This window comes from Triticum aestivum, chromosome 2A (genome assembly GCF_018294505.1).
Source record: "Triticum aestivum cultivar Chinese Spring chromosome 2A, IWGSC CS RefSeq v2.1, whole genome shotgun sequence".
Taxonomy (NCBI): domain Eukaryota; kingdom Viridiplantae; phylum Streptophyta; class Magnoliopsida; order Poales; family Poaceae; genus Triticum; species Triticum aestivum.
In genome coordinates this window covers 750,926,605-751,064,661 of record NC_057797.1, presented here as the reverse complement: position 1 = coordinate 751,064,661, position 138,057 = coordinate 750,926,605, and the positions used below count along the sequence as shown (strand labels likewise).

The window sequence follows — 138,057 nt, the reverse complement described above, 5'->3', positions numbered from 1 at the left end:
GTAGAGGTATCTCTAGGCCCTCTTGGTAATGCACATCACTTAAGCCTTGCAAGCATTGCAACTAATGAGTTAGTTGCAGGACGATGTATTACGGAACAAGTAAAGAGACTTGTCGATAATGAGATTGAACTAGGTATTGAGATACCGACGATCGAATCTCGGGCAAGTAACATACCGATGACAAAGGGAACAACGTATGTTGTTATGCGGTCTGACCGATAAAGATCTTCGTAGAATATGTGGGAGCCAATATGAGCATCCAGGTTCCGCTATTGGTTATTGACCGGAGACGTGTCTTGGTCATGTCTACATTGTTCTCAAACCCGTAGGGTCCGCACGCTTAAGGTTTCGATGACAGTTATATTATGAGTTTATGAGTTTTGATGTACCGAAGGAGTTCGGAGTCCCGGATGAGATCGGAGACATGACGAGGAGTCTCGAAATTGTCGAGACGTAAAGATCGATATATTGGACGATTATATTTGGACATCGGAAAGGTTCCGAGTGATTCGGGTATTTTTCAGAGTACCGGAGAGTTACGGGAATAAGTATTGGGCCTTATTGGGCCATACGGGAAAGAAGAAAAAGGGCCTCAAGGGTGGCCGCACCCCTCCCCTTGGTCTAGTCCAAATTGGACTAGGGAAGGGGGGCGCCCCCTTCCTTCCTTCTCCTTTTCCCTTCCTCTTTTCCTATTCCATATGGGAGGTGGAATCCTAGTAGGACTCCACACTTGGCGCGCCCCCTCCTAGGGCCGGCCTCCTCCTCCCTTGCTCCTTTATATACGGGTGCAAGGGGGCACCCCAAAGAAACAACTATTGATCCTTGAGATCTATTAACCGTGTGTGATGCCCTCCTCCACCATAATCCTCGATAATATTGTAGCGGTGCTTAGGCGAAGCCCTGCGACGGTACAACATCAAGATTGTCACCACGCCGTCGTGCTGATGGAACTCTTCCCCGACATTCTGCTGGATTGGAGTCCGGGGATCGTCATTGATCTGAACGTGTGCTAGAACTCGGAGGTGCCGTAGTTTCGGTGCTTGATTGGTCGGGCCGTGAAGACGTACGACTACATCAACCGCGTTGTGCTAACGCTTCCGCTTCCGGTCTACAAGGATACATAGACAACACTCTCCCCTCTCATTGCTATGCATCACCATGATCTTGCGTGTGCGTAGGAAATTTTTTGAAATTACTACGTTCCCCAACACCGGTGCCCAAGCCTGCCTCCTCCTCCTCCGTGTGCATAGGCTCGGTGCTTGGCGCCCTTGCCGGGGACGCCCCTCGGGGCGGCGTGGTTGACGGAGGCGGCGTGTTGGGGGTAGCCCTCGGTGGCTCCTGCTGCTGCTGTCCTCCTCCTGCGATCGTGGCAAGGTCAGCACCAAGGATCATGCCCTTGGCACACGTCGATGGGGAGTGAGTGGCGAACTTACACTGGGGGCTGCACTGAGGGCTGTTGTCCGGACTGCTCACCACCACCAGTGGCGCCTTAGAGGTGCCCGCCGGGGGCTGGCCGCCTGCCGAAGACCTGCCCCTCTTCACCCTCTAGGCCAGTGTCTCCATATCCCTACCAAGACGAAAACAAGTCAAGATAAGAACCACAATCAGTGGAGCTGAAGATGACGAAAGGAAACGGCACTTACACGTCCTCCACCTCCTCTTCTGCTGCCTTCCTCTTCCTCCTTGGGCTGAGAGACCCAAGGTCAAAGAAGACCTCCGTGTCATCGCCCGTGTGAGGAGGGGAAGCAGGTGGAGGAGGGGAAGCGGGCGGAGTTGGGGAACGCTTGGACAAAGAGGAGGCAGATGCTTTCTTCTTCGCCACCGCGACCATCACCAACTTCTTCGCCGCCACGACCCTCGCTTGGCACCTGATGTCTACTACACAACCTTCTTCATGTATACATTGTTGGGCCTCCAAGTGCAGAGGTTTGTAGGACAGTAGCAAATTTCCCTCAAGTGGATGACCTAAGGTTTATCAATCTGTAGGAGGCGTAGGATGAAGATGGTCTCTCTCAAGCAACCCTGCAACCAAATAACAAAGAGTCTCTTGTGTCCCCAACACACCCAATACAATGGTAAATTGTATAGGTGCACTAGTTCGGCGAAGAGATGGTGATACAAGTCGTATGTGGATAGTAGATAATAGTTTTTGTAATCTGAAAATATAAAAACAGCAAACTAACTAATGATAAAAGTGAGCCTAAACGGTATTGCAATGCTAGGAAATAAGGCCTAGGGTTCATACTTTCACTAGTGTAAGTCCTCTCAACAATAATAACATAATTGGATCACATAACTATCCCTCAACATGCAACAAAGAGTCACTCCAAAGTCACTAATAGCGGAGAATGAACGAAGAGATTATGGTAGGGTACGAAACCACCTCAAAGTTATTCTTTCCAATCAATCCATTGGGCTATTCCTATAAGTGTCACAAACAACCCTAGAGTTCGTACTAGAATAACACCTTAAGACACAAATCAACCAAAATCCTAATGTCACCTAGATACTCCAATGTCACCTCAAGTATCCGTGGGCATGATTATACGATATGCATCACACAATCTCAGATTCATCTATTCAACCAACACATAGAACCTCAAAGAGTGCCCCAAAGTTCCTACTGGAGAATCACGACGAAAACATGTGCCAGCCCCTATGCATAGGTTCATGGGCGGAACCTGCAAGTTGATCACCAAAACATACATCAAGTGAATCACGTGATATCCCATTGTCACCACAGATATCCACGGCAAGACATACACCAAGTGTTCTCAAATCTTTAAAGACTCAATCTGATAAGATAACTTCAAAGGGGAAACTCAATCCATTACAAGAGAGTAGAGGGGGGAAGAAACATCATAGGATCCAAATATAATAGCAAAGCTCGCGATACATCAAGATCGTATCACCTCAAGAACACGAGAGAGAGAGAGAGATCAAACACATAGCTACTGGTACATACCCTCAGCCCCGAGGGAGAACTACTCCCTCCTCGTCATGGAGAGCACCGGGATGATGAAGATGGCCACCGGAGAAGGATTGCCCCTCCGGCAGGGTGCCGGAACGGGTCTACATTGGCTTTCGGTGGCTACGGAGGCTTCTGGCGGCAGAACTCCCGATCTATTGTGCTCACTGGAAGTTTTAGCATACATAGGTATATATGGGTGAAAGAAGTACGTCGGTGAACCGAAGGGGGGGCCACGAGGCAGGGGGCGCGCCCCTACCCTCGTGAGCTCCTCCTTCATCTTCTGACGTAGGGTCCAAGTCTATCCGGTAGGTTTCCTTCCAAAAATAACTTCTCCAGTTGATTTCGTTCCGTTTCTAATCCGTTTGATATTCCTTTTCCTCGAAACACTGAAATAGGCATAAAACAGCAAATCTGGGCTGGGCCTCCGGTTAATAGGTTAGTCCCAAAAATAATATTAAAGTTGAAAATAAAGCCCAATATTTCCCAAAACAGTAGATAATATAGCATGGAGCAATCAAAAATTATAGATACGTTGGAGACGTATCAAGCATCCCCAAGCTTAATTCATGCTCGTCCTCGAGTAGGTAAATGATAAAAAGATAATTTTTGATGTGGAATGCTAGTTGGCATAATTTCAATGCAATTCTTCTTACTTGTGATATGAATATTCAGATCCAAAAGATTCAAGACAAAAGTTCATATTGACATAAAAATAATAATACTTCAAGCATACTAATAAAGCAACAGGGCCGGTCCTAAGGTTTTGGGGGCCCGGGGCGAACGTACAACTCGGGGCCCTTAATATGCACATCATAGTAATAGCAAATGATATACGTATATATATAGTGTTATCAATAATATTTAAATGCATCCAAAATTAGTACGTGTATCAAATAATTTATACGTCAAAATTACCTTAAAATTTTCTTATAACACTCCTCGATGCAAAGTCACTTATGCTGGGGTAGATGTCAATCTCATCCAATAATTTCTTCTCGATGTAAATCTCATAATCTTCAATTCGGAAATAAGATCATATACGTCAACATCAGATGAACCATCAAGAGAGAAAGTTTCTGCAGGTTTTGTGCAACACTCTTCAAGTTCATTATCACTTAGTGACTTCAGGGTGCCCGAGCTCAGTAAAAATCCAAATATATCTTTAAACACCATGAGTTCTTTAAATCTATCCTTCGCCATATCAATCAAAACATTAAAATATTTAACTCCGAAAGCCTTCTCAACTTCTATAATTTCTTGAATTTTTTTTGATGCGTCGATTTATCCACTTCCTTTTTTCCTTTTCCTTTGGTGGCTACCCGATGGATATGTCCTATTTGCTGGACGACATGATAACAACACAATGTTGAAAACAAAACAGTTTGTTGCATCAATCGTTGAACGGTGCAAGCTATATAAACAAGGAAATTATTGTATCAATATTATATGAATATACCTCAATTCCTGATCCTGATGGTCGAACTTTGGTGCGTCTTGTCTGCCTATACAGCGTGGCAGCAGCGCGGCGCGAGTCTGCAGAGGATTGAGAGAAGAGCAATTGAGAAAAGGTCAAATTGTTGTTGACGATAGTGCCCCAGAATTTAAATAGGCGGCTGACATAACCGGATTAGTAAGGCAATTACTAGGGGACGACGGCAAGGCTGGAATACATGTACGGCTAGGGCGTAGGCGGCATAGGGCGGCGTCTGCGTGGTGGAACAAAATAGGAAGTGAGCCGTCAGATTCGGATTGAGCGCTGATTGCTCCTTTTCTTTTCCTTTTTACGTGATCGCTCTCTTTTTTTATGCGAAGGAAATCGGAATAGCTCGCTGCCAGGTGCTTTTTCGAGAAAACGAATCGCTCGTTGGGATCAGGCGATCGGCCTGTGCTACTCCCTGCGCGCGTCTGCCTGCAATATAGGCCATAGGCCTAGCCTACCTACATACCTGGGCGGGCCCCCCTGAAATTTGGGGGCCCGGGGCGGCCCCCTGCCCCCCCTCAGGGCCGGCCCTGTAAAGCAATTATGTATTCTCAAAATACCATGGCCAAAGAAATCTATCCCTACAAAATCATATAGTCTGGCTATGCTCTATCTTCACCACACAAAGTATTTAAATCATGCACAACCCCGATGACAAGCCAATCAATTGTTTCATACTTTTGATATTCTCAAACTTTTTCAATCTTCACGCAATACATGAGCGTGAGCCATGGACATAGCACTATAGGTGGAATACAATGGTGGTTGTGGAGAAGACAAAAAGGGAGAAGATAGTCTCACATCAACTAGGCGTATCAACGGGCTAGGGAGATGCCCATCAATAGATATCAATGTGAGTGAGTAGAGATTGCCATGCAACGGATGCACTAGAGCTATAAGTGTATGAAAGCTCAAAAAAGAAACTAAGTGGGTGTGCATCCAACTTTCTTGCTCATGAAGACCTAGGGCAATTTGAGGAAGCCCATCATTGGAATATACAAGCCAAGTTATATAATGAAAGATTCCCACTAGTATATGAAAGTGATAACATGAGAGACTCTCTGTCGGTGTCAAAACCGGCGGATCTCGGGTAGGGGGTCCCGAACTGTGCGTCTAGGCCAGATGGTAACATGAGGCAAGGGACACTAAGTTTACCCAGGTTCGGGCCCTCTCGATGGAGGTAAAACCCTACTTCCTGCTTGATTAATATTGATGATATGGCTAGTACAAGAGTAGATCTACCACGAGATCGGAGAGGCTAAACCCTAGAAGCTAGCCTATGGTATGATTGTTGATGTGTATGTTGTCCTACGGACTAAAACCCTCCGGTTTATATAGACACCGGAGAGGGTTAGGGTTAGATAGAGTCGGTTATAATGGTAGGAGATCTGAACATCCGTATCGCCAAGCTTGCCTTCCACGCCAAGGAAAGTCCCTTCCGGACACGGGACGGAGTCTTCAATCTTGTATCTTCATAGTCCAGGAGTCCGGCTGAAGGTATAGTTTGGCTATCCGAACACCCCCTAATCCAGGACTCCCTCAGTAGCCCCTGAACCAGGCTTCAATGACGACGAGTCCGGCGCGCAAATTGTCTTCGGCATTGCAAGGCAGGTTCCTCCTCCAAATACTTCATAGAAGATTTTAAACACAAAGATGACTATTCCAAGATATCTTTGGTAATTCATAACAACATATAGCTCATTGAGCTAATGCTATTCCAAGATGACTATTTCAGGAAAGCTCAATGATTGGCATGGCATGGATGTGAAAGTGGAACCCTCAAAATGCTAAGGACAAAGGATTGGCTCAAGCTCAAAAGCTCAAGACTCTTCATTTTATATTTTAGTGATCCAAGATCACATTGAGTCGGAAAAGCCAATACTATCAAGGAGGGATGAGGTGTTGCTTAATGAGCCTCTTGCTTCATGTGCTTAGTGATATGCTCCAAAACCCTCAACTACTTTCCCATATCCACATATGACCTAAACCCTAAGCCAAACTCAGTCCTACCGATTCTTTCTATCCAGCGCCACCGAGTTTCACTTGTCATAAGCCACTGCCAAACCCTAGCAATTCGGTTCTACCGATAGGGATCTCGGTCTCACCGAGATGGGATTGCAAACTCTCTGTTTCCCTTTCGTAACTTTTTGGTCTCACCAAAAGAGCGAATCGGTCCCACCGAGTTTGCCTGACCAACTCTCTGGTTAGCTTATTACCAAACTCGGTCTCACCGAGTTTGTGTAATCGGTCTCACCGAGATTACGTTATGCCCAAACCCTAACCATATCGGTCCTACCGAGTTGCATGTCAGTCCCACCGAAAATCTCTAATGGTCACTAGGTTTACCTTTTCGGTTCGACCGAGTTTGTTGATTCGGTCCCACCGAGATTGGAAAACTGTGTGTAACGGTTGGATTTTGTGTGGAGGCTATATATACCCCTCCACCTCCTCTTCATTCGTGGAGAGAGCCATCAGAACACATACACAATTCCAACTCATATGTTCTGAGAGAGAACCACCTACTCATGTGTTGAGACCAAGATATTCCATTCCTACCATATGAATCTTGATCTCTAGCCTTCCCCAAGTTGCTTTCCACTCAAATCTTCTTTCCACAAAATCCAAATCCTATGAGAGAGAGTTGAGTGTTGGGGAGACTATCATTTGAAGCACAAGAGCAAGGAGTTCATCATCAACACACCATTTGTTACTTCTTGGAGAGTGGTGTCTCCTAGATTGGCTAGGTGTCACTTGGGAGCCTCCGACAAGATTGTGGAGTTGAACCAAGGAGTTTGTAAGGGCAAGGAGATCGCCTACTTCGTGAAGATCTACCGCTAGTGAGGCAAGTCCTTCGTGGGCGATGGCCATGGTGGGATAGACAAGGTTGCTACTTCATGGACCCTTCGTGGGTGGAGCCCTCCGTGGACTCGCGCGACCGTTACCCTTTGTGGGTTGAAGTCTCCATCAACGTGGATGTGGGATAGCACCACCTATCCGAACCACGGGAAAAACATCCATGTCTCCAATTGCGTTTGAATTCTCCAAACCCTTCCCTTTACATTCTTGCAAGTTGCATGCTTTACTTTCCGCTGCCAATATACTCTTTGCATGCTTGCTTGAATTGTGAGATGATTGCTTGACTTGTCCTACAATAGCTAAAATCTGCCAAGAACTAAAATTGGGAAAAGGTTAAGTTTTATTTGGTCAAGTAGTCTAATCACCCCCCCTCTAGACATACTTTCGATCCTACAAGTGGTATCAGAGCTTTGGTCTCCATTTGCTTTGATCTCCATAGCTTTTGGTGGTCATAGCCTTGGTTTCACAACCTAGGAGAGTATGGCGTCTAGCGAGGGAAATTATCACCGTAGAGGTCCTTACTTTGATGGTACTAATTTTGCTAGTTGGAAGCATAGAATGAAAATGCATATTCTTGGACATAACCCCGCCGTTTGGGCTATTGTGTGTGTTGGTTTGCAAGGTGACTTCTTTGATGGGAAAGAACCAAACCGTGAAGCTACCGCGGATGAGTTGAAGATGTTGCAATACAATGCTCAAGCTTGTGATATTCTCTTCAATGGATTGTGCCCCGAAGAATTCAACAAAATCAGCCATCTTGAGAATGCAAAGGAAATTTGGGACACTTTGATTGATATGCATGAAGGTACCGACTCCGTCAAGGAATCCAAGTTGGATGTGCTTCAAAGTCAACTTGACAAGTTCAAAATGAAGGATGGTGAAGGTGTCGCTGAAATGTACTCTAGGCTTGCTCTCATCACAAATGAGATTGCCGGCTTAGGAAGTGAAGAGATGACCGATAGATTCATCATCAAGAAGATTCTAAGAGCCTTGGATGGAAAATATGATACCGTGTGCACATTGATCCAAATGATGCCCAATTACAAAGATCTCAAGCCAACAGAGGTGATTGGAAGAATTGTTGCTCATGAGTTGTCACTTAAGGATAAAGAGGAACTTCACAACAAATCAAGTGGTGCCTACAAAGCCTCATGTGAAGCCCCTACATCATCAAGTGAGAAACAAAACTTCAATGAAGAATTGAGCTTAATGGTGAAGAACTTCAACAAGTTCTACAAGAGTAGAAGCAAAGATAGAAGCTTCAAGTCAAGGTCCTACAATGACAAAAGATCTTCTAGTCGAGAGCGAAACTGCTACAGTTGTGGAAGACCCGGACACTATTCCAATGAGTGTACGGCTCCCTACAAGAGAAGAGAAGATTCTCCAAAAAGAAGAAGCAAAGAATCACCACCAAGAGAGAGAAGGAGTAGAGATGATCGTTATGAACGAAGATACTCACGGAGAAGCAAGGATTCGGAAAGGAAGGAAAAATCATCAAGGAGCTACACAAAACGAAGACATCAAGCTCATGTTGGTGAATGGGTATCCGGCTCCGACTCCGACAGCCACTCCGAGAGAAGTTATCACTCCGACTCCGAAGATACTCAAGATGAAGGTGTTGCCGGTCTAGCACTTGTGTCAACCAACTCCTACGACATATTTGACTCACCAAATGAAGGAATTGGAAGATGCTTCATGGCCAAAGGTCCTAAGGTAACACACCCCGAGTATGTTGATTTCAATAGTGATGAAGATGACTTGTTAGGTGATGATTTGCTTGTTGACAACTCTAGTGATGAATACTATGATGAAACGTCAATTAATCATGCTAATCAAGATAAAACGAATGACAATGATAAGGAGAAGATTGAGGCTCTAACTAAAGAACTAAACACTCTTAAGTTAGCTCATGAAACTATCTTCGAAGATCATCGAGAACTTTTAAGAGCTCATGAGAAATTACGCTTTGAAAAGCTCAATCTTGAGCAAGAGCATGAGTTCTTAAAAGCAATCAATGATGATCTCCGCAAGAAAAGTTCTTCTTACATTGCCAAGCGTTTACTCTTATCCACTTACATGCCTCAAGTCAAGTCTAGTAACAAGAACAAGAAAGATTCTTCCTCTAGCAGTAACAATGATCATGCTAAATCCAATATTGTTGCTTCTAGTAGTTCTCTTGATTCCACTAATGATTCTCTTAGCCAAGTTACACTTGAGCAAGAAAATAGCTTATTGAAGGGAATTATAGAGAAAGGAGTGTACAAAAGCCTTGCCGGGAGTAAGCAATTCGAGGAAATTGTGCGCAAGCAAGGAATGCACCGGAAGAATCAAGGTGTTGGTTTTGAACGAAAGTTCAATGCCAATGGAGTTGAGTGGGAAGAAGATCAATACCCCAAGACAAAGTTTGTTCCTCAACAAGAGAAGTATGATACTTCTTTCAAGGGGACACAAGCTCAAGATGATCTTCCACCACAAGACTACAAGCAAAAAGGCAAGGACAAGCTTCAAGAGGAAATTGATGCATTTGAAGAAGCTCCTAAGACCTTAGTCAAGTGGATTCCCAAGACTACTTCAAGTTCCACTTCATCAAGTACGACTACAACTCCAAGGATTCCCATCAAGATGGTGTGGATCCAAAATAAGAAGAACTAGAGAGTTCTTGAGGGTGACTCCGCCAACATACTTCACTCTTATCATTTTGGCAAGAACAAGTGCAATCAACTTCCACATCTTGCACTAGTTCAAGGAGTCACAAACCCTCTTGTTGGTAAGACAAGGGACAAGGTAACCTAAAAGTTTTCATGGACATCATCTTGTGTGTGCATCACTCTATGTCTATGGATATCCTTGTTTGTTCCTTGTGGGACTAACCCATGTAGGTATTGAAAGTGCAATTCACTCAAATGGATAGCTCCAAGTGATCTACATCAACATTGAGCATCCACATCTTCAACATCTACATGAAGTCATCATCGACAAAACCCGAGGTTAGTTCATCCCTCTAAGGGGGGATATCACATCTAGGGGGAGCTTTACTCTAAGACTTGAGCTAAAGCAACTCTAAAGATGTGAACACAACAATGCTTTATGTAAAAGTGGTAACCCCACTTGAGCTTAAACGATGAGTATGACCTATGATCAAGTGTTCTCACTTGACTCCTAAGTCAATATACTCATATATAGATGACCTTGTCATCGCAAATTGCTTGATAGATGCTAGAATTGGTTGTGCATGCCTTGTCACATATTTCATTTGCCATCTTATTGTGTGAGCATGCTGGTTGCATATTTTACTCATTCGAGGACATCCACTTGTTGTTTTGATTGTTTGGTTTTATTTCCTTTTGCCAAGTGGATGGACAAGAATGCCTAAGAACCTCCTCTAGCTATCTATGCTTTTCTCGTCTCAAACTCTATTCATGCTACATCACAAAATTTGATCAAGTCAGATTCGAACCACTCTGTGTGAGGAGCGCTCGGAGTCCCCGATTCGTCATAGACTTAAACTTCCAAAACCTCTTTATGATTCTCGGTCTGACCGATACCCTACTTTCGGTCCTACCGAGATCATTAAGTTGATCTAGGTTTTCGATCTCGGTGCAACCGATTTGAACCATTCGGTCACACCGAGTTGCAACAACTGTATACAGTTTTGCATCTCGGTGCCACCGAGTTGTTCCACTCGGTCACACCGACAGGGTCGGGCTATATATAGTCACGGGCAAAAATTTGGAAATTTCTCCGAACTCCTTCGCCCGCGCGATAGCCTGCTCTGCCAACTTGGTCTCCGGATCGTCTCCTCGCCGCCAGCCGCCTCCAGTCGCTGGTCTCCGTCGCCGTCAACGGAAATTCAACCCCGCCGTTGCCGCCGTAGCGAGTCTCCGCCGAACTAGGGTATGGACTCGATCTCTGTGCTATTCCCCAATCCAATTCTTAGCACATTGTGATCATCATGATTCTTGCCACGTTTGTTAAACTTCTATCCAGTCAATGAACTCGTAGATTAGGTTAATTCGAAAATTTTAGGGTTAGGTTTCCGCCAAAACCATCTCGGACCCACTGAGTTGAAAAACTCGATCCCACCGATTTGGCTTATGCCATTGCACAAGTGAGACTCAGTCTGACCGAGAATTACTTATCGGTGTGACCGATTTTGGAACTCTGTGAAACCCTAGCAGTCTCGGTGCCACCGAACTGTGACTCGGTCTGACCGAGTTCACTAGTTTAGGTGCCAAAACTGCTTCGGTATCACCGAGTTTAGAAATCGGTAGATCCGAGATGCTTTCATTGGGAAACTAAAACTAAGTTTTTGAATTATTCTTTTGCAAAAATCTCTGCATTTTGTGATGCTTATCCACTCTATCTCATCTATAACCTATTCACAGGGTCAGCAGTCAGAGTTTGCATCATGTCAGACCAAAGTGATAGCCAGAACTTGTCAGAGCAGCAAGTGCAGATGAGTGAGGGCACTAGTCCCTCAAGTTCCTCAGATGATGGCAGCAGGAGCACCCCTAGCAATCTGCCTAAAGCTGCCACAAGACAGAGAAAGAAGAGAACCTCAGACTCAGAAGATGAGGATTATGTGGCAGAAGAGGAAGCAACTTCCAAGAGAGTTGAGCCAGCACAGGGCATAAAACCAGGGATGAAGATCAAAAGGCCAGCAGGCAGGCAGCCTATGTCAAAGGCCAGAGCTTCAACTGAGAAGCCCACTCCCATTGAGCCAGTTGCTGCTGAAGGCAAGAAGAGGAAAGAAAGGGTGAAGAAAACTGTAGCCAGAGTGCTTGGCAAGGCTTCCATCATGGAAGATGAGGAGGAAGAAGAAGAGGTAGCTGCACCAGCACCTAAGGCACCCAAGCTGATGGGTGATGCCATAAGAACAGGGGCAGCTGCTTCCAAGGCCAAGCCAGCTCCAAAGCCAAAGCCAAAGAGGAACACAAGAAGCATCCCAGCTACTGAGAAGAACAAGGCCCCAGTGCCTGAAGCTGCAGAAGAAGAAGAGAATGTTCTTAGAAAGCTCAAGCCCAAGATCCCAGACCACAACGATGCTCATCCTGTGGCTGAGGATATGAAACTCAGGAGAGATTCAGGGCTCCGGAAGTGGAGAGAAGCAGACCCGTATGCTTCAAGGAGAAGGACTGCAGTTGACTACAGGTTTCACACCAAGGAGCAGCAAGACTTTTATGAGACAGTGCTGCTAGACAAGAAGCCAATTGTCTGTGATATGAGATGGGTTGATTGGCAATACATCAAGGACAACGAAGAGTACTACCCTGGAGTGCAGGACAGCTTCAAGGCATGTGGAGTAGAGGACTTTGTTGGGCAGAAGCTCACAAAGTGGAACGAGGAACTCATCATGCAGTTCTACTCCACAGCCCATTTCTATCCAGATGGCAGGATTGTATGGATGTCAGAGGGTACGAGGTACCAGTCTACAGTTGCTGAATGGGCTCAGCTGATTAATGCCCCAGAAGAGCATGACGATGACTTGGACATTTATGCCAAGAAGAAGATGGACCACAACTCAATGTCAAACATGTACAAGGAGATTCCAAATGAAGCACTTGATACGTTCAAGTTTGGCTCAGTACACTATCTTCTGTCAGGGCTGCCAACCATCAACTGGATTCTTAGGCACACCCTATTGCCCAAGTCTGGAGATCACAAGATGATCAGGGGCCACGCGATCAACTTGCTTCATATCTTTGACGTGCCACAGAAATTCAAAGTCATGAGCCTTATGATTGAAACAATCAAGAGGACAGCAGCAGACCAGAAGAGGAGCTGTGGATATGCCCCACAGATTCAGGAGCTCATCAACTCTAAGATGGGCACGGGCATATACTTATTGGACAAGGAACACCTGCCCATCCGTCCAGACTTTGAAGATAATCAAGTGGTCATGACTGAGAATGAGCCATCATCTGCCCAAGCACAAGCCAAGAAGGAGAAGGCGAGGAAGGAGAAAGCTGCCAAGATGCCTACTCAAGAGGAGGCATCTGAATATTTCCTGAAAACCAAACAAGAGCAGCTTGGTTACTTGATTGCATCCACCCTGCGGATTGAGCAAGGACTAGCCACCCTAACTCAGAACCAGGCAAGCTTAGAGAGGATCATGGAACAAAAGTTCTATGACTTGGATGTCAAAGTGACAGAGATTCAGACTGCAGTGGAGCAGCTCCAGGATGACATGCAGGAGAGGAGAGGCAAGACTACAACTTATGCCTTTGCCAGAGTGCCACGAGGTCCGAGGTCGTCTGTAGTGCCAGTTGCTGACCCCAGAACCACCATGTCTGCACCAGCTACAGCCTCAGTTCCACCAGCTCCAGCGTCCACTTCAGCCTCGACTCCGACCACGTCTACAGAAGGCTTCGTCCTTGGAGTGCTCCGGACTCCACCACCACCTGAAGATCAAGCCTGAGTGTCGACTTAGCACTATGCATTTTCTAGGAACTTTTTGGTAACTTGTTGCCAAAGGGGGAGAAAATGTATAGATCATAGGCTTCGAGAGAGAGTGTTGCTTTTAGTGTTGCTTTTATTCTCTCTTGTTTTATTTGGTGGTTTTTCGAACTTTGTTTGCTTTTGTGTGAGATACTATGTCATTGCTCGTGAGACATTGATGATCATGTGTTTGATCATAAGCTACACTTAATGTTTGCTTAATATTATCATCTTATCTATCTTATGTGATCATTCACTATTCTTGGTGATGAGTGCATGTATTTCATTCTTATCATTTTAAGCGCTCCACCAAGATGTATGTGACATGGAAGAGTAACCCATGACTCTAACTCTTTGTGCATTTGCAGTCCAAAGCAAATTTTAAATATGCACAAATTTAGGGGGAGCTCTTACTTGTCACATACTTCTCAAAGCGACGATATATTTCATGCTTATTATCATTTGTCGAAGCTTTGATCTATATGTTGTCATCAATTACCAAAAAGGGGGAGATTGAAAGTGCAACTATCCCTAGGTGGTTTTGGTAATTCATAACAACATATAGCTCATTGAGCTAATGCTATTCCAAGATGACTATTTCAGGAAAGCTCAATGATTGGCATGGCATGGATGTGAAAGTGGAACCCTCAAAATGCTAAGGACAAAGGATTGGCTCAAGCTCAAAAGCTCAAGACTCTTCATTTTATATTTTAGTGATCCAAGATCACATTGAGTCTTAGGAAAAGCCAATACTATCAAGGAGGGATGAGGTGTTGCTTAATGAGCCTCTTGCTTCATGTGCTTAGTGATATGCTCCAAAACCCTCAACTACTTTCCCATATCCACATATGACCTAAACCCTAAGCCAAACTCGGTCCTACCGATTCTTTCTATCCAGCGCCACCGAGTTTCACTTGTCATAAGCCACTGCCAAACCCTAGCAATTCGGTTCTACCGATAGGGATCTCGGTCTCACCGAGATGGGATTGCAAACTCTCTGTTTCCCTTTCGTAACTTTTCGGTCTCACCGAAAGAGCGAATCGGTCCCACCGAGATTGCAATGTAAACTCTCTGTTTCCCTTTTGTAACTTTTCGGTCTCACCGAAAGAGCAAATCGGTCCCACCGAGTTTGCCTGACCAACTCTCTGGTTAGCTTATTACCAAACTCGGTCTCACCGAGTTTGTGTAATCGGTCTCACCGAGATTACGTTATGCCCAAACCCTAACCATATCGGTCCTACCGAGTTGCATGTCAGTCCCACCGAAAATCTCTAACGGTCACTAGGTTTACCTTTTCGGTCCGACCGAGTTTGTTGATTCGGTCCCACCGAGATTGGAAAACTGTGTGTAACGGTTGGATTTTGTGTGGAGGCTATATATACCCCTCCACCTCCTCTTCATTCGTGGAGAGAGCCATCAGAACACATACACAATTCCAACTCATATGTTCTGAGAGAGAACCACCTACTCATGTGTTGAGACCAAGATATTCCATTCCTACCATATGAATCTTGATCTCTAGCCTTCCCCAAGTTGCTTTCCACTCAAATCTTCTTTCCACAAAATCCAAATCCTATGAGAGAGAGTTGAGTGTTGGGGAGACTATCATTTGAAGCACAAGAGCAAGGAGTTCATCATCAACACACCATTTGTTACTTCTTGGAGAGTGGTGTCTCCTAGATTGGCTAGGTGTCACTTGGGAGCCTCCGACAAGATTGTGGAGTTGAACCAAGGAGTTTGTAAGGGCAAGGAGATCGCCTACTTCGTGAAGATCTACCGCTAGTGAGGCAAGTCCTTCGTGGGCAATGGCCATGGTGGGATAGACAAGGTTGCTACTTCATGGACCCTTCGTGGGTGGAGCCCTCCGTGGACTCGCGCGACCGTTACCCTTCGTGGGTTGAAGTCTCCATCAACGTGGATGTAGGATAGCACCACCTATCCGAACCACGGGAAAAACATCCGTGTCTCCAATTGCGTTTGAATTCTCCAAACCCTTCCCTTTACATTCTTGCAAGTTGCATGCTTTACTTTCCGCTGCCAATATACTCTTTGCATGCTTGCTTGAATTGTGAGATGATTGCTTGACTTGTCCTACAATAGCTAAAATATGCCAAGAACTAAAATTGGGAAAGGTTAAGTTTTATTCGGTCAAGTAGTCTAATCACCCCCCCTCTAGACATACTTTCGATCCTATAGTGTTCGGCTCTGCAAAATAAGTTTTCCACATATTGCCATAGAGAGAATAATATTTACACAAATCTAATCTACTGACGTATTTCGTAGTGCGACACACCACGGCCAAGCCTTTATCCAAATCGTTTCATTATCCCACCTCGGCGCGTCATGCGAGGCGGTTTCCTTGGCATGTCTTGTCAAAGCAGAGATCATGTCCCCTTATTCCGGGATTCACATCAATACAGGCGTGGGTAACCCAACCGCTTCCAGGACTCCTAGATCATAGGCAAGTCCAAACGGACATGGAGAGGACGCTCGATATCCACCCTCTTTATAAAGGGACGAGGCCTTTTATTTTTCCCTCCTGTGCTCAATCGAATCCTTCCCCCAACTCAAGCTCAAACGCCCAAAGTTCAAGTCAGGTGCTCCGAACCTTCAGTCATGTCCAGATCTAGCCTTCAAGGCCAATGGGTGCCCTCTTCCATCACGGAAGAAGACGTCAAAAAGTTGAGGGAGGCCAGATATCTGACCGCCGAGATTCTGCATCGGCTACCTCCCCGGGGGCAAGCCATCCCCTCCCCGAACCCAACGAGAGCATCGTGTTCGTCTCCCACTTCCTCCGAGGTCTAGGCCTTGCATTGGATCCTTTTGTCAGGGGCTTGATGTTTTACTACGGGCTAGATTTCCATGATCTAGCTCCGGACTCCTTCCTTCATATCACGACATTTATTGTTGTGTGCGAGGCCTTCCTCTGGGTTACCCCTCACTTTGGCCTATGGCTCAAGACCTTTGAAGTAAAACCGAAGATGATCGAGGGGCAACATGCGGAGTGTGGAGGTGCCTCAATACGCAAGATGAGGGGAGCTGCATGGCCCAAAGGTTCCATTCAAGAGGTGCCTGAATTGTGGCAACAGGAGTGGTTCTACATCATGGCTCCTAGAAGTGCCAAGTGGGTGGCCGCCCCTGTCTTCCGCCCGGGCCCTCCACCACAACTGATGTCATGGATTAGCAGAGGATTGAGCTAGGGTCCGGCCAAGGACGTGCCTATACTGCAAAGCCGCATTCAAGATCTCTTTAATGGAGATTTCAGTTTGGTTGCGGTAGCACAAGTTATGCTGGTTCGCCAAGTCCAGCCTTGCAAACGCCGGCCTCTTCGCTTGTGGGATTCAATCCCGAGGGACCACATGCCATTCAAAATTTCCTCGGCCTGATGCACGAGGAGATGTACAAGTCATTCTTCGAACCTCAAGTGGAGTGTCCGGAAATCACCGAGGACGCGGGCCTGAGTAGCAACCGCGCCGCCGAACAGGTAAGGCATCTTCTGACCGAGCGTACTACCTCTCCTTTGATGCGAAATTATTTCTGAGAGTCCGCTTTTTGACCAGGACTGGCTAACGAAGGCGAAGTTGATTCGGTGCTCGGCCCCCCTCCCTGAGGGTTTGGAAAATCCGATATTGGAAAAGATGCTCGAGACCGCACCTTGCCCGGAGCCCTTGAAGGAAGATGCGGGAGGTCTTGGGCCCCCAACGCTGGCTGCTCTAGCCGAGGGAGCAAGTGTCTCCATGTAGGAAGATGATCAGAAGAGGAAAAGGATTGTGTCTGGGGATTCGGAAGCCGAAGCTTCCAAACGGGAGAAGAAGTCTCCCATAGAGGGTCCTACCCCGGGGGGTGCGGTTGCTGCACAAAGTCCGGGGGGGGATCAATTCTCCCACGAGTCATAAGTGACCCAAAATACTTTAATAGTACAGATATGCCGTCTTTTCTTCTAAGAAAATAACCACTGCATATATCTTTGCAGTTCGAGCCTTAGCCCCTCTCAGATGAGCTCGTCTTCGGGGGATCTTCTTCCGGAGATGATTGAGAGCGAAACGCCTCCTCCGGACTCCTCTGCTCCGGAAGCGGGCGATCCTGAAGTGTCGTCGCGGAGGGCCTCTCTGGGTCCGGCGAGGCCAGAAGATAATTCCGTCGACCCCCGAAGCTTCTCGTGTCCGGCTCCCGAAGAGAGCAGGCAAACGAGTCCGGCACCGTCTGGTGTACGGTCAGATGTTCTGAGGGAGTTGGTGGGGCGAGCGGCCATCTCAGATGAACACCGTGTTCTGATGAATACGGTGATGGAGAGAATCTCATCCGCCAAAAGCGGATTGCATAAAGCTTTTATGAGTCTACTGACAGGTTTTGAGGTACGTAAAATAATGTATGATAGTCCTGCACATGCTAAGTGTGCCCTGTGTAGATAGTAGCCCCTGAGACTCTGGTTGTCATTGGGAACGACAACGATCAGAGAATCATAATCCCAGGTAGTAACCATACTGCCTTTATGAGCAGGTGATGGAAGCTCTGGTGGCTAGCCGGACTAGCAAGTTTGCCCATTTAAAACGGCAGTTGGATGCGGCAAACGCCGTCATCAAGCTTGTTAACAAGAGGCTTGACGAGGCTCAGGGTAGGTGTTATTATCTGGTAAACGCCGCATAGTAAGAGCAGCATGAAGCCAGTATATTTAACATGTTATGACTGCAGATGGAGCTGCCACTGTTGAAGCCTTGCGGGCGGAACTTGCCCGAGCCAAGGAACAAGCGAGATTGGGTAATGCGGCTGCTTTGAAGGCGGCCGAAGAGTTGCGAGCCGAGAAGGCCGCGCATGGTGAGAGCCGGGATAAGATGGCCAATATGGCCGTAGAATTAGAAGCCGCCGTCGACCGTTGTCGGGCTCTTGAAAAGGAAAACCAGGCGAAGGCATCAGACCTTGAGAAGGCTGCTGCAACGGGAAAAGACCTCGCTCTGCAATGAGGGCAAAGAAGGAGGAGCTGCGGGAAGCCAGGGATATTGTAGCCGGGAAATCCTTTATGCTGCAGAGGAAGTTCGAAGATCCACGGTATGCCCCTCTGGATCAACTGTGGAGTTCGGAAGATGTGTATATGGATTTGGCGGCGAGCGCTGCTGATGCGGCCAAGTACTTCCAGAGTCAGACGGACCGTGAAGTAGACCAGCTGTTTTGGAAACAATTCCTTTCTCCTGAGCGTCCGCTTTCATTGACGGACCAATTAGCCGGATGGGCTGAACTAAATAGGTTGTCCGGACTCTCCATGAGGTCTGTTGTGGATCAGTTATGACCGGAAAGGTCAAAACCGAGCAGCTATTTCATCTTGGTGCAACAGTTCCTTGACGTGGTGATGTGCATAAATGCGATGAAGAGGTTGGTGTGCATAGAAGGCGCACGAATGGCCTTTGCCCGTGCTAAAGCATACTGGGAAGAGATGGATGCTACCACTGTTGCAACGCAGGATTCGGCCATAGGTCGAAGGGCTGCTGAGCATTACTTTGAGGAAGTTCTTGAGGGTGCTCGTTTCATAGAGACCCAGTGCTCAAAAATATTATGTTTGAGTGACATGTAATCTCATTGTAAGCGAAATGCTTTTATAAATTTTCATAAGGCTACTTTTATACTTTTGCTTGAAAGTATTGTGATGCCTCCTGGGCGGCCGTTTATGTATACATGTGTATAACCTGAAAGATTGCAGTTGTCGGCTTCAACCCCCACGCATATAATGCGGAGGTGTTCGCAGAAACACGCGTTCACACTTAACCCAACGTCTTGGTCCTACTAAGGAGGTGATAGCGGAGCGAGCGAGGCAACCGGACTATAATGCTTTAACACTTTCACTTAGCCATAGGAGTTTGACAGTGGGGCTACTAGATAGCCCCTGGTGGCTCCGCACTCTCCCGATCCCGGGGTGCGTATATGCCTGGCCGGAAAGCGGCCCTTCGTTAAGGCGGGGGAATTCTAATATTCCCATGGGTCATCGAGTGGTTGACCAGTCTCGCGCTAGATCATGACAGTCAGTTTTCGGCTTTCTCTACTGAGGTGCTCGTCCGGATGAACGAGGGCACAATTGCAGTAGTTCTCCTGGTGCTACCTTAGCCGGTAAAGCGGAACGTAAGGCACCAAAACACAGGAGCCGGGAAAACCCAACATTTGACCAAAGACAATGATTCAGAGCTGATGCATATAGGGCCAAACTCGCGACGCCGAACACTCCCTAAGGTATTCGGTCTTTGTGGTATAAACCGGGCCTAAATAATGGCCTTTGTAAGAAGCCCCTTATGTCCAGGTACGTGCATTGGTCTGGCGTGGCCACATGCCAAGACGTCAGCATCCTTCTCAACGGTGGATATGTATCAACAAGAGACAGTAAAAAAGGTTTGCGCAGGGTCTTAATCTAAAAAGAATCCTTGGAGCGGGTCCCTGCTGCACGTCTGCGCCTGTGTCTCCATTGTGCCATATCCTGGACGGGTGTGGCACGATGATCGTCTGTAAAAGAGAGGAATTTAGGTGAAAAAGGTTGTCATGCAAAAAGATAGTTAAAGAAACTATGCATAATTCAAGATGAGGAGGAATGGCCACATGTCTGCGCGCGTTGAGCCCCTTGTATTGATGAATAGGGGTGTGACCATTTATTCGGTATAAGTAGCAACGCCGGACTTGATTAGTTGTGTCTGAGGTCTTGACGACCTATGGGGCGCTTTGGCTAGTCCGGGCGCCTTTAGTGTGTGGTTGCCAAGGCAGCCTCACTCTCTTCGGCGCGCTGAGATCGCTTGACATTTCCGTGCACTGAAATGATGCCACGTGGACCGGGCATCTTGAGTGTGAGGGAGGCGTAGTGTGGTATTGCATTAAAGCGAGTGAAAGCTTCGCGCCCGAGCAGTGCTTGATAGCCACTTTGGAACAGAGCGATGTGGAAGGTTAAATGCTCGCTACGGAAGTTATCGAGGGAGCCGAATATAACTTGTAGTAGGAGGGAGCCCGTACAACGAGCCCCTGGGCCTGGCGTTACTCCTTTAAAGGTAGTATTGCTATGGCGAATTTGTGTTGCGTCTAACCCCATCCCGCGGAGTATCCTGGTATATTAAGTTTAGGCTGCTGCCGCCATCCATCAAGACTCGTGTGAAGTGATATCCACCAATTACTGGGTCTAATACCAGGGCAGCCCATCCTGCGTGTCGGATACTTGCTAAGTAATCGCGATGGTCGAAAATGATCGGTTGAGACGACCATTGGCAGGACTTCGCGGTGACAGGCACTTGGGTATATTTTCCTGGGGGTGCCGCATTGTTTTTTCCCTTGATCATGTGTAGTACGTTTACTGTTTTGACTTCTGGTGGGAATTTCTTTTGTTCCCCAGTGTCTTGCTTGGGAGGCTCGTCCTCGTCTTCACTTGGTGTGTCCTCCCCCTTGTGTATGGCGTTGAGCTTGCCGGACTGCTTGAAGACCCAACATTCTCTGTGGGTATGATTAGCGGGCTTGCTAGGTGTACTATGTATCTGACATACCTGGTCCAGAATTTTGTTGAGGCTGGACGGTTCATCCCTGGTGCCTTTAGTGGGCGTCTTTTGACCTGACCGGGAGCTTTTGAATCCGGCATTTACTGTCGTGCCCTTCGTGTTGTCTTGTTTATTCCGGCGTTTGCTATTGCTATTGCACCGTGATTTCCCGTTTCCATCTCTAACTTCAGATGTACTGGGGTCGCTGGTGCTGCATCTGGATAGCCAGCTGTCCTCACCCGCGCAAAAGCGGGTCATGAGGTTTGTTAATGCGGCCATCGTTCTCGGCTTATTTTGGCCGAGGTGTCTGGCGAGCCATTCATCACGGATGCTATGCTTGAAATTAGCCAAGGCTTCGGCGTCCAGAAAGTCGACAATCTAGTTCTTTTTAGTGAGAAACCTGTTCCAAAGCTTTCGGGCTGACTCTCCGGTCTGTTGAGTTATGTGACTCAAATCGTCCGCATCCAGAGGTCGGACATAAGTTCCTTGAAAATTTGCCCGAAAGGCGTTTTCGAGCTCTTCCCAACTTCCAATGGAGCTTTCGAGGAGGCCTTTGAGCCAGTAACGAGCTGGCCCTTTGAGGTTGAGGGGTAAGTATTTGATGGCGTGGAGATCATCTCCTCGAGCCATATGGATATGAAGGATATAGTCCTCAATCCAAACCCCAGGGTCTGTTGTCCCATCGTATGCCTCTATGTTTACGGGCTTGAATCCCTCTGGCAATTCATGGTCCAACACCTCATCGGTGAAACATAGGGGGTGTGCGGCACCCCTGTAGCTGGGTGTACCGTGTTGTTCGGATATTTGTTGTGTTGCATTGTATGCTGGGGCACGCTTGCGTGGTCCATAGATGGATCTTGTTGCATCGTCCTTTGGGTGCGAACCCTCGCCTGGGTCGCGTCTTGTATTGTGAGCGGCGTTGTATGCCGCTCTGTGTTGGTAGAGGGGTCGTCTATCCGACCAGGTGGCTGCTTTGATATTTGGTTGTGGGGGGTCTGCGGCCTCCTCATCGAATTCGGGTAGCAGCTTTCGCTTTGGGTAGCTCTTGGAGGGGGGATTGTCGTCGTACCTTGCTACAGTGTTGAGTATTTTGCTCCATCTGAATTGGAGTGTGTCTTGCGCGGCCTTGAGCCTTCACTTCTGCTTTTTAAGGCTCCTCGCGGTCGCAACAAGCCTTTTGCGGGCGTTCTGCTGCTCCGGGTGCCTGTCCGGTGTTATGTCATCCGGACCATTATCCTTGATAGGATTTGTTTGTTCGGTTTGATTATCCGGATTGCCGTTGTCCGGCAGCGGTTCGCCCTACTCCAGCGCTGGGTCTGTGTGATCGCTATTTCTGTCGAGGCGGGATTTGGGGCGGCGCTTGCGTCGCCGCTTTGACTTCTTATCGAGGGAACAATCCTTCAGTGCGTCCTTCCACTCTTCGTCGCCATATTTTGGTGCGTTCACCACGTATACGTCGTATGATGAGGTGGCGTTCCAGGGCTCAATAGGCGCTGGTTCTTCATCGTCTCCTTCATAGGCGTCCATACCGTCAATGTCGTCGGAGTCGAAGTCGAGCATGTCGGTTAAGTCGTCGATAGTGGCTACAAAGTGGGTGGTGGGTGGGTTTTGAATTTCTTCATTGTCTGTACCCCAACCTTGCTGACCGTAGTCCGGCCAGGGCTCTCCTGATAAAAAGAGAGACTTCCGTGACTTCACGATATCGCCGAAAGGCGAGTGCTGAAACACGTCTGCGGCTGTGAACTCCATGATCGGCGCCCAATCGGATTCGATCGGCAGGGGCGCGGAGGGTTCGGAGTCCGGAGAAGAATCCAGCTCCATGGAATCACGAGTCTTGCAGAGTACGTGGCTGGTGTTCAGCTCAACTGCCGTTGGGATCACAGCCCCCAAGGTGGCGTCCAACCGCCCATTCTCGATCGGCGCGGTTGGCTCCGAACTAAGGGTCGGATCCGATACGGGTGCAGCCTCCAGGGCACTGTTCGGCGGCAGAGCTAGATCATGCTCGTCGTGACAGTGCGGCGCGCTCGGTAGTGGTTCAAATCCGTCGAAGATCAAGTCCCAGCGGATGTCAGCCGTGTAGTTTAAACTTCCAAATCTGACCTGACGGCCAGGGGCGCAGCTTTCGATCTGCTCTAGATGGCCAAGTAAATTGGCCCGCGGTGCGAAGCCGCCAAAGACGAAGATCTGTCCGGGGAGGAAGGTCTCACCCTGGACTGCATCGCCATTGATGATCGTAGGAGACATCGGGCCTGACAGCGACGGCACAGAGGAACTCTCAATGAAAGCACCAATGTCGGTGTCAAAACCGGCGGATCTCGGGTAGGGGGTCTCAAACTGTGCATCTAGGCCGGATGGTAACAAGAGGCAAGGGACACGAAGTTTACCCAGGTTCGGGCCCTCTCGATGGAGGTAAAACCCTACGTCCTGCTTGATTAATATTGATGATATGGGTAGTACAAGAGTAGATCTACCACGAGATCGGAGAGGCTAAACCCTAGAAGCTAGCCTATGGTATGATTGTTGATGTGTATGTTGTCCTACGGACTAGAACCCTTCGGTTTATATAGACACTGGAGAGGGTTAGGGTTACATAGAGTCAGTTACAATGGTAGGAGATCTGAACATCCGTATCACCAAGCTTTCCTTCCACGCCAAGGAAAGTCCCTTCCGGACACGGGACGGAGTCTTCAATCTTGTATCTTCATAGTCCAGGAGTCCGGCTGAAGGTATAGTTCGGCTATCCGAACACCCCCTAATCCAGGACTCCCTCACTCTCCACTATGAAGATCTTGGTGCTACTTTGAAGCACAAGTGTGGTAACAGGATAGTAACATTGTCCCTTCTCTATTTTTCTCTCATATTTTTTTTTGTTTGGGCCTTTTTTATGGCCTCTTTTCTTTCTCTTTTTTTATTTGGGCTTCTTTGGCCTCTTTTATTTATTTTTCGTCCGGAGTCTCATCCCGACTTATGGGGGAATCATAGTCTCCATCATCCTTTCCTCACTGGGACAATGCTCTAATAATGATGATTATCACACTTTTATTTTTCTTACAACTCAACAATTACAACTCGATACTTAGAACAAAATATGACTCTATATGAATGCCTCCGGCGGTGTACCGGGATATGCAATATGACAATGATGGAGTGTGTCATAATAAACGGAATGGTGGAAAGTTGCATGGCAATATATCTCGGAATGGCTATGGAAATGCCATAATAGGTAGGTATGGTGGCTGTTTTGAGGAAGGTATATGGTGGGTTTATGGTACCGGCGAAAGGTGTGCAGTACTAGAGAGGCTAGCAAAGGTGGAAGAGTGAGAGTGCGTATAATCCATGGACTCAACATTAGTCATAAAGAACTCACATACTTCTTGCAAAAATCTATTAGTTATCGAAACAAAGTACTACGCGCATGCTCCTAGGGGGATAGATTGGTAGGAAAAGACCATCGCTCGTCCCCGATCGCCACTCATAAGGAAGGCAATCAATAAATAAATCATGCTCCGACTTCATCACATAACGGTTCACCATACGTGCATGCTACGGGAATCACAAACTTCAACACAAGTATCTCTCAAATTCACAAATACTCAACTAGCATGACTCTAATATCACCATCTCCATATCTCAAAACAATTATCAAGTATCAAACTTCTCATAGTATTCAACACACTCATAAGAGAATTTTATTATTCTTGAATACCAAGCATATTAGGATTTTAAGCAAATTACCATGCTATTTAAGACTCTCAAAATAATATAAGTGAAGCATGAGAGTTCATCTATTTCTTCAAAATAAAACTACCACCATGCTCTAAAAGATATAAGTGAAGCACTAGAGCAACAACAAACTACTCCGAAAGATATAAGTGAAGATCAATGGGTAGTTTAATAATTATGCAACTATGTGAAGACTCTCTAACATTTCATAATTTCAGATCTTGGTATTTTATTCAAACAGCAAGCAAAGCAAAAGAAAATGACATATAAGAATAGCAAACATCATGTGAAGAAGCAAAAACTTAGGATCAACCGATACTAACCGATAGTTGTTGAAGAAGAAAGGTGGGATGCCAACCGGGGCATCCCCAAGCTTAGATGCTTGAGACTTCTTGAAATATTATCCTGGAGTGCCTTGGGCATCCCCAAGCTTGAGCTTTTGTACCTCCTTAATTCCTCTCATATCACGGTCTCCCTAAATCTCAAAAGCTTCATCCACACAAAACTCAACAAGGACTCGTGTAATAAGTTAGTATAAACCATTGCAAAAACCTTATCATACTCTACTGTAGCAAATCACTAAAATTATTATTCAACATTGCGTACTAAATTCCTCTGCATATTTAATAGTCCTATCCTCAAATAGAATCATTAAAGAAGCAAACATATGCAAACAATGCAAACAAATGCAAACAATGCAAACATAACAGCAATCTGCCTAAACAGAATAGTATGTAAAGAATGCTGCAACATCCATACTTCCCTAGCTCCAAAAATTATGAAATAAAATTCCCACTGTAGTAAATTTATCAGAGCTTAATATGCAAAAGGTTTCAACATTTGATCACATTCTGACTTAGGGAATTATTGCAACAGCGGTAAACTTTCTGTTTTTAAACAGCAACATGTATACTTGTAACATAGGCATAGTAAAGGCTATCCTTGCCACTTCTATTGAAATAGAAGATGCAAAACATTATTCTAAATAACATCAAGCAAATCCTAACAAAATAAATTGACGCTCCAAGCAAAACACATATCATGTGGCGAATAAAAATATAGCTCCAAGTAAAGTTACAGATGAACGAAGACGAAAGAGGGGATGCCTACCGGGGCATCCCAAAGCTTAGGCTCTTGATTGTCCTTGAATATTACCTTGGGGTGCCTTGAGAATCCCCAAGATTAGGCTCTTGCCACTCCTTATTCCATAGTCCATCAAATCTTCACCCAAAACTTGGAAACTTCATAACACAAAACTTAACAGAAAACTCGTAAGCTCCGTTAGTATAAGAAAATAAATCACCACTTCAAGGTACTGTAATGAACTCATTATTTATTTATATTGGTGTTAAACCTACTGTATTACAACTTCTATATGGTTTATAAACTATTTTACTAGCCGTAGATTCATCAAAATAAGTAAACAACACATGAAAAACAGAATCTGTCAAAAACAGAACAGTCTGTAGTAATCTGGATCAAACGTATACTTATGGAACTCATAAAATTCTCAAATAAATTTATGTACCTGAGGAATTTATCTATTAATCATCTGCAAAAAGAATTAACTAAATATCACTCTCCAAATAAAAATGGCAGCAATTCTCGTGAGCGGTAAAGTTTCTGTTTTTACAGCATGATCAACAAGACTTTCCCCAAGTCTTCCCAAAGGTTCTACTTGGCACAAACACTAATTAAAAGCATAAAACCACATCTAAACATAGGCTAGATGAATTATTTATTACTAAACAGGAACAAAAAGCAAGGAATAAAAATAAAGTTGGGTTGCCTCCCAACAAGCGCTATCGTTTAACGCCCCTAGCTAGGCATGATGATTTCAATGATGCTCACATAAAAGATAAGAATTGTAACATAAAGAGAGCATCATGAAGAATATGACTAGCACATTTAAGTCTAAAATGCTTCCTATGCATAGGGATTTTGTGAGCAAAAAACTTGTGGGAACAAGAATCAACTTGCATAGGAAGGTAAAACAAGCATAACTTCAAAATTTTAAGCACATAGAGAGGAAACTTGATATTATTGCAATTCCTACAAGCATATGTTCCTCCCTCATAATAATTTTCAGTAGCATCATGAATGAATTTAACAATATAACCAGCACCTAAAGCATTCTTTTCATGGTCTACAAGCATAGAAATTTTATTACTCTCCACATAAGCAAATTTCTTCTTAATCGGAATAGTGGGAGTATCATAAGAGACTTGAATACTATAAATTGTTTCCACATTAAAAGAGTAATGTTCAGAAAAAGGGTAATCATGATCATGACAAGTTTTATAAATATAATCATCACTACTTTTATAGCATATGTATCATCACAATAATTATCATAAGTAGGAGGCATGCTATCATCATTATAAATTTGCATATCAAAACTTGGGAGACTAAAAATATCATCTTCATTAATCATAGCTTCCCCAAGCTTGGTACAAACATTAATTGCAGCAAATATATTCTCAAAAACATCATCGTCATCAAACATAGCATCCCCAAGCTTGGGCCTTTTCATATCATAACCATAATCACTCTCATAATTAATAGTATGGATAGCACCAATAGTATAGCAATTATCATATTCTTCCAAGCAAGTGCCAAAAAGATTTTCAAGATCATAAGAAGTATCATTATCTTCCACAAATATATTTTCATGAGGCACAATAGTAATAGGAGCAGCATTATTTGAGAGAGATATTGATGTCTACTACACAACCTTCTTCTTGTAGACATTGTTGGGCCTCCAAGTGCAGAGGTTTGTAGGACAGTAGCAAATTTCCCTCAAGTGGATGACCTAAGGTTTATCAATCCGTAGGAGGCGTAGGATGAAGATGGTCTCTCTCAAGCAACCCTGCAACCAAATAACAAAGAGTCTCTTGTGTCCCCAACACACCCAATACAATGGTAAATTGTATAGGTGCACTAGTTCGGCGAAGAGATGGTGATACAAGTGCAATATGGATGGTAGATAATAGTTTTTGTAATATGAAATAATAAAAACAGCAAGGTAACTAATGATAAAAGTGAGCGTAAACGGTATTGCAATACTAGGAAATAAGGCCTAGGGTTCGTACTTGGGATAATTAGATTTATGCCCCTAGTTGTGTCCCACTCGTCTGTTTTACCCCTAATTCCTAAAAGTCACCGGTTCTGTCCAAGTCACTTTGATCCTCTTATGATTTTGCCCTTTGACCATTTGACCGTCAGTTCGAAAACTTCATAACTAATTCATAAAAAATCAAAAAAATGCAAATAAGATACCAAAATGTTCATAAAAACATCACCTATATGTCAGTGTCATTTGCATTCATGAAAAAAGTGTTGGAAAGTGCACATCCGAGTTTTAGCTCTTTTGATACCACCATGAATAGTAAACTCTAAAAAAATTAAAAAAAATCAGAAAAAATATGGTGGCAAAGAACGACAAGTGTTCTAAGTGCTTGCCAAGTTTCATTAGGGAACGACATTCGTGGAAGTCGTGGCAAAAAAATAATCTATTTTGGTGTGCTGATTGTTTTTTTTGCCGTGGCACCCATGAATGTTATTCCCAGATGAAACTTGGCAGACACTTAAAACATTTGTCATTCTTTGCCACCAAATTATTTTTGAATTTTTTTGAACTTTTTTAGATTTTACTATTCATGGTGGTAGCATAAGAGCTAAAACTCGGATGGGCACTTTCCAACACTTTTTTCATGGATGCAAATGACACTGACATATAGGTGATGTTTTTTTGAACATTTTCGTATCTTATTTGCATTTTTCTGATTTAGTATGAATTATTTATGAAGTTTTCAAACTGGCGGTCAAACGGTCAAAGGGCAAAAGCATAAGAGGAGCAAAGTGATTTGGACAGAACCGGTGACTTTTGGGAATTAGGGGTAAAACAGACGAGTGGGACACAACTAGGGGCATAAATCTAATTATCCCTTCATACTTTCACTAGTGTAAGTTCCCTCAACAATACTAACATAATTGGATAACATAACTATCCCTCAACATGCAACAAAGAGTCACTCCAAAGTCACTAATAGCGGAGAACGAACGAAGAGATTATCGTAGGGTACGAAACCACCTCAAAGTTATTCTTTCCAATCAATCCGTTGGGCTATTCCTATAAGTGTCACAAACAGCCCTGGAGTTCGTACTAGAATAACACCTAAAGATACAAATCAACCAAAACCCTAATGTCACCTAGATACTCCAATGTCACCTCAAGCATCCGTGGGTATGATTATACGATATGCATCCCACAATCTCAATTCATCTATTCAACCAACACAAAGGACCTCAAAGAGTGCCCCAAAGTTCTACCAGAGAATCACGATGAAAACATGTGCCAACCCCTATGCATAGGTTCACGAACCCACAAGTTGGTCACCAAAACATAAATTAAGTGGCATGCGGTATCCCATTGTCACCACAGATATCCATGGCAAGACATACATCAAGTGTTCTCAAGTCTTTAAAGACTCAATCCGATAAGATAACTCCAAAGGGAAAACTCAGTTCATTACAAGAGAGAAGAGGGGGAAGAGAAACATAGGATCCAACTATAATAGCAAAGCTCGCGATACATCAAGATCGTATCATCTCAAGAACACGAGAGAGAGAGAGAGAGAGAGAGAAAACATATAGCTACTGGTACATACCCTCAGCCCCGAGGGAGAACTACTCCCTCCTCGTCATGGAGAGCGTCGGGATGATGAAGATGGCCACCGGTGAGGGTTCCCCCTTCCGGCAGGGTGCCGGAACTGGGTCCCGATTGACTTTTGGTGGCTACGGAGGCTTCTGGCGGTGGAACTCCCGATCTATGTTCTGTTTTGGAAGTTTTAGGGTATATGGAGTTATATAGGGAGAAGAAACACGTCAGGGGAGCCACGGGGGCCCCACGAGGCAGGGAGCGCGCCCTAGGGGGGTGGGCACGCCCCCACCCTCGTGGGCAGCTCCCGTATCTTCTGACGTGGGGTCCAAGTCCATCAGGTGTATTTCCTTCCAAAAATAACTTCTCCAGTTGATTTCGTTCCGTTTCAACTCTGTCTGATATTCCTTTTCTTCAAAACACTCAAATAGGCATAAAACAGCAAATCTGGGCTGGGCCTCCGGTTAATTGGTTAGTCCAAAAATAATATAAAAGTGGATAATAGAGCCCAATATTTCCCAAAATAGTAGATAATATAGCATGGAGCAATCAAAAATTATAGATACGTTGGAGACGTATCAAGCATCCCCAAGCTTAATTCCTGCTCGTCCTCGAGTAGGTAAATGATAAAAAGATAATTTTTGATGTGGAATGCTAGTTGGCATAATTTCAATGTAAGTCTTCTTACTTGTGATATGAATATTCAGATCCGAAAGATTCAAGACAAAAGTTCATATTGACATAAAAATAATAATACTTCAAGCATACTAATAAAGCAATTATGTCTTCTCAAAATATCATGGCCAAAGAAAGCTATCCCTACAAAATCATATAGTCTGGCTATGCTCCATCTTCACCACACAAAATATTTAAATCATGCACAACCCCGATGACAAGCCAAGCAATTGTTTCATACTTTTGATGTTCTCAAACTTTTTCAATGTTCACGCAATACATGAGCGTGAGCCATGGATATAGCACTATAGGTGGAATAGATTGGTGGTTGTGGAGAAGACAAAAAGGAGAAGATAGTCTCACATCAACTAGGCGTATCAATGGGCTATGGAGATGCCCATCAATAGATATCAATGTGAGTGAGTAGGGATTTCCATGCAACGGATGCACTAGAGCTATAAGTGTATGAAAGCTCAAAAAGAAACTAAGTGGGTGTGCATCCAACTTGCTTGCTCACGAATACCTAGGGCATTTTGAGGAAGCCCATCATTGGAATATACTAGCCAAGTTCTATAATGAAAGATTCCCACTAGTATATGAAAGTGACAACATAGGAGACTCTCTATCATGAAGATCATGGTGCTACTTTGAAGCACGAGTGTGGTAAAAGGATAGTAGCATTGCCCCTTCTCTCGTTTTCTCTCATTTTTTCAATTTTTTTATTTTTTTTATTTGGGCCTTCTCCTTTTTTATGGCCTCTTTTTTTTATTTGGGCTTCTTTGGCCTCTTTTTTTTCGTCCGGAGTCTCATCCCGACTTGTGGGGGAATCATAGTCTCCATCATCCTTCCCTCACTCGGACAATGCTCTAATAATGATGATCATCACACTTTTATTTACTTATAACTCAAGAATTACAACTCGATACTTAGAACAAGATATGACTCTATATGAATGCCTCCGGCGGTGTACCGGGATGTGCAATGATTCATGAGTGACATGTATGAAAGAATTATGAATGGTGGCTTTGCCACAAATACGATGTCAACTACATGATCATGCAAAGCAATATGACAATGATGAAGCGTGTCATAATAACGGAACGGAGGAAAGTTGCATGGCAATATATCTCGGAATGGCTATGGAAATGCCATAATAGGTCGGTATGGTGGCTGTTTTGAGGAAGGTATATGGTGGGTTTATGGTACCGGCGAAAGGTGCGCAGTACTAGAGAGGCTAGCAGAGGTGGAAGGGTGAGAGTGCGTATAATCCATGGACTCAACATTAGTCATAAAGAACTCATATACTTATTGCAAAAATCTATTAGTTATCGAAACAAAGTACTACGTGCATGCTCCTAGGGGGATAGATTAGTAGGAAAATACCATCGCTCGTCCCCGACCGCCACTCATAAGGAAGGCAATCAATAAATAAATCATGCTCCAACTTCATCACATAACGGTTCACCATGCGTGCATGCTACGGGAATCACAAACCTCAACACAAGTATTTCTCAAATTCATAACCACTCAACTAGCATGACTCTAATATTACCATCCTCATATCTCAAAACAATCATCAAGTATCCAACTTCTCTTAGTATTCAACACACTCATAAGAGAATTTTATTATTCTTGAATACCTGGCATATTAGGATTTTAAGCAAATTACCATGCTATTTAAGACTCTCAAAATAATCTAAGTGAAGCATGAGAGTTCATCTATTTCTTCAAAATAAAACTACCACCATGCTCTAAAAGATATAAGTGAAGTACTAGAGCAAAAGACAAACTACTCCGAAAGATATAAGTGAAGATCAATGAGTAGTCGAATAATTATGCAACTATGTGAAGACTCTCTAACATTAAATAATTTCAGATCTTGGTATTTTATTCAAAAATCAAGCAAAGCAAAAGAAAATGACATTCTAAGAATAGCAAACATCATGTGAAGAAGCAAAAACTTAGGATCAACCGATACTAACCGATAGTTGTTGAAGAAGAAAGGTGGGATGCCAACCGGAGCATCCCCAAGCTTAGATGCTTGAGACTTCTTGAAATATTATCTTGGGGTGCCTTGGGAATCCCCAAGCTTGAGCTTTTGTGTCTCCTTAATTCCTCTCATATCACGGTCTCCCTAAATCTCAAAAGCTTCATCCACACAAAACTCAACAAGGACTCGTGAGATAAGTTAGTATAAACCATTGCAAAAACCTTATCATACTCTACTGTAGCAAATCACTAAAATTATTATTAAACATTGCATACTAAAGGCCTCTGCATATTTAATAGTCCTATCCTCAAATAGAATCATTATAGAAGCAAACATATGCAAACAATGCAAACATAACAGCAATCTGCCTAAACAGGATAGTCTGTAAAGAATGCAGCAACATCCATACTTCCCTAGCTCCAAAAATTATGAAATAACATTCCCACTGTAGTAAATTTATCAGAGCTTAATATGCAAAAGGTTTCAACATTTTATCACATTCTTAATTTTCTAGGGAATTATTGCAACAGCGGTAAACTTTCTGTTTTCAAACAGCAACATGTATACTTGTAACATAGGCATAGTAAAGACTATTAATGCCACTTTTATTGAAATAAAAGATGCAAAACATTGTTCTAAATAACAGCAAGCAAATCCTAACAAAATAAATTGACACTCCAAGCAAAACACATATCATGTGGTGAATAAAAATATAGCCCCAAGTAAAGTTACCGATGAACGAAGACGAAAGAGGGGATGCCTTCCGGGGCATCCCCAAGCTTAGGCTCTTGGATATCCTTGAATATTACCTTGGGGTGCCTTGGGAATCCCCAAGTTTAGGCTCTTGCCACTCCTTATTCCATAGTCCATCGAATCCTTACCCAAAACTTGAAAACTTCACAACACAAAACTTAACAGAAAACTCGTAAGCTCCGTTAGTATAAAATAAATCACCACTTAAACATAATGTAATGAACTCATTATTTATTTATATTGGTGTTAACCCTACTGTATTCCAACTTCTATATGGTTTATAAACTATTTTACTAGCCATAGATTCATCAAAATAAGCAAACAACACACGAAAAGCAGAATCTGTCAAAAATAGAACACTCTGTAGTAATCTGGATCAAACGTATACTTATGGAACTCATAAAATTCTAAAATAAATTGATAGACCTGAGGAATTTATCTATTAATCATATTGAAAAATAATTAACTAAATAGTACTCTCCAAATAAAATGGCAGCAGTTCTCGTGAGCGCTAAAGTTTCTGTTTTTTACAGCTTGATCAACAAGACTTTCCCCAAGTCTTCCCAAAGGTTCTACTTGGCACAAACACTAAATAAAAGCATAAAACCACATCTAAACATAGGATAGATGAATTATTTATTACTAAACAGGAACAAAAAGCAAGGAATAAAAATAAAATTGGGTTGCCTCCCAACAAGCGCTATTGTTTAATGCCCCTAGCTAGGCATGATAATGACAATGATGCTCACATAAAGGATAAGAATTGTAACATAAAGAGAGCATCATGAAGAATATTACTAGCACATTTAAGTCTAACATACTTCCTATGCATAGGTATTTTGTGAGAAAACAACGTATGGGAAAAATAATCAACTAGCATAGGAAGGTAAAACAAGCATAACTTCAAAATTTTAAGCACCTAGAGAGGAAACTTGATATTATTGAAATTCCTACAAGCATATATTCCTCCCTCATAATAATTTTCAGTAGAATCATGAATGAATTCAACAATATAACCATCACCTAAAGCATTCTTTTCATGATCTACAAGCATAGAAAATTTACTACGCTCCTCACAAGCAAAGTTCTTCTCATGAATAATAGTGGGAGCAAACTCAACAAAATAATTATCATGTGAGGCATAATCCAATTGAAAACTAAAATCATGATGAAAAGATTCATGGATATCATTATTCTTTATAGCATACAAGTCATCACAATAATCATCATAGATAGCAACTTTATTCTCATAATCAATTGGAACCTCTTCCGAAATAGTGGATTCATCACAAAATAAAGTCATGACCTCTCCGAAACCACTTTCATCAACATAATCATCATAAATAGGAGGCATGCTATCACCATAATAAATTTGCTCATCAAAACTTGGGGTACAAAAAATAACATCTTCATCAAACATAGCTTCCCCAAGCTTGTGGCTTTGCATATCATTAGCATCATGGATATTCAAGGAATTCATACTAACAACATTGCAATCATGCTCATCATTCAAATATTAAGTGCCAAACATTTTATAGATTTCTTCTTCTAGCACTTGAGCACAATTATCCTTTCCATCATAATTACGAAAGATATTAAAAAGGTGAAGCGTATGAGACAAACTCAATTCCATTTTCTTATAGTTTTCTTTTATAAACTAAACTAGTGATAAAACAAGAAACTTAAAGACTCGATTGCAAGATCTAAAGATATACCTTCAAGCACTCACCTCCCCGGCAACGGCGCCAGAAAAGAGCTTAGTTGACGGGGTGTGTTAGTGCCGCTTTCCTCGCCTCCCCGGCAACGGCGCCAGAAAAGAGCTTGATGTCTACTACACAACCTTCTTCTTGTAGACGTTGTTGGGCCTCCAAGTGCAGAGGTTTGTAGGACAGTAAAAAAATTCCCTCAAGTGGATGACCTAAGGTTTATCAATCCGTAGGAGGCGTAGGATGAAGATGGTCTCTCTCAAGCAAGCCCGCAACCAAATAACACAGAGTCTCTTGTGTCCCCAACACACCCAATACAATGGTAAATTGTATAGGTGCACTAGTTCGGCGAAGAGATGGTGATACAAGTGCAATATGGATGGTAGATAATAGTTTTTGTAATCTGAAAATATAAAAACATAAAGGTAACTAATGATAAAAGTGAGCGTAAACGGTATTGCAATACTAGGAAATAAGGCCTAGGGTTCATACTTTCACTAGTGTAAGTTCCCTCAACAATACTAACATAATTGGATCACATAACTATCCCTCAACAAGCAACAAAGAGTCACTCCAAAGTCACTAATAGCGGAGAACAAATGAAGAGATTATGGTAGGGTACGAAACCACCTCAAAGTTATTCTTTCCAATCAATCCGTTGGGCTATTCCTATAAGTGTCACAAACAGCCCTGGAGTTCGTACTAGAATAACACCTAAAGATACAAATCAACCAAAACCCTAACATCACCTAGATACTCCAATGTCACATCAAGCATCTGTGGGTATGATTATACGATATGCATCACACAATCTCAATTCATCTATTCAACCAACACAAAGGACCTCAAAGAGTGCCCCAAAGTTCTACCGGAGAATCACGACGAAAACGTGTGCCAACCCCTATGCATAGGTTCACGAACCCGCAAGTTGGTCACCAAAACATACATCAAGTGGCACGTGGTATCCCATTGTCACCACAGATATCCACGGCAAGACATACATCAAGTGTTCTCAAGTCTTTAAAGACTCAATCCGATAAGATAACTCCAAAGGGAAAACTCAATTCATTACAAGAGGGAAGAGGGGAAGAGAAACATAGGATCCAACTATAATAGCAAAGCTCGCGATACATCAAGATCGTATCATCTCAAGAACACGAGAGAGAGAGATCAAACACATAGCTACTAGTACATATCCTCAGCCCCGAGGGAGAACTACTGCCTCCTCGTCATGGAGAGCGCCGGGATGATGAAGATGGCCACCGGTGAGGGTTCCCCCCTCCGACAGGGTGCCAGAACAGGGTCCCGATTGACTTTTGGTGGTTACGGAGGCTTTCGGCGGTGGAACTCCCGATCTATGTTCTGTTTTGGAAGTTTTAGGGTATATGGAGTTATATAGGGAGAAGAAGCACGGCAGGGGAGCCACGGGAGCTGCCCACGGGGCAGGGGGCGCGCCCTAGGGGGGTGGGCGCGCCCCCCACCCTCGTGGGCAGCTCCCGTATCTTCTGACGTGGGGTCCAAGTCCATCAGGTGTGTTTCCTTCCAAAAATAACTTCTCCAGTTGATTTTGTTCTGTTTCGACTCCGTCTGATATTCCTTTTCTTCAAAACACTGAAATAGGCATAAACAGCAAATCTGGGTTGGGCCTCCGGTTAATAGGTTGGTCCAAAAATAATATAAAAGTGGATAATAAAGCCCAATATTGCCCAAAATAGTAGATAATATAGCATGGAGCAATCAAAAATTATAGATACGTTGGAGACGTATCAGATATCTTTTTACCTCTCTTCCTTTTTCTTTCTTCTTCTTCACCACATCATGTGTGGGTTCAATCCTCTTTTTGGAGCTCCTTATTAATGAGATTGGTTGAATAGGAGGCTCATCCTCGTTACCTGATTCATCATAAGAAATAATAGGAGGATATTGGGAAGTCTCTTCCCTTTCATTAGTATTCTCTTCATCTTCTATTTGTTTTCTTTTCTTTATGTAGTTGGCAATATAAGGATTTTCAATACAATTCACCGCACAATACATATAAATTTCCTCTAGATCAAATCCAAGAAGTTTATCAAGATTAAACTTTGGAATACCCTCAGTTATACATTTCATTTCCTCATAACCTAAAAGAAGACTAAGCTCTTTATGATGCTCAAGGGTAATCAAATTATCAAAAAAATTGGATACGATTCGGTCATGAAACAATTTGCATTGGAGATTTAAATGACCATGTTCATTGCAAAGTTCACAAGGGGCGCGAAAAATATTGAATTTTTCAGCACAATCATCAAGACTTTCTTGCAACAATTTAGTTTCTAAGTACTTATGCCTCTTGCAATATCTATCTTCCCTATTTGGTGTGTACTTACAAACCCAATGCACTCCACAAAAATTGACATGTTTATAGGAGACATTTTCATCATAACTAGTGCAATCATCATTAGTATTATGGATATTCAAAGAATTCGTACTAACAACATTGCAATCATGATCATCATTCAAATATTTAGTGCCAAACATTTTATAGATTTCTTCTTCTAGCACTTGAGCACAATTATCCTTTCCATCATACTCACGAAAGATATTAAAAAGATGAAGCGTATGAGACAAACTAAATTCCATTTTTTTATAGTTTTCCTTTATAAACTAAACTAGTGATAAAACAAGAAACTAAAAGACTCGATTGCAAGATCTAAAGATATACCTTCAAGCGCTAACCTCCCCGGCAACGGCGCCAGAAAAGAGCTTGATGTCTACTACACAATCTTCTTCTTGTAGACGTTGTTTGGCCTCCAAGTGCAGAGGTTTGTAGGACAGTAGCAAATTTCCCTCAAGTGGATGACCTAAGGTTTATCAATCCATACGAGGCGTAGGATGAAGATGGTCTCTCTCAAGCAACCCTGCAACCAAATAACAAAGAGTCTCTTGTGTCCCCAACACACCCAATACAATGGTAAATTGTATAGGTGCACTAGTTCGGCAAAGAGATGGTGATACAAGTGGTATGTGGATAGTAGATAATAGTTTTTGTAATCTGAAAATATAAAAACAGCAAGGTAACTAATGATAAAAGTGAGCGTAAACGGTATTGCAATGCTAGGAAACAAGGCCTAGGGTTTAGACTTTCACTAGTGTAAGTCTTCTCAACAATAATAACATAATTGAATCACATAACTATCCATCAACATGCAACAAAGAGTCACTCCAAAGTCACTAATAGCGGAGAACAAACGAAGAGATTATGGTAGGGTACGAAACCACCTCAAAGTTATTCTTTCCAATCAATCCATTGGGCTATTCCTATAAGTGTCACAAACAACCCTAGAGTTCGTACTAGAATAACACCTTAAGACACAAATCAACCAAAACCCTAATGTCACCTAGATACTCCAATGTCACCTCAAGTATTCGTGGGCATGATTATACGATATGCATCACACAATCTCATATTCATCTATTCAACGAACACAAATGACCTCAAGAGTGCCCCAAAGTTCTACCAGAGAATCACGACGAAAACGTGTGCCAACCTGCCGGGGTACTAATCCACGAGCACCTATGGGACTGGCGGACCGAGTCCCTTTCGGTTCGGCGGGGGCGAGGGTCGCACGAAGAGCGGATCGAGGCGAAGCACACGACCAGTTTACCCAGGTTCGGGCCGCACAGATGCGTAAAACCCTACTCCTGGTTTGTGGTTTGTATTGAGTTCTTGCTCGGGAGCGCGGAGTGCTACAGTACACCCCAGCAGCTAACGAGACCGAGCCTGAGTGTTCTCTCCCTTCCCCCCTTCTCTACGTTGCGCATGGGCCTCCTTTTATATGCTCAAGGGGTCACCGACAGGTGGCAACGTAGACAAGGGTAAAAATGGAAAGGTGTTGCGGTTGGTACAGCTACCTGCTACAGTGTATCATACCTAACCCTGACGGCAGGGGACAAGGGCATTAAATGCCCGTCTGCGTCGCCTAAATAGTGCAAAAGGGACCGCCAGGGACGCCACTGCTCGCCACGATGGAAATCTTGTCAGTGCCGCTTGCCACCGCGCACCGCTGGCTGTACAGTCTCCCGCCACGTACGCCTGGAAGGGTCCCAGAGCGACACGTTGGTGGATGTGCTGGAGCGCGGGCACAGAGTGGTGGCTTGCGCGGCAGCGCCTTGCCGGTCGTTGTCTTGTCGCGTCCGGGAGCTTGTCGCTCACCGGGCCTTGCCAGGACGCGCGGCGCGTCGCGGCAAGTTCCTTGAGATGCCTTGGTTGGCCTTCCCGGCAAGCTCCTCTTGCCGGGGTCTTGTCTCCTTAAGCGCCTTGCCTTGGTTGGCCTTCCCGGCAAGCTCCTCTTGCCGGGGTCTTGTCTCCTTGGCTTGGATACTTTGTCCTTGAATGGCTCCAAAGGAACCACGGAGGACCTTGGCGGTCACCCGGCAAGCCTTGCCGCGGGATGCTGCGACTGCCCGTGCACAAGTTCGGGATACTAAGGTACCCCTACTCTAGTACACCGACAGGAGCCCCCGGGCCTGGGCCATACACGGTGCCGAGCGCTGTTGGGCCAGGCCCAAAACAGGGCACGGGCACGCGCGGCCTAGGTTACGCCGTATCTCTCCCCGTATCCACCGCGCCCTCCCCGAACGGCACGCGTTGAATGCGGCGTCGTGGGAGAGATCGTGGGTGGTTTCTTTATTCGGAAAGGCGGAACGTCCGCCCCCTCCCTCTTTATAAGCAGGGGAAACAGGGGTAGTTCGCCCATTCGCCGGTTGCTACTCCAATCTCGGAAATCTCCGCCGCTCCCTCGTCTTCCCAAAGCTGAAAGAGAGCAGCGCCCCGCCCCCCATCGCCACCAGCACCACCAACGCCGTCGACCTCCTCCACCACTTCCGCCATGGCTCCGAGAGCCGACAAGGGGAAGGTTGTGAAGTCGACCGAGGCGCAGCGGCTTGCGGCGCTGCGAAAGGAGCGGGCAATCTTCCCCCCCCAAGCTCGCCGCGAGGGAGCTGAGGGAGAATTACTACCTCTTCTGGTCGACGGAGACGCGAGCGCACCCGCGCACGAAGGTACTTCCAGCCGCCGCTTGGAAAACGGCTCCAAATGGATATCCATTCTTCGCCTTGTTCTTCTACTGCGGGCTCTGCCCGCCTTTCTCTGAGTTTTTCTGCGATATTATGAACACCTACGGGTTCCACCTCCTTGATTTCACCCCCAATGCCGTTCTGACCATGGCAGTTTTCGCACATCTCTGCGAAAACTTTGTCGGAGTCCATCCCAATGTAGCCCTTTTTCGCCACTTCTTTATGCCCCGAGTAGAGAGAGGAGAGCCTTTATCCGGCGGAATCGCCTGGATCTCGAGGGCCGGCAAGAAGGACACTTATCTGGAGGGAGAGTTCCGCGGCAAGTGGGAGGAATGGAGAGCAGACTGGTGCTGGATTGTCGAGGAGAACCCGCAGCCGTTTACCGCCTGGCGCCAAGCCCTAGTAGCACGCGGCAGCGATTGGAGTGACGTGGCCCCGGAAGACGATAGGCTGAAGATTGCCGTCACCCGGATCCTACGCCTCAGGCTTGCCGGGCTCACTGTAGGCGCTGTTGGCGCAGATTTTCTTCGCCGCCGCATCGCCCCCCTGCAGGAACGGGGAGACCCGCCTGGGAATTCAAGAATGCGGCGGATATCATGAGGCTGCGTCCGGGCCTCAACTTCAACTTCACTGTTCTGGAGCTCAACGCGATGCTCCAGGAGCTGTTCAAGTACGACCCTCAACATCCCGAAGTGTTCAGGTTGCCGGGGGGTGTCGTTCCGCTGTGCAACAACTCCACGCTCGACCGCATCCGTGCAATGATGCCGCTGTGCGATTCGCATGGAATTGTCCCAACTTGGCAAGAGCCTGCAAACGACATCGTGCAGGAGTTCTTTGACGGCTTGGTAGAAGTGCCAGTCCGGTCCGACGAAAAGGATAGCCTCACCCGCGACACCACCGATGCGGAGATGACACGCATCGCCACTAGGCTGGAAGAGGCGGCGGCGGCCGCAGCCGCGGGCGAATTTGGATTCACCGTGGAGGAGGCAGATGCAGCAGAGGCGGCAAGCCGTGCCGAGCGAGAGGAGCCCGCCGGCGAGAAAGAGCTTGCCGGGCATGGCGTCGAGTCGAGCGAGCCCGCTGAGGATGCGAGCGGCTCGCTGGAGATCAACTCCTCTTCCTCCTCATCTTCAGGCAGCTCGCTGCAAGCAGAACCTCCATCTCCACCAAGAAGGCGTCTCCGCAAGGCCGGGGACATAGCGGGGCAGCGGGCAAGTGAACAGCCGCCGCGCCGCGCGACACGCTCCACCGCGGCAAGCACTGTTGCCGCGGGAGCACCTCACGCTGCTGCGGCAACTGGAGCGGGGTCCACCCGGACCACCGCTTCTGCTCCTGCCGCTTCTCACGCCGCGGCGGCAGCCGGAGCGGGGTCGTCTCATACCACCGCCACTATTCCCGCCAAGCGGCCAAGGGAAACCACTCCTCCGCCTCCTCGCGCCGGACGTGAGCCAGACTTCGACTTCTCCGCATTCAGCTCCGACGAGGAAGAAGAAGAGTAAGATTCTCTTGTTGTACTTGTAGTTCTTCAATTCTTGCTGTTTTGTCTTGTATCTCATTTGCTTTACTCTGAACTTATTCCTTTTTAGGACTCTGGCCCAGAGAGCAGCGAAGAGGGCCAAGGTCCCGGTGATTATCATCGAGGATGAACCCACCGCGACAGCAGGGGGTGCGTCCGAGACAACCTTGCCGGACCCGGCAACTGTTCTCCAGAGCAGCCCCCAGCGTAAGTATATGGTTCGTTTTCCGCTGTCGGGCGCGCATGGATACTCTTTCTTTGCTGACATCTGACTGTTGGTTTGTGTAGGAGCAGAGCAGCCCCACCAGGAGCGCCCGGAGGCCGCCCCTGAAATGCCAAGGGAGAGTCCTCCGGCAAGGGAGAGTTCTCCGGCAAGGGACAGCACCAGCGGCCCTCCGACGGCGGAGACCACGACTGCAGAACCCGGTACAGGTACTCCTCTCGCTTCAAAACTTCCCTTGGGTTCTTCTTCTTTTGATCTTTTTCTCTTTTCTTGGATATTTGCTTGACTCTTCTCCCTTTTCCGGCCGTCAGACCCATCTGCTGCGGAGCCGATGGAGACCGAGGTTGCCGCCGACGACGCCGCTGCCACCGAAAAAGCAGCCGGTGCTGACGATCCCGCCGGCGCAGAGGCCACCAAAGCTGCAGCCGCAGAAGCAGGCGGGGGGTCTGGCGATCACACTGACGGCCCTGAGGCCGCAGGAGCGCCAGGCGCTACATCGACCGCCGGCCCGTCCGCCGCTGCCGCAGCGCCAGGCTCCGAAGAGCCCCAGCCAGGCGTCTACTTGAAGGCCGGCGATGGCGTCTTCATCAACCTCCCCTGGGCGTCAAGCTCCAGGGCGCCGGTCGAGGGAGAGAGCTTCGGCGGAGAGGTGCTCGCCTCCGCTGGGCTGACGCTGGTTGACGCGCCGAGCAGCAGCAGCGGCGAGCCTGAGGAGGAGCGGCTGCTGCGGAAGCTGTTGTCGCTCTACCGCGCGCGGCAAGCCAAGCTGGAATCCCGCGAGGCACTTGTCGCGAAGGCGGGAGCAGACATCGAGAAGCGCGCGGAGGAGCTTCGGGGTCTCAACCAGGAAGCTCTCCGGTCCCTGGCGGAGGAGCGGGAGCAACTCGCCGAAGAGCAGAAGGCCTTCTTCCTCGAGAAGGCCGAAGTTGAAGAGCAACAGCGGCTTGCCGCTGAGAAGCTGTCTGCGCAGGAGGGCGAGCTGGCGCAGCGGAAAGTTAACCTCGACAGCCACGAGGAGGAGCTTGCCGCGCGTGAGCAACAATTCGGCGGAGCCCTTAAGCAAGCAGAGGATGCTGCCGCTGTTGCCGAGGCCGCCAAGAAGGAGTTGGAGACGAAGGTGGCGCAGCTGGAGGCCGATCTCAAGGCGAGTGGTGAAGAGCTTGTCGCGCTCAAGCGTGAGCGGGAGAAGGACGCCCACAGCAACTCAGAGCTGCAGGTTCGTCTCGCCGAGAAGGGCAAAGAGCTTAGCGCCGCCAAGGACTCCAACGCAGATCTTGAGTTGAAGCTGACCACTTTGACCAAGACGCTGGACGGCGCCAGGGAGCAGGAGGCGGCCTTGAAGGAGGAGATCAAGGCCGACAAGGCGCTGCTGGCGAGTGCTGCCGCCGCCCAGAATGCTTTTAGGGAAAATGTGGAGCACTGGACGGGGGGTCTCGTGAATGCTGCCGCAGATATCGACAGGGAGCTGGCGCAGCTGGGGGTGGAGGATCTCGGGTATCCATCTGATGAGAACCTCCAACCCAGCGCCAAGCTCACCTTGTTCTTCAAAGGCGTGGCGACGGCCCTCCAGCGGCTCCGGGAGAAGATCCCAAAGCAGCTGGCCGACGAGTCGCGCAAGATCTGCGCGGGAGCTCTTCAAAAGGTGTTGATGAAGGTGGCCTTCCGCAACCCGGGCCTCAACCTCACCAACGTCCTCAAGACCCTGCCGCCGGATGCTGATCTGGAGGCGCTCAAGACCCTTGTCGCACCCATTGTGGACAAGGTGAGCGGGATCAAGAGGATTGAGGGCGATCGCATAGACTAGGCCGCCCGTTTTCTTCTTTTCTTGTCGCTGCTGGTCATGTTATGAGAACAATCGGTTAGAGCCGCGACAAGCTACCTTGTAATATAACTCTATTTCGGGTAATGATTGCAACGTTATTCCCTTTACTTGATTCCTCCCTTTGTATGTTTTTGCCCTACGCTTTTAGGGAACTTGCCGGTGCAGGCACCTTAGCCGCGAGCGCTGAGTGCGGGACGTCAGCAGCCTGCTGGCGGTGCCGTTACCGACAAGAAACCTTGTCGCAACTAGTCGCACACTTAAGTTGTTGAGCGGACTCGAAACAAAATAAGGGCGCAACTAGCTACGAGTTGGTTCCTCCGCGCACAGGTTTTCCATACAAAGTGCGGTCGTTCAAGGGAGATAACTTAAAAATTTTAAAAATCTGATTGCTCAAACTTTGGCAACTTAGCTTTTCTGTTGTTTGCTTCCCGGTAAGGCGAAACTTTCTTGAACGACGCCTGGTCCATACCATTATCTTCTCATACCATTATCTTCTCCTCCCCCCCCGGCAAACTTGTGGGCGAGGGAACCTTCCTTTCCTTGAGAAAAAAGAAAGAAGAGAAAATAAAGATATGGAGCCTTTCGGCTCGTTATTGCTTACCGGGGAGTAGGTGCTGCACAAAGTGTCAGATCACATATGCAAAAAATAGATAGCATGAAATTGACAAGATGTGCGGAGCATATGAGCTTTACTTATGCACGGGGTCTGCGCCCGGCTTTGTACAAAGGATTACATGCAACAGCGGCAAGACTTGTACAAAAGGTGGTTGCCGGAACAGGTTCCGGCAACCGCGCCTTACGGGTAAAACTTACGAAGATGCTCAATGTTCCAGGAATTGCTCACCGGAATGCTATCTTCGGTCTCAAGGCGGACAGCGCCAGGCCTAGTGACTCGTTTCACCCGGTAAGGGCCTTCCCACTTCGGCGTCAACTTGTTGGAATTCTTGGCGGACTGAACACGCCGAAGAACAAGGTCGCCTTCCTCGAGACTTCTGGCGTTAACTTTGCGGCTATGGTAGCGGCGCAAAGCTTGCTGGTAGCGAGCAGCTCGTACAGCAGCCTGAAGACGGTCTTCCTCAAGGAGTAGCGCGTCATCTTGTCGCAGCTGCTCTTGCTCAAGCTCATCATAAGCGAGCACTCGAGGTGACCCGTATACGAGTTCCGTGGGGAGAACTGCCTCTGCTCCATAGACTAGAGCGAAAGGTGTCTGGCCAGTGGCTCGATTTGGCGTCGTCCTGATCGACCAAAGAACCACCGGCAGCTCCTCGATCCAGTTTCTTCCGCACTTGTGCAGCCTGTCGAAAGTTCTGGTCTTGAGCCCACGCAGCACTTCAGCATTTGCCCTCTCCGCTTGACCGTTGCTTCTCGGGTGAGCAACAGAAGCGAAGCAGACCTTGGCGCCAAGATCTTGGACGTACTGCATGAAGGTGCGGCTCGTGAATTGCGTACCGTTGTCGGTGATTATCCTGTTAGGGATCCCGAAGCGGCAAACAATCGACCTGAAGAACTTGACTGCTGACTGTGCTGTCACCTTCCTCACTGCTTCCACTTCCGGCCACTTTGTGAACTTGTCGATTGCAACGTACAAGTACTCAAAGCCCCCGACTGCTCGGGAAAGGGGCCGAGGATGTCGAGCCCCCAGACCGAAAATGGCCAGGATAAAGGGATCGTCTGGAGAGCTTGAGCTGGTTGGTGTATCTGCTTGGAATGGAACTGGCACGCTTCACACTTGGTTACTTGTGCAGTTGCATCCTGGAGGGCTGTCGGCCAAAAGAAACCTTGCCGGAATGCTTTGCCGGCAAGTGCTCTTGCGCCAATGTGGTGACCACATATGCCTCCATGTATCTCTGCCAACAGCTTTTGTCCGTCTTCCCGGTGAATACACTTCAATTTCACACCGTTGAGTCTTCTTCTGTACAGTGTGTTGTCGACAAACTGGTACATACTTGACTGCCGGGCTACTCTTTCCGCTTCTTCTTGCTCTTCGGGAAGTTCTCCTGTCTGAAGGAAACGGACAATCTGCTGTGCCCATGCTGGAGCTTGTGGCTCGACAACAAGGACTAAAGGCAAATCTGCTGCTGCGGGAACATCCGCTTCTACGGCGAGAACCTGCAGCTCCGCTGGAGCTTGACGTTCCCCGGCAAGCTTGCCGGAGCAAAACTTGTCGGGAGCTTCTGCTTCAACGGAACAACCCTAGGGCTTGCCGGAGCAGACTGCTCCTCAGCACTCTTGGCGTTGATCTTGGGACCTTCTTGGCGGCGGCTTCGGGAAGCTCTGCCGGAAAATAGTCACCAGAAATCAACTTCCTCTTCTTGCTCTGTCCAGTTGATGGCATTACAGACGGTTGAGTCAGCTTGAGCACAAAGATCCCTGGTTCCACAGGTAACTTAAGTGCAGCGCACTTTGATAGGCCATCGGCAATGGCGTTCTGAGCTCTTGGAACATGCTCCATCTGCAGGCCGTCAAAGTGCTCTTCTAGCTTTCTCACTTCGTCGACGTAGGCTTCCATCAACGGACTCTGATAGCTCTTGTTCACTTGGCGGACGACAAGCTGCGAGTCACCCCTGACAATGAGCTTCTTGATCCCAAGGTCTGCCGCGATCCTGAGACCGGCAAGCAAGCCTTCATACTCTGCAGTATTGTTTGTTGCTTGCTCCTTGGGAAAGTGCATCTGGACTACGTACTTGAGGTGCTCTCCGGTGGGTGCGACAAGCAGCACGCCAGCGCCGGCGCCTTGCAGCGAAAAGGCACCATCAAAGTACATCAGCCACTCTTTGCTTGCTTCCTCGACGGGGATGCTCGTTTCTGGAATTTCTTCATCTGGTGTTGGCGTCCATTCTGCTATGAATTCTGCCAATGCTCTGCTTTGGATAGTTGAAGTACTCTCAAACTTGAGGCCAAAGCTTGACAGTTCCAGTGCCCACTCAACAATCCTGCCTGTCGCTTCTGGATTCTGTAGTATCCTCTTCAGCGGAAAACGAGTGACAACTGTGATCTCATGTGCTTGGAAGTAATGGCGCAGCTTTCTCGAGGCCATGAGAAGGCCGAAAAGCAATTTCTGCACGCCAGAGTACCTTGACCTAGCCCCCTGCAGAAGGGAACTGACAAAGTAAACTGGGCGCTGTACCATTCTCTTCTGTATCTCCTCGCGCGTCTGCGCAGATCCATCCTTGTCGGGACCAGAGCTTGTCGGGGAAGCCCCCTGCTTGTCGCTGGATGCGCCTGCCGCGGTTGCTGGCTCGTCATCTGCCTCCCTCTCTGCTACTAACGCAGCACTAACCACTTGATTGGTTGCCGCTATATACAGCAGCAACTTCTCTTGTGGCTTAGGTGCGACAAGTGTTGGAGCGGAGGACAGGTATCTCTTCAAGTCTTGCAGCGCAGCCTCCGCTTCCGGAGTCCATTTCATTGGACCTGCCTTTTTCAATATTTTGAAAAACGGCAGGGCGCGCTCAGCAGACCTAGAGATAAACCTGCTGAGAGCAGCCACGCAACCGGCAAGTCTTTGTACATCCTTGACGCGCTTTGGTGCTTCAATCTGCTCAATGGCCTTGATCTTGTCGGGATTGGCTTCGATTCCCCGCTGAGACACGAAGAACCCGAGAAGCTTGCCGGAGGGGACTCCAAACACGCACTTCTCGGGGTTGAGCTTGAGGCTGATCTTGCGCAGATTTGCAAAGGTCTCGTCTAAATCTTGAATCAGAGTTGCCTTGTCCTTGTTCTTGACCACTATGTCATCCATGTAGGCTTCCACATTTCTGTGTATTTGTGGCTCAAGAGCGACATGGACTACTCTTGCAAATGTTGAACCAGCATTTTTTAAACCGAAAGGCATCCGTATGAAACAGTACGTGCCACATGGAGTGATGAATGCGGTCTTCTCCTCATCCTCTTCTGCCATGAAGATCTGATGGTATCCTGAGTATGCATCAAGAAATGAAAGCAAATCACATCCGGCCGTGGAGTCAACAATCTGGTCAATGCGCGGCAAAGGAAATGGGTCTTTGGGACAAGCTTTGTTAACATCGGTAAAGTCGATACAAAGTCTCCATTTCCCGTTCGCCTTGCGCACGACTACAGGATTGGCCAACCACGTAGGATGGAGCACTCCTCTGACAAGGCCTGCTGCTTCCAACTTCTTGATCTCTTCTGCGATGAATTCTTGGCGCTCCACTGCTTGCTTCCTGACCTTCTGCTTGACGGGCCGCGCATGAGGACAAACGGCAAGATGGTGCTCAATTACTTTCCTGGGAACACCGGGGATGTCAGACGGTTGCCACGCAAACACGTCGACGTTCGCCCGCAGGAAAGCAATGAGCGCGCTTTCCTATTTAGGGTCGAGAGTGGCACCGATGGTGAAGGTACCACCAGTGCCGTCCTCCTTGGCGGACACCTTCTTGGTCTCTGGCGGAGCTGCCATTGTCTTCTTACACTTGCCGGTGGAGCTCGATGGTGCGTCCTCGACGGCAGCGCAGCACTCCGAAGAGGTGCGCTTGCCGGAGTGGGCATCAGAACTCTTGCCGGACTTGGTCTTCTTCTTCCCCCCGGGAGCTTCAACGGCAGGTGACTTGCGATCTGTTGCGGCTGCCGCTTCCCGGTAGATCTTGTCGGCGCAGATAAGAGCATCCTTCTTGTCGCCAGGGACAGAGATGACGCTTATCGGGCCTGGCATCTTCAGCATGTTGTATGCGTAGTGAGAGGCTGCCATGAACTTGGCGAGTGCTGGACGGCCGAGTATCCCATTGTAAGGCAATGGAAAATCGGCAACGTCAAAAGTGACCCTCTCAGTCCTGAAGTTCACCTCGCTGCCAAATGTTACTGGCAACGTGACCTTCCCCTTCGGCTTGCTCCTTCCCGGGTTGATTCCTTGGAATGTGCCGGTCTCTTCAAGCTCGCTGTCAGGGATCTGGAGTTTCTGGAGTACAGCGGAGGAGATCAGGTTCAAGCCGGCCCCGCCGTCAACTAGCATCTTAGTGACTTTGAGGTTGCGGATAGTTGGTGAAACCAACATCGGCAAGCACCCGACCGCAGTTGTGCGATCAGGGTGGTCCTCAATATCAAAGATGATAGGCGTGCTGGACCATTTCAGAAGCTTGCGTGACTCGACAGGCGGTTCTGCCGCATTGACTTCCCGCACCCACTGCTTGAGTTGGCGGTGCGAAGTATGCAGAGAAGCACCGCCGTCAACGCACAAGACCTCTGTGGCTTTCTGGAACTCCTGCTCACTGGTCTCGACATCATCCATGTCTTCGTCGTCGTCGTCGTCTTCATCCTTGTCGCGGCCGCGGGGAGGTCTGTCTCCTTGCCGCTGCTTGGCCTTGCCGCGGCGTCCTCCCCGGCCGGCGCGCTTCTTGCCGGATTCTCCAGCGCCTCCTTGGGCCCTCTCCTTGTCGCGTCGCTCGTATTCAGCCTTTTGCTGCTGGACAAGCTGTTCGACCTTCTTGCAGCTCTGGAGGTCATGGCCCTTGGTGCGGTGGATCTTGCAGTACTGCTTGTCGGTGCCGTCCTGCTTGTCGGCGACCGCCACAGTCTGGCAGTTGGTGCTTGCGGCAATCTCCTTGCCGGAGCTACCAGTTTTGGCTTTCTTGGCGCCACCTTCGTTGCCGGACTGCTCAATGACTAGCACATCTTTGCCTTTCTTCTTCCTGTTGTTCCGCCGCCGGTTTTTCTTTGCCGGGGCAGCATCCTCGCTGTCAGATCCTCCTGCTCCTGTATTCTCTCCGGGGAGTTTCCTCCCTTCCTCAGCACGTGCACACTTGTCGGCCAGGGCATACAGCTCACTGACGTCTCTGATCTTGCACATCGCCATCTCCTCCCGCATCCTGCGGTTACGCACGTTCTGATGGAACGCGCTGATGACCGCGGCAGGGTGGACATCTGGGATGTTGTGCTGTACACGGCTGAATCTCTGAATGTACTTGCGCAGGGGCTCTCCTTCCTTCTGGGCGAGCAGATGAAGGTCACTCTCTTGGCCATGGGGTTTGTGGCCGCCTGTAAAGGCGCCGACAAACTGATGGCATAGGTCTGCCCAGGAGGATATGGAGTCGTCCGGCAAGTGCATGAGCCAGGACCTGACGTTGGGCTTGAGCACCAGCGGGAAGTAGTTGGCAAGGATCTTGTCGTCCCGCCCCCCGGCAGCCTGCACCGCGATGGTGTAGATGCTGAGGAACTCCGACGGATGCGACTTGCCGTCGTACTTCTCTGGTACGTCTGGCTTGAAATTCTTCGTGCTGGGCCACTGGACTTGCCGCAGCTCACGAGTAAACGCAGGGCAACCTACCGCGTACGGCAAGTCGCCTGGTTCCCCTGGCGCATGCATGTCGACAGAGGGCCCAGCGCGCTGGTCCGATTGACGTCGCGCTTCTCTTCGGCGCTCGATGCGAGTACGAGCGTCTTCTTGCTGTCGTTCGTGAAGAACTTGGCGCTGATCGCGACGAGCTCGTGGATCTGATGACGCGGTGGAGTCGCTGTCGAGGTGGATCCGGCGAGTCGGCGATCTTGGCCTTCGGGGCGGAGAGTGCACAGTGGTTGCACCCCCACCGGTCTTGTCGCCACCGGCTCGTGCCTGGCTGACTTGCCGCGGCTGCGACGTGCTCGGCTGCCGTTGAGTGTCGCCGTTGGCGAAGCCGATGAGACTCTGAATGGTGGCCCTCCAGTCGTCGATCTTGTCTGCCGTTGGAGGGTAGTCCAGGAGCAGTTGAGCTCGCGCCAAAGCTTCTGCTGGAGTGGCGGGTGGCGGTGGCGAACGGTGCGAGGAGCGGGATATGCTCGGACTTCTAACTATGTTAGAAGGAGCAGTATCCCGTCCAGGCGACCGTGCCTCGCTCGTGCCAGCATGTTGGCGTGCATGCTGGTCTTGAGCACTCCGAGATCCACCAGCTCGATCTTGGTCCAGCAAACGCATGGTACTGTGAGCACCATGACGCTGCCGGTCCCGCGCCTCCTGAGATGGGCGCGGTGCATGTACGGACGCCGAGGTCTTGGAGTGCGCCCGGTCGTTGTGGGAGCCGGCTACGCCGCCGATGGGCAGCGCAGCCTTGTCCTTGGACCTGGCAGCACCGTGAGCTCCCTCGTCGACGCCCGTTCTTCTGCTGGCGTCTGCCCCATCAGCCGTTTGCTCCGGCGGTGGTGGGTTCGGCGCGGATGGAGCAGCCACCTCCGAAGCCTTCTTCTTCGGCGGCATGTCGATGAAGATGATGAAGATCTAGCTCGTGTGATCGCCGGATCTGGTTCACACAACCTCGACGCCCCTACCTGGCGCGCCAAAGATGTCAGGGTGGATCCACGAGCACCTATGGGACCGGCGGACCGAGTCCCTTTCGGTTCGGCGGGGGCGAGGGTCGCACGAAGAGCGGATCGAGGCGAAGCACACGAGCGGTTTACCCAGGTTCGGGCCGCACGGAGGCGTAAAACCCTACTCCTGCTTTGTGGTTTGTATTGAGTTCTTGCTCGGGAGCGCGGAGTGCTACAGTACACCCCAGCAGCTAACGAGACCGAGCCTGAGTGTTCTCTCCCCTTCCCCCCCTTCTCTACGTTGCGCATGGGCCTCCTTTTATATGCTCAAGGGGTCACCGACAGGTGGCAACGTAGACAAGGGTAAAAATGGAAAGGTGTTGCGGTTGGTACCGCTACCTGCTATAGTGTATCATACCTAACCCTGACGGCAGGGGACAAGGGCATTAAATGCCCGTCTGTATCGCCTAAATAGTGCAAAAGGGACCGCCAGGGACGCCACCGCTCTCCACGATGGCAATCTTGTCAGTGCCGCTTGCCACCGCGCACCGCTGGCTGCACAGCCTCCCACCACGTACGCCTGGAAGGGTCCCAGAGAGACACGTTGGTGGAAGTGCTGGAGCGCGGGCACAGAGTGGTGGCTTGCCGCGGCAAGTGCCTTGCCGCGGTCGTTGTCTTGTCGCGTCCGGGATCTTGTCGTTCACCGGGCCTTGCCGGGACGCGTGGCGCGTCGCGGCAAGTTCCTTGAGATGCCTTGGTTGGCCTTCCCAGCAAGCTCCTCTTGCCGGGGTCTTGTCTCCTTAAGCGCCTTGCCTTGGTTGGCCTTCCCGGCAAGCTCCTCTTGCCGGGGTCTTGTCTCCTTGGCTTGGATACTTTGTCCTTGAATGGCTCCAAAGGAACCATGGAGGACCTTGGCGGTCACCCGGCAAGCCTTGCCGCGGGATGCTGCGACTGCCCGTGCACAAGTTCGGGATACCAAGGTACCCCTACTCTAGTACATCGACACCATTGTCACCACAGATATCCACGGCAAGACATACATCAAGTGTTCTCAAATCTTTAAAGACTCAATCTGATAAGATAACTTCAAAGGGGAAAGTCAATCCATTACAAGAGAGTAGAGGGGGGAAGAAACATCATAGGATCCAAATATAATAGCAAAGCTCGCGATACATCAAGATCGTATCACCTCAAGAACACGAGAGAGAGAGATCAAACACATAGCTACTGGTACATACCCTCAGCCCAGAGGGAGAACTACTCCCTCCTCGTCATGGAGAGCACCGGGATGATGAAGATGGCCACCGGAGAAGGATTGCCCCCTCCGGCAGGGTGCCGGAACGGGTCTAGATTGGCTTTCGGTGGCTACGGAGGCTTCTGGCAGCGGAACTCCCGATCTATTGTGCTTACTAGAAGTTTTAGGATACGTAGGTATATATGGGTGAAAGAAGTACGTCGGTGGACCGAAGGGGGCCACGAGGTAGGGGGCGCGCCCCCTACCCTCATGAGCTCCTCCTTCATCTTCTGATGTAGTGTCCAAGTCTATCCGGTAGGTTTCCTTCCAAAAATAACTTCTCCAGTTGATTTCGTTCCGTTTCGACTCAGTTTGATATTCCTTTTCTTCGAAACACTGAAATAGGCATAAAACAACAAATCTGGGCTGGGCCTCCGGTTAAGAGGTAGTCCCCAAAATAATATAAAAGTGGAAAATAAAGCCCAATATTGCCCAAAACAGTAGATAATATAGCATGGAGCAATCAAAAATTATAGATACGTTGGAGACGTATCAGCGCCCGGACGTCTCCTGGGCTTGCCGGGGTGGCATGGCCCTGCCGGGCCGAACCGGCTCGCCGAAGGTGGCCCGTCGCAGGACTTTCCCTTTCCCCGCGGCTGGGGGCTCAACAGCCTCAGCCTCCTCCTCGGACGGCTCGTCATCGTCGTCTCCAATAAGAGGAGCCCCTGTGCCGGCGTTGTTGGCCTCCCCAATAGACTCCACCCACTGGGCGAGCTCCTTCTCCTCCGCGGCCGCCGTGACTTTGTCCTCCATGCCGCCGGCGCTGTCGGCCTCCCTGGCGAGCTCCGCCTCCGCCGCCCTGGTGGCGATGTAGTCCAGCTCCGCCTGGGTGGTGTCCTAGATGAGACGTGGCTCCTCGCGGATGTACTAATCCTCCAGGGTGTCAAAAAACTCATGCACCTGCTCCTCTAGCGGCGCGACCCAGTTTAAATAAGGTTGTGCGCGTTGCAGTCTGGCATCATGGCGATGATGTCAGTCTGGCGCGAGTTGTTGCTCAGTGGGACCACCCCCACCGGCAACTCAAACAAGGGCCCCTTGACGACCTTGCTGGCCTTTGCAGCCTTGCCAGACCTCTCGGCCCTGCTGTCGCGGTCCACATCAAGCTGGAAGAGCCGCTGGCATAAGTGAGCGTGCGCCAACACGGTGAAGTTGTGGTCGAGGCCGGGCGGAGTCGCATGATGTTTGCCGCGTTCATGAAGAGCCAGGCCGGCCTCCCCTTATTATGCAGTGGAGAGATTCGGCGATGGATGAAATCCGCCCCGATCATCTCAAGGGTGAGCCCGGCCTCGGTGAGGCAAAGAATCCTGGTGGTGGCGACCGTGAGCTTCGCGTCATCGGGATCGACGTTGTTCTAATCGTTGCCGTGAACCGGCGGTGCCTGGCGAACCCGGCAGAACTCTTGTGGATCCTCCTCTTCAATCCAGCACCACCGGCCCGCCACTCCTCCCACCTCTCCTTCTGAGCACCCTTCAGGTATGTCCCCTTGGACCTCGGGATCCAGGCGACACAACCGGAGATGGCGCCTCCCTGCTGGATCCGAGGGAAGAAGTAGTGGCAGAAGAGCACCGTGTTGGGGTGCACGCCGGCGAAGCCCTCGCAGAGATGGGCGAAAGAGAGCCATGCACGCCATTTTGGGGTAAAATCTAGGAGGTGGAAGCTGAAGGTATGCATGATGTCATTGAAGAAATCGGAGAAGGGGGGCAAAGGCCGCAAGAGAAGTAATTGACGAAGAACGGATACCGATTCGGGGCGGCTTTACCGCAGTTGGCGGGGATGACGCATGTGGCAGGATGCCCCGTCGTCTCTACCCCGTCTTGACCCCCCACAGCGGCCTAAAGTTGTCCCAAAGGTGGGCCGCATTGACCATCAAAGGAAAGTAGGCGAGCTCCGTCCGTCGCGCCGCCAACTCCTTCTCCGGCAGCTCCGCCCCTCCGACATTCTTGGCCACTCCCTTGCCCTTGCCAGTCTTGGGTGCCATGGCGGCTGTGAGCGGTGGAAGGGAAAGGGCAGCGAAAGTGCAGCGGCAGCGAGCAGGGGCTTGTGGAAGAAGGAAGGAACGGCGGCTCTAAGATTGGAGAAGACACAGAGGGTAAATGAGCAGCATGCCCGCGGCTGTTTCCTTTTTTATGGGGAAGGCGCGGGTCGCCTCTTTACCACGGTGTGACGCATGCGTGCAGGAACCGCCCCACACATGACCCCCACATCACGCACGACCCTCCATGTCGCGTGTTCAACGCGGGTGTTGGGGAAACGCAGCGGATGAGAAATTACTACGGTAAAATCCGCCCCACCTGCCCGCCCACCGTTCTGGGCCTAGCCCAACAACGCATCGCGCATATGTGTGGCCCAGGCCCGGGGGCTCCTGTTGGTGTACAAAAGTAGGGGCTCTCCTTTTGACGCCTTTACTTGTGCACGGGCGGTCAGAGCCACGCGCCGCGGCCACACTTAGCAGGGCAGAGGAGGGAAGCCGGAGAGAAGCCAAGGCACAAGACGACCAAAGGCGACGCCAAGACCGGAAGCACAGGAGGGCAAGAGGGCGAAGTTGACTCCCTCGGCAAGATCCTTGCCGAGGCGGCCCCCCGCAGCCCCAGTGAAAGCCTTGCCGGGGCAACTTACCCGATGCCAGCGGAGTGAACCACCCTTGAGCCCACCGACTCCAACCTAACCAACTGCGTTGGAACCAGGGCTCAGGAGGCGCCTCTGTGGTGGCATGCAAATCTTCGTCAAACTCATAAATATATGAGTTCAGATGAGGACTAGAAGACGGCGACCCTCGGCAGGATCCTAGCCGAGGAAATCCACAAGATCCCCAGCAAGACCCTTGCCGGGGATGACAGCAATGCCACGGCAAGACCCTTGCCGAGCCCCCAGCAAGACCCTTGCCGAGGGCGTCAGCTGGGCCACTGTCAGGGCCGCACCAGCCAAGACTCCGCCGCTGTTCACATGCAGCTGCCAGCCCAACCAGCTGGGCAGGCACCTGCGTGGCAACATGCAGCTTCCAGACCAGATCAGCAAGCACCTGCGTGGCGGCATACATATCTTCATGAAGGCCCTACCACCGCCACCTCAGCTGCTTGCCTGCCTACATGGCGTTGCATGCATCGTTGGTCTGGGCGCGTGTCGAAGTGAGGCAAAGCGGCGACGGACGGGACGGGCCTTGTTCTTGTCCCCGATCAAGCTAATGGACACCTAAGAAGTGCATTTAATGCACTTTGTCCCGTAATGCCGTGCGATAAGCTCGCGTACTGTAGGCCTTTCCACCTCTTGTGTGCCACTGTGGCAGCCCCTTTTTCCTATAAAAGCAGGCCCAAGGCGACCAGGAGGAGGATTCGGCTTTTTGGGGACGGGACAATGACCGTAGCTAGTTCAGAAAGCTCAAGAACACTCAATACATCCACCAAAGCAGGACTAGGGTTTTACGCATCCTCGCGGCCCGAACTTGGGTAAACGATCTATGCGCTAGCTCCTAAACCTGCTCTTCTCACGACCCCGCGCCCGCCGACCGTAGAAGGGATCCCAGTGATCTCATAGGTGTCGTTCCCACCGACAATCCATAAGTGGCTCTCATAATAGATTCATAAGGTAATTTAATTTTCTTTCTTGGAAAGTGTTCCATGCGTTTCCTTAATGGAAATTGGAATCTAATGTTTCCTTCTTTCATATCAATAATTGCACCAATCGTTCTAAGGAAAGGTCTACCAAGAATAATAAGACATGTAGGATTGCAATCTATGTCAAGAACAATGAAATTTACGGGCACATAATTCCTATTTGCAACAATAAGAACATCATTAATCCTTCCCATAGGTTTCATAATGGTGGAATCCGCAAGATGCAAATTTAAAGAACAATCATCAAATTCACGGAAACCTAACACATCACACAAAGTTTTTGGAATCGTGGAAACACTAGCACCCAAATCACATAAATCAAAGCATTCATGATCTTTAATTTTAATTTTAATAGTAGGTTCCCACTCATCCTAAAGTTTTCTAGGGATAGAAACTTCTAATTCAAGCTTTTCTTCATAAGATTTCATTAAAGCATCAACGATATGTTTGGTAAAAGCTTTATTTTGATCATAAGCATGAGGAGAATTTAGCACGAATTGTAACAAGGAAATACAATCTATCAAAGAGCAATTATCATAATTAAATTCCTTGAAATCCAAAATAGTGGGTTCATTGCTATGTAAAGTTTTGACCACTTCAATCCCACTTTTACCAATTTTTGCATTAAGATCTAAAAACTCTGAATCATTGGGACGCCTTTTAACTAAAGTTGACTCATCTCCAGTCCCATCATTATCAAGATTCATATTGCAAAACAAAGATTTAATAGGAGACACATCATTCACTTTTAGATCTTCATCATTATTATCATGAAAACTAGAAGAACACCCTTTTATAAAGCAATCTGTTTTAGCACGCATCCTAGCGGTTCTTTCTTTGCACTCATCAATGAAAATTCTCACGGCTTTGAGAGACTCACTGGTATCATGCTTTGGTGGAATAGATCTAAGTTTCAAAGAATCAACATCAAGAGAAATTCTATCCACGTTCCTAGCCAACTCATCAATCTTAGGTAATTTTTCTTCAACGAAAGCATTGAGATTCTTTTGCGAAATCATAAATTCTTTAACACTAGTCTCAAAATCAAAGGCATCTTATTAAAATTTCCATAAGAGTTGTTGTAGTAATTACCATAATTAATAAAGGAATTACTAGGAAATGGCCTAGGATTAAAGTTTCCTCTATAAGCGTTGTTACCAAAATTGTTCCTACCAACAAAATTCACATCCATAGATTCATTATTATTCTCAATCAAAGTAGACAAAGGCATATCATTGGGATCGGAAGAAACACTCTTATTAGCAAACAATTTCATAAGTTCATCCATCTTTCCACTCAAAACATTAATTTCTTCTATAGCATGAACCTTTTTACTAGTAGATCTTTCGGTGTGCCATTGAGAATAATTAACCATAATATTATCTAGGAGTTTAGTAGCTTCTCCTAAAGTGATTTCCATAAAAGTGCCTCCCGCGGCCGAATCTAAAAGATTTCTAGAAGCAAAATTCAATCCAGCATAAAATTTGTGTATGATCATCCATAAATTTAATCCATGAGTAGGGCAATTACATATCATTAATTTCATCCTCTCCCAAGCTTATGCAACATGCTCATGATCAAGTTGCTTAAAATTCATGATATCATTTCTAAGAGAGATGATCTTAGAGGGAGGAAAATACTTAGAGGTAAAAGCATCTTTGCACTTATTCCATCAATCAATACTATTTCTAGGCAAAGACGAAAACCAAGTTTTAGCACGATCTCTAAGAGAAAATGGAAATAGCTTCAATTTAACAATATCATTATCCACATCTTTCTTCTGTTGCATATCACATAAATCAACAAAGCTGTTTAGATGGGTAGTGGCATCTTCACTAGGAAGGCTAGAAAATGGATCTTTCATGACAAGATTCAGCAAAGCGTATTAATTTCACAAGATTCAGCATCGGTAAGAGGAGCAATCGGAGTGCTAATAAAATCATTATTGTTGGTATTGGAGAAGTCACACAATTTAGTATTATCTCGAGCCATCATGACAGATAATCAATCTAACACACAAGCAAACAAGTGGCCAGCGAAAATAAGGTGAACAGAAAAAAGGCGAATAAAACGGCAAGGGTGAAGTGGGGGAGAGGAAAACGAGAGGCAAATGGAAAATAATGTAATGCGAGGGATAAGAGTTTGTGATGGGTACTTGGTATGTCTTGACTTGGTGCAACCTCCCCGGCAACGGCGCCAGAAATCCTTCTTGCTACCTCTTGAGCATGCGTTGGTTTTCCCTTGAAGAGGAAAGGGTGATGCAGCAAAGTAGCGTAAGTATTTCCCTCAGTTTTGAGAACCAAGGTATCAATCTAGTAGGAGGTAACACGCAAGTCACCTAGTACCTACACAAACAAACAAGAACCTCGCAACCAACGCAATAAAGGGGTTGTCAATCCTTTCACGATCACTTACGAAAGTGAGATATGATAGAGATAATAAGATAAATATTTTTGGTATTTTTTGTATAGATTGGAAAATAAAGATTGCAAAATAGAAATAACAAGTTGATAGGAAAATAATATGATGGAAGACAGACTCGGGGGCCATAGGTTTCACTAGTGGCTTCTCTCAAGATAGCAAAATCTACGGTGGGTGAACAAATTACTATCGAGCAATTGATAGAAAAGCGCATAGTTATGAGCATATCTAGGCATGATCATGTATATAGGCATCATGTCCGTGACAAGTAGACCGAAACGATTCTACATCTACTACTATTACTCCACACATCTACCGCTATCCAGCATGCATCTTGAGTATTAAGTTCATAAGAACAAAGTAACGCATTAGGCAAGATGACATGATGTAGAGGGATAAACTCAAGCAATATGGTATAAACCCCATCTTTTTATCCTCGTTGGCAACAATACAATACGTGCCTTGCTGCCCCTACTATGATTGGGAAAGGACACCGCAATATTGAACCCAAAGATAAGCACTTCTCCCATTGCAAGAAAGATCAATCTGGTAGGCAAAACCAAACTGATAGTTCGAAGAGACTTGCAAAGACATTTAAATCATGCATAAAAGATTTCAGAGAAGAATCCAATATTGTTCATAGATAATCTTGATCATAAACCCACAATTCATCAGATCTCAACAAACACACCACAAAAAGAATTACATCAAATAGATCTCCAAGACAATCGAGGATAACTTTGTATTGAGATCCAAAGAGAGAGAAGAAGCCATCTAGCTAATAACTATGGACTCGAAGGTTTGTGGTAAACTACTCACACATCATCGGAGAGGCTATGGTGTTCATGTAGAAGCCCTCCGTGATCGATTCCCCCTTTGGCAGAGCGTCGGAAAAGGCCCCAAGATGGGATCTCACGGGTACAGAAGGTTGCGGCGGTGGAAATAGGGTTTCGTGGTGCTCCTGGATGTTTTCGGGGTATATGGGTATATATAGGAGGAAGAAGTACGTCGGTGGAGCTGCGAGGGGCCCACGAGGGTGGGGGCGCGCCTACCCCCCTGGGCGTGCCCTCCTGCCTCGTGGCCTCCTCTCTTCTTTCTTGACGTCCACTCCAAGTCTCCTGGATCACGTTTGTTCCAAAAATAACTCTCCCGAAGGTTTCATTCCGTTTGGATTTTGTTTGGTATTCCTTTTCTGCGAAACACTGAAATAGGCAAAAAACAGCAATTTGCATTGGGCCTTTGGTTAATAGGTTAGTCCCAAAATAATATAAAAAGGTATATTAAAGCCCATTAAACATCCAAAACAGATAATATAATAGCATGGAACAATAAAAAATTATAGATACATTGGAGACGTATCAATTGCTAACTTTCATGTCGCATTCTATTATAGCCCAAGAAAGAACTATAATAGGCCAGCTGACAGAGGAATGTCACCAGCCAAGAAAAAGCTCAGGTGTGCACAAGATCATACTCTAGGATCTATAACTAGAAGTAACCAGCTCATCAAAGATGTGAGCAAAAATGTCACCAGCAGGAGGAGTTCAAGGCTCTCATCTAACCCTGCTTGCAACACCAGGAGCAAGAAAATGAAAGAGTTGTGATCTGATCTAAAGTGTGGTCATGTTTGCATCTGCTATCTTAAGTGTGTGTTTCATGAACTTATGTAAAACTGCTATCTTAAGTGTATGTTGGTGAACTTATGTAAAACTTCTATCTTTAGTGTGGATTACTACTATCTTAAGTGTTATCTTATGATGTGGCCTGATACTTTGTTGCAAACTACCAATGCATTGTTGCTGTCAAATGTTTGCTTCATGCATTTTTGTTGTCAAAATTGTGCTCAAACATTTGCAGCTTAATGAAGTAGGTGTTCACAGCAAGATTGTTCAAACATATGCATTTCTATTGTCAAATCTTTGCTCAAACATTGCATAATATCATTACCAAATGAAACATAAGATTGTTCACAACAACATCCCTACAAAAGTAATTTCCAAATAGCAACATCCATGGATAGATCAGAGCATATACAAACCAAAACCCACTTAGTATGGATTATTAGACCACCTAGAAACTAATGTGGCCAAAATGCTTATGCCAAGAACTATGATAAATCCTCATGCTTGCATAAGCTCGTTTCTCTTCTTCATCTTGAGCTCCAGCTTCTTGTTCTTCTTTGTTAGATACATCACCCTCCTCTCAAAATTATGAGCTTTTAGCCGGCTCTTCTCTAATCCAGCATGAAGCTCCTCAAATGCACGAGCAACATGTTCAGTCGGTGGCGGGTTAATCCAAACAACCCAATCACATTCATCAGGAAGCTGCAAAATTAATACTAGAATTATACAAAACACAAAAATAGGGAGAGAGAGTGAATCAGGAAATAAATCTAGCCACGAGACACTTACATAAACAGGGCAGCCCAGAAACCTTCGGCCGGTGCTTGCTCCTCCCTAGGCGACGTGATGAGTAGGAACAAGCCCATGCCTAGGGCACCGCCGCATCATGCGCATCTCGAGCCCACAGAATATCACATCGAGGATGTAAAACTCCGATTCTAACTGAACTATCCCGACACCATCGACCTAACAGCAAAAAAACCAAATCCATGAACCCTAATTTTTCCCAATGCCCAAAAATCCCTCAAATCAGCACTGAAAACTTACGCCGACAGCCACCGACGAGCCCGCAGAAGACATGCTCGACGTGCACATCAATGACCACACCGTTGCCCCTCTCTTCCCGACCTCAGACCCAATGGCCCGCCCGCTCCAGCTAGTCCCCAAAATCGCAGTTGGTCACGAGGAGGAAGAACAAGGGGGGAGAGAGTGAAACGGTAAGTTGGGCTCAGCTATAAGGACGGAGGGGCAAAAATGTCAAAGAAACGGCCGGTTAGCGGTCAAACGGCCATGACTAGACAAAAATGGCTCGGAGAGGCATTTCTATAAGTGCACATGACGGCACAGGGGAAGATTTGAGCATGTTTGAAATTAGGGGCAAATATGAGTAGGTGGTTCGAGTTAGGGACAGAAATGCAAATGGCCCAAACAGAAAATGTGCTAACTAGATTATTAACTCTAGTGCAAGTGGGAGTCTGTTGGAAATATGCCTTTGAGGCAATAATATTTTCTTATTTATTTCCATATTTATAATTAAGTGTTTATATTCTATGTTATAACTGTTATGATTCTGGAATATGCGATTCAACAAAAAAACACTAGCACATGTGGAATGATAAACGATAAAACATGCCTAGTCTCACCTCGAGGACTAGCCCAAGTGTTCTATGTTGATCATGTTTTCCGTATTTTGGGATATTGCTAAGTGTAACGATAGTCCCAAAACAACATTGAGAGTATTACGTTAGAAGAATGATCATATTGAATTGACCCAACTTGTTTGTTATACTTTGAGATACTATCGTCACAAGTCAACCGATATAACACAGAGAGCTAATGTATGCTTTAGTTCCTTAGACTATGAGAGTCTCGTAGTCACTTCTTACTGTACTATGAACTTTGGGGTTGCTCAAATGTCATCTGTAACACGGTGATCATAACGACAATTTTCAGGTTCATTAGAAAGTTTGACAAGGGGCTAGATAGCTCAAGAGTGGAATTTAGACGATGGATAGATATTCTTAGGCCCCTCTTGTTGTGACGATATCTGTCATCGTCTGTCCAGACACATTTGACTAGGTCATAGGGATGACGCACATGTCAACAACAAAAGAACAAAACCAGTAAGAGGAGACCGGTATAGTGAGCATGAGAATGACTCGAGAGGATACTCATATATCTCACCTCGGGTTTTGTAAATCATCGTGTAGCAAAGTGAATAGGACATTATAACCAAAGGTTCACTCAAATATCATTCATCTATTCATATGGATCAATATGGATGTCCATGGTTCTGCTATTGGTCATTGAACGGAGGGGTTTTTGTTCTTGTCTATGTTTACCGAACCTATAGGGTCACAAGATTAAGGTAATCACAATCTGTTGAGCGTTGGTGGAGTAAGAGTTATGAGAAAATATTCAAGAACTAGTTTCGCGAATATTAGAAATAGTTTCAAGAGAAACCGAAACCGTTCTGGGGTTACCGGAAATGTTTTGGGGAATACCAGGTAATACCGAAAAATGATATATAGGCGAAAATTGTTTCCGAAGACATAATACAAATAATAAAGAGCTCTAGTAATGATTAGGAGACTCTTAGGATTTATTTATATACTATGGGCTAATAGAAATTTCTAAAGGCCTTATAGGGGAGAGTTAATGGGCTTATTGGGCCCAATGGGGATATGGTGCCCCTTTGCTTCTTGGACAAGCTTTGGGGGGTACTAATGGGAGAGGGACTCCTTCTCCCCTTGGGGGGCAGCAAGGGAGGATTCCTCCCCAAGTCGGCTGCCCCCTCTACCGTCCACCTATATATACATTAGGGGGCGCCCCTAGAGACACAAGTTTCTCCCGTTGCGTCGAGTGCCCTTTCTCCCCCTCTCTAGTTCTAATCTTGTTCTAGACTTGATCTAGTTCCGGTTCTCTAGTTCCTCATAATAGAGAAACCAAATGTGGTTCTCTTCTTATACCTCTAATTCTTCGATGATGATTATCTCTCGACGGTGAAGCATTGCCGGATCGTGAAGCATGTACACTTGCAATCTATAGAGAGGTTGTGCTTTCAGTCTTCGGTTCAAGGAATCATTCTTGAATGGTTTGAAGGACTTCAAGAACGATCTACACCAACTCTTTTTTCGCTCCATCTCGAAGTTGGTAAAGATCTGATCTAACCTTTTATTATAGATTGGGACCTTGATCGAGGGCGTTTTTTGTTTTCTACTATGTTTCCCAACATATGTGACCAAGTTAGATGACATCACCTTAGTTCAATGCCTTATACTAACTTGCATGGATCTAGAGCTACAAGAGTTTGAAAGGTTCAATTGAAGGAAATATGCCCTAGAGGCAATAATAAAGTTATTATTTATTTCCTTATATCATGATAAATGTTTATTATTCATGCTAGAATTGTATTAACCGGAAACATAATACATGTGTGAAACATAGACAAATAGAGTGTCACTAGTATGCCTCTACTTGACTAGCTCGTTGATCAAAGATGGTTATGTTTCCTCACCATAGACATGAGTTGTCATTTGATTAACGGGATCACATCATTAGGAGAATGATGTGATTGACTTGACCCATTCCGTTAGCTTAGCACTTGATCATTTAGTTTGTTGCTGTTGCTTTCTTCATGACTTATACATGTTCCTATGACTATGAGATTATGCAACTCCCGTTTACCAGAGGAACACTTCGTGTGCTACCAAACGTCACAACGTAACTGGGTGATTATAAAGGTGCTCTACAGGTGTCTCCGAAGGTACTTGTTAGGTTGGCGTATTTCGAGATTAGGATTTGTCACTCCGATTGTCGGAGAGGTATCTCTGGGCCCTCTCGGTAATGCACATCACTTAAGCCTTGCAAGCATTGCAAGCATTGCAACTAAATGAGTTAGTTGCGGGATGATGTATTACAGAACGAGTAAAGAGACTTGCCGGTAACGAGATTGAACTAGGTATTGGATACCGACGATCGAATCTCGGGCAAGTAACATACCGATGACAAAGGGAACAACGTATGTTGTTATGCGGTCTGACCGATAAAGATCTTCGTAGAATATGTAGGAGCCAATATGGGCATCTAGGTCCCGCTATTGGTTATTGACCGGAGACGTGTCTCGGTCATGTCTACATTGTTCTCGAACCGTAGGGTCTGCACGCTTAACGTTATTGGGCCATACGGGAATAGAGGAGAGAGGCCAAAAGGAAGGAGGTGCGCACCCCCCCTCTCTGGTCCGAATTGGACAAGGGGTGCAGCCCACTTTTCCTTGTTCCTCTCCCTCTCTTTCCTTCTCTCCTACTCCAACAAGGGAAGGAGGAGTCCTACTCCTGGTGGGAGTAGGACTCCCCCTTGGCGCACCCTCCTCCTAGGTCGGCCGCCTCCCTCCCTTGCTCCTTTATATACGGGGGCAGGGGGCACCCCATAGACACACAAGTTGATCAGTTCATCTCTCCCAGCCGTGTGTGGTGCCCCCTCCACCATATTCCACCTCGGTCATATCGTAGTGTCGCTTAGGCGAAGCCCTGCATCGATAGCAACATCATCACCGTCACCACGCCGTCGTGCTGACGGAGCTCTCCCGTGAAGCTCTACTGGATCGGAGTTCGCGGGACGTCATCGAGCTACGTGTGCTGAACTCGGAGGTGCCATGTGTTCGGTACTTGGATCGGTCGGATCGTGAAGACGTACGACTACATCAACCGCGTTGTGCTAACGCTTCCGCTTTCGGTCTACGAGGGTACGTGGACAACACTCTCCCCTCTCGTTGCTATGCATCACCATGATCTTGCATGTGCGTAGGAAATTTTTTGAAATTACTACGTTCCCCAACAGTGGCATCCGAGGCTAGGTTTTGTGGGTTGATGTTGTGCACGAGTAGAACACAAGTGAGTTGTGGGCGATATAAGTCATACTGCTTACCAGCATGTCATACTTTGGTTCGGCGGTATTGTTGGATGAAGCGGCCCGGACCGACATTACGCGTACGCTTACGCGAGACTGGTTCTACCGACGTGCTTTGCACACAGGTGGCTGGCGGGTGTTAGTTTCTCCAACTTTAGTTGAACCGAGTGTGGCTACGCCCGGTCCTTGCGAAGGTTAAAACAGCACCAACTTGACAAACTATCATTGTGGTTTTGATGCGTAGGTAAGAACGGTTCTTGCTAAGCCTGTAGCAGCCACGTAAAACTTGCAACAACAAAGTAGAGGACGTCTAACTTGTTTTTGCAGGGCATGTTGTGATGTGATATGGTCAGGACATGATGCTAAATTTTATTGTATGAGATGATCATGTTTTGTAACCGAGTTATCGGCAACTGGCAGGAGCCATATGGTTGTCGCTTTATTGTATGCAATGCAATTGCGCTGTAATGCTTTACTTTATCACTAAGCGGTAGCGATAGTCGTGGAAGCATAAGATTGGCGAGACGACAACGATGCTATGATGGTGATCAAGGTGTCGCGCCGGTGACGATGGTGATCATGATGGTGCTTCGGAGATGGAGATCACAAGCACAAGATGATGATGGCCATATCATATAACTTATATTGATTGCATGTGATGTTTATCTTTTATGCATCTTATCTTGCTTTGATCGACGGTAGCATTATAAGATGATCTCTCACTAAATTTCAAGATAAAAGTGTTCTCCCTGAGTATGCACCGTTGCCAAAGTTCGTCGTGCACAGACACCACATGATGATCGGGTGTGATAAGCTCTACATCCATCTACAATGGGTGCAAGCCAGTTTTGCACACGCAGAATACTCAGGTTAAACTTGACGAGCCTAGCATATGCAGATATGGCCTTGGAACACTAAGACCGAAAGGTCGAGCGTGAATCATATAGTAGATATGATCAACATATTGATGTTCACCATTGAAAGCTACTCCATTTCACGTGATGATCGGTTATGGTTTAGTTGATTTGGATCACGTGATCACTTAGAGGATTAGAGGGATATCTATCTAAGTGGGAGTTCTTAAGTAATATGATTAATTGAACTTTAATTTATCATGAACTTAGTCCTGGTAGTATTAGCATATCTATGTTGTAAATCAATAGCTCGCATTGTTGCTTCCCTATGTTTTATATATGTTCCTAGAGAAAACTAAGTTGAAAGATATTAGTAGCAAAGATGCGTATTGGATCCGTGATTTGAGGTTTATCCTCATTGCTGCACAGAAGAATTATGTCCTTGATGCACCGCTAGGTGACAGACCTAATGCAGGAGCAAATGCAGACGTTATGAACGTTGGGCTAGCTCAATATGATGACTACTTGATAGTTTAGTGCACCATGCTTAACGGCTTAGAATCGGGACTTCAAAGACGTTTTGAACGTCATGGACCATATGAGATGTTCCAGGAGTTGAAGTTAATATTTCAAGCAAATACCCGAGTTGAGAGATATGAAGTCTCCAACAAGTTCTATAGCTAAAAGATGGAGGAGAATCGCTCAAGCAGTGAGAATGTGCTCAGATTGTCTGGGTACTACAATCGCTTGAATCAAGTGGGAGTTAATCTTCCAGATAAGATAGTGATTGACAGAATTCTCTAGTCACCATCACCAAGTTAGTAGAACTTCATGGTGAACTATAATATGCAAGGGATAACGGATACAATTCCCAAGCTCTTCGTGATGCTAAAATGGATGAAGGTAGAAATCAAGAAAAACATCAAGTGTTGATGGTTGACGAGACCACTAGTTTCAAGAAAACGGCAAAGGGAAAGAAAGGGAACTTCAAGAAGAACGGCAAGCAAGTTGCTGCTCAAGTGAAGAAGCCCAAGTCTGGTCCTAAGCCTGAGACTAAGTGCTTCTACTGCAAAGGGACTGCTCACTGGAAGCAGAACTGCCCCAAGTATTTGGCGGATAAGAAGGATGGCAAAGTGAACAAAGGTATATTTGATATACAGATTATTGATGTGTATTGTACTAGTGTTCGTAGCTGAAGGAAATATGCCCTAGAGGTAATAATAAAGTTATTATTTATTTCCTTATAATCATGATAAATGTTTATTGTTCATGCTAGAATTGTATTAATCGGAAACATAATACATGTGTGAATACATAGACAAACAAAGTGTCACTAGTATGCCTCTACTTGACTAGCTCGTTAATCAAAGATGGTTATGTTTCCTAACCATGAACAATGAGTTGTTATTTGATTAACGGGATCACATCATTAAGAGAATGATCTGATTGATATGACCCATTCCATTAGCTTAGCACCCGATCGTTTAGTATGTTGCTATTGCTTTCTTCATGACTTATACATGTTCCTCGATAATAGTGTAGCGGAGTTTAGGCGAAGCCCTACTGCTGTAGTGCATCAAGATCGTCACCACGCCGTCGTGCTGACGGAACTCTTCCCCGACACTTTGCTGGATCGGAGTCCGGGGATCGTCATCGAGCTGAACGTGTGCTCGAACTCGGAGGTGCCGTAGTTTCGGTACTTGATCGGTTGGATCGTGAAGACGTATGACTACTTCCTCTATGTTGCGTCATCGCTTCCGCAGTCGGTCTGCGTGGGTACATAGACAACACTCTTCCCTCTCGTTGCTATGCATCACATGATGTTGCGTGTGCGTAGGAATTTTTTTGAAATTACTACGAAACCCAACAGTGGCATCCGAGCCTAGGTTATTTATGTTGATGTTATATGCACGAGTAGAACGCAAGTGAGTTGTGGGCGATATAAGTCATACTGCCTACCAGCATGTCATACTTTGGTTCGGCGACATTGTTGGACGAGACGACCCGGACCAACATTACGCGTACGCTTACGCGAGACCGGTTTCCCCGACGTGCTTTGCACATAGGTGGCTTGCGGGCGACAGTCTCTCCAACTTTAGTTGAACCAAGTGTGGCTATGCCCGGTCCTTGCGAAGGTTAAAACGGAGTCTATTTGACAAACTATCGCTGTGGTTTTGATGCGTAGGTGAGATTGGTTCTTGCTTAAGCCCGTAGCAGCCACGTAAAACTTGCAACAACAAAGTAGAGGACGTCTAACTTGTTTTTGCAGGGCATGTTGTGATGTGATATGGTCAAGGCATGATGCTGAATTTTATTGTATGAGATGATCATGTTTTGTAACCGAGTTATTGGCAACTGGCAGGAGCCATATGGTTGTCGTTTTATTGTATGCAATGCAATCGCGATGTAATGCTTTACTTTTATCACTAAGCGGTAGCGATAGTCGTAGAAGCATAAACTTGGCGAGACGACAACGATGCTACGATGGAGATCAAGGTGTCACGCCGGTGACGATGGTGATCAGGACGGTGCTTCGGAGATGGAGATCACAAGCACAAGATGATGATGGCCATATCATATCACTTATATTGATTGCATGTGATGTTTATCCTTTTATACATCTTATTTTGCTTAGTTTGACGGTAGCATTTTAAGATGATCTCTCACTAAATTATCAAGAAGTGTTCTCCCTGAGTATGCACCGTTGCGAAGTTCTTTGTGCTGAGACACCACGTGATGATCGGGTGTGATAGGCTCTACGTTCAAATACAACGGGTGCAAAACAGTTGCACACGCGGAATACTCAGGTTATACTTGACGAGCCAAGCATATACAGATATGGCCTCGGAACACGGAGACCGAAAGGTCGAGCGTGAATCATATAGTAGATATGATCAACATAGTGATGTTCACTAATGAAACTACTCCATCTCACGTGATGATCGGACATGGTTTAGTTGATTTGGATCACGTAATCACTTAGAGGATTAGAGGGATGTCTATCTAAGTGGGAGTTCTTTAATTAATTTGATTAACTGAACTTAAATTTATCATGAACTTAGTCCTGGTAGTATTTTGCAAATTATGTTGTAGATCAATAGCTCGCGTTGTTGCTTCCCTGTGTTTATTTTGATATGTTCCTAGAGAAAATTGTGTTGAAAGATGTTAGTAGCAATGATGCGGATTGGATCCGTGATCTGAGGTTCATCCTCATTGCTGCACAGAAGAATTATGTCCTTGATGCACCGCTAGGTGACGGACCTATTGCAGGAGCAGATGCAGACGTTATGAACGTTTGGCTAGCTCAATATGATGACTACTTGATAGTTTAGTGCACCATGCTTAATGGCTTAGAATCGGGACTTCAAAGATGTTTTGAATGTCATGGAGCATATGAGATGTTCCAGGAGTTGAAGTTAATATTTCAAGCAAATACCTGAGTTGAGAGATATGAAGTCTCCAACAAGTTCTATAGCTAAAAGATGGAGGAGAATCGCTCAACTAGTGAGCATGTGCCCAGATTGTCTGAGTACTACAATCGCTTGAATCAAGTGGGAGTTAATCTTCCAGATAAGATAGTGATTGACAGAATTCTCTAGTCACCATCACCAAGTTAGTAGAACTTCGTGATGAACTATAATATGCAAGGGATGAAAAAAATAATTCCCAAGCTCTTTGTGATGCTGAAATCAATGAAGGTAGAAATCAAGAAAAACATCAAGTGTTGATGGTTAAAAAGACCACTAGTTTCAAAAAAAGGGCAAAGGGAAGAAGGGGAACTTCAAGAAGAACGGCAAGCAAGTTGCTGCTCAAATGAAGAAGCCCAATTCTGGTCCTAAGCCTGAGACTAAGTGTTTCTACTGCAAAGGGACTGATCACTGGAAGCGGAACTACCCCAAGTGATTGGCAGATAAGAAGGATGGCAAAGTGAACATAAGTATATTTGATATACATGTTATTGATGTGTACTTTACTAGTGTTTATAGCAACCCCTCAGTATTTGATACTAGTTCAGTTGCTAAGATTAGTAACTCGAAATGGGAGTTGCAGAATAAACAGAGACTAGTTAAGGGTGAAGTGATGATGTGTGTTGGAAGTGGTTCCAAGATTGATATGATCATCATCGCACACTCCCTATACTTTCGGAATTAGTGTTGAACCTGAATAAGTGTTATTTGGTGTTTGCGTTGAGCATGAATATGATTTGATCGTGTTTATTGTAATACGGTTATTCATTTAAGTAAGAGAATAAATTGTTATTCTGTTTACATGAATAAAACCTTATATGGTTACACACCCAATGAAAATAGTTCATTGGATCTCGATCGTAGTGATACACATAATCATAATATTGAAACCAAAAGATGCAAAGTTAATAATGATAGTGCAACTTATTTGTGGCACTACCGTTTAGGTCATATTGGTGTAAAGCGCATGAAGAAACTCCATGCTGATGGGCTTTTGGAATCACTTGATTATGAATCAGTTGATGCTTGCGAACCATGCCTCATGGGCAAGATGACTAAGACTCTGTTCTTAGGAACAATGGAGCGAGCAACAGATTTGTTGGAAATCATACATACTGATGTATGTGGTCCGATGAATATTGAGGCTCGCGACAAGTATCATTATTTTCTGATCTTCATAGATGATTTGAGCAGATATGAGTATATCTACTTGATGAAACATAAGTCGGAAACATTTGAAAAGTTCAAAGAATTTCAGAGTGAAGTGAAAAATCATCGTAACAAGAAAATAAAGTTTCTACGATCTGATCGTAGAGAAGAGTATTTGAGTTACGAGTTTGGCCTTCAGTTAAAAACAAAGTGAAATAGTTTCACTACTTACGCCACCTGGAACACCACAATGTAATGGTGTGTCCGAACGTCATAACCGTACTTTATTAGATATGGTGCGATCTATGATGTCTCTTTTCGATCTACCACTATCGTTTTGGGGTTATGCATTAAAGACAGCTGCATTCACGTTTAAAAGGGCACCATCTAAGTCCGTTGAGACGACACAATCTGAACTGTGGTTTGGCAAGAAACCAAAGTTGTCGTTTCTTAAAGTTTGGGATTGTGATGCTTATATGAAAAAGTTTCATCCTGATAAGCTCAAACCCAAATCGGAGAAATATGTCTTCATAGGATACCCAAAGGAGACTGTTGGGTACACCTTCTATCACAAATCCGAAGGCAAGACTTTTGTTGCTAAATTCGGAGTTTTTCTAGAGAAGGAGTTTCTCTCGAAAGAAGTGAGTGGGAGGAAAGTAGAACTTGATAAGGTAATTGTACCTTCTCCCTTATTGGAAAGTAGTTCATCACAGAAATCTGTTCCTGTGGATACTACACCAATTAGTGAGAAAGCTAATGATGATGATCATGTAACTTCAGATCAAGTTACTACCGAATCTCGTAGGTAAACCAGAGTGAGATCCGCACCAGAGTGGTACGGTAATCCTGTTCTGGAAGTCATGTTACTAGACCATGACGAACTTGCGAACTATGAGGAAGCGATGATGAGCCCAGATTCCGCGAAATGGTTTGAGGCCATGAAATCTGAGATATGATCCATGTATGAGAACAAAGTATGGACTTTGATGGATTTGCCCGATGATCGGCAAGCCATAGAAAATAAATGGATCTTCAAGAGGAAGACGGACGCTGATAGTAGTGTTACTATCTACAAAGCTAGAATTGTCGCAAAAGGTTTTCGACAAGTTCAAGGGATTGACTACGATGAGACTTTCTCACCCGTAGCGATGCTTAAGTCTGTCAGAATCATGTTAGCAATTGCCGCATTTTATGATTATGAAATTTGGCAGATGGATGTCAAAACTGCATTCCTGAATGGATTTCTGGGAGAAGAGTTGTATATGATGCAACCAGAAGGTTTTGTCGATCCTAAAGGTGTTAACTAAATATGCAAGCTCCAGCGATCCATCTATGGACTGGTGTAAGCATCTTGGAGTTGGAATATACGCTTTGATAAGTTGATCAAAGCATATAGTTTTATACAGACTTGCGGTGAAGCCTGTATTTACAAGAAAGTGAGTGGGAGCACTACAGCATTTCTGATAAGTATATGTGTATGACATATTGTTGATCGGAAATAATGTAGAATTATTCTGCAAAGCATAAAGGAGTGTTTGAAAGGAGTTTTTCAAAGAAAGACCTCGATGAAGCTGCTTACATATTGAGTATCAAGATCTATAGAGATAGATCAAGATGCTTGATAAGTTTTTCAATGAGTACATACCTTGACAAGATTTTGAAGTAGTTCAAAATGGAACAGTCAAAGAAAGAGTTCTTTCCTGTGTTGCAAGGTGTGAAATTGAGTAAGACTCAAAGCCCGACCACGGCAGAAGATAGAAATAGAATGAAAGTCATTCCCTATGCCTCGGCCATAGGTTCTATAAAGTATGCCATGCTGTGTACCAGATCTATTGTATACCCTACACTGTGTTAAGCAAGGGAGTACAATAGTGATCTAAGAGTAGATCACTGGACAGCGGTCAAAATTATCCTTAGTGGAATAAGGAAATATTTCTCAATTATGGAGGTGACAAAAAGGTTCATCGTAAAAAGTTACGTCGATGCAAGTTTTGACACAGATCTGGATGACTCTAAGTCTCGATCTAGATACATATTGAAAGTGGGAGCAATAAGCTAGAGTAGCTCCGTGCAGAGCATTGTTGACATAGAAATTCGCAAAATACTTACGGATCTGAATGTGGCAGACCCGTTGACTAAAATTATCTCACAAGCAAAACATGATCACACCTTAGTACTCTTTGGGTGTTAATCACATAGCGATGTGAACTAGATTACTCACTCTAGTAAACCCTTTTGGGTGTTGATCACATATCGATGTGAACTATGGGTGTTAATCACATGGTGATGTGAACTATTGCTGTTAAATCACATGACGATGTGAACTAGATTATTGACTCTAGTGCAAGTGGGAGACTGAAGGAAATATGCCCTAGAGGCAATAATAAAGTTATTATTTATTTCCTTATGATCATGATAAATGTTTATTATTCATGCTAGAATTGTATTAACCGGAAACATAATACATGTGTGAATACATAGACAAACAAAGTGTCACTAGTATGCCTCTACTTGACTAGCTCGTTAATCAAAGATGGTTATGTTTCCTAACCATGAACAATGAGTTGTTATTTGATTAACGGGATCACATCATTAAGAGAATGATCTGATTGATATGACCCATTCCATTAGCTTAGCACCCGATCATTTAGTATGTTGCTATTGCTTTCTTCATGACTTATACATGTTCCTATAACTATGAGATTATGCAACTCCCGTTTACCGGAGGAACACTTTGGGTACTACCAAACGTCACAACGTTACTGGGTGATTATAAAGGAGTACTACATGTGTCTCCAAAGGTACATGTTGGGTTGGCGTATTTCGAGATTAGGTTTTGTCACTCCGATTGTCGGAGAGGTATCTCTGGGCCCTCTCGGTAATGCACATCACTTAAGCCTTGCAAGCATTGCAACTAAATGAGTTAGTTGCGGGATGATGTATTACAGAACGAGTAAAGAGACTTGCCGGTAACGAAATTGAACTAGGTATAGGAATACCGACGATCGAATCTCGGGCAAGTAACATACCGATGACAAAGGGAACAACGTATGTTGTTATGCGGTCTGACCGATAAAGATCTTCATAGAATATGTAGGAGCCAATATGGGCATCCAGGTCCCGCTATTGGTTATTGACCGGAGATGTGCCTCGGTCATGTCTACATTGTTCTCGAACCCGTAGGGTCCGCACGCTTAAGGTTACGATGACAGTTATATTATGAGTTTATGCATTTTGATGTACCGAAGGTTGTTCGGAGTCCCGGATGTGATCACGGACATGACGAGGAGTCTCGAAATGGTCGAGACATAAAGATTGATATATTGGAAGCCTATGTTTGGATATCGGAAGTGTTCCGGGTGAAATCGGGATTTTACCGGAGTACCGGGAGGTTACCGGAACCCCCCGGGAACCATATGGGCCTTAGTGGGCTTTAGTGGAAAGGAGAAAGGGGCAGCCCAAGGTGGGCTGCGCGCCTCCCCCTTCCCCTAGTCCTATTAGGACTAGGAGAGGTGGCCGGCCCCCTCTCTCTCTTCCCCCCCCCCCCCCGAGGAATCCTATTCCAACTAGGATTGGGGGGGGGGAATCCTACTCCCGGAGGGAGTAGGACTCTCCTGGCGCGCCCCTTGTGGCCGGCCAGCCTCCCCCCTTTGGTCCTTTATATACTAAGGTAGAGGCACCCTAGAACACACAAGTTGATCCACGTGATCTATTCCTTAGCCGTGTGCGGTGCCCCCAGCCACCATATTCCTCGATAATACTGTAGCGGAGTTTAGGAGAAGCCCTGCTGCTGTAGTGCATCAAGATCGTCACCACGCCGTCGTGCTGACGGAACTCTTCCCCGACACTTTGCTGGATCGGAGTCCGGGGATCGTCATCGAGCTGAACGTGTGCTCGAACTCGGAGGTGTCGTAGTTTCGGTACTTGATCGGTTGGATCGTGAAGACGTACGACTACTTCCTCTACGTTGCGTCATCGCTTCCGCAGTCGGTCTGCGTGGGTACGTAGACAACACTCTCCCCTCTTGTTGCTATGCATCACATGATCTTGTGTGTGCGTAGGATTTTTTTTTAAATTACTACGAAACCCAACAGTAGCAACCCCTCGGTATTTGATACTGGTTTAGTTGCTAAGAGTAGTAACTCGAAACGGGAGTTGCAGAATGAACAGAGACTAGTTAAGGGTGAAGTGACGATGTGTGTTGGAAGTGGTTCCAAGATTGATATGATCATCATCACACACTCCCTATACTTTCGGGATTAGTGTTGAACCTAAATAAGTGTTATTTGGTGTTTGCGTTGAGCATGAATATGATTTGAACATGTTTATTGCAATACGGTTATTCATGTAAGTAAGAGAATAAATTGTTTTTCTGTTTACATGAATAAAACCTTATATGGTTACACACCCAATGAAAATGGTTCGTTGGATCTCGATCGTAGTGATACACATTTTTATAATATTGAATCCAAAAGATGCAAAGTTAATAATGATAGTGCAACTTATTTGTGACACTGCCGGTTAGGTTATATTGGTGTAAAGCGCATGAAGAAAATCCATGCTGATGGGCTTTTGGAATCACTTGATTATGAATCAGTTGATGCTTGCGAACCATGCCTCATGGGCAAGATGACTAAGACTCCGTTCTCCGAAACAATGGAGCGAGCAACAGATTTGTTGGAAATCATACATACTGATGTATGTGGTCCGATGAATATTGAGGCTCGCGGCAGGTATCATTATTTTCTGATCTTCACAGATGATTTGAGCATATATGAGTATATCTACTTGATGAAACACAAGTCTGAAACATTTGAAAAGTTCAAAGAATTTCATAGTGAAGTGGAGAATCATCGTAACAAAAATAAAAGTATCTATGATATGATCGCAGAAGTAAAATATTTGAGTTACGAGTTTGGCCTTCAGTTAAAACAATGTGAAATAGTTTCACTACTCACGCCACCTGGAACACCATTACAGTGTAATGGTGTGTCCGAACATCGTAACTGTACTTTATTAGATATGGTGCGATCTATGATGTCTCTTACCATTATGCATTAGAGACAGCTACATTCACATTAAAAAGGGCACCATCTAAATCCATTGAGGCGACACCGTATGAACTGTTGTTTGGCAAGAAACCAAAGTTGTCATTTCTTAAAGTTTGAGGTTGCAAATGCTTATGTGAAAAAGTTTCAACTTGATAAGCTAAAACCCAAATCGGATAAGTGCATCTTCATAGTATACCCAAAAAGAAAATGTTGGGTACACCTTCTATCACAGATCCAAAGGCAAGTTATTCATTGCTGAGAATGGATCCTTTCTAGAGAAGGAGTTTCTTTCGAAAGAAGTGAGTGGGAGGAAAGTAAAACTTGATGAGGTAACTGTACCTGCTCCCTTATTAGAAAGTAGTTCATCACAGAAATATGTTCCTGTGACTACTACACCAATTAGTGAGGAAGCTAATGATGATGATCATGTAACTTCCGATCAAGTTACTATCGAACCTCGTAGGTAAACCAGAGTGAGATCCGCACTAGAGTGGTACGGTAATCCTGTTCTGGAGGTCATGTTACTTGACCATGACGAGCCTATGAACTATGAGGAAGCGATGATGAGCCCAGATTCCGTGAAATGGCTTGAGGCCATGAAATCTGAGATGAGATCCATGTATGATAGCAAAGTATGGACTTTGATTGACTTGCCCATTGATCGGCGAGCCATTGAGATTAAATGGATATTCAAGAGGAAGACGGACGCTGATAGTATTGTTACTATCTACAAAGCTAGAATTGTCGCAAAAGGTTTTCGACAAGTTCAAGGTGTTGACTACGATGAGAGTTTCTCACTCGTATCTATGCTTAAGTATGTCCGAATCATGTTAGCAATTGCCGTATTTTATGAAATCTGGCAAATGGATAAACAAAACTGCATTCCTTAATAGGATTTATTAAAGAAGAGTTGTATATGATGCAACCAGAAGGTTTTGTCAATCCTAAAAATGCTAACAAAATATGCAAGCTCCAGCGATCCATCTACGGACTGGTGCAAGCATCTCAGAGTTGGAATATGCGCTTTGATAAGTTGATAAAAGCATATAGTTTTATCCAGACTTGCGGTGAAGCCTGTATTTACAAGAAAGTGAGTGGGAGCACTGCAACATTTCTGGTAAGTATATGTGAATGACATATTGTTGATCGAATATAATGTAGAATTATTCTGCAAAGCATAAAGGAATGTTTGAAAGGATTTTTTCAAAGAAAGACCTCGGTGAAGCTGCTTACATATTGAGTATCAAGATCTATAGAGATAGATCAAGATGCTTGATAAGTTTTTTCAATGAGTACATACCTTGACAAGATTTTGAAGTAGTTCAAAATGGAACAGTCAAAGAAGGAGTTCTTGCCTGTGTTACAAGGTGTGAAGTTGAGTAAGACTCAAAACCCGACCACGGCAGAAGATAGAGAGAGAATGAAAGTCATTCCCTATGCCTTAGCCATAGGATCTTTAAAGTATGTCATGTTGTGTACCAGACCTATTGTATACCCTGCCCTGAGTTTGGCAAGGGAGTACAATAGTGATCTAGGAGTAGATCACTGGACATTGGTCAAAATTATCCTTAGTGGAATAAGGATATGTTTCTCGATTATGGAGGTGACAAAAGGTTCGTCGTAAAGGGTTACGTCGATGCAAATTTTGACACTGGTCCAGATGACTCTAAATCTCAATCTGGATACATATTGAAAGTGGGAGCAATTAGCTAGACTAGCTCCGTGCAGAGCACTGTTGACATAGAAATTTGCAAAATACTTACGGATCTGAATGTGGAAGACCCGTTGACTAAACTTCTCTCACAAGCAAAACATGATCACACCTCAGTACTCTTTGGGTGTTAATCACATAGCGGTGTGAACTAGATTATTGACTCTAGTAAACCCTTTGGGTGTTGGTCACATGTCGATGTGAACTATGGGTGTTAATCACATGGTGATGTGAACTATTGGTATTAAATCACATGGCGATGTGAACTAGATTATTGACTCTAGTGCAAGTGGGAGACTGAAGGAAATATGCCCTAGAGGCAATAATAAAGTTATTATTTATTTCCTTATATCATGATAAATGTTTATTATTCATGCTTGAATTGTATTAACCGGAAACATAATACATGTGTGAAACATAGACAAACAGAGTGTCACTAGTATGCCTCTACTTGACTAGCTCGTTGATCAAAGATGGTTATGTCTCCTCACCATAGACATGAGTTGTCATTTGATTAACGGGATCACATCATTAGGAGAATGATGTGATTGACTTGACCCATTCCGTTAGCTTAGCACTTGATCGTTTAGTTTGTTGCTATTGCTTTCTTCATGACTTATACATGTTCCTATGACTATGAGATTATGCAACTCCCGTTTACCAGAGGAACACTTTATGTGCTACCAAACGTCACAACGTAACTGGGTGATTATAAAGGTGCAAACATGTGTCTCTGAAGGTACTTGCTGGGTTGGCGTATTTCGAGATTCGGATTTGTCACTCCGATTGTCGGAGAGGTATCTCTGGGCCCTCTCGGTAATGCACATCACTTAAGCCTTGCAAGCATTGCAACTAATAAGTTAGTTGCGGGATGATGTATTACGGAACGAGTAAAGAGACTTGTCGGTAACGAGATTGAACTAGGTATTGAGATACCGACGATCGAATCTCGGGCAAGTAACATACCGGTGATAAAGGGAACAACGTATGTTGTTATGCGGTTTGACCGATAAAGATCTTCGTAGAATATGTGGGAGTCAATATGAGCATCCAGGTTCCGCTATTGGTTATTGACCAGAGACGTGTCTCGGTCATGTCTACATAGTTCTCGAACCCGTAGGGTCCGCACGCTTAAGGTTTCGATGACAGTTATATTATGAGTTTATGAGTTTTGATGTACCGAAGGAGTTCGGAGTCCCGGATGAGATCGGGGACATGACGAGGAGTCTCGAAATGGTCGAGACGTAAATATCGATATATTGGACGACTATATTCGGACATTTGAAAGGTTCCGAGTGATTCGGGTATTTTTTGGAGTACCGGAGAGTTACGAGAATTCGCCGGGGAGTATATGGGCCTTATTGGGCCATACGGGAATAGAGGAGAGAGGCCAAAAGGAAGGAGGCGCGCACCCCCCCCCCTCTGGTTCGAATTAGACAAGGGGTGCATCCCGCTTTTCCTTGTTCCTCTCCTCCTCTTTCCTTCTCTCCTACTTCAACAAGGGAAGGAGGAGTCCTACTCCGGTGGGAGTAGGACTCCCCCCTTGGCGCGCCCTCCTCCTAGGCCGGCCGCCTCCCTCCCTTGCTCCTTTATATACGGGGGCAGGGGGCACCCCATAGACACACAAGTTGATCAGTTGATCTCTCCCAGCCGTGTGCGGTGCCCCCCTCCATCATATTCCACCTCGGTCATATCGTAGCGGTGCTTAGGCGAAGCCCTGCGTCGGTAGCAACATCATCACCGTCACCACGCCGTCGTGCTGACGGAACTCTTCCGTGAAGTTCTCCTAGATCGGAGTTCGCGGGACGTTATCGAGCTGAACGTGTGCTGAACTCGGAGGTGCCGTGCGTTCGGTACTTGGATCGGTCGGATCATGAAGACGTACGACTACATCAACTGTGTTGTGCTAATGCTTCCGCTTTCGGTCTACGAGAGTACATGGACAACACTCTTCCCTCTCGTTGCTATGCATCACCATGATCTTGCGTGTGCGTAGAATTTTTTTGAAATTACTATGTTCCCCAACATCAATGCCTTTGGGATTGTCGGAGCGATGGATGCTCTGTATAAGAAACAAGCAACAGTCGAGCGTTGTGAGATAAAAAAAGTCTTGTGGGAATGCAAGATAGTAGAAGGTAGCTCGATTGGCGAGCACGTAGTCAAAGTTGTTGTCTACATAGAGAGGTTTAATGCCTAGGGATTTCCAATCCCGGAGACGCTCAGAATTGATATTGTCCTTGCTTCACCCCCTGTCTTACGATGGCTTTATCATAAATTACAACATGAATGGGATGGACAAGAGTGCCAATGAGTTGTTCGCTATGCAGAAAACTCGGAGGATGGAATACAGAAGAATACCAAGCATGTGATGCTGGTGAACAAAACCACCAATTTCAAGAAGAAAGATAAATCCAAAAAAGGTAGGGGCGCCGGTGTGACCGACTCCTTGGAAAATTATAAGGGCGGAGCCACTAAGGAGACCGAGTGTTCTTCTTCTACAAGGGCAAGGGTCACTGGAAAACTGCAAGAAATATTTGGCTGACAAGAAAAATAAAAAGTCTGTATCATCTGGTAAACTTTTCTCAAATACAAGATGAGATTTTTTTTGTAAGCACAATGATTTTTTAAAATATATGATGAAAAAATTGGAATATATGATCAATATTTTTTTTAAATGCCTAATGAGCATTGTACTACACGATGAACATATTTTTAGTGCACGTAAAAGGATAATTTTTTTAAATACATAAGAACAATTTTTATATCCATGGACAATTTTAGTGCATGTAAAACAATAAGTTTTTAAATTACGCAATTGATTTCGCTTCTATTGTATTTTTTGTGAGGAAATCCATTGCTATCTTATTTTTCAGAAACAACAGGAACTTTATTCTTTCTCAAAACCATTACAACTACATTGTGTTGGATTCAAGATCCAAAAAATTACAAAGTAACTCTCACAATTGAAATTTACAATGAAATATCTTGGAGACATCTCTCTATGGTATCAATATTTAAAATATTGCCGAGACTTTAATAAAGAGACTGCAATTGGACTGAAGGAAGGCTACTACTACTAATTCACCTGCACGAACTTGATTATCATTAAAGGGTTCTAAAAGTCCCTTGGTTACCCATCCAAAACGATAAAAAAAAATCATGAGCGATGAACGTGCTTAGGCCGGAATGGTTCCCTAGCCGTGTTAGCTTTTTTTCTTGGACGCCGATAACTGCCACACGTGTGTGCATTAAGAAATCTGCCCACACGTTATGTGTGGTGCCTAAGAGGACCAGCCGACACGTCTGTGTGTGGGCAAAACAATTAGCGCCCACACGCCTCTTTTTTTCTCTCCCGGTCCCTTTTACACGCGTGTGTATGGGCGAAATAGATAACGCCCACATGCCCGGTACGTCAGGCCTCATACCTCGTGGTCCCGCACGCCCCGCGTGACACTTTACCGCGCGCCCGGCAGTTGCCATGGGCCGGACCCTCGTCCATGTTCATTTAAGTGCAGTTGTCATGTCGCTGAACTACGGTTGCCATGTCGGACAACTACAGTTGTCATATTTGCTCAACTGCAGTTGTCATCTCAGGTCAAAGTTCTAGATTGTCATTTTTTAGACAACTACAGCTGTTGCCATGTGTGGTCTGGTCTACTGCAGTTGCCATGATTTCAAAACTTTAGGAGTTGCCACCTACTAACACTAGGCAGTTGCCATGTAGCGCTACAAAAAAAGGCATGGCAAAAAACATGTTCGGGTAAAAGAGAGAGTTGCCATGTGCTCATAAGCACGCTAGGGCAGTTGCCATTTAAAACGAAAGAGTTGCCATCTGCTTACGTGCACGCTAGGGTAGTTTGCCATGTACCATGCAAAACATATGGCAACTGACATGTTCAGGTAAAAAAAAAGAGTTGCCATCTGCTTGCAATCATACTAGGGCAGTTGCCATGTACATTGCAAAACACATGGCAACTGGCAGATTGGGTGTGGGAGAGGAGGCGGGTGTGTGGGCGAGATGGCAAACGCCCACACACCAGCCCTTGTGCGTGACTGAAAAACTGGTGTGTGAACGAACTGCTAAACGCCCACATATCTGCCCCTCCGTGTGGTAAAATGGATGTGTGTGTGACCTCTCTCACACACCACACACGCGAGTTGTCCTATGTGGCATACAAAATCAGTTAATTTATGCCAAGATTCATGCAGAAATTACTGGACGGTGATGAAGGCGTGTGGATGAGTTGGCTAACACCCACACATATGAACGTTAACATTTTCGTTTTTCTTTTCTTTTGCTAGCCATGTTAGCTGTGAGGAGACACACGTTCTAGCCATGTTGTTGGGCAAGCCCAGTATCCACACGTAGTAAGGCATCCTTCGCTATCCACACGTAGTAAGGCATCCTTCGCTACAAGCTAAGAAATGGGATAACTAACTAAGGGTTATCACCATTTGGGGCATCCAGGGGTCATTTTTGGTGGCATGGAAGTGCGCCAAGTGGTGCATATAGGCACGGCCACAAGTCGTATGTTGGGCACTCTTTTTGGATTATTATTTTTATTTTTATGTATGTGTTTTTGGATTTTAGATGATTTTTTCAGGTTTTTTTGGTTTTTGCCTGATTTCTCTTAGGTTTTGAAGAATTTGTTCATGGAATAATAATATTATGTGCTTTCACGAGTAGCACTGATTTGATACTTGTGGAAGTGTGCTTCAAAAAGGGAAAGGCACAACCTGTGCTTCTAGAAAAAAGGTGCAAAACTACATCCATGTTTTCGGACTCTAGTTTTTTCTTCCTTTTTTTGCACAAACATATTTTTTCTGGTTTCATTCTTTTTAGATTTTTTTTCCAGTATTCTTTTCTTCTTTTGGTTTTCATTCTTTTGGTTTTTTGTGTTTTTGATATATTTTTTGTGAGAAAAGATCGTCGAAACCTATTAATATGGGATCTAGTATCGAAGATCTCTACGTGAGAAATTCAACGGTTAAAACGGTTCATCATTTGGATGCATAGTTCAAGAGATAACACATATAAAAAAGTGAAGGTCCTAGGTTACGACATGGACGCATGTAGTGCGCCATTTGTCAAACTAGAGAAGGTGGAGGAGTGCCCTTTTCAAGGTATACCGTGATTTCGCTAAGAAATATAGGAATGTTACATCACAGGTTATCATGTAATGCATTCTATCTAGCGCTTATAGCGCGAGTTATATGCTTTTTTGTATGCCCCCCCCCCCCCCCAAATCCAAGGCCACACTAGTACATGTGCCAGGCAGATAAAGCTTTCAATTGTTCCAGGTTTTAGTAGTTTTCGGCTTGGCTGGGAAGCTTCTAGAAGTTTTTGGTTGATTTTTTGTTATTTATTTATTTTTCGGTTGGTCTTCTATTTTCAGTTTTGAGGTATGCAGCGGTAAGGAGGAATGGGAGTTTTTCAATTTTGCGAAAATGTATTGGAAATGTGAACATTTTTAGTAAACACGAATATTTATTCAGATGTATGAACATCTTTTACAAACATGAACATTTTCTTCAAGTCTGTAAAAAAAAGTTGAAAACACAAACACCTTTTTTCAAATTTAAAAACATTTAGTTAAATTTTTGGAAAAATAAAAAGAGAAGGAAAAATAAAAAATAAAAGGAAAGAAAATTTGAAAATAAAAATAAAAATGGAAACCATAAAAATGTAAAATAAATAGAACCCTAATAAATGCCACACGTGTGGCACGAAGCAATTCCGTCCTGACACTTTTTAATGGCAAGTTTAGTTACAAGAGGATGACAACTTTAGTTGTGAAGCATGGCAACTTTCTCTTTGGATGACAAGTTTCAATTTTTTTAGGATTTCTTTCGGATGGCAACTTTAGTGTAAAAAATGTCAATTTCATGACACACGCGTGGCACTTATCATTTGGTAAGAAATAACAGTTCAGAAACCCCTTTTTTAGAGGTTCCCAGAACCGGTCAGGAACCTTCCGGCAGGTAACTAGCTCTAAAATGGACTGGCCCATCTAACGCTTGCTAGTGGCTAGTGTGTGAAGAAGCGACTACTTGTCGCAGAGTGCGTGAAATAGGAAATGTCGAGGAGGAAATGGGCCGTGTGGTTGAGCCTGTTCAAGTTGTGGGTGGGCTTCCGCTTGACGTCATGATCCTTGCCCTGCCCCCCGCCGCCGCGGCGGCGGCGGCGTTGTCCAGTCGGCCGCGGCGGCGCCTCCATGGCCCCCGGCGGGTGCAGCGAGGCGTCCGTGTGGTAGCTTATCTTAGCTAGATTACTTCACTTCGTTCTCTCCCCTTTCTTCACCGTTGGAGCCGCTGGTGGTTAATTGCAGCGACGGCAGCAGCGCCGCCGCCGGCCACCACCATGCTCTCTCCGGTTGGCTACCGCAGCTCCTCTGCACAAGCTGGACTTGCTTAGGTATACATAGCCTCACCTTTCGTTTCCTTTTTTCTTAAGCCTTGTGTTGCTTGGTTATACATAACCTCATCTGTATTTGGAATGAGGAACTGGGGGTGACTAGTGCACTGCAGATTAAAAAATTAGTGCAGAAATAAATCACAGCAATGAGTGCTAGCTCCTCATGTTCCAACTATTTCGTTGCAAATCAAATTCAAGTTCATATGTTTCTACTTCGTAGTTATCACAATTATCACAAATATAGTGGCTCATAAGCTACACCAGGAAGCTGACATAGTTGAAGGAACATCCAAACTTTCTAGTTGCTACCAACTGCATTGCCATGAATTACCTATATCCCTCAAGTGTAGGACTAGTACACTATGGTGATACGATATTCATGTTTTGTTATGGTGCGCGGCGATTTTCAGATGGGACAAAGGGCTTAGGGGGCATCTGCAGATCCTGCAAACTTCCCAACAACATGTTTATCACTTTTGTCATCGATGGCCGGTTTCTTGGGTTCCACTGAATACACCAGAGTGCCACAATAGCCAGCTGTCTCACCTTTTCTTTCCCTTCTGGTGTCACTTCCACAGTAAGCACTAGTTCCTCTCCAGTCATGACTTTTTCATAGATCCGCTCCGGGAGATATACCTGGTTCCGGCTCTCAATACTTGGGTCTGAGTTCCTCTTTCGGCTCACCATTTCTAACACCAGCAAACCAAAACTATAGACATCTGACTTGTAGGATATCCCTCCAAAGTTCCTAGAGTATAGTTCTGGTGCGATGTAGCCCATAGTGCCTCATGCCGCAGTCAAGGTAATGATGCTTTGGTCCCTTGGACACAACTTTGCGAGGCTGAAGTCAGAGATCTTCGGATTGAAGCTGTAGTCCAGTAAGATATTGTGAGGCCTGATGTTCAAGTGGAGGATGCGCTGATTGCATCCTTGATGTAAGTATTCCATTCCTCTAGCAATGCCTAAAGCAATAACTAGCATTTTGTCTGGGACCAGGTGTTCTTGAGAAACAATAGAACTACCCGAGAATATATATTTCTCTAATGAATCTTTAGGCATGAATTCATAAATAAGAGCCCTTCTTGTCCCTTCAGAACAAAAGCCAAGGAGGCGGACAATATTTGTATGGTGGATTCTCCCGATGGTTGCAACCTCGTTGATGAATTCCTGCCCCTCTCCATTAGAGTTCTCTAGCATCTTGATAGCCACAGGAACTCCATTTGGTAGCTCACCTTTGTACACACTTCCAAATCCACCATGTCCTAATTTATCCTTGAACCGTCGCGTTATCTTCTTGATTTCGGAGAAAGTGTACCTTGTGGGTTTTGATGTACCATATGTATTGAGAAACATTTCAACTTTCAAATGTATCTCTTCATTGTATCTTGTCTTCAGCGAAAGATAAAGAGCCGTGGCCACCAACAACAGAAGAACAACAAATGCTGCCGAAGATGATGTAGCTGAATACATGAAAATCAGCTTATTCATTAGGGTCTGAAGTTACCGCTTTAGCGATTGTAATGGGGATGAGAGAATGTAAGAGCGGGAATAGCTAGCTAATTACTTTATGTGCAGCAGATATAACTTTATTTTCATCTTTTTCTAAAAAAGTAAAAGTTTGGATTGGGGTAGTACCTGCAATGATTTTTACACGTGAACCTGCAAATACCAAAGATGCGAATAAGATTTGGTTGTTTGTGTAATATGTAAAATGAAAATTAACTAATTAACTTGAGAAAGAAAAGTTAGATCAAACAGTGATATATGCCCACTGGCCAGTGGGGGGCGGGACAGGATCAGAAGAAAGCTTCCATTACCAACTCTGGTAACAGAGGAGTCTTTAGGGTCAACTGAGAATCAAAAGAGGGTACGAGAGGGGGGGGGGGGTTGCTTGCTGGCTTGGTTGGATTAAGTTTTTTTAACCCACCCCGCAGTCACAATCTCACATATATTGCCCCCATCACCCGTCGAAACAACCCTCTATTTTTGAAAATTCCTTCTTGTAGATCCTCAACCAGTCATGGCCAAATCCCTTCTTGTATGCCCTCAGAACCCATCTGATATACCTTCCACTGTACTGGCATCACCCCCCCTTACCTCCGCGTGCACGATGATTCAGAATCTCATATCGACAAGTTCACCACCGGCTCACACTGGCCACCACTGTACTCCACATTATAGCAGAACTGGAAAGCTTGTAGGTGTCATGGCGAGGCACAGGCTCCCAGGTAAACTTTCTTTAGGCATATATGCATTTCTTGTTTTCACTTCTTATATTTCTCCCCATCAGGTGGTTCTTTAAGCTACTCTGTTCTGTGTGATATGTACTCCATCTTATATTCTTCACCATGTAAATCTATTTCTTTTTGTACAGTACTACATTACCAATATTAGTAACAGCTAATGCCGCATCAGGCTCTGGTACTTCATTTTCACGTATGATAATGGTGGGAAATGAATGGATGGTGATGGATTCAAGCTGCCTAACTAAAACGTGTTTTGGGTTTTCTAACATGAGTCAATGCTATTTGGCATATCCAACTATTCGACATGTCACCTCGCCAGAACAATGCTGAGAGCAATGCATATTGGCAGTGGAGTTTAGTAAGATTACTAGTATGAGGTATCATGTATTTTGGATTAAGTTTAGCCTAAATCGTTGCAACCCGATTGTCTGGGCAAGCGAAAAACTTTAAGGAATGCAGTTGGTACAGGGGGGAAAGGAGGGAATTAGAAACAAAAATGGCTGTAACTTGTTGGCTCATGTCTAATAACAACCATAGAAACTTGAAGTTCTTGGAATACGTTCTAGGAATTCTGAAGTGTATTGCAATTGAGAGATTGCTTGTGTTTATCTCAAATGTGTTTTTTTCTATCATGAAAATGCTAAAAATTTATAGTAGTATACTGTTATGTGTAAGACATGGCTGTTCGCTAATTGATCAAATAAACCCAGGTCATTGCCATAAATTATCATGAAATATTTGATAGAGTTGCTTAGTTTTTTTAATCTACTTTTGGACCACTCAAGTTTTTCTCCAATGTTTACTACGTCCTGGCATCAAAATACGTGACCCCATTTTGTTTCTTAATTTTGGAGGATTCAGATGAGAATTTACACAAGTTTATAATCTGTTTGCTCAAGCTAGCTACCCAAATGGTTTGTCGTACTGTTATGCAAAATAATTTGACAACAGAACTCCTGGAAATGTCGCACAGTAGTATATGAGTACATTCTAAATAGGATTTTCTCAATGATTTTAAGCTACAAAACAGGGAGTTAACAGGATAATATAGGATGGCATGGGTTAAGTAAAGTTAGAAATTAATGATACCTTTATGAGGTTGAGACAAGCAGAATGTTTGGTTCCTTTGTGAGCTGAATGCGCAGCGCTGCCCCGTTCTCTTCGCATTTTTGGCACTGAGAAGGAATGGATGAAGGCTCGTGTTCACTCCAGTTGGCTGCTATGTCATAAAAACTGAGGGTTCCTTTGACACCGTGATTGGATGCTGAGCCATAATATCCTGTACCAAATATCGGGAGGACGGCATCTGATATTACCTTGCAGTCCAATGGAAGGTCATACATGAATCCATCAGTTGCCACCAAATACGAGAAGTGGCTTTTGTTGCTAAGGCAGGAGATTGGGCCGGCGATAGTATCGGTAGCTGAGGAAGAAGCATAGTAACCGCCTCTGTCATCATAGACGGGATACTGAGTAATCCCGCCTGGCGTGAACTCCCTTGAGCAGCCTACAAGCTTTCCAGTTCTGCTATAATGTGGAGTACAGTGGTGGCCAGTGTGAGCCGGTGGTGAACTTGTCGATATGAGATTCTGAATCATCGTGCACGCGGAGGTAAGGGGGGGTGATGTTGAGGACGGTACCGGTGTAATTCATGGCGGTGACATTGCATGGGCCAAGAAGTGGGTGAAACATGATAGTGGCTTGACCTGAGCATGCTAGTTTCGCGCATGTTGCGCCACAGGATGATGATGTATTGCTGGAATCAAGCCGGAGTGGGAACCGAATCTCAGGTCCATCTTTGCTGCACCGGGACGGCAGACAGTTTCTGAAGAAATCTTGGTCATCCCAAGCTGCCGAAGCTGTGGCCATGTCGGTTCCATGGCTGACAAGGCAGACCACCAGGGCTGTGACAAGAAATATCCTCATCTTTCTCCTTCTGCTCTGCCAAGGTGGATGAAGGTAAGCCAGGTACTGTGATTACAAAGACATAAGAATAAATCAGTAGTCTAAGTTGTGCTTGCCTGGGTAAGAACTTCCTCCGTGCATGAATGAGCGCAAACTGCAAACCCACGTCGTTTCTAGTAAGTGAAATCGTTGTAGATGGAGCTTTGTAGAGTACATCACTACAGCAGAATCCCTGACCTGACACTGAAATGTTCAATCCCCTTGCCAACTCACAGCAGCATATGCCAGCATCCCTGCCTGATGATACTAACTAGGACTAGGAGGAGTCAACAAGGACCATATACATATGGAGCATCTCCATTGTGATGACATATGGCATATGGAGCATCCCCGTTGTGATGACATATGGCAGCAGCGATGTGGACGTTGGCCATCTCTGACCGGGTCTTTTCTACATGCTTTTTTTTAATTCCATCATCCCTGTATTTGTTGTGTTTGTTTTAACCCTCCTTTCTTTCCTTATAGTAACATCCCACATACACTGTGGGTGCTCCTGGAACTGTTATTAAAGGGTGAGAGGGTTGTGCCCAGTACACGAGAAGTAAGCCCACAACAAAGCCAGAACAAGATATAAACTGTTGACCATCGGTGATGCGTCCATGGTGGTTCGTGGTGCATTTCATGGTCACAGTTCTTGCTGTAGATGTTCAGGGGCGACTTGACATTACTGATAGTAGGTACGTCTGTGCTCCTTTCTCTTGTGGCCATCTCCAAGATGTCCGGTACCCTTTCCGCCTGCAAGGCGATCCACGGTGGTGCGGCTCTCCATTGTACGAGCTGACTTGTGGCAACATCAGTGCTACAATTCAGATCAACACAGGGACATACTTTGTCACTGAGATCGACTACAAGTCTTCTTTCTTCTGGGTCGTGGACGCCAACTTGGACATGAACAGCAACTGCCCTCTTCCTCGCTGGGATCAGCGCCCTTATTTGTATGACCTCCAGCAGTTCGCCGGCTTTGTCGAATTAGAGCCTGTTTCAGCTACGTGGGCTAGCTTTGTGAATTGTTCACGAGTGGTCACGAACAATAGTGACTACACTCTACACACCGGTCGCTTGCCTGAGCACGAGGTCTTCTTTTGTACTCCCTCCGTCCGGAAATACTTGTCATCTAAATGAATAAAAGAGGATGTATCTAGATGTATTTTAGTTCTAGATACATCTCTTTTTATCCATTTTGATGACAAGTATTTTCGGACGGAGGGAGTATATGTGTTGAACTGTTGATTAACTTTATTTCTGTTGGGAACCTTGAGCCTTCTTGCGGGTGCTTCGCCATGGCTGCTTTGGGTGATCGGAGCTTGGGATACGATAATGCAAGTCATGGAATTGTAGTAGAATCCCGGAGGAGAGGATTTGCTGTTAAGTTTCCTTTCAGATATGTGAGGAGGTTGGGGGGCTTCAAGGGCTGCCTAAAAGATCGCTTTGTGTGAGTTTGGGATCTATACACCGTACTTCTGTTTTGGAACATACATATGTACCTGACTTTTTTACATTTTCTCCATTGCCTGCAGCCTAGGCCCTGGATATTCTGTGGCTCATCGTGTCTCGCGTTGGATTGTGAGCATTTTGTTTGTCGATTTTGAAGTCTTGAGTTGCACATTTCGAACAACATTTCCTTCCAATGAACATCTCATCATAAAGTTTGCAATAGTAAACTCCACGACGATATTGAGGTTGATTGCTGGTACGTCGACAGAATTACATATACTAGCTACACAAGTAATTTCTTGGTGATCCCACGTAAAACTGTTCTATATGTGCAGCACTATGCAGGTTAGTGGTTGCTCCCCTGGTGGTACTCTTCTTCCTAGGCCACAAATACTGGACAACAAGGATCACAATCGGTGCGGTTGACAAGTTCCTACGGATGCAGCAAATGATCGGTCCGACAAGCAGTGGCGGAGCCAGGATTCGAGTATAGGAGGGGGCCGAGTACGTATATTGATCTAATCTCGTTGGTAATTACTCGTCGCTCCTATTAAAATTGTCGATCGTTGGGGGGGGGGGGGGGGGGGGGCAGGCCCCTGCTCGTCCCCCCTGGCTCCGCCCCTGCCGACAAGGTATGCCTACACAGATGTTGTCGCGGTAACAAGCCATTTCAGAGACAAGCTGGGCCAGGGAGGCTACGGCTCTGTGTACAAGGGCGTTCTGCTCCCAGGCGATGTCCATGTGGCCATCAAGATGCTAAACGGTAAATCCAGCTGTGATGGAGAAGATTTCATCAGCGAGGTCTCCACCATCGGGAGGATCCACCACATCAATGTGGTGCGTCTTGTCAGGTTCTGCTCGGAGGAAATGAGGAGGGCGCTAGTCTACGAGTATATGCCTCATGGTTCTCTGGACAAGTACATCTTCTCAGCCGAGAAGAGTTTCTCCTGGGACAAGCTCAATAAAATCGCCTTGGGTATTGCCAGGGGGGATCAACTACCTGCATCAAGGATGCGACATGCAGATTCTGCACTTTGACATCAAGCCGCACAACATCCTTCTTGACAGCAATTTCGTCCCAAAGGTTGCCGACTTTGGCCTTGCCAAGCTATACCCAAGCCCCAAGGGACAACAGCTTTGGGCCGTTGAGCGCCCTACGGGGAACCATCGGGTACATAGTTCCTGAGATGATATCCCGCAGTTTTGGTGTCATATCTACCAAGTCTGACGTTTACAGCTTTGGGATGCTGCTGCTGGAGATGGCAGGAGGACCGAGGAACGCCGACCCGGATGTGGCGAACTCAAGCCAGGCATTCTACCCATCGTGGGTGTATGACCGGCTAACCAGACAGGAGCTGGGCGAGATATCTGCTGAGATGCACGAGTTGGAGAGGAAGCTGTGTCTTGTTGGGCTACGTTGCATCCAGATCTAGTCTCACGATCGGCCAGCGATGAGCGAAGTCATAGGGATGCTCGAAGGCGGCGTGGATGGCCTGCAGTTACCTTCAAGGCCGTTCTTCTGTGACGATGGGCACACCCCTGTAGTGGGGTCCTACCATTTCTGCTCTGAGCTGAATGACATTTCAGAAGAGGATGACTGAATTTTTTTGATGTAATATTGTACTACGAGGTGATGGTAAACTTGTGAAAAGTTGCAGTAATTCTTTTTTGGATCAAATGAATGTGAATCCTCTACCATGTTTCTTTTGTGAATGTTATCTGAAACTCAAACATATCTCATGCGCTGCGGGACTCTAAGCCTGAAGTATATATTAGTGTAAAGTTTCATTTGACCTCCAACCTTGGCTGATCTCCCATGCCAGAAAAGGTGAAATTCAGGATAACTAGATTTCTGTATTTAAATGAATGCACAAAATTTCATTTGAAAAACCGGGTAGAAGATATCAGATGTACCAAATCAAACTAAGTTAATCTAGATTAGCATGTCAGATAACTGAATCATATGCCAAAGCACAATCGATAATATTTTATGTTCTTCTATTATTATAATATAATGGTGCCAATTTAAAACAAGTATAAATGCATGCACATGTTGTCAACCTATTACTAAACCCAACTTGCATGTCGTATTTGCACCTAAAAATTCCTATGAATACTATTACCTTTTTTTCAGCACAGTACAGACGCAGACGATCATATATATGTGCATACACTCATCTCTATAAACAACGCGCACACCTATCCATATGAGTACATCCGAGAGACTGAGCCAACATAACCATCCAACCACATGTTGGTTCACACGAATGCGATTACCTAACATATACTAGAAACACTGTAAAGATATTTGTTAGTGTATACGATTTAAAAAATCTGTACCATGATATTCATTAATATTAAAAGATATACAAACACTTGCCTATACACTCTATACTTTATGCAATATTTAAAAAACAATTCAAATAATTTTTTGAACTAGAAAAAGATTTTTTTGTTACATTATACAATTAAACTCCGCACAAGAAAATTTTCAATTTATATATATTACAACTGTATAACCAGGAATACTCAATTAAACTAGAAAGAAAAAGAAAAAACTAATGAAAATTCTTGCATGAATTTTCAAATAAAATCAATGGTATAGAACTTAGATGTGCAATACTTATGGCACATCTAGATGTGCTTTAGCAAAATGTAATTACTATTTAGAAACAAACATTGTTATGTGGCTAAATGTAATGTCAATTAATTGAAAATTATACCAATTAAAATTCGGATATGCTATAATTAGTTTAAAATACGTATAAATGTTTGGTATAAAAAAAAATTGGTTTACATCGTCTCGGTTCCAAAAATGGTTTGCACTGCCTCTAGTTGTACCAAACGCCTCAACCTAATAAGAACGTCGGTTACGTAAAATTCAAAAGCCGCTGTAGAAGTGTTCTGAGGTCAGCCACACTATGTACATACCTGAAGGGCTGTTGTGAACCACCTCATTGGCCTTAAGGTCTAAGGACGGTTATGAAGAGATTGAGCGAAAGGACGTCCTCTTCGCTGTCCTGTCCCCGCGACACCTCCTCCTTCCCATTTTTTGGTGACCTCCTCCATGTTTCGCGCCTGTCTCGGTGACCTCTTATCCTTGTTGTTCTTGGTCTTGGCGACTGTATCCCGAGCATGTCTCAGCGACCAGCCCCCACTTTCATATCTCTGTCCGTAACACCCGCCCGGACCTACCAAGAATGTCGTACAAATCGGTAAGTTTGAAGCCGTTGAAGGAGGGGTTTCGAGGTTGGGGTGCATCGTGCACATGCCTGACGAGCAGGTCTGGATTCCCAGTACCAACGCACCCTTGTCGGTGGCAGGGGCGAGGAAGGGAAGGTGGTATTGGGGAGTCATGCCCTTGTCGACGGTGAGGTCAGTGAGGAGGAGTCAAGGCCGCTTGCAACCAGCTTCGTTGTCAGAGTCGTGCGTTACGGTCAGCTCTGTTTTTGGCCGGAGTTCGAGTTTGTCCATATATGCGTCCTAGAGAAGGAGAGTGGAGAGAAAAAAAAGAAAAAACTTCGCAATAACCGCCACCCATGTCCAGGCTTGGAAGAGCAAAAAAAACAGAAATCAAAGATTAATTGCAATAAGAACAACATTATCCAACGCCACCCATACATCACAAATCACAAGCTAAATAATAGACGGATACGCCCGCTTACCCTCTAGACGGTGGTCTCAATCGGTGTTTACCTTTCATGGGCGGAAACTGGTCTTGCCCTTGGATCTCTGTGAGCCACGCATAACCGCGTCCACCGCGGTCGCGCCATCGCCAGACGGCGGGGACGCACCGGTTGAGGCAACAGCTACAGCAAACAAGGTCGGCCGGCCGCAATGGTGAATTCGGCATGGCGTCTCTGCTCACCTGAACATCGGGGCAGCGGCATGGACTGGGGCGACGTAACCGCGCATCAGCAGGAGAGCGGAGGGAACTTACTGGCTTGTCAGGAGGCGTTGGCGTACCTGCGGCAGCAGAGGAGGAGAGGCAGGCGCACGACGGGCGGCGACTCTCCCGTGGGAAAGGGCGGCGACCTGGGGCGGGTCTCCCCCGGCGCGTGACGGGCTGCGATTTGCCGGCGACTCCCGCAGCGAAGGGCGGTGGCTCCGGCTCTCCCGCGGCGAAGGGCGGCGACCTGCGACGGGGCTCCCCCGGAGCGCGACGGACGGCGGCTTCGGCTCTCCCGCAGCGAAGGGCGGCGACCTGCGGTGGGGCTCCCCCGGCACGCGACGGGTGGCGGCTCCCGGGGCTCCGGGCGCGTGAGGCGGCTCCGGGCGCGGTGGGGCGGCTCCTGCGGCTAAGGCGGCGCGAGGCTGCAGGAGTAACGGCGAGGGAGGAAGAGGAGGGGCGAGAGAGCCAGAGAGGTCGTGCGGCCGTGTGCGGGCAGCAGTTTTTTTTATCGACGGGGCAGATTAGCGATCGATGGATTCTAGTGGCGTAATGCGTGGTTGGTAGCGTTAAACACCGGATGATTAAGAGCCATTAAATATTGATGATGGATGGATGTGATTGTTTAGATCTGCCTCTCTTTTCCTTTTATAGTGGTAGTAGATGATGTAAATTCTACATCACCTGAATGCTCTTGCCGACCTTGCTTCCATCCACGGCGCGGGGCAGTTGTTACTACGTCGACAGAGCGGCGCGGTGAACCGGGAAAAGGTGCTCCGCCAGCGTGAACTCAAAACTTACCGCGTGGATCGCATTCCCAGCTGCCGCCGCTGCCAACAGATCGGCAAGGGGTGGGGAAGGAATCAAACCAGTCGCAGTCGCGGCCGCAGTCAAGCAAAGGGGCACACACGAAGCTGCCTTCCTCCCTGCCGCGCCGTGCGAGCGAGATCTGAGGGCCGCGTGGGGGAGAAGGAAACCCATCTTCGCGAGATCCCGTCGGGCGCCGACGGGGCCGGCGCGGCGATGGTGCGGCCGGCGGGCCTCCTCGACCCGGCGACGAGGCGGCGCCCGTTCCTCGACCAGCGCCGCCCGTCCTTCCGGCGCCGCTGGCAGCAGCGCCCGCTCTGGGCCCGCCTCCTGCTCTCGCTCCTCCTCGCCCTCGCCTGCGCCCTCCTCCTCCTCGGCCTCGCCGGCTCCCCCGACCCCCCCTCCCCGCCCTCCACCGACGCCTCCTCCTCCGGATCCGCCGACGCCGACGCCGATGCCGTCTCCTCCCCTCTCCTCCGCCAGGTAATAATTATAGTACAACCGATTAAGCCGCACCGCATCTCCCGTTCCGCATTTCGTAAATCATATTGCCTAGTCTGGCTCGGAACCATCAGATTCTAGTACAAGTGTTAGTAATTATAACTGCTGAATTTGCTAGTTCTGTAGTGGTACTACTTGACTAGTACTCTACACGCTAACTGTTTGTTTAGAGAACATCAATCATGAATGCTGGACTAGCGTCTGAATGTCCTGAACTTTTGATGTGCAGAGATCTTACCTCGAGGTTATCACGGACACGCACAACATGACGGACGAAATGATGAGCGCTCACTCGCTTTCCCGCCAGCTCATGGACCAGATTTCTCTCGCAAAGACCTACATCACGGTCGCGAAAGAAGCCAGCAACCTGCAGTTTGTGGCGGAGCTTGGTGCGCTGGTGCGGCGGGAGCAGAGCATCCTCGCCCGTGCTGCGGCCCATGGTGGCTTGGTGGTCAAGGAGGATGCGGAGAAGGCGATCAGGGACATGGCCGTGCTGTTCTACCAGGCTCAGCAGTTCCGGTACGACAGCGCGGTCACCATCTTGAAGCTGAAGGGCCAGATTCTGTCCCTGGAGGAGAAGTCGAAGGCCGAGGCGGACAAGAGCACAAAGTATGGCCAGATTGCTGCTGAAGAGCTCCCAAAGGGGCTTTATTGCCTTGGTGTCCGGTTAACCATGGAATGGTTCAAGAGTGCCGAGCTTCAGAGGAAGTTCTTGGATAGGAGCCCAGCAGTGCAGAGCAATCTGAGGGATAACAGCCTCTATCACTATTGTGTTTTCTCGGACAACATCATCGCGGTCTCTGTTGTGGTCAATTCTACAACTCTGAATTCAAAGCACCCTGAAAAGATTGTTTTCCATTTGGTGACCGACGAGGTGAACCATGATCCAATGAGGGCGTGGTTTGCCTTGAATGATTACAGAGGGGCCATTGTGGAGATACAAAAGGTGGAGGACTTCACCTGGCTAAATGCTTCGTATGTTCCTGTTCTTAAACAGCTCCAGGATGCTGCTACACAGAATTTCTACTTCTCTGGAAGTGGTAATCGTGGAACACCAATCAAGTTCAGAAATCCCAAGTACTTATCAATGCTCAACCACCTGAGGTTTTACATCCCAGAGATTTACCCAGAACTGCACAAGGTGGTATTTCTTGATGATGACATTGTTGTTCAGAAGGACCTGTCAGATTTGTTTACAATCAACCTCAATGGGAACGTTATGGGGGCAGTTGAGACTTGCATGGAGACGTTCCACAGATTTCATAAGTATCTCAATCATTCTCATCCTCTGATTCGTGCTCATTTTGATCCCGATGCTTGTGGCTGGGCGTTTGGTATGAATGTGCTTGATCTTGTTGAATGGAGGAACAAGAATGTCACAGGTATATATCATTATTGGCAGGAGCGCAATGCTGATCATACCCTGTGGAAGCTTGGATCTTTACCACCTGGGCTTCTTGCTTTCTATGGCTTGGTTGAAGCACTGGACCCAAAATGGCATGTCTTGGGGCTGGGCTACACAACTGTTGATCCTGATACTATTAAGGAAGGTGCAGTATTGCATTACAATGGAAATTTGAAGCCATGGCTGAAAATTGGGATGGAGAAGTACAAGGGCTTCTGGGACAACTATGTGGATTATTCACACCCTCTGCTTCAACGGTGCTTCATGCGCTGATTAATGTGTATCAATATTAGAACTTTTTGTGACCTTCTGATGGACATGCTTCAAATGCATAGCTTGAAAAGGCATACACGAACATTCTTGTGAATTTGATAGGCTTTGTTCACAAGTTACACCCTCAGATTAAACATGGACAGTTGTTTATGCTGGCATGTGTAGTTGATAAGGTACATCGACTACAGATATGACCGGCCATACAGGTAATAGCAGAAGAGCTAAGATTGGCATTCAGTAGGCTGCTACTTGAACAGCATCTAGTACATGGCTTCATAACTTGCAACCACCAATGTAATTTTTTCCATTTTGATTTTTTGGTGAGACTGGAGGAAGGGCATAATTGTAGAATTGATTTAAATTATTGAGGTGCTACAACAAGTTTTGAGATACATATTTATTGGATATTCAGACAGGTCAACCTTTTTTTGTCTGGTTATTTATACATCTTCAGAAGAAGAATTATATTATATCATTTCCAGATTCACTGATTCAGAAGTTAATTTCTATCTATTCATAGTTGCTCAATTTTGTTTGTACCTTTTCTGCGTGAGGCCAATAAAGCTTATTCAGAGGGTGCAGATTTGTGCCTGCTGTGAGAAAATTGTTTGCTGGTAATTTGTTTCATATATCTGCCGTACTTGTATGCTTGGCAAACATGTCTTCGACACATGTTCTTGTAGTAATAATTGTACATAATATTCTTATGTTGTAACCTCGGAGAGAAATTTATCATTGAAAGAACTTTCTAGTGAAAGCTACCATGCAGCTAGGTGTTCACAGGAAGTAAAGTGCAAAATGGCTTACTACTAGGTTCGCCGAAGAATCAATTTTCAGTATTCAGGAAATAAATAATTATTTATCCTGTCATCAGTTACAAATTGATAACTAATTATACAAGCTGTATAGCTATATTATTTTCCATTGTTCTCTTCAGAGCTATTCAGCATATGCCAGTGATCTAGGTTTTGCCTCTTGTGATATGCTTTTGCAAATTTTCCTTTTTGTACCTTCCATCATTGTATTGCAGTGATTCTTCAAATCCAAACAGTTCCTTGCGGATTCGCTGTGGCATCTACCTCCCTTTGATGACTTCTCCATCAACATTGCTGGCAGCAACATCGGTCCTCTTCCTCCTTTTAGATCTGGACTTCCTCTTCCTACGCCTCTTGCTTGTCTCTTTTGATTCCCTGTTATTTGTGGACAAGCTGAGGTTTGCATCTGCAGGGCTGGCAACAGGTTCCACGACTTGGATTATCTCTTGGTTGGCTTCAGTCAAGCTGTCTTTTGAGATCTTCATCTCGCCATCAGGGTTGATTTTCTTCTCTGGTTCGCTAGCAACTTCTTTTCCATCTTCCTGCTCAAGCAGCTTACTCTCTGTGCTGTGGTCGCCTTGGTGGTCCTCCAATTGTTTTTTCCCATCTAGTTCTTCTTTGCTGATTTCTTGACTGTCTTTTGAGATCTTCATCTCACCATCAGGGCTGATTTCCTTCTCTGCTTCTCTAGCAACTTCATTGCCATCTTCCTTCTCAAGCAGCTTACTCTCTTTGCTGTGGTAGCTGACCTCGCCTTGGGGGTCCTCCAATTGCTTTTTCCCATCGAGTTCTTCTTTGCTGATTTCTTGACTGTCTTTTGAGATCTTCATCTCACCATCAGGGTTGATTTCCTTCTCTGGTTCTCTAGCAACTTCTTTGCCGTCTTCCTTCTCAAGCAGCTTACTCTCTCTGCTGTGGTAGCTGACCTCGCCTTGGGTGTCCTCCAATTGTTTTCTCCCATCTACTTCTTCTTTGCTGATTTCTTGACTGTCTGCCGATTGACGAAGTTCAGATTCCTCTGAATGCGTTCCCTTTAGAGGGGGGTCGTCAGAACTTTGATTGGCATCGTCTGTTTTCTCTTGTAAGGCATCATCTTCGAAGTTAGTTGTGAACTTTACAAACTGACCTTCTGATGAACCATCTTCTTGGTGGTTGCTCTCGGATGCGGTGGTGTTGTAGGATTGCAGTTCTTCTGCTTGATCAGGTGCGGAACCACTGGAGTTTGCTTTTTCCTCAGCTATGACAGTGTCAGGAGTTACAGCATCTTCGTTGTTTGTGCCCACTACAGTTCTCTCATCTGGGTGGTTGCTCTCTGATGCAGTGGTGTCGTCGGAATGCAGTTCTTCTCCTGTAGCAGGCATGGAATCACTGGAATTTATTTTTTCCTCAGGTATCACAGCATCAGGATTTACATCTTTGTTGTTTGTGCTCTCTAAAATTCTCTCGTCTTGGTGGTTGCTCTCTGATGCAGTGCTGTTATAGGAATGATCTTCTGTTGGAGCAGGTATGGTTGTTGGAGCAGGTATGGTATCATCAGAGCTTGCAGAATTCTCAGGTGCCACAGTGTCAGAAGTTGCATTTTCATTGTTTGTGGCTAACACAGCATTGCCGCTGAACTTGGTCTTGATCTCTTCAAGCTCAGCTTCCTTTTGTTGCAGGAGTTCTTTTATAGCAGACATCTGGTCAGGCCCTGAAGCAGCTACAATCTCTTTCATTTGGTTGATATGGCTCTCTTTCTCCACAAGAGCTGCCTCCAGTTCTTTCTGGGTGTTGGTAAGATAGGTGGTGGTTGTTTCTGAATTCATGACCTTGTTCTTCAGTTCTGTCCTCTCAATACTCAGGATAGACGTTTTAGCTTCCAGTTCATCCACTTTTCTCCTCATCTCTTTACTAATTTCCTTCTCATTCTGGCCAAATGAAAAAGAAATATTTGGTTAATGAGATATTGTTGACTTCGAAAATCATGTTTATGAACAGAACCGAAAAACTATTAGCATGCTAATGGAATAGGTAGATAGTTTGAGCTCTTCTGTGCTAGTGCTACAACTGTCGCAGTGTTTATAATCCACAAATGAATATCATTGTCATAGCCATCCTTGTAAATCAAAAAGATATTCAGTTGAATATTATATGCCGATGTAACATTTATGATTCTCTCTGCACAAAAGCTGTTAGTATGGAATGGAAGTCTTTTACGAGATTGGTTGCTATGCATGATTCCATATTTTACATTATGCTTGCTGTTGGATTATAGATCTTTTGTGAGTGCATTAGTGCAGTTGTGTTCTATCCGTACTTCTGTTAATTAGCGCTGTGAGTATCTGCACAAGTCTATGCCCTATAGGGAAGCCGGAATTACTTTTGGTACTTGTAATCTGTGACCATGATGTTGATTGAAAATCGAGGTTAGAATCTTTTAGCTACAGCCTGCATGATTGCTCATGTAAGACTCTTTCATCCACTGAAAATGAGAATATATTCATAGCCTGCCCAGGGATATTAATTATTTGGAACTGTGAATATTGGCACCTGAGGCTGAGGATTTATGTCTCGATGTGGCAGGTATGTGTGTCCTAGGGCCGCATTTAATGAATAAGAGGACTAAACTCAGGTCACTGGTTATATGCTTAGAGCACTCCAGAGTTCAGGTGATAAATCACCAAAGTGGGGCAATCACAATCTACTGGTAGCAGTGCAAAAGAGATGCAAGCACAGAGAAGTGGCAAACCAGTTCTGATGCATGGCATGCCAGAAACCGTATCCATACCTCGAGGCGGACCTGGAGGGACATGAGCTGCTGCTCGCGTTCCTGGAGGAGGACGGAGAGAAGGCGCCGTTCCCTCATCTTGTGCAGCACGCTGACGCTCAGCGTGGCGGCACCGACAGCCAGCAGCAGGAGCAGCAGGTAGGGGAGCCTTTTGTAGTTGTTGCTGCCCATTGTGTGGCCTCTTGATCTGTACTTACTACCTCCATCCATCTCCATTTTGTGTGCAGTGCACCCTCTCACTAGCATCCTTCCAGGCTCTCCAGCCTTGGCTCTGTTTATTGCGGACCGGGACGGCATCTGTGGCCGCAGTGTGAAGAAACTTGGCCTTCTTTTCGGTTGCTTGGATTCTGGAAAGGAAAAGCTGCTTACTTGCTTAGGAATGCAGGATGCTTCTCTTGCCTCAAGGTGAGGCACATGCTCCTAGGGGTGTGAGGTTTGTCTCTCTCTCTTTGACTTTTGCTTAGCAGTAACTATGTTGCTTGCGTTTGCATCTGATCTCATGATGAAGATATCGTTAATCATAAGTTTGCTCATTGACCAGAGCCACAGTTGTCATACACGCGGCACCATGTTTACACTCTGCATTTTATACTTGTATATGCACAGATGGGTACATTAATCTCTTAAGAGAAAGCTGTGAAACTAACCATAGTGACAAAAGATAGGCAAAGATGCTTATCTTTGACCAGGGAAATCAAGTAATTCATGGCCAGAAATTGACTCGTTTCAAGAAGACTGGCTTCATGGATGTTACATCAGGGAACTATAATCTTCATAAAAGATAACAAAAATTTCAAAAAGTCTTTATGAGCAAACTACAAACTGATCTGAACTATTTTTAAGTGGCAAAATTTGTAATGTAAAAATATAAAAAAGAATTACGCTAACACTTTGGCAATGTGGATTCATTGTACACAAAAGAATCCCCCAAAATGAAGTGCTGTGACAGTCATCTATTTCTTCTTGAATTGGCAAACTCATACAACAGGTACATCAATTCGAAAGCATTTCTAACTAATTTGTGCAGTTCACACTAGTATCCTAATGAACTGGCAAGTCGATGGCAGAAGCTATCCAGTATGGATGATGCTCTTCCCGCAAAAAAAAAGAAGTATGGGTGATACTCTGGCTTGAAGTTACTCTGCTAATCAATCAGTGCAAGCCTGCTGGACTATTCACAACCTTGAAATATCTCTGCTGCTTTAAATCACTCATCGATTCAATCAAAAGATTTTGTGAGCATGATGGTTCCTGCATTAAGGAATTCCTTGTGTCAGTTACTAGTTAGCTAGCTAGCACCGTGTCAGATCTGACAGCATCAGTAACAAGCAAATTATGAAGATTACCTAATGATTCCCATGAATCAACACACACTAATCAATAACGAAGATCCTACACATTCCAGAATTGGGAAGTCTTCTAGTACTCCCTCCATTCCAAAATATAGTGCGCCGGCGCTTCCCGAGGTCCAATTTTGACCATAAATTTAACCAATGAGACCAACTGCGGCGGAAGAAAAAATTATATAATTGAAAACTTCTTTCGAATACGAATTCACTGATATATTTTTTGCTCCCGCCGCAATCGGTCTTGATAGTTAAATTTACGGTCAAAGTTGAAGCACGGGGATAGAGGAAGCACTATATTGTGGAATGGAGGGAGTAACAAACAGCCATATGACCTTGAGAACTTCACCCAGGAGCAGAGCCCACTGTGCCCAGGTGTGCCCTCCCTGCATCGACACGTTTCAAGGGAGGAGAGCCATCAATGCATGGGAGAACGCTACTTGATGGCCCAGGCTCTCAAGTCTCAACCTCAAACATGGGGCCCATCAGAGCCAGTTCTGCATTTTAGTACAGGCAACTGACCCGACAGAAGACAGCATATGGATCTCTTAAGGGCCCATCACATGATAGCTCGCTTGTGCTTCCATCCATGAATGTCCGTCCTGTCAGCAAAGATGACCTGATTCAGCGAGCAAACTAATCACTCTTCCATCAAAGCAAAAAAGGAAACTATGCAGATAATAAAACATAGCAAACATAGTGGGACGGTTTAATGTTAAAGCTAAGGCAACCTGCACATCATCATGGCATGGTGTTAGAATTAATCCGAGGCATTCCGTCCATCTACCGAGGACCAAGCAATCACACGAACAAGACATCGAGATTTGTTAACGAGGTTCACCGATATGGCTACATCCCCGGGGCTTGACTACGGGCGCTCCTCCTCGTGATACCGCTACAATACTGCACCCCGCCGCTCGGGCACCGGCACACACCGCCGGTTCCCCCGCGTGCCTGTGCTATTATGTTGGCATATGTTACATCATGTGTCTATCCCCGCTATATATGAGAGGCCTAGGATACAAGTGTCCTACTTGGACACGGCTCCATATCATGTCTACACACCATACGACTCTAAGTCCAACTATAACCTAACTTGTACAATAATATTCGACACAACTCTAACACATGGGACCCTTGGAAGTGGTTGAATTCTAATAGCCCCTGGCTGACATGAACTTCAATAGCCCCTGGCTGACATGACCCTTGGAAGTGGCTCCGATGTCTCAACGAATTCACCATAGCGGTTGTCAACCATGACCTTACAGCTTGGATCTTGCATCTAAAAGGAGATCCAAACCATGAACAATGTCAGCAAATACGTGCGTTAACTAGGCATATGCAGTATACTTGCCCCAAAATTCAGAATATAATCTTGCCTTGAACAAATCGATGGCTCTACGAGTATCAGCTATCCCAGGGTGATTACCCACGAGTAACCGCATGACCTCTGTATGACGGCATCCAGTCTCCTGTCTGATGGCATGCGCAGCGCATGCGCATCCCAGTCAAGGCCACCATTTGCTGCAAGTAAACCTGTGAATAGTTTGACATCCAGGCCAAAACCAGTCCAGACTGTATATAGCTCCAGCGTCCAAACCAATCCAAACCAAAAACTTGTAGCTAGAATTCACGCCAAACCAAACTATACGTATTTCCCACCCAATCCAGCTCAAACTGTTTCCAAGTTTTGGATTAAACCCACAAACTCAAACCATGGAGAAAGCACAACAGCCGTGTAACTGACTAGTGAGTATGTGCTACTCGGGTGTTGGAACTTGGATACAAACAAACTTGAAGAAGACAGTTGCCGTTCAGGTCATGATCGTTTGCTCAGGGTGTGTTGGTCGCCGGCGTCTCCTGTGTTAGCTAAAACGGACTCCCGGCGCACCGGTCATCACCGCAGACAACAAGACACAGTGGGAGAATGGACACAGAGAATTTGGTCACGGACAAACACCTTACCGCATCGACGGTTTTTCTGTTTTTCTCCTCGAGCACGAACTCGATCCGCTTGGTACAATACACAGGAGACGCGCGTGCACTCATGTGCCACGCCGCGCTCTCACGCACCCCACTCGCACACTCGCCACGTCCCACGCTACACGGCTCGCGCGCCCGACGCGCATGCACGCACTCGACGCAGCCGGCTCGCGCGCCCGACGCCCATGCCACGCTCCCGACGCATGCACACACACGCGCCCGTGCCCTGCACGGATCGCTCCTGGCGCACACACACGCGGACAAACGCACACACGCGCATGTGGCCTGCACAGACCTCTCCTGGCACACACGCACGCCGGTCACCACCGTGCCGGTCACGGCTTATTCCCAACATCCTAGGTTCTACGCCGGCGTTGGCGTGGTCATGGATGTCACCCTTGTCGTCGGCGTGGTCATGGAGGTGCAGCAGGTCCAAGTCAAGATCATCTTCTCCCAAGTCAGAGGCGTCCATGGCGCGAGTACGCACGTGGACGAAGCTTGGGCTGGACGATGGATAGATTGACAAGAAGCGACTGAGCGTGCTGGGAAGGCGGTGGCATTTGGACCTTCGCTTTAGACTAATCCATCAATCCGGTCTCAAACCATAGTTTGCAGCAGTTTTCAACCCATAAGTATGCACCCAACCCAAACCTATCCAATCCGTTATTAGCCACAACCCAAACCGATCCAAATTGTTTGTCTATCTAAATCCAGTAGAGACCAAACTAGTGAGACCAAATCAAAAACCAAACCAAAAACTAAGTTTTGATCCAAACTATTCCCAGGTTTAGCTGCAAGCTACAACCAAATCCACATCAGCAACCCATCTAAAGCACCATGTAACAGAGTAGTGAATGACTGGGTGGGGGGAGCATTCGACTCACCGGCTTGGCTACTTCTGGATGTCATACGGTTATCCAAGATGAGGAACAATTTGCACAGAACAGAGTAAGTTGCACCTGCTGTCCCGTATTTGATCTGCCCCCCTGTCTTATAGTTCTGAAAATAAGATGGCCGAAAATATAGTCTTAGTATTCCTGACAGCAAACTTTTTACTTGACGAGATTTACAAAGGTGAAATCATGCAGTTGCTACATGCAAACTGGCATGTGCCGTTTCAAAAATAGGTGCTATCTAATATTAGGGAGAAGAAAAGCTAATAATGCTGCAAATGAAATTAACAGTTGTGACTACGAAAAAAAGAAGCCGTGTAATAGTTACATGTGCAACCGAATCCCCATCAGCAACCCATCCAAAGCACCATGTAATAGAGTGGTGGGTGGCTGGGAGGGGGAGAAATCGACTCACCAGCATGGTTAACTCTGGTTGTCACAAGTTCCAGTATTCGAGCTTGCAGCCTGTCCCTGTCTTCTAGTTCTGAAAATAAGATGGCTAAATATGTAGCCTTAGTATTCTCGACGAGGTCTGCAAAAGTGAAATCATGCAGCTGTCTAATATGGGAGAACAAAGTCTAACAATACTGTATATGAAATTAACAGTTGTGACTACGAAAAATGAAGCCGTGTAAAGTTACATGTGCAAACATAGAAGCATGGAAATGGACTATATGTGCCATGCAAATTAAACCAAGCAACCCAGGGCACTCCCTCCTTTAACAAACAAAAAACAAAAAGGAAAGTGGCTTCATACACTGTGAATGAGATGATGAATTGAGGAGCGGAAGTTGATTTTGCATGCCCTCACCTGTAGATATCGACTTGAAATATATGTGGCACCCTCAAGCGGTTACTTGGATATGGTACGGCTTAGATTGCCTACTTCTGCAATGACACCAGTAAATCTTCAGATTTCATACGCTAGCTAGGTTTCAAAAAGTGAGTGTTACTTACCTCAACAGATAAACAAGGGTTTGCTTCTTTTAATTTCTCGGCTTCCTCTTTTATTTCACGGCTGCAGCAATCACTTACGTCTAGTATTAGCAGTGAAGTGGGGAAGTCCTCCTTGGGCGGCAGTGATTGGATTCCATCACAGTCTGCGATCGAAAGTTTCCTGAGAGAAGAAAGGCCATATAGCCGAGGGAGAGATCGCAGTTTGCAGCATGTGAAATATAGACTTTGGAGGCAGGTGAGAAGATGAAGCGCTTCTTCTTGCTCTTCCGTGACGGTTTCAGTCACCTCATCATAATAGAACCTTAATGTGTGAAGGGTAGCGGCCAGGCGTCTGCAAATAGGAGCAATAAGCACTGCCGAGATGCTAGTCACCTCCATGTATTCCAGTCGGAATGAACCTGGATGCGATGATTTGCTAATTGCCACCTCCGGGATCAGACCTGCTGCTACAGAGATATTTTCTTCGTCCAAAGATTTATCATGAGCTGCCAATTCCTTTAGGACGACTGCATCGAACCATTCTGCAGAGAATATGCTGGCGCAGCCTATGGCAACTAGTTCTCTCAGGGATTTCATCCTTTGGAGGTCTGACACTGACAATGAGACATGTGGTGAACTAAAAATTCTTATGACCTCCACTCTATCCATATTTTGGAAGGCCAAAGCACCCTTATACCCATCAGCAGACAAATACTTTCCATCATACGACAAACTTGCCTGAAACCCATATCCCACACATAACTCTGTCAGTGTAGAAGTTTGAGGCAGAGGGGGTATCTGAGACAACTTTGGGCAATTAATAATATCAAGTCGACAAAGGTTGGTACAACATTCCAAGAAGGAAAACGAGGACAGACGGGGGCAATAGCGGCATACAATGCTTTCAAGCCTTGAAAACAAAGGGCTATTCCCCCCCCCCCCCCCCCCCGACCCATTCCCCAAGTTCTGGCATATTCTCAATCTTAACTGTTTTCAGGTACATAAAACTTCTCTCTGTAAGACCACCAAATCCTGGTCCAAACACATGCATCCCAGCAATATTCTCCAGTTTGAGGTTGGTGAGCTGTGGTAACTGCTCAAAAGGTGGAAGAGTGTCCCAAGATATACCATTCAGATGTAGAGACTCCAGCCTTTTTATGCTAATGTCACTGCACAACCAGCTAGGACCAACGGCAAAACCATAATTTGTAATGCCAAGCTCTCTAAGATTTGGGGGTGGTTGAAGACCCTCGAGAACATCACCATCTGTAATCTGTTGCCCTGCACCCCAAATTAATTTCAATTCTTTCAGATTTCTTTTATCCTTCAGTTTAGCATCATTAGCTTCTCTTTTGGATGCCACGGTTTCAAGATTATATATAGCAAGCTGCCCAACAAGCTCTGTCAATTCCCCCAGCTGGCTCAGTTCAAATCCAACACTTTCCTTCTTAACACGAAATTCTCTTAGCTCCTGTAACCACTTCATCTTTCCGATCTCAGGGATACGGGAATGGAATTCTTTGGAAGAATAAATATGGCGTAAGCTCACGAGGCGGCTAATGCTTTTAGGAAAGAAAATTATATGATCGTGCCAATCAAAGAGGTCCAAGAATCTCAAGTGGTAAAATCTTGGTAATGTCCTAGGTGAATGCTTATTATCTCTCTCACCAAGAGGCACTATGAGTTCAAGGTATTGGAGGTGGATAAGATTGGAAAAACTTTCTGGCAAATATTCTGGAAGGCTAGCTATAAATAGAACCCGGAGACTCTTTATTCCTTCAAATGCATCTCTCAGAATATAACCTCTTTCTGAATCATATAATTGAAAAACAATCAAAGTACGCAAATTTCCAATGTCTATTACACTCTTCAGTTTACATATTTCTTGACAAAAACTTTCATCATATTTATCTTCTATAGTGATTGATAAGTGCCGAATAGATTGTGGGATGTCACTGACTCTAAAACTTAAACTACTTATATTCACACACTCTTGTGATGAAACATTCCGAGATAGTTCATGCAATAAATCATGCATCACGTAGTATTCATCACCATCACTATCACTATCCTTTATGAGAAAACCTTTGTCCACTAGTTCGTCTAAGTAATTCTTGTCGTTTTGGCAATTTGGGTCTACAATACCCATTGCAATCCAGAAATTAGTGATTTTTTTCAAATCATAAAACCTGTAATCTTCTGGGAAGAGGGCACAATAAAAGAAGCATTTCTGCAGATGAAAAGGAAGGTAGTTATAGCTGATTTGCAGAGACGGCAAAATATCATCATCATTTTTTGCACTTTGCCATTCATTCTTTTCAAGAATTCCCATCCAATATTCCCAAGACATGTTTTTCTTCAACAACCGACCAACTGTATTTGCTGCAAGTGGCGAACCCTTCAGTTTCTTTGCAATATCTCTTGCAACATTTACTAAGTCATCATCATAAATCCTGGGTTTGTTACGACCAAACATACATGCTTCAAACAGTGCAAAGAAGGCATCAGGCTCTAAACCATGCAGTTCTATTGGATCAGTTGTTTTGACCATGTGTGCTACAGCTGGCAATCGAGTTGTGACAAGAACCATGCTGCCCTTGGTTCCCCCTGTTGTGAATGGGGCTAATAGGTTTTTCCAATCACGCTCACTCTTGCATGTCCACACATCATCCAAGACAATTAAGAACCTATTGGAGTCCAGTCTCTCTGAAATGGCTCTTTGAAGTTGGTCTAAATTTGTTGGTTCAACTGTGCTGGCATTAGTGATAGCATTAGTTACAGGTATGCAGCCAAGAATCTCCTGGGTGAGCCTAATCACATCAAAATTAGTTGAGACACATACCCAGACTCTGACAGGGAAGTGTCCCTTGACCGCTTCATCATTATACAAGTTTTGGGTGAAGGTCGTCTTGCCGATGCCCCCAGGCCCAACAAAAGGCAGGACAGAGAGGGTTTTATCATGGTAAGTGCCACTGGTGAGTGCATTTATAGTTTGCTCAAAAATGTCACTCCTTCCATACAGTTTTCTATCTTGTGGAACTATGGAGCCAGTGGGAGGCCTTTCAGTGGTGACATGTGTGCTTAATGCAATGCTACTCTGGTTTGCAGTTTTGACTTTGAGCAGGTCAGAGACAAGTATGCATATGGAGTTCATCTCCTCTATTACGGACTTGATTTTCTTGGACATGGTTATTCTGTTGAATGGCAACTTAATATCAACATCGCCATCATCATTACTGGTACCAGGCTTGTCTTCACTGTTGGTAGCAGCAGCAGCAGCAGCAACTGCAGGAGGCTCATCACCTTGAGTGCGTGGAGATGAAAAGCACGGGAGGCAGTTACCGAGGGTGTAGCGAGCAACATGGCGTCCATGGATGGAGTGACCCTTGATTCCGCCGCCCACCTCCGCAGCAGCCTCCTTGGTACCATCGATCTCGTCCTGGGTGGGTGAATCATGGATTATTTTAGACAACGTGTGACACCTAGATCTCTACATCGCGGATTCTATATTTCTATTACTGACCGGCACCTCGATTTCTACATAGCAAGTTAGCAACTCACCTGGATCATGAAGTAGTGGAGCTCATCGAGCACGTCCTCGGCCTCGTCGGCCTTGTTGCTCAGCGTCCCCAGAAGTCCGCGCAGGCCAGGATCGTCGCCCACGTCCCTGCCCACGGATGCGGACAACAGCGCCTGTGTGTACATCAGCTGGTTCTTGGCGGTCAGGAAGTTGCTGCCGAGCTCGGAGCTGGCCATGTAGGTAGATACCAGCCCGTCGGACAGCTTGGTGAGCACCTTACCGACGAGCCAGTTGGCCACGCCAACAGCCATCTTCATCTCCATGGCAGTCGCTCAGCGGGGTGCTGCTCCGTTGACTGAAATCTCTTTGGGTTAATGGGAGCTGCTGGTGGTGGTAGTGTTTGCAAAGAAGACTTGGTGGGTCGTTTTATGTCTGCAAGATTCATTATCTCGACCTTGCAAAGCTCCAATACATCTATATCTATACCTTTATATCTATATCTATATCTATATCTATACCTCTATATCTATATCTATATCTATATCTATACCTCTATACCTATACCTATACCTATACCTATACCTATACCTATATATATATATATATATATATATATTGCTTCTGCCCGTACGTCACAAAAATCGCCCCCCGAAGTTGCTAGAAATTACCCGCTATGCCACCCGTAAGTGAAGAAAACGATTTGATTTTTCTTTTCAAAGTCGCCGTCGTTTCCAGAGTTTGTATACAGTTAATATCCAACAAATAGCAGTGATGCAGTAGCAGTGCAGTGGCTCGATGCATTGTCTTGTGCCTTGTAGACCAGGGTTCGAACCCCAGCTTCTACCAATATTTTCCTCCACCTTTTTCCCATGACTTATTCCCACCTACATGGGCCAGCCAGCGGACTTAATGCCTTGTTTTTTTTTCTTTTTTCTGGTCTTCTCTTTTCTCACTTCTGTTTTTGTTTTCTCCTTCTTTAAATCAATTTGAGATTTTCAAGTATTAAAAAGTTGCGAGTTTGAAAAAGCTGTTTGAGAAATTATAAAATGTGTGTGAATTCAAAAAAGTTCAGGAAATCATAAAATTTTCGTGGTTTCAGAAAATGTTACTGATTTTACAAAAATATTTGCAAATTATAAAAATAATTTGGAAAGAAATGTCGTTAAATAAAATCAAGTTCATGATCTTGATAAAATGATCGTGTATTCAAAACATATTTGTGAATCTGAGTCATCATGAAATCAAAAACTATTCATGCATTTCAATAAATGTTCGTCTAAAAAACAAATGTTTGTGAATTTAAAAAAATGTCTAAATTTAAAAAGAATGTTTGTCGATTCAAAAAACTCTTCCTATTCAGATGTATTTTATATCTAGGATTTGATTAATTTTGGAAATTCTTTATATGTCTTGGGGTTGGCGAGTAGTCCATGGTCGATGAGATTTGTTTTCAAAGTTCAAAACATTCCCTTGCGCGAGACAATGACAAGTGTGTCGTACAGTGACAAGCCCATTTTTTACCACGTTGAATGCATTGCGATCACGTGGATATTGCATCCATCATCAACGAGAGTGAGAAGAAAGATAATTGGCAACATGGTGAGCCATCGTGTTAAAATAGAGAACATTCATATGTCGGATATTGACCAACGTGTAATTTTTTCTTCCGTTGCAACGCACGGGCATATTTGCTAGTACAATATAAAACGGTTAAGGACGCACCGGTGCACCTGCTCCAGGAGGAAGCATCCAATGAAGCGGAGTAAATTATGTGAGCCAACGCGCTTCGCTCTGAACCCAACGACTCCATGCTGCAACCAATCTTGCTTCATTGCGTACACACACACGCTCCATGCTTAAGTTATGGCAGGAAATGTAGAAATACGCACCCTCGTACGGCAGCAAATTAGTAGTATAGTAGGCGATTTAGTAAACAGAAAATGACTAACAGTAACATAACTTGAGCATGTCACGTAATTAAGAGAACCTGATAATCAAAAGACACACAGTACGTACTTGTAAAATGTAAAAATGGCACCCATGTCAGGAAATGGACACCTCTATCTATGGTGACTGTGCAAGAACAACACGTGAAGGTGTCAGGGACGAGGCTGATGCGGCGGCAAGAGGTAAGCACGATGACGTTTGCTACTTGAGCTTAGGAGGAACCCTAGCCAGGAGGGAGCAATCGACCAGAGGAGGATGGCGTACAGAACTCATCCCAACTATTGAGTGACAAAATTTCAAGTATTTGCATTCACGCCTTTTAGAAAGAGCCGCTAAATTAAATTCTCTTTTAGGCGAAGGAAGTATATATATAAACATAAGCGAAGTGTATCCTTTGGTACACAAAGCATCCTTCAAAATGAAGTGATGTGACAGTCATCTATCTCTTCTGCACTTGGCAACCGATGCGTGGTACATCGATTCCAAAGCATTCCTAAACTAACTCCTACGGTTTGAAGCGGTAACCTGATGAACTGCCAAGTCAATGGCAGAAGCTATCCAATGTCAATGACGCTCTGGCTTCAAGTTACGCTGCCAATCAACCAATCCACGATGAAGCCCGCCGAATCCTTCACAACCTTGACAACTGTTGCTTTAAATCACTCATCGGGTTCAACAAAAAGAATTTGGTGAGCATGATGGTTCCTGCTCCTGCATTAGGTAAGGCTGGTCACAATGGGCAAGAACATAACCTAGTAACTTACACACTTCCCTAAACTATGTTACTATCTCCATAGTGGGTAGGAACATCTATGTAGTGTCATGCAATGATGTATTTATTAGGTTATAGACTCATTGTTTTTTGGAGTGTGTGATGTTCCGGTAACTTAGCTAGTTACCACAAGCACCTCTCTCTTCATTAAATACGTGCCACATAAGCAAAGTTGTATTGGAGTGTGTGATGTTACTCCTAAGTTCCTCCCCACTGTGACCAGCCTAAAAAGTTCCTTTTGTGAGTTAGCACCATTGTCAGATATGACAGCATCGATAACAAGCAAACTATGAAGATTACGTGATGATTCCCACTTCAATCTACACGTACTCACTAATCAATTATAGTTAACCAAGAGCCTACCCTTTCAAGAAATGGAACGTCTTTTGGTAATAAATACCCATATGACCACCATTGTAGAAAAGGGACATCTTCCGGTAACAGACAGCTATATGACCTTGAGAAATTCACCCAGGACAAGAGCCCACTGTGTCCAATGCGTTCCTCCCTGCATCGATACGTTTCAAGGGAAAAGAGCCATCAGTGCAACGGTGGAGAAGGCGTACTTGATGGCTCAGGCCCCCAACCTTAAACTTGGTACCCAGGACTATTAGAGTCTGTAGTGCATTAGCGCAATTAATCAGGATGCAAATTCTCAACTGACCTGACAGAAGACAGCATATGGATCTCTTAAGGGCCCGTCACATGATAGCTCGCTTGTGCTTCCTTCCATGAATGTCCCATCAGCAAAAATGACCTGATTCAAGTGAACTAATCACTCTTATATCAAAGCAAAAGGGAAAGTATGCGGATAGTATTTTTGGCCGACAGTACAACTCAGTTAGAGCGAAATAGTAAATACATGGAAGAAACTGCCCTCAAATAACAATAAGCACACATTTATAGAGGAGGGTATATAAACACACCTCTGAAGCATAACCCGGAGTTTCCCCAGCGGTTGGCTTAATAAATGATCCTACTGGGCAGGTTTGTTGGACAACTTCACAGAATGCTATGAGTCTCTCCCTGTTGCCAAGTTCTACTGCCTGCGAGTATAACAAAAAATATTGTTGTTTCCTTGGTCTTAAAAATGCCGTGACATGGTAACACTGGCAGGCACAGAGTCTAATGATTTAAAGAGATTGCCGGCGGTGGCTGCGGCCGTCGACATCGCCGGCGGCCGGCGACAGCTTGGGATGTGAAACTGAAAGCTTATCCTGGGTCAGATCGCGGGCGTGGAGCACCGAGGGACACATCGCACAGGTGAAACAAACAACTTGGCATTCAGATTATCGTAACACCTTTGGCATCCTGTGCATTGGCACCACTAAACTGTAAAATGGGCGATTGATTCTGTAGGGTCTGCTGGAGCCTGCGGCGGTGAAGAAGCTTGTGCCGGAGGAGGCGGGCAGCGAAACTAATCATATATAGTGACAACAATAGACAGAGGTACTACTTATCTTTGACCCGTGGTCAGTGGGGAGATGATGGATACGACGCCTACGGTCAGGGTCTTCACCGAGGTTCGTCGTCCACCGGTGGTGGGCGAGGCTACGCTTGGACGGATCATGGTAATGCTGGCCGGGGCTTTCAAGGACCACCGGGGAACTTTGTTGAGGGTGCGGTTGGCCCGAGCCGCTTCCGTGGACGCTTCCGTGGTGGGCGCGGTGGATATAGGCGCCCTCCACGTAACTTGCCCGGTGCCGCAGCCTCGGAAACTTCTGAGATGGCCACTGATGAGGCGGGTCTAACCCAGGCAGTGGTGGAGACGGTTAAGGCTCTCGCTGATGTGGCTGTACCGATGATAGCACAATCGGATGATGCGGAGTCTGATAAAGGTTCGGAGAAGGCCGGAGGTGACAAGTTGTCCTAGTGGGCGGCTAAGAAGAAAAAATTAGTCTGTTTCCGGTGCGGGGAGACGGGTCACTTCATGGTTGACTGCTCTGCTGAGTTATGTGATATTTGTCGGAAACCTAAGCATGTAGCGGCTGAGTGTCCGCTTCTTCTCGGACCCAAACCGACACTTAATATCTACGGGCTCTGTTGCTCTGAGTTGATGTTCTTTGAGTCACCAAGTGTGGCTTCGGTGGCTCCTGTCGTTGAAACCTCATTCCCTGGGGTGGTTAAGGTGGTCACCGGACCGCTCACTGAAGCCCAGATAATTCAGCAGTTGCGGGAATTGGCTCCGGGGAATTTCAAATGGTCCTTGTTGAAACTTTTTGATAAGTCTTACAAAGTGGATTTCCCTTCTAAAGAGGATCAGAAGAGGATTCTCAAGTTTGGCATGAGTCGAGTTACTGGAACTAGCTTTGTGTTGCAGTTTGATGAGTGGAAAAAGAAGGAACCGCAGGGCACACCACTGACTCAGATCTGGGTTCGATTTTCGGGGGCACCTTCCGAGCCCTTGGATGATTTCTTTGTCACGTGGAGCTTGGGGTCCTTGCTCGGTAAGACGGAGCAGGTGGATATGCCTTTCACTCGTGCTCACGGTGTAGCTCGTTTGTTGATAAGCGTGGCTAACATTCAGTTCTTGCCGGATGTGGTCAGATGGTGTTATGAGGGTATTGCTTACATGTTGAATGTCGAGTATGAGGATCCGGACTTGTTTCAGGATTTTGAGGAGCTGCTACCTATGGATACCTCTGAGGGGGGAGGTGCTTCTGGGAACCGTGGAGATGATGCACCCGGTGATGGTGACAGGGGTTCCAGGCCTGTGGATTCGTCTAAGCCAGCAGAGTCTGCTCAGGGGAAAACACCGGTTTCGGCACCGTCCACCATGCTTCAGCTTGGCTCCGTAGGGGCTTTCTCTGCGCCTCCTCGTCTTTGGAGTGATCGTGTGGAGTTGGATGATCCGTCTGAGCATGTGCCACCGGTGATTTCGGAGGTCTTGAGGGCTGAGGAATCGGACAGACTTTCTGCGCAGGAGGTTGTTTCTCCTCCTTCATCGCCGGTACCTCGGCTGGACATGACGACTCTTTTGGACGACTCGGCGGAGCTGGCCGGGAGTACGGTCAGGTCCTTCTCTGCTTTGCCGGTGCGCGGATCGTCGGGACTCAGGGCCAGCGCAGTAGTAACGACCACTCCGGAGGCTCGGCGGGCCTCGGATGGGTCTAGCGGGCAGGAGGCCCGCGCACCGCGCTCTCCTTCCTTGCCGGCATCAGAGGCGGCTACTGATCTTCTGGGAGGGTCGGCTGTTGGTCAAAGACCAGTGTCTTCACAGGCCAGTCCGGCCTCCTTGGCTAGGGAGGAGTCCTCACCTCTTCACGCCGCCGTTAGTGCGCCAGGGCAGGGGGTAGTCGGCTCACCGGCCCCCACTGTGTTAGGTGGGCTGGGTGGAGCCACTGCAGCTACTGCCTCCTCCTCGGTGCGCGGCGTGTGGGCTGCCCCAGAGCCAGCTGCTGGTGGGTCGCCTGTTGACGGGCTGCAGGCGGCGCCGCCGACTTCTTCTCCTGCGCTGGTGACGGCGACCCGGGGCGTCGCTGTGGGGGGAGGGGCAGGAGGTCTCTCCCCTTGCAGGGCTTCCTGCGAGGAGGTCATCGCCTTTGGTGGTATCCCGGACCCTGTCACCCAGGGAAGGCGGATCAGCAGGAGGTTGCAGGAGCAGCCGGACGTCGATGACATTCAACTGCGGTGTGCTTTGAGGGCTGCCAAGTTGCAGGACGTCGAGACCACCACCGGTATGTCTGTTATTAAGTCAAATTCCATTTTGCATTTCACTGATAATGAAATCATCCATAATGCAAATCAACTAGGAATTTCACTTGGTAATAATGATCTTCAAATTGCTAAATCAGTTAACGACATTCTTGATTTGGAAGCTGAGCGTGCGGTAGATATGATTCGTCACATAGCTGCAGTTAAACCAATGAATGATTCGGAGATTGATGCGCTTGGGGTTAGGGTTCTCGATGGTATGTGTGCCGATCTTGACCCTGCATGTCTCGAGGCAGAGGAAGACTCACAGCCTGAGACGTCTCTTCATGTAGATGAGCCTTTAGTGCTAGAAGTTGAGAATGAGGGCCATGTTCAGGTTGATGGTCAAGAGAAGCCTAAGCGGACATGGAAAAGAAAGGTTTATCCAGTTTCCGCAGTGCGTAGGAGTGCTAGGATCCGTACTGCCAAAAAATTTCATGATGACTTATGAGAGGCATTTTCTGGAATAGCAGAGGTCTTAGAGACTTGGCTAAAAGGAGGTTTCTAGCGGATGCTTCTCTTGAACATCATTTAGATTTTATTGCTTTGTCCGAGACTGGAAGAAGCAATTTCACTCATCAATTTCTTGCCACTTTGTCTGGGGGGGTAGATTTTGATTGGCATTGCCTCCCACCTCGGGGAAGATCCGGCGGGGTTTTACTTGGGGTTAAGTGTGAAACGTTGGAGGTTCGGAGCGTAGTTATGGGCGAGTTCGCTGTCAAGTTTCGGGTTAGATCTAAGGCAGATGGGTTTGATTGGGCTTTGGTGGCAGTTTACGGAGCTGCACAACCAGAACTCAAACCAGATTTCTTGGCAGATTTGGTGCGCATCTGTGGTAATGAACAGTTACCTCTCTTAGTGGGAGGGGATTTCAACATTATCCGAAGAAAAGAGGACAAGAATAATGCCAATTTTGACGGTCGATGGCCCTTTATGTTCAACACTATCATTGAAAGTTTGGATCTCAGAGAGATCGAGCTCTCGGGTAGGAAATTCACTTGGGCTAATTCGTTACCGGTCCCGACCTTTGAGAAACTTGACCGTGTGCTAGCTAGTGTCGAGTGGGAACAGAAGTTTCCCCTGGTAACGGTGCAGGCTTTGACTCGAGGTGTCTCGGATCATACACCGCTACTAGTCGACTCCGGAGTTCAAAATTTCGTGGGAAACAAGAACATTTTCTCGTTTGAACTTGCCTGGTTTGAAAGAGAAGGGTTCCTCGAGTTGCTAGCTAGAGAGTGGGCTATGGACTCGGGAGGTAGGACGCCTATCGACAGATGGCAATCCAAGATTCGTCATCTCCGTCGATTCCTTCGTGGCTGGGCTAAGCACACGCATGGGATTTATAAGGTGGAGAAGGACAGACTTCTTCTAATCATTCAATACTTCGAAGCTAAAGCAGAAACCTCTATCTTGGATTCCAATGAGTTGGAAACAAAGATAGATGCAGAGATGCAGCTTAAAAAGCTTCTCCGTGAGGAGGAATTGAAGTGGGCATTGCGAGCCAAGGTTCGCAAAATCGTAGAAGGCGAGGATAACACTCAATTCTTTCACATGATTGCGAATGAGAAGCATCGTAAAAAAAGAATTTTCCAATTAGAACAAGATGAAGGGACGATAGTTGGTCAGGATAATCTCAAAGATTATATTACCAATTATTATAAACAGTTGTTTGGTCCCCCGGTAGAGACTTTCGTGTCGTTGGATGAGTCTAGGGTTGAGGATGTGCCTCAACTTGAGACTGCCGAGAATGAGCTCTTGACTGCTCCTTTCTCGGAGAAAGAGGTGTTTGAGGCTATTACTCAAATGGAGAACAACAAGACTCCAGGGCCGGACGGGTTTCCGGCGGAGTTTTACAAGAAGTGTTGGCATTTTATCAAGGGAGACTTGATGCCCATGTTTCTCGAGTTTTTTGAGGGGCAGCTTCAATTGTTCAAGCTAAATTTTGGGACGATAACTCTTCTGCCTAAGAAGACAGAGGCTGTTCGGATTGAGCAGTTTCGACCCATTTGTCTGCTAAATGTGAGTTTCAAAATCTTCACTAAGGTGGGGACAAACAGGCTTACACAAATAGCACACACAGTAGTTCAGCCGTCCCAGACAGCTTTCATGCCGGATAGAAACATCCTGGAAGGGGTTGTTGTCTTGCATGAAACGCTCCATGAAATCCACTCCAAAAAACTTGATGGCGTAGTTTTTAAAGTGGATTTTGAAAAAGCATATGATAAAGTCAAATGGCCTTTCCTTCAACAAGCTTTGCGTATGAAAGGTTTTGATTCGGCCTGGAGAAATCAAATTGACTCTTTAACGCAAAAAGGGAGTGTCGGGATTAAGGTGAATGATGACGTGGGTCATTATTTCCAAACACACAAGGGGCTACGGCAAGGAGACCCTATGTCACCGATCCTGTTTAACATAGTGGCTGATATGCTGACTATTTTAATAGGTCGGGCAAAGGATGCAGGACAGGTAGGTGGCCTGGTTCCACATCTAGTAGACGGCGGGATATCCATTCTTCAATATGCTGATGATACTATCATTTTTATGGAACATGATATAGCGAAAGCAAGGAACATGAAGCTGCTGCTTTGCTTTTTTGAACAATTGTCTGGGCTTAAAATCAACTTCCACAAGAGCGAATTGTTTTGCTTTGGAAGAGCAAATGATGACCGGGACTCGTATCAACAATTGTTCGGATGTGAATTGGGTTCTTTACCATTTACGTATTTAGGGATACCCATTCATCATCGTAAGCTAACTAATATTGAGTGGAAATGTATTGAGGATCGTTTTGAAAAGAAACTGAGCTGTTGGAAAGGAAAGCTCATGTCATATGGAGGTCGATTAATTCTGATTAATTCGGTCCTTACTAGTATGCCTATGTTTCTGTTATCCTTTTTCTTGGTTCCGGTTGGAGTTAGGAAAAGGTTAGATTTCTATCGATCTCGATTCTTTTGGCAAATTGATGAGCTTAAACGGAAGTATAGACTTGCGAAGTGGGATATTATCTGCAGACCTAAGGACCAAGGTGGCCTAGGTATTGAAAATCTGGAAATCAAATTATATGTCTCCTTAGCAAGTGGCTTTTTAAGTTGTCATCTGAGACGGAGGCCACTTGGGCACAGATTTTACGCAATAAATATCTCTTTGCTAAAACCTTGGCTCAGGTGACGGTGAGACCTTCCGACTCGCCCTTTTGGAAGGGTTTGATGAGAGTTAAACAAATCTTTTTCAACAAGACTAAATTTATTGTTGGGAATGGTACCACGACGAGGTTTTGGGAGGATACGTGGCTTGGGGAGACCCCACTAGCACTTCAATATCCTTCTTTGTATAACATAGTCCAACGTAGAGGTGCCTATGTTGCTACTGTTTTACAATCCGTTCCCCTCAATATCAACTTTAGGCGGACGCTTGTTGGAAATCGTTGGGAGGCCTGGCTCCATCTGGTTCGTCGTTTAATGGATGTACGGTTGTCTTCTAACCCTGATCAGTTGCATTGGAAACTTACTAAGAACGGTGTGTTCTCGGTCAAATCAATGTATCAGGATGTCATTAACTCTACTGTCATCCCTACCTCCTTACATGTTTGGCAAGTTAAAGTACCCTTACGTATTAAAGTGTTTATGTGGTTTGTGCATAAACAAGTCATTCTGACTAAGGATAACCTTGCAAAACGTAATTGGGTAGGTCCGTCTCGATGTAGCTTCTGTGATCATTCTGAAAACATCAAACACCTCTTTCTCGATTGCCCGTTGGCTAAGATTCTGTGGCGGTCGGTTCATATTGCTTTTAATATTAGTTAGCCCACCTCTATTAGTATGTTATTTGGAACATGGCTAGATGGGGTGGATTCTGACATTGCAAGACACATTCGGGTTGGCGTTTGTGCACTTTTGTGGGCAATATGGAATTGTAGAAATGACTTAGTCTTTAACCGATCAACAAACATTCACTTTTTGCAGGTTATCTTGAGGGCCACGGCGTTCATCCGTATGTGGTCGCTACTCACTCCGACGGAGACCAGGGAGCGTTTGGTTACTGCGTCTACCCGATGGGAGATGGTAGCTCGGGATATTTTCAACCGGTTTGGATGGCGGTCATGTAATAGGATAGACATGTATTGATCCTATTGTTTTGCCAGCCGGTTGTGGCTTTGGGCTTTTCTTATTTACAGATTTTGTTATAGTTTCTACTATGACCTTTCGGTACTATGCTACTGGTTTATCCTTTTAATAATATGAGCCGTATGCATCTTTCTGATGCAGAGGCTGGGGCACGTCCCCTTTTCCAAAAAAAAAAACTTATCTTTGACCAGGAAAATCAAGTACTCCATGAAGTTAAACCAGGTAGGCAGGTACAATAATCTTCATAAAAAGTACTCCCTCCGTCCCATAGTGTCAAAAACGTTCTTATATTGTGGGACGGAGGGAGTTGAACATTTTTTTTGTGTGAAAAATGTGTATGAGCAGACTCTGCAAACTGATTTGGGCAATTAAGTGACAAAATTGAAATATAACATCATAAAAAAATCGCCCTAACACTTCAGCAACATGCATTCATTCTACACAAAAGAACCCCCAAAATAAAGTGCTGTTCTGTGACAGTCATCTATCTCTTCTTGAATTGGCAAACTCATACAACAGGTACATCGGTTTGGAAGCATTTCTAACTAATCCATTCAGTTCAAACTGGTATCCAGTATATATGGACAATGCTCTGCCTTGAAGTTGCCCTGCTAATCAATCAGTGCAAGCCTGCTGAACTCTTCACAAACTTGAAACACATCTGCTGCTTTTAGATCACTCGTCGATTCAACCAAAAGATTTTGTGAGCATGATGGTTCCTGGATCAAGGAAATCCTTGTGTCAGTTATTTAGCTAGCTAGCACCGTGTCAGATCTGACAGCATCAGAGCATCAGTAACAAGAAAATTATGAAGATTACCTGATGATTCCCATCAATCAACACACACACACACACACACACACCAATCAGTCATAGTTAACGAAGAACCTACCTATTCAAGAAACGGGAAGTCTTCTGGTAACAAACCGTGACATTCAGAACTTCACCCAGGACAAGAGCCCACTGTGTCCAATGCGTTCCTTCCTGCATCGATATGTTTCAAGGGAAGAGCCATTAGTGCAAGGGAGGAGAGGGCGTATTTGATGCCCCAGGTTCTCAACCTTAAATCTGGTGCCCATCAAAGCCTGTTCTGCATTTTAGTACAAGTAACTGACTTGACAGTAGACATCATACGGATCTCTTAAGGCCCCCGTCACATGATAGCCCACTTGTGCTTCCATCCTCCCTTGCACTCCCCGATAGCGAAAATGGCCTGATTCAAGTGAACGGACTAATTACTCTTGCATCAAAGCAAAAAGGGAAACTATGCAGATAACAAAACATCGCCAAAAATAAGTATTTAGGACAATTTAATGTTAAAGTTAAGGAAACCTGCACAATTTCATGGCGTGGAACCCTCAGAAGTAGTTGAATTCGAATAGCCCTTGGCTGACATGACCTTTACTAGAAACGGCAAGAGCTGATAAGAAACCTGCTTTTACTGCCTCTCCAACAACTTGCGGAGAAAGAAACAAGCCTTGAAACAGGTCGCATAACATGGCCAGGTGCTGACCTAAACTCCACCCCAACGCCAGGTGCAGCTGATAGGCAAGCTGCAGCTGCGGTAACCAAATCTTTCTTCCTAGCAACATAACCACCACAAGGCACAATGGTACCACCGGGGTTCTTCATCAAGCTACTCGCAATCAGATCCTCTCCCTGCCATGCAAATTCCTGATTAGGTAAAATCCTCTCTGTCATTCCTATGAATATATGATGATGACCATCATGAACACACCACCATTGAAGGCTCTGATGTCTCAACGAATTCACCATAGCGGTTGTCAACCATGACCTTGTAGTTTGGATTTTGCATCTAAAAGGAGATCCAAACCATGAACAATGTCAGCAAACACGTGAGTTTACTAGGTATGCAATATACTTGCTCCAAAATTCAGAATATAATCTTGCCTTGATCAACTCGATGGCTCTACAGTAACTGCACGACCTCTATATGAGCGCACATCCAGTCTCCGGTCCGATGGCATGCGCATCCCAGTCGAGGCCACCATCTGCTGCGAGCTACAACTGAACCCACATCAGCAACCCATCTAAAGCACCATGGAACACAGAGTAGTGGGTGGCTGGGAGGGGGAGAAATCGACTCACCGGCTTGTCTACCTCCGGATGTCAGACGGTCATCCAAGATGAGGCACAACTTGCACAGAACAGAGTAAGTTGCACCTGCTGTCCCGTATTCAACCTGGCTGCCTGTTATATAGTTCTGAAAATAAGATGGTCGAATATAGTGTTAGTATTCCTGACAGCAAACTTTTTACTTGACGGGGTTTACAAAGGTGAAATCATGCAGCTGCTACATATGCAAACTGGAATGGGCCATTTCATAAACAGGGTGCTCTCAAATACGAGGAAGAACAAAGCTAACAATACTATATATATGAATTAACAGTTGCGACTATGAAAATAGGAGCCGTGTACTAGTAGATACATGGGCAAACGTAGAAGCATGGGAATGGACTATATTTTGCATGCCCTCACCTGCAGATATCGACTTGAAATACATGTGTGACTCCATATGCATTTCGTTGTACAACGCCTTGGATAGCGTACTGCTACGATTGCCTACTTCTGCAATGACACGAGTAAATCATGAGATTTCAGAAACTAGCTAGGTGTCAAAAAGTGAATGCTACTTACCTCAACAGATAAACAAGGGTTTGATTCTTTTAGTTTCTCCACCTGCTCTGCTGTACATTTTAGTACAAGTAACCGACCTGGCAGAGGAATAGCACACTTGTGCTTCCATCCATGAATGCCCCGTCAGCAAAAATGATCTGATTCAAGTGAACGGACTAATCGGTCTTATATCAAAGCAAAAAAGGAAAGTATGCAGATAACAAAACATAGCAAAAAAAGAAAGACTTTGGGACAATTTAATGTTAAACTGAAGGCAACCTGCACAATATTCCCTGTGGAACCCTCGGAAGTGGTTGAACTCAAAAATATCTCTGTGGAAAGTATAAGACTGTCACTTGCAATTGGATGCACAATTTCTTAGGAGAGCCAAGAACTGATAAGCAGACTATTTTTACTGCCTTTCCAACAATTTGCTAGATTCAAAAAATGAGTGTTACGTACCTGACGAACAAATAAACAAGGGTTTGCTTCTTTAAGTTTCTGGGCTTGCTCTTTTATCTCACGACTGCAGCCACTTACGCCTAGTAAAGCAGTGAAGTGGGGAGGTCCTCCTTGGACGGCAGTGACTGGATTCCATCACATTTGAAGATCGAAAGTTCCGTGAGAGAAGAAAGGCCATATAGCCGAGGGAGAGACCGCAGTTTGCAGCTTGTAAAATCTAGACTTTGGAGGGAGGTGAGAAGATTAAGTGCTTGCTCTTGCTCTTCCGTGAAAGTTTCAGTCACCTGATCATCACAGAACTCTAATTTGTGAAGGATAGCGGCAAGGCGTCTGCAAATGGGAGCAATAAGCACCGCTGAGATGCTCTCCACCACCATTTCTTCCAGTTGGAATGAACCTGGATGCAGTGAGTTGCTCATTGCCACCTCTGGGATCAGACCTGCTGCTACAGAGATATTTTCTTCGTCCAAAGATTTGTCATGGACTGCCAATTCCTCAAGGACGACTGGATTGAACCATTCTGCAGAGAACATGCTGCCGCAACCTGTGGCAATTAGTATTCTCAGGGACTTCATCTTTTGGAGGTCCGACACTGACAATGAAACGTGTGGTGACCCACGAATATATATAGCCTCTACTCTATCCATATTTTGGAAGGCCAACGGGCCCTCATAGTCTTTAGCAGACAAATACTTTCCATCATACGTCAAACCTCTGGAAAACTCTTTGTTCACAGAACAGTCTGTTAGTGTAGAACTACGAGGCAGAGGGGGTAATTGAGACAACTTTGGGCAATCAACAATACAGAGTCGACAAAGGTTGGTACAACACTCCAAGAAGAAAAACGAGGATATAAGGGGGCAATGGAGGCATACGATGCTTTCAAGCCTTGAAAACAAAGGGCCATTGGGTCCCTCGACCCATTCCTCAAGCTCTCGCATATTCCAGATCTCTATTCTCTTTAAGTGCATAAAACTTCTTTCTGTAAGACCACAAAATCCAGGCCCAAACACACGCATCCCAGCAATATTCTTCAGTTTGAGGTTGGTGAGATGTGGTAACTGCTCAAAAGATGGAAGAGTGTCCCAAGATATACCCTCCAGATGTAGGGACTCCAACCTTTTTATGCTAATGTCACTGCACAACCAGCAAGGACCAGCAGCAAAACCATAATATATAATGCTAAGCTTGCTAAGATTAGGGGGTGGTTGAAGACCCTCAAGAACATCACCATCTATAGTCTGTTCCCCTCGACCCCAAACTAATTCCAATTCTTTCAGATTTCTTTTATCCTTCAGTTTAGCATCATTAGCTTCTTTTTTGGATGCCACGGTTTCCAGATTGCATATACCAAGCTGCCCAAGCTCTGTCAGTTCCCCCAGCTGGCTCAATTCAAATCCAACACTTTTTTTCTTAACATCAAATTCTCTTAGCTCCTGCAACCATTTCATCTTTCCGACCTCAGGAATACCGGAATGGAATTCTTTGGAAGAATAAATATGGCGCAAACTCATGAGGCGGCTAATGTTTTTAGGCAAAATTACATTACATTCCCAACCAAGCCAACCATCGAGGTCCAAGAATTTCAAGTGGTAAAATCTTGGTAATGTCCTAGGTGGATACAGGCAAAGGAGCGCATCACTAGGTGGCATGATTGTAAGGTATTGGAGGTGGATAAGATTTGAAAAGCTTTTTGGCAAACTGCCTGGGAGATTAGGTATAAATAGAACTCGAAGACTCTTTATTCCTTCAAATGCATCTCTCAGAATATCACCTGTTTCTGCATCATGTGGTCCAAAAACCATCAAAGTACGCAAATTTCCAATGTCTATTACACTCCTCAGTTTACATATTTCTCGACCAAAACTTTCATCATATTTATCTTCTACGGTGATTGATAAGTGCCGAATAGATTGTGGTATGTCGTTGACTCTGAAACTTAAACTACTTATGTTCACACACTCTTGTGACGAAACATTCCGAGACAGTTCATGCAATAAATCATGCATCACATAGTATTCACCATTCCTATCACTATTTTTTATGAGAAAACCATTGTCCACTAGTTCGTCTAAGTAATTCTTATCATTTCGGCAACTTGAATCTACAATGCCCATTGCAATCCAGAAATTAGTGATTTTTTCTAAATCATAAAACTTGTAATCTTCTGGGAAGAGGGCACAATAGAAAAAGCATTTCTGCAGATGGAAATGAAGGTAATTATAGCTGATTTCTAGGGATGGCAAAATATCATCATCATTTTTTGCACTTTGCCATTCATTCTTTTCAAGAATTCCCATCCAATATTCCCAAGAGATGTTTTTCTTCAACAGTCGACCAACTGTATTTGCTGCCAGTGGCGAACCTTTAGCTTCTTTGCAATATCTCTTGCAACATTGACCAAGTCATCATCATAAAGCCTGGGTTTGTTATGACCAAATATACATGATTCAAACAGTGCAAAGAAGTCATCAGGCTCTAAACCATGCAACTCTATTGGATCAGTTGTTTTGACCATTTGTGCTACAGATGGCAATCGAGTTGTAACAAGAATCATGCTGCCCTTGGTTCCCACTGTTGTGAATGGGGCCAATAGGTTTTCCCAATCGCGTACACTCTTGCAAGTCCACATATCATCCAACACAATTAAGAACCTTCTGGAGTCCAGTCTCTCTGCAATGGCTGTCTGAAGTTGGTCTAAGTTTGTTGGTTCAATTGTGCTTGTGTTAGTTCCAGGTATGCAGCCAAGTATCTCCCTGGTGAGCCTAATCACATCAAAATTAGTTGAAACATATACCCAGACCCTGACAGGGAAGTGCCCCTTGATTCTTTCATCATTATACAGGTGCTGTGTGAAGGTCGTCTTTCCGATGCCCCCAGGGCCAACGAAAGGCAGAACATAGAGGGTTTTGTCATGGTAGGTGCCACCGGTGAGTGCATTTACAGTTTGCTCAAAAATGTCATTCCTTCCATACAGTTTTCTATCTTGTGGAACTATGGAACCAGTTGGAGGCCTTTCAATGGTGACATGTGTGCTTAATGCAATGCTACTGTGGTTTGCAGTTTTGACTTTGAGCAGGTCAGAGACAAGCAGGCATATGGAGTTCATCTCCTCTATGACAGACTTGATTTTCTTGGACATGGCTACTCTGTTAAATGGCAACTTAATATGTTCACTATGTAGCTCACTGGTGGCAGCAGCATCAGAAAATGCAGGAGGCTCGTCACCTAGAGTGCGCGGAGATGAAAAGCACGGAAGGTAGTTGCCGAGGGTGTAGCGAGCAACATGGCGTCCATGGACCGAATGGCCCTTGATGCCGCCGCCCACCTCCGCAGCAGCCTCCTTGGTGCCATCGATCTCGTCCTGGGTGGGTGAATCATGAAGCATTTTAGACAACGGCGCCTAGATCTCTACATCACAGATTATATTACTGTTTCAGCACCTCGATCTCTACATAGCAACTCACCTGGATCATGAAGTAGTGGAGCTCATCAAGCACGTCCTCGGCTTCGTCGGCCTTCTTGCTCAGCGTCCCCAGAAGTCCGCGCAGGCCAGGATCGTCGCCCACGTCCCTGCCCACGGATGCGGACAGCAGCCCCTGTGTGTACACCAGCTGGTTCTTGGCGTTCAGGAAATTGCTGCCGAGCTCGGAGCTGGCCATGTAGGTGGACACCAGCCCGTCGGACAGCTTGCTGAGCACCTTGCCGACGAGCCAGTTGGCCGCGCTGACGGCCATCTTCATCTCCATGGAGCTCAGCAGGGTGCTCCGGCTTTCGGTCAGTAGAAGACTTGGTGGGTCGTTTTATGTCTGCAAACCTTGGAAAGCTCCAATACATATACAATATAAAAACAGTAAAAGATCCAAGAGGAAGCATCCAATGAAGCGCGGAGTAAATTATGTGACTCCATGCTTAAGTTATGGCAAGAAATGTAGAGATACGCACCCTCATACGGCAGCAAATTACTGTAGTAGCATAACTTGAGCAAACGGGACGTGCGGTGGTCGGGACATTAGTGTGGGTCAGGTAATTAAGGGCACCCGATAGTCAAAAGTCAGACAGTACGTGCTTGTAAAATGTAAAAATGGCACCCACGTCAGGAAATTTACACCATCGTGACTGTGTGCAAGAACACCACGTGAAGGTGTCCGGGGCAAGAGGTTACCACTATGAGCATGATGGGGAAGGAGCAACAATCCACTATGACAGGGTGATACATCACAAATTTGTTCATAGAGCAGATGTTCAGGCCTAGTTGCCATATAAACACGGCACCATGTTCACGCTCTGCACTATCAAGATCTGAACTATCAAGCAACAAAATTTGAAATATAAAAGCATAAAAAAGAATCGCCCTAACAATTCAGCAATGCAGATCCGCTGTACGCAAATAAAACCTCCAAAATGAAGTGCTGTGACGGTCATCTATCTCTTGTTGAATGAATGGGCAAACCCATACAAATGGTAGTACATGGCACACACCACTTGCAAAGCATTTCTAACTAACCCACTACAGTTTAGGGTGTGGAATCCTAATCAACTGCCGAGTTGATCACATAAGCTATCCAAAATCAATGATGCTCCGGCTTCAACTTACTCTGGCAATCTATTGATGCACAATGCAGCCTGCTGAATTATTCACAGCCTTGAAACCTGTTGCCTTAAATCACCGATAGGTTCAACCAAAAGAATTTTGTGGCCATGATGGTTCCTGCATTAAGTAAAGAATTCCTTTTGTTAGTCAGCACCGTGTCAGATCTAGCAGCATCAATGAGAAAAGATTACCCAATGATTAAGTACTCACTAGTCAATTATACTTCTATAAATGGAAGTCTTTTGGTAACATAACAAATGGCTACGTGACCTCCATTCCAGAAATGGGATATAGTTCTGGTAACAACAGCTATATGACCTTGAGAACTTCACCCAGGACAAGAGCCCATTGTGTCCAATGCGTTCCTCCCTGCATCGATACGTTTCAAGGGAGAAGAACCATCAGTGCAAGGGACGAGAAGGCGTATTTGATGCCCCAGGCTCCCCACCCAGAGTCTGTCGTGCATTAGCACAAGTAATCAGGATGCCAATTCTCAGCTTACCTGACAGAAGACAGCGTATGGATCTCTTAAGGGCCCGTCACATGATAGCTCGCTTGTGCTTCCATCCATGAATGTCCCATCAGCAAAAATGACCTGATTCAAGTGAACTAATCACTGTTGTATCAAAGTACAAAAAGGAAACTACGCAGATAGCAATAACATAGCATCAGTTAGAGAAAAATAGTAAATACATGGAATAAACTGCCGTCAAATATATTGTTCAAAAAATAGCTTAAACAATAAGCACATATTTATAGAGGAGGGTATACAAACACACCTCTGAAGCATAACCAGGAGTTTCCCCAGCGGTTGGCTTAATAAATGATCCTACTGGGCAGGTTTGTTGGACAACTTCACAGAATGCTATGAGTCTCTCCCTGTTGCCAAGCTCTACTGCCTGCGAGTATAACAAAAAATATTGTTGTTTCCTTGGTCTTAAAAATGTCGTGACATGGTAACACTGACAGGCACAGAGTCTAATGATTTAAAGAGATTGCTTGACCATCTGTAAAGATCAAACTTTGAATTTGAGGGATTCTCCAGCCATGTGTTCTCCGCGAAATTTAAACATTGGAAGAGTACCATCATTCATCACTTATCTTACTCTACTCAATTGATGTTTATTTTTCTGCAATCTGTTTTCACTACATCAGCTTTCTGAATTTGTGACACATCACAGTAGCTATGCTGATTTATCCAAAAATAAGTTGTAATGTTGTATCATGCATGGATACTGTCATATTTGCTTGTGTGGACACTCATGTGCTAGTGAATTAATGTTAAAGCCTTTTCAGACTAATCAAAGTTAAACTTAAAAGCAACCTGCACAATATCATGGCGTGGCGCCCTTGGAAGTGGTTGAACTCTATAGCCCTTGGCTGACATGACTTCTGCAATTAGCAAACCACCCTGTGGATAGTATAAGACTGTTACTTGCAATTAGTATATGCATAATCTCCTAGAAAATTCAAGAACTAGGAAGCAACCTACTTTTACTGCCTCTCCAACCATCTGCGGAGCAAGAAACAAGCCCTGAAACATTGCTCGCATAACATGTCCAGGTGCGGACCCAAACTCCACCCCAAGGCCCGGTGCGGATAGGCGAGCTGCAGCTGCGGCAACCAAATCTTTCTTCCCAGCAACGTAGCCACCACAAGGCGTGATGGTACCACCGGGGTTCTTTATCAAGCTACCGGCAATCAGATCTGCTCCCTGATATGAAATGCGCAATTAGGTAAGACTGCTCTGTTACTCATATGATGATGAACATCGTGAACATACCACCATTGGAGGCTCTGATATCTCAACAAATTCACCGTAGCAGTTGTCAACCATGACCTTGCAGTTTGGATTTTGCATCTGAAGGGAAACCCAAAACATGAAGAATTTCAGTACGTACTACACAGTACATACATGAGTTAAGTATAGATAGAGAATACTCTGCTCCCCTCAAAATACACATGATATAATCTTGCCTTGATCAAATCAATGGCTCTACGGATATCAGCTACGCCCAGGCTCTTGCGCCACGAGTAACCGCAGGACCTCTGTATGAGCGCGCACCCGGTCTCTGGTCCGACGGCACACGCAAGAGCATCCCAGTCAAGGCCACCATCTGCTGCGAGCTACAACTGAATCCACATTAGCAAGCCATCCAAAAGCACAATGTAACACACCAGAACAGCAGAGGCAAAGTAACACAGAGTAGCACAATGTAACTTGAATGTAACACAGAGTAGCAGATATCTGGAGGGGAATAATCGGCTCACCGGAACTTCTCGGTATGTAACTCCAAAGTCCTTAAGCGATCCTACATTGGCCGAACCTCTGATCCCAATGACCTCCTCCAGGGTGTCATATGGAGGCCCGGCGACCGCCAAGAGCTGCAGTAGGAGTTGTCTGTCATGAGTTCTCACAGTCCAGCAGAAACAACGCCAAAATTTGGCGTTTCGGTTCAGTCGTGTCCATATTGATTACCTCGTGTCCGGGACGCAGCAGCGCGAACAGAGCGCAGGCGATGGCATGCGTGCCGGAGAAGAACTGGCAAACCAAAGAGCAAGAAGAAGAGTTCAGTTCGTCACTAGGAGCTCAGCTCAGTCAAGCGCCGCAATGGAATGTGGAGTAGCGGGGGAACCTGGGGGCGCACGATGGCGGCCTCGGCGCCGACGACGTGGGCGAAGACGGAGTCGAGCGCCTCCCGGCCGCCGGCGTCGTCGTGGCCGTACCCCGTCGAACCACCAAAGTGCTGCAGTTCACACACAGGCGCACGCGCGTCAGGGAGCAGGAGCAGGAGGCAGCGGGGGTACAGAAAGAGCGGGGCGGAAGTCTCGGGTTACGTGGGGAGCGACGCGGGCGGCGCGGAATGCGGCGGAGACGCGGGAGGAGTTGAGGGCGAGGGCGCGGTCCACCTCCCGGAACTCCGCCTGCAGCGACTCCACCGCGCGGGCCACCTCCGGGTGGAACGCGCACGGCCGCACCGTCCGCCTGCCGCCCCGCGGGGCGCGAGGCCGCCGCGCGAAGGGGGAGGAGGTCAGGGTGGCGGTGGCTGCAGCCGTCGACATCGCCGCCGGTGACAGCAACCCACCCGCTTCGGATGTCAAACTGAAAGTTTATCCACGGTGGTCGGCCGCTTCACCACTGCAGTTCTCGTCTCCCAGGCCCGGCCCAACGCATTCCACCTAGGCCCGGCCCAAACGCATTCCACATAGGCCCGGCTCAGTTCTGGCATTTAGGGTGATGCTTCAAGCTTCCCTCAAAAAAAAAAAAAAGGTGATGCTTCAAGCATCGGAAACGTATGCAAAACCAGCAACCTCGTCAGTTTCCACGATAACAGGAAGCAAAAGGGAGCTTCCACTGAACCACAACCACTAGATTAATGTAGCTAAGCGAAGCATGGTCACGAGCAAGGAACCACCAATGCCATGCGTGCACTCAAAGAAACCTCGCCGCCTTCCCCATCCAGCTCCCCTGCATATAAATCGCCATCCCGTCCTCTGAACCTCCCATCCATCAGGCCGGCATCAAGTACAGGTGCCCTGAGCAGCGAGACGAACATTGTCAATGGCGTCCTCAGGAGCGTTCATGGTAGCGGCGGTGCTCGGGCTGGTCCTCGCGTCGGCGCCGGCGGCGCGGGCGTGGAGCACGGAGGGCCACATGCTCACATGCCAGATCGCACAGGTAAAAACAACTTGGCATTCTGTTTTTGGCATCCTGCATTGGCGTCACTGAAACTGTAAATGGGTGATTGATTCTGTTGCGTGGCAGGATCTGCTGGAGCCTGCGGCGGCGCAGGCGGTGAAGAACCTTCTGCCGGAGGAGGCGGGCGGCGACCTGTCGGCGATGTGCGTGTGGCCGGACCAGGTGAGGCACTGGTACAAGTACCGGTGGACCAGCCCGCTGCACTTCATCGACACCCCCGACAAGGCCTGCACCTTCGACTACGCCAGTACGTTTCTTTCCTAACAGCGAGCGAGCAGCAGCGTAGATAAACTCTGTTTGGATCTGGTGAATTGAGATGATCGTCGTGTCCGATCGGCAGGGGACTGCCATGACCCCAGCGGCGCCAAGGACATGTGCGTCGCCGGCGCCGTCGCCAACTTCACGTCCCAGCTCATGCACTACAAGCAGGGCAGCGCCGACCGCAAGTGTAAGCGTCTACGCGAGGGTGTTGATATCTTGTACCCAGCGTTTCTGAATGAGTAATCACTGTTCAGAGTTCTTGACTGCATCTGTTGCAAATGCAGATAACCTGACGGAAGCCCTGCTATTCCTGTCACACTTCATGGGAGATATTCACCAGGTATTTTCTTCCTTCTGATATCTAGTAATCCTGTGATCACTGCACAGACCAGTCTCTGACATGATTTTTTTTAATTTTGTCCATGGTATGTATGTGCAGCCCATGCATGTGGGGTTCACGAGCGACATGGGGGGCAACTCGGTGAACCTACGCTGGTTCAAGCACAAATCCAACCTCCATCATGTAAATAAACCAGCTCCCACTCATGATCCTTACCTGTAACACACTACACACAATGGCATGTCACAAAAACAGAGCTTAACTCTTCATCTGCATGAAAATTGCATCTGTGATCTCTTTCTCTCTTCAGGTATGGGACAGGGAGATAATACTCACGGTGCTCGCCGAGCGCTACGGCAAGGACATGGCCGCCTTCCGCAAGGACCTCCAGCACAACATCACCAAGGTAAGCTGAAAATCAAAATCAACCGGCAGTCTCAATCACAAATGTGCTCTCCAAGGCCAGGAACATGTCTGAAACTTACAGACTAGCTAGATATATAATGTCATAATGTCTGTCTTCTTCCTCCAGGGCTCGTGGTCCGACGAGTCGTCGTGGAAAGATTGCGCGGACCTCATGTCCTGCCCAACCAAGTACGCCACGGAGAGCATAGGCCTGGCGTGCAAGTGGGGCTACGACGGCGTCCACGACGGAGACACACTGTCCGGTAAGCCACCGGCCGGGCTCCGCCTAGCTTCCTGTTCATCAAGCCATTGCCATGCCATTAGTCCTCACCGTGATGCTTCGTGAACTGCAGAGGACTACTTCGGGTCGAGGCTCCCGATCGTGACGCGGCGGATCGCGCAGGGCGGAGTGAGGCTGGCCATGTTCCTCAACCGGGCCTTGGGAGACCACAAGGCCCACAGCCGCGACGTCGCTGCGCCGGTGAACTTGGTCGCGGCTCATGACGATGAGCTCTAGCTCAGCGTCAAGTGACAGTCGCTGTATTGCATCCATGCTGACCTGAAGACATGGGACACGATGATACTGTAGGAGACTGCTGCTAACTTGCATGGAAATGATACAAATGACCACTGAATAATTGTTTGCGAGCGCGAACAGCTAGCGTGTATGCATGTCATGTCCAAAGATGTAGACATTTATTTGGATGTAACCCAAATTCTCTTGTCCTTTTGTTTTCATGTTTGCTGTTATTTTAGTTGCCTGAATGAATCAACGTTGATACATTTGTCACGGCAAGGCAGGATCGTGTCCACACTCTGTACACATCAGTACCATTTGTCGTGGCATGACTCCTTGCAGTTTTGTCTCTACATTTAAATGTGAGGTAATAGCATCACGAGTCCTGAAACTTGTCTTGAATGTGATAATCTAGTTCAAAACTTGAAAAAACAAACTATTGCATCTTACAACTTGCATCCAATGTGTAAATTTGATCCTAGCCAATCAGACAACAACGACAACTGGAGCCAAGTCAGCACAGCCCATTGCCCCCACTCCATCCGGTCAGCGCCGCACTTTTTGCAATTACCTCCCTGGCCTTAGCACAAATAAACCCGCATTACACCACCTGAGGTTTAGGATGGAGTGAGTTTTAGACGCGACCAGTGCCGGCGACCATGGGGACGATCGCCGGAAGTTCGAACCGGCGGCGGCCAGCAACAAGGCCCTGCAGGCGGCGGCGGCGGCCTCGCGGCACTGGTCGTCGTCCACGGAGTCGCGGATCGTGGCGTGTCCCGCGTGTTCGGGGGCAAGGACCGGCACAGCAAGGTGAGCACTAGCGGAGCTTCGGCAAGGCCGATTCGGCCGTGGCCCGCCCAAGTCTGGAGCAAAAAGCTAATTATATAGTACTGCAGCTCACAGCGCTGACGGACACCGTACAGAAAACGCAGCAGAGTCGTACGCGTAGGATTCACAACGATGCAGGCTCAGGGTTCGACCGCGACTGCGGCCTCATAGTGCAGTAGGAAGCACACATAAGCCGCCGGCTGCCGCGACGCCGGCCGCCGGCCACCGGAGCACCGCACACATCAGTGTCCCACGGACGGACGGCCAACCGGCACACGTGTATTCAGCCGACCCACGCGACAACGCAACGGTAGGCGGCGACCCAAGCACCCAACTAGCTAGCTTCTTCTCTCAATCCATGAGAATCACTACTAATGTGTATCCCTGCAAGCAGCATAGCTAATCGATTTGAATGATTCTCAATTTTATTCCCCTAAATTCAACTTAGGTCATTGTTCGTTAAATCATCCCCTAAATCCCCTAAATTCGACCCCAATAAACATAAATAATCCACTGAAGATCTGTTCTTGACACTTTACAAGTTCACAACAGATGCCAAGCTTACAGTTTACAAGTTCACAGCAAAAATAGTGTTGTTGTTTACTGTCTGACAGTGCACTCAATTGTCGTTTACTGTCAATTTGGTAGCGCTGTTTACTATACTTTGATAGCTTAAATAAATAAATAAATAAATATGGTTAATAATTTGGAAACATTTGTATTCCCTGGCCGGCGAACATGCCTCTAGCGTACATGGCTTGCGTGTGGTTGTAATCTCCTGGTATAAACCCTTTTTCTATCAATGCAAAGATACGCAGCTTGCGTATTCACAAAAAAATAAAACATTTGTATTCTCTGGCCCGCCCAACTTTTCTTTTGTAGCTCCGCCACTGAAGGTGAGGACCGTCAAGGGGCTGCGCGACCGCCGGGTGCGCCTCTCCGTGCCCACGGCCATCCAGCTCTACGACCTCCAGGACCGCCCGGCCTCAGCCAGCCCAGCAAGGTCGTCGACTGGCTCCTCAACGCCGCTCAGCACGAGATCGACAAGCTTCCGCCACTCCAATTCCCGCCGCACGACGACGATCTCCTGTTCTCCGCCCACCACCACCACCATCACCTGCAGCCGACCTCCTCCATGACGTCCATGGCCATGGCACCGCCGTTCTCGCACGCCACTGCCACCGCAGCCGCGGCGTCCATGATGGTCGTCGACAGCGACAAGGCGGCGCACGCCCACGACGGGGGCGGCGATCTCAAGGGGTTCATGAGCCTGAGCAACTCGCTTGGCTTGGTCAACGATGCTGGAGCCGCCATGCCGACGCTGGCTGCGGCCCAAGCCAGGTCGTACCACCACCATTACGCCGCTCAGGGCATCTTCAGCCGTTGGCCCTTCAGGAGGGGCAAAAAATCGCCCCCTGAGGGTGCACCGGCGCTAAACCGCGCATTGGGGGCGTGATGCCCCCCAGTCGCGGCCCCCCACGGAATTTTAAAAAAGTCAAATACGGCGCAAACACGACTCAAATTTAACGCAAACATCGACGAGTTCGTTCAAATTTAAACATACTTTAAAAAAAAGGAAAAACTACCGCGGGCTACCCCCGCCGTCTCCCTCGCCGCCCGCCTCGCCGCCCGCCCACGCGGTTCTACATGCCGAGGAGGCGGTAGAACCGCGTGTAGTCACCGCCGCCGCCGCCGCCGTCGTCGTCGTCGTCCCTGCCGACGCCTCCGCCGTCCCTGCTGCATCCCTCCCCCGGTTGGCGCGGCGGGTTGGACGGTCCGGGGGCGTCGTCGTCGTCGTCGTTGAGGACCACGATGCCGTGCTCGTCCTCGCGCCCACGCTTGCGGGCGGCGATATCCTCCAGGGCCCGGCGCTGACGGACCATCTCGTCGCGGAGGTAGTCGTCCCGCGCCCACCGCAGGGCGTCCTCGTCGGAGAAGCCACGCCGGGCTATCTTCTCGTACTCCACGGGGAGGCCGGGCTCTGGCTTGGGCTCCGGCTTGGGCTCGACGAGGACGAAGCGGCCGGTGGGGGAGGCGTTGTCGCCGATGCGGACACCGGAGCTGCGGGTGCGCGCGCTGACAGGCGCGCCCTGGGGCTCCGGCTTGACGGGGCGGAGGTGGAGGTAGGGGGAGCCGCCGGACGAGGAGGAGGACCCCCCGGTCTCCATGCGCCTCGGGGTCCAGAAGCTTCCCCGGCGGCATGTGAAGGACGGGGGAGAGGGGTACTCGAGGCACGGCGTGTTGCCGCCCTCGATGTACTCGAGGACGGCCTCCAACGTGCGCCCGGGCACGCCCCACCACCGACGCCGGCCGACGGTGTTGAGCCTGCCGGAGGGCTCAACGCCGTTGGTGGCCTCGAGCTGCTCGGCGTGACGGCGGCGGAAGTAGGGCTTCCAGAGCGGGCTGTCGGGGACGTACCGTGGCCCCTCCCTCACCGCACGCGGCAGGGACGAGCGGATGCGTGCGATCTCCGCACGCCTCGCCGCGCCGGTGGGTATCGGGGGCACCGGCACGCCGCCGACGCTGATCCTCCACGCCCCGGGTACCCGCATGTCCGGCGGGACCGGGTACTTGGCCTCGAAAAGGAGGCGAGCCTCGCTCTCGTGAAGATGGCGGCGGTCGAAGCCGTTCGCCGCCGCGCTGTCGCCTGGGAAGCGCTCGGCCATGGGTGCTGAAGACGGCGAGAGAGAGGAGAGGGAGGAACGACGACGGCGAGAGAGAGGAGAGGGAGGAACGACGACGACGAGAGAGTACGAGTCGCCGAGTGCTCTGGGGCGCGTCTTATATAGGCCGAGGCGCCGCCCGGGCGTGAGCCGCCGTGAGTACGCGTGACGGGCAAGGGAGGGCGAGGGACGCGCGTCATCCGGTCTTCACTGCGCCGCCCGTGAGGCATCAATGGCGCAGGCTGACCGGCGCGTTAGCGCGGCAGCTTTGGCATTGATTCGCCACGAGAAACGAGGCGATGAGGACGACGAAGAGCCGAGAAGAGGGTAGAGTCGCTGACGCGGCGGGCCCGCGGCTGTTTCGCGCCAAAACAGTTCCCTCCGCAGCGCGCCGGGTTCGGCCTGGGTCTGCTGGCGCTGTTTTCGGCCCAAGCCGGCGAAAATCGGGCTCCTGGGAGCACGACTGGGCCGATTTTTCGGCGCCGGCGTAAAAAAAACGCCCGAGGAGGCCTTGCTGGGGCGCGGCTGGAGATGCCCTCATGAGGCTTGGAGCAATGGCGCCAATAATGCGAAAATATATATTAGAGCATCTGCACCCCGGTCCGGTTATCTCAGCCGTTTGTTTCCTCAGGGATCCGCGTCATTCACAGGGGCAAAACAAAGTCACGGGCACGTTTTGGTCCTAACCTTGTTGGGATGTACATGCCTATGCATGTGATCAGTCTAGGTTTGGAGTATATGGTACTGTTCAACCCACAACTGTTCACACCGCATGCAGTACAAGAAGACAACCGGGTCAGACAATTTTCTTGGAACACATGGAGAGTCACTGCGTGCACTTCTTGCCTCCTGCTATTTCCATTGCTTCTGTTTTCTAAAAATGAAGAAGAGCCTAGACGGCCTGTCCAATTTTCGGTTGCCCATGTTAGGAACTGAAAGAGTGAAAATGAGAGTGAGAGAGAGATGCATCATGCATGCATGCAGAAGTAGAGAGAGAGAGAGAGAGAGAGTATCCATGAGCTCCAACCAGAGCTGGCTAGCTCTGTCTTCTCTCTCTTCCCTTAGTTTGCATGAGCTCCATCTTGTATTCATGGCGGACGAGCGCCCAACTCATGAGAATGAGAGATGCATGCAAAGATTTGTGTTCTCTCCATCTATTGAGCGAAGGTTGGGAGTGAGAGAGAGAGAGAGAGTATTCATGCGCTCCAACTAGAGCTGGCTAGCTCGGTCTTCCCTCTCTTTCTTCACTTGCATTAGCTCCATCTTTTATTCATGGCGGACGAGCGCCCAACTCATGAGAATGAGAGAGATGCATGGAAAGATTTGTGTTATTTCCATCCATTGGTAGTCACGGGTGCGCGTCTGTATGCTGGGGCGCTGTAAGACAAGATTCCGCCATGTTAACGGATACACTAAAACTGGAACTGGAATTGTGACAGGTATCTCGAGGTACAGGTCCTACCTGCCATGTTAACGGATACACTAAAACTGGAATCTGTGACAGGTATCTCGAGGTACAGCGCCATAACTCAACGGCAAGGATAACGCGGCCGGGGTGCAGGCGCTCAAAAAATCCGCATCCGCCAACAATGCCCACGAGCAGCTGGGCGGCCATCGCTCTTCACCTCATGTGGTGCCTCACCACGGCTTGCCGTTCCCGTCGCTGCTGTCCTTGGCCCCGGTGTCTCAGTTCGTCTTCTACACGCCCGAGGGCGGCTTCGCCATGAAAGACGTCGCCTCCGATCATCAGTTCCCCGTAGACAACCTCGACGATTCGCAAGGCCAGCTCTCGCTGAGCTCGGGGAGAAGCTTTCTTCACTCAGGAAGCCAGGGTTGATCGATGAATCACCTACGTCGTGCCTATACAATGCTTGTTTTTGCGGGTGCCTATACAATGCTTGTTTGACCAAAATAGATGTTACAAAGTGCACAATCAATTATTAGCATCTGATGCACATAACACTAGGAGTGGTATATTATGGTTGAAATTTTTAATAATTCACGCATATATATTCACCAATGTTTAAAAATATTTCATGGTGGAAATTTTAATAATTCACGTATATATATTCAAAGAAGTAACAATCAAAATTATATCAAAGACTTTACAAAAGAAAAAACATCATTATTTTGAAGCGTTGGAGAAGCAAAATGGCCTGATTTTAATCGGTGCTTTAACAATTTGTTAAGAAGCTAAAAAATGTAATAGTTCGTTTTTAATTGGTTCCCCATATTTTACGTACTGAGTGCTCATTGGACAAAGGCTAAATTTAGCATGGTCCCTTTTACCTTCTCTTTTCACATGAGAGGTAGAAGGTAAAAGTTACTCAGACCCGCTACTTAATTAAATCAACGGCCCAGATCTGTTATATACTGTTACCTCTCATGTGAAAACAGGAGGTAAGTGGGACCATGTTAAAACTATTACCAAAATGGACGCTATATTTTTCCCAAAAAGAGGGTACAACACCCCCCCCCCCTCCCCCCAAGCTTGTGCAACGATCCATGCACACAACCATCACCAAAACAGACATTATAAAGTGCACAAACAATGGTTCAGGTAAAACAACCCGTGTTATTAAAAATACTTGTTTAGTGATATAACTTTTTTATTAGGACTTGCGTGTAATAAAATAAGTACAAACAGAGTTGCATAGTGAAGATTTTGCAAAAAGGAAAACACCATTTATTTTAAGCGCTAATGAATAAAAAATTATACATTAAATATATATTTTATTTTTCATGAGAAGAATATATGTGCGCGTTTCATGAGAAAAAATATGTGCACGTACTCCCTCCGGTCCTTTTCACTACTCATATAAGATTTGTCTAGAGTCAAACTTCCATATTTATATGACAAATTTCAACATCTATAATACTAAAGTTATGCAATATGAAAATTAAATTCATGACACATCTATTGATATTATTTTTGTATTGTGAATATTGATTTTTTTATAAAGTTGGTCAAACTTTAGAAGTTTGACTTCAAACAAATCATATATGCGAAGTAAAAAATATCGAGGGAGCACGTGTCCTGCGAGCAAAAAGTTTGTGCTTTTACTGCAGCTGATGCAGAAAATTTGCGCTAAGGCTAGGGGTAATTGCAAAAAGTGCGGCGCTGACCGGATGGAGTGGGCTGTGTTGACTTGGCTCCACTTGTCGTTGTCTGATTGGCTAGGACCAAATTTGCACATTGGGTGCAAGTTGTAGGATGCAATAGTTTGCTTTCTCAAA

At 46.2% G+C, this 138,057-nt stretch overlaps 3 protein-coding genes, 1 long non-coding RNA gene and 6 pseudogenes across 4 annotated transcripts; 5 read left to right on the top strand and 5 right to left on the bottom strand.

The window, feature by feature from the left end:
* Positions 1–83,484: 83,484 nt before the first annotated feature.
* On the bottom strand, positions 83,485–87,269 carry LOC123190867 (rust resistance kinase Lr10-like; annotated as a pseudogene).
* LOC123190868 (rust resistance kinase Lr10-like) lies at positions 86,884–90,844 on the top strand (annotated as a pseudogene).
* A 2,508-nt stretch (positions 90,845–93,352) lies between these two features.
* Positions 93,353–96,092, top strand: LOC123190863 (probable galacturonosyltransferase 10). The gene is made up of 2 exons (XM_044603597.1): positions 93,353–93,921; positions 94,169–96,092. Exons 1-2 carry the CDS (start codon positions 93,655–93,657, stop codon positions 95,615–95,617), a joined length of 1,716 nt encoding a protein of 571 aa, XP_044459532.1. The 5' UTR covers positions 93,353–93,654; the 3' UTR covers positions 95,618–96,092.
* Positions 96,093–96,454: 362 nt separating this feature from the next.
* Positions 96,455–99,496, bottom strand: LOC123190862 (otolith matrix protein OMM-64). Its single transcript, XM_044603596.1, has 2 exons — positions 99,200–99,496; positions 96,455–98,339 (listed from the first exon to the last, which is right to left on the bottom strand). Exons 1-2 carry the CDS (start codon positions 99,494–99,496, stop codon positions 96,693–96,695), a joined length of 1,944 nt encoding a protein of 647 aa, XP_044459531.1. The 3' UTR covers positions 96,455–96,692.
* Positions 98,072–99,653, top strand: LOC123190866 (uncharacterized). The gene is made up of 3 exons (XR_006496601.1): positions 98,072–98,205; positions 98,995–99,337; positions 99,427–99,653. It is a non-coding gene; the product is annotated as an uncharacterized lncRNA (long non-coding RNA).
* A 2,290-nt stretch (positions 99,654–101,943) lies between these two features.
* Positions 101,944–120,232, bottom strand: LOC123190861 (putative disease resistance protein RGA4; annotated as a pseudogene).
* Positions 120,233–120,324: 92 nt separating this feature from the next.
* On the bottom strand, positions 120,325–126,228 carry LOC123190860 (putative disease resistance protein RGA4; annotated as a pseudogene).
* LOC123190864 (uncharacterized protein YnbB) lies at positions 125,904–129,229 on the bottom strand. The gene is made up of 12 exons (XM_044603598.1): positions 128,945–129,229; positions 128,743–128,853; positions 128,586–128,648; positions 128,378–128,491; positions 128,084–128,233; positions 127,890–127,967; positions 127,599–127,820; positions 127,431–127,517; positions 126,886–127,005; positions 126,609–126,701; positions 126,317–126,475; positions 125,904–126,223 (listed from the first exon to the last, which is right to left on the bottom strand). Exons 1-11 carry the CDS (start codon positions 129,167–129,169, stop codon positions 126,416–126,418), a joined length of 1,323 nt encoding a protein of 440 aa, XP_044459533.1. The 5' UTR covers positions 129,170–129,229; the 3' UTR covers positions 125,904–126,223; positions 126,317–126,415.
* A 300-nt stretch (positions 129,230–129,529) lies between these two features.
* Positions 129,530–131,612, top strand: LOC123190865 (endonuclease 1-like; annotated as a pseudogene).
* Positions 131,613–131,791: 179 nt separating this feature from the next.
* LOC123191984 (transcription factor PCF8-like) lies at positions 131,792–136,657 on the top strand (annotated as a pseudogene).
* Positions 136,658–138,057: the final 1,400 nt, after the last annotated feature.

What these genes read in the sequence shown, in the direction of transcription:
- LOC123190863 (XM_044603597.1), top strand. Translation starts at nt 93,655, where the DNA reads ATGGTGCGGCCGGCGGGCCTCCTCGACCCGGCGACGAGGCGGCGCCCG. An exon ending in CCTCCCCTCTCCTCCGCCAG is followed by an intron (nt 93,922 to 94,168) that starts GTAATAATTATA and finishes TTTGATGTGCAG; the next exon opens with AGATCTTACCTCGAGGTTAT.
- LOC123190862 (XM_044603596.1), bottom strand. Translation starts at nt 99,496, where the DNA reads ATGCCGTCCCGGTCCGCAATAAACAGAGCCAAGGCTGGAGAGCCTGGA. An exon ending in CCCTCCAGGTCCGCCTCGAG is followed by an intron (nt 98,340 to 99,199) that starts GTATGGATACGG and finishes TCATTTGGCCAG; the next exon opens with AATGAGAAGGAAATTAGTAA.
- LOC123190864 (XM_044603598.1), bottom strand. Translation starts at nt 129,169, where the DNA reads ATGTCGACGGCTGCAGCCACCGCCACCCTGACCTCCTCCCCCTTCGCG. An exon ending in CCGCCATCGTGCGCCCCCAG is followed by an intron (nt 128,649 to 128,742) that starts GTTCCCCCGCTA and finishes TTGGTTTGCCAG; the next exon opens with TTCTTCTCCGGCACGCATGC. An exon ending in TGCTGCGTCCCGGACACGAG is followed by an intron (nt 128,492 to 128,585) that starts GTAATCAATATG and finishes CTCCTACTGCAG; the next exon opens with CTCTTGGCGGTCGCCGGGCC.